This window comes from Phocoena phocoena, chromosome 1, assembly GCF_963924675.1.
Source record: "Phocoena phocoena chromosome 1, mPhoPho1.1, whole genome shotgun sequence".
NCBI lineage: Eukaryota > Metazoa > Chordata > Mammalia > Artiodactyla > Phocoenidae > Phocoena > Phocoena phocoena.
The window spans coordinates 116,980,505-117,123,723 of record NC_089219.1 but is presented as its reverse complement, the minus strand read 5'-3'; the positions used below and the strand labels follow the sequence as shown (position 1 = coordinate 117,123,723).

At 44.3% G+C, this 143,219-nt stretch overlaps 4 protein-coding genes, 1 non-coding gene and 1 pseudogene across 5 annotated transcripts in view; 3 read left to right on the top strand and 3 right to left on the bottom strand.

Moving 5' to 3' along the window:
* The window catches only part of F11R (F11 receptor), a 20,780-nt gene extending 4,311 nt beyond the window's left edge, over window positions 1-16,469 (top strand). Inside the window, exons 2-10 of the mRNA XM_065883335.1 lie at window positions 13,912-13,980; window positions 14,147-14,254; window positions 14,443-14,589; window positions 14,881-15,083; window positions 15,259-15,361; window positions 15,500-15,607; window positions 15,837-15,849; window positions 16,157-16,205; window positions 16,342-16,469. Coding sequence (XP_065739407.1) covers window positions 13,912-13,980; window positions 14,147-14,254; window positions 14,443-14,589; window positions 14,881-15,083; window positions 15,259-15,361; window positions 15,500-15,607; window positions 15,837-15,849; window positions 16,157-16,205; window positions 16,342-16,377 — 836 coding nt within the window. The 3' untranslated portion in view covers window positions 16,378-16,469. The remainder of the gene's footprint in view (window positions 1-13,911; window positions 13,981-14,146; window positions 14,255-14,442; window positions 14,590-14,880; window positions 15,084-15,258; window positions 15,362-15,499; window positions 15,608-15,836; window positions 15,850-16,156; window positions 16,206-16,341) is intronic.
* A 4,768-nt stretch (window positions 16,470-21,237) lies between these two features.
* On the bottom strand, window positions 21,238-21,368 carry LOC136140987 (small nucleolar RNA SNORA18). The gene has a single exon (XR_010657691.1). It is a non-coding gene; the product is annotated as a small nucleolar RNA SNORA18 (small nucleolar RNA).
* A 14,848-nt stretch (window positions 21,369-36,216) lies between these two features.
* LOC136141072 (intelectin-1-like) lies at window positions 36,217-56,441 on the bottom strand. The gene is made up of 4 exons (XM_065899260.1): window positions 56,416-56,441; window positions 37,293-37,566; window positions 36,803-36,961; window positions 36,217-36,399 (listed from the first exon to the last, which is right to left on the bottom strand). Exons 1-4 carry the CDS (start codon window positions 56,439-56,441, stop codon window positions 36,217-36,219), a joined length of 642 nt encoding a protein of 213 aa, XP_065755332.1.
* Window positions 56,442-57,684: 1,243 nt separating this feature from the next.
* CD244 (CD244 molecule) lies at window positions 57,685-93,536 on the top strand. The gene is made up of 9 exons (XM_065899152.1): window positions 57,685-57,745; window positions 83,337-83,675; window positions 83,765-84,040; window positions 85,489-85,596; window positions 86,040-86,107; window positions 88,264-88,317; window positions 90,863-90,928; window positions 92,334-92,390; window positions 93,456-93,536. The coding sequence occupies exons 1-9, from the start codon at window positions 57,685-57,687 to the stop codon at window positions 93,534-93,536; spliced, it is 1,110 nt and encodes a 369-aa protein (XP_065755224.1).
* Window positions 93,537-96,201: 2,665 nt separating this feature from the next.
* Window positions 96,202-115,593, bottom strand: LY9 (lymphocyte antigen 9). Its single transcript, XM_065877207.1, has 9 exons — window positions 115,458-115,593; window positions 111,370-111,696; window positions 107,078-107,353; window positions 106,217-106,555; window positions 103,588-103,695; window positions 102,543-102,596; window positions 99,235-99,515; window positions 98,791-98,862; window positions 96,202-96,676 (listed from the first exon to the last, which is right to left on the bottom strand). The coding sequence occupies exons 1-9, from the start codon at window positions 115,582-115,584 to the stop codon at window positions 96,608-96,610; spliced, it is 1,653 nt and encodes a 550-aa protein (XP_065733279.1). The 5' UTR covers window positions 115,585-115,593; the 3' UTR covers window positions 96,202-96,607.
* Window positions 115,594-120,764: 5,171 nt separating this feature from the next.
* LOC136140878 (SLAM family member 9-like) lies at window positions 120,765-130,098 on the top strand (annotated as a pseudogene).
* The last annotated feature ends 13,121 nt before the right edge of the window (window positions 130,099-143,219 follow it).

Here is a 143,219-nt window from a genome sequence, read left to right as displayed (position 1 = left end):
GTTTGATGCCAGGCCCCCTGGAGTGAGCCCCGGGCAGGCAGGCAGAGCCTTCCCTTGTAATGGGGAGATGGGTGGGGGAGGAGAGCTGAGCAGGTAGAACTGGAAATTCTGCTGAGAGAGGGCAGGAGGGAGCAATGGCGTGAAAGCTCTCCTGTCCTACACTGCCACCACCACTTTCCACCATCCTCAGAGGGCCTTGCCAGTTGAACGACGTTACTGAAAGTACAGCCAAGCCTGGCTGTTTAGACTTAGCCCAGCCTGTTTTTGGGCTCACAGAGCCTTCCTCTTGCCCACGCATTCCTTATCTGTCCCACCCCAACCCCCAGGAGTGACTTCAGTCTCTACAGGGTGAGCGGTGGGAAGGAAAGTGCAAACTGGGGGTGGTAGCCCTGGGTCCGAGTTCTAATTGTATTGCAATGTCAAATTCATTTGTTAATCCAATAAACATTGGTGTTTACTATGTTATGAGCACTGTGCTAGAGATTAGGGATAAAAAATGAACAACATCTGCTATCAAGAAGCTCTGAGGGGAGTCAGGTATTGTAACAATTAGCCCACGTTAGGTAAACTGTGAACACACTGTAGCTGGGGGCTTTCTAAGGCTTTGGCTTATCTTCCCTATTCCGAGGCTCTAGCTCCCTTACAGTGGGAGTGTCCTATGAGGCTCATCTGTGTAGAGGGGAAATTTGGATGAATTCTTAGAGAAAACCAGAGACTGGCTTCGCTGGCTGGCTGGCTACCCTCCTTTTCCTTCCTTTGTTTGTTTGTTTTTAAATGGATCAAAACAAACTCATTGCACGAAAACAACTTAAGGAAAATTCTAATAATTAACAGGATGCCTAGAGAAAACAAAGATTTCTTAGTAAAGCAGCAGAAGGAAGTAGCTTTTCTGTTGTGGGTTTGACGTGCATGTACAAGGGAGGGTTGTTGGTGGGTTCTGTCAGATGTCTGGATGCCTCCACCCTCTGTGACCACCTTCTCATCACAGCATTGCTTCAAAGCAGCAAAACACAGTGCTAGAACGGGGGAGGATACAAACATAATTTGGCTTCTCTGATCTCAAGGAACTACAGACATATATTGACTAAGTAGAATACAGAGCACCGTGCGTCAGGGGCTGTCGTCGAAGCACGAAATGTTTGGGGAGCATAGAAGGAAAGAGTTACTTTTTTAAATGATAAATTTTTTATTAAGAAATAATAGATGTTCAATGTGGAATAATGGGAAAACAGGGATATAGAGAAAGTAAAATCACATGTCATCCGATTATCTAGAGATAAACACTGATGGCTGGTTTTATTCTAGTCTTTCCACTATGAAAATATGTGTGGTAGAGATGGCCTGTGCAAAATATATCAGAAAAAATAAAATGGCCGTTTGGTGTCACTGACTTTTCCTTAAGTCTTGGCTCTGTGGGCAGAAATTGATTAGGGTCACACCAGCTCAACAGAAATCCATAGACATCAATGTTTAAACCAAACTGTGTACTAATGCTACTTTGAGCTGTGGCCGGTTTGTCAGATTATGTAGGAATTACAGTGGGAAAAAACAAAACTGTGTTATAGATCCCTTCTCATTTAGATTATTAGTTAATGACTGAATACTAGTTTTAAATGAGGTAGGTGACTACGTTCTATGACAGAGAGGATAGGAACATCTATGTGCCCTGGTATGGTGGTAGCATGTCCTGACTGTATTTTTTTTTTTTTTTTTAAGCAAAGTACACTTTAAACAAAATCCCTTCTATAGTATTCTACTGTATGGCTATCCTGTAATTAACTGTTCACCTTTTGTTGAGCGTTTAGGGTTTTTTTTTCTTTGCTCTACGAAATACATTAAATTGTCCTTGAACATACATCTTTAAGCTTACCTTTAATTATTTTATTTTCTTAGGCTATATTCCTAGAAGTTGGAGAGAGATTAATTTTGATTGGGGGAAGGCGTGATGCATCAAGGGACACTGGAACAGGGTCTTGAAGTGTGAATGGTGTTTCCTTGCTGCTCTGCTGAAGACGCTGTGTAGTGCAGTAGTTTTGGAGACTCAGAGTTAGGCAGACTTGGGTTAAGATTCCCACCTTGTTGTTTGCAGCTGTGTGATTTGGGGCAACTGTGCTAAGCCTCAATGTTCTCATCTATAAAATGGGATGATAACAATAGTACTTGTCTTCCCAGGGTTTTTGTTTTTTTCTTTTTTTCCCTCCTCACAGGGTTTTTAATGAGACAATGCATGTACTCTAATTTCTTCCTGCCCTTTTTCTCTCCCTGGAATTTATCAGACTCACAGACAGAATCTTGATAGTGTAATAGTCTATTTCTTACTCATCTGTTACTTCATTTCACCTTTAAAGTCTTATTTAATCACTCTGTGCTTCCTGGTGTGTCAGTATTTGGGTATTTCCTGTTATTCTTTATCATCCTTCCTTTCTTTTTGCCTTTGTTTTTGCCTCTCCTTTCCTGCTTTGTTTTATTTTCCTTTGCTTCTTGTGATCTTTATTTTTTTCCCCTTTTTATTCCCCTTCCCACTCTTTTTTCTTTAAATTAAAACACTTAATACATACTTGTTTATTACACAAATGTAGAACATAGAAGAGAAAAGCTGCCTGTATCCTCATCTCTCAGATAATCTGCACTGTCAAGTGTTTGGAGTCTATTCTTAGAGATTCCTTTATGTGTATATTCGGGTTATTTTTATTATTTGTAAAACTAGGGTCATGTTCTACATATTGTTTTTACATTTTGGACATATTTCTATGCCTGAACAAATTGATTTACCTTGACCTTTGCGATGGCAATATGGTTATTTTTATTTGTTTTTGTTTTACATAGTTGTGTAATGTATCATATCATGGAGCCAGATTACCTGGGTTAGAATCCTAGCTCTGCCTCCTACTAGCTTTGTGAACTTGAGCAAATTACTTCAGTTCTGTGCCCCGATTAACTCACATGTAAGATGGGAGCAATAATAATATTTATTTCATAGCATTATTACAAGGCTTAAATGAATTAAACCTATAAAGGGCTCAGAAGAGTATCTGGTACATAGTATTCAAGAAATGTTAGTTGATGGGGCTTCCTGGTGGCGCAGTGGTTGAGAGTCCGCCTGCCGATGCAGGGGACACGGGTTCGCGGGAGGATCCCACATGCCGCCGAGCGGCTGGGCCCGTGAGCCATGGCCGCTGAGCCTGCGCGTCCGGAGCCTGTGGTCCGCAACGGGAGAGGCCACAACAGTGAGAGGCCTGCGTACCGCAAAAAAAAAAAAAAGAAAAAAGAAATATTAGCTGCTATTATTTTATTCATGCTATTATTTTATTCATTTGGTCATGCTCAGTAACATGTGTCTAGAATTTGGATATAATTAATTAAAAGTATAGGACAAACCTTGCAGAAGTCTTCAAGAATTCTGTTGATTTTTTAAAAATTATTTTATTGAGGTATATTTTGCATACAACATTATTTTAGTTTCAGGTGTACAACATAATAATATAATATTTATAGTTATTGAAGAATGATCGCCACAATAAATATACATCTATCACCATACATGATTACAGAATTATTTTCCTTGTGATGAGAACTTTTAAGGTCTACTCTCTTAGCAACTTTTAAATATGCAATACAATATTATTCACTATACTCACCGTGCTGCCCATTACATCTCCATGACTTATCTATTTTTTTTTGTTTTGTTGTTTTTTTTTTTTTTTGAGGTACGCGGGCCTCTCACTGCTGTGGCCTCTCCCGTTGCGGAGCACAGGCTCCGGACGTGCAGGCTCAGCGGCCATGGCTCACGCGCCCAGCCGCTCCGCGGCATGTGGGATCTTCCCGGGCCGGGGCACGAACCCGTGTCCCCTGCATCGGCAGGCGGACTCTCAACCACTGCGCCACCAGGGAAGCCCGGGAAGCCCCGACTTATCTATTTTATAACTGGAAATTAGTACCTTTTGATCGTCTTCACCCATTTCGCCTCCCAACCCCCCACTCCTCACCTCTGGCAATCACCCAATCTGTTTTCTGTATCTGTAAGCTTGGGGTTTTTTTTGTTTCTTTGTTTTTGATCCCACATATAAGTGAGATCCTGTGGTATTGGACTTCCTCTGTTTGACTTAATTCACTTAGCATAATGCCCTTAAGGTCCAACCCTGTTGTCACAAATGGCAAGATTTCATTCTTCTTTATGGCTGAATGATATTCCATTGTATATATATGTGTGTGTGTGTGTGTGTGTATATATATATATATATATATATATATATACACACCACATCTTTATCCATTCATCTATTGATGGACACTCAAGATATTTCCCTATTTTGGCTGTTGTAAGTAAAACTGCAGTGAACAGGGGGCTGCATGTAGCATTTTGAGTTAGTGTTTTCATTTTCTTTGGATAAATACTACCCATAAGTGGAATTGCTGGATCATATGATAGTTCTATATTTAACTTTGTAAGGACCCTCCATACTGTCTTCTACAGTGGTTGTATCCATTTACATTCCCACCAACATGAGCTTTGCATGAGGGTTCCCTTTTCTCCACATCCTCACCAACAATTATTATTTCTTGTCTTTCTTTTTTTATTTTTTGGCCGTGCTGTGCATCATGGGATCTTAGTTCTCTGACCAGGGATCGAAGCCGTGCCCCCTGCGGTGGAAGCACGGAGCTCTAACCACTGGACCACCAGGGAATTCCCTATTTCTTGTCTTTTTGATAATAGCCATTCTAACAGGTGTGAGGTGATATCTCATTGTGGTTTTGATTTGCATTTCCCTGATAATTAATGATGTTGAGCATCTTTTCATGTACCTATTGGCCATCTGTATGTCATCTTTGGGAAAATGTCTATGCAGATCCTCTGACATTTTTAAAACAGATTGTTTAGGTTTTTTTGCTATTGAATTGTATGAGTTCTTTACACATTTTGGATATTAAACCTTTGTCAGATAAGTGAGTTGCAAATATTTTCTCCTATTCTCTAGGTTACCTTTTCATTTTGTTGGTGATTTCCTTTGCTGTGCAGAATATTGATTCTTTCACTGTGCATACTTGAGTCAAGGTTGTAGTGGCTGGAGATTCAACCAGAATGTCCACAGCTGATGCCCAATTTAAACCTTTGTGTTGGTCTGCTTGGGATGCCATGACAAAATACCAAAGACTGGGTGGCTTGAACAATACTAATTTATTTTCTCACAGTTCTGGAGCCCAGAAGTCCAAGATCATGGTGCTGGAGGGATGGTTTCCTCTGAAGCCTCTCCTTGGCTTACAATGGCAGCCCTCTTGCTGCCTCTTCACATGGTCATCCCCTCTATGCATGAGCACCCTTGGTGTCTCTGTAGAAGGACACCAATCAGATTGGATTAGGACATGTCCTAAGGTCCTCACTGTAACTTAATTACATCATTAAAGGGCTTGTCTCCAAATGCAGTCACTTTCAGAAGTATTGGGGGTTAGGGCTTTCATATATGAATTTTGAGGGAATACAATTCAATCTGTAAAAACCATGAACCATTTTGAAGATTCTGCAGAAAGAGCAGTGATCTAGCCAGGTGTCTCCTTGGGTTGCTCTTGTGATCATAAAAGAAATGGGGGTGTTGTAAATGGATTCTCATCTTTTCCCCATTTCCCCCCTCCGCCCATTTTAGACCTTGCATTAGAAGGTCTAAAATGTGTTCAGACCTTGCATTGGCTCTGCACACTTCTACTGGTTGTAAGAAACCAGACTCTACTGTTGTGCATGCAGACACCTACAGACACACTGCAGCCCAGGTGCAGAAATGAGGCCCTTTTGCAAAATGGCAGGTGGAAAGCACTCATGTGCAGAGAACTTTAATTCTGTTTCATAACTATGAAGCAAATTAAAAACACTTAATTCTTAAATTGTGAAGCTAAATTTAAAAAAAGATTAACAGAACGCTCTTTGTTTTTCTTCTGAGAACTAAACATTTTAAAAAAAAAAAAAACACTGATGCTAGTAATAAAATACTTTAAAGATTGGGTTTGAATCAAGTTTGTTTTTTCTTCTTCTTTTTAAAAATATTTATTTATTTTGGTTGTGCCGAGTCTTAGTTATGACATGGGGACTTCTTGCTTGTGGCATGCAGACTTCTTAGTTGCAGCATGCAGACTCTCAGCTGCGGCACGCATGCGAGATCTAGTTCCCCGACCAGGGATCGAACCCAGGCCCCCTGCACTGGGAGCGTGGAGTCTTACCCACTGGACCACCAGGGAAGTCCCAAGTTTATTTTTTCTTTATTTGGGTGTAGCGCATCTGCCAATTTGAAAAATGGGCTTATCTTTGTAGATAAACCTTAACAAGTAGATGTTACAATGAATGGTCTGCTCTGACCTAATTTGTTAAGGCTCTATGTTGTTCAATGTCAGTTTGTACCAGGCATTATGCTAAGTGCTGAGAACTCAGAATGAGAGATTGACACATTATCCCTGCTCCTTTGGTAGTTTACTGCCTGATAAGGGAGAGATATAGGCGCATAGATGATGTCATTATAATGTGGGAAGTGCTTTGACAGTGTTTTGCATGGGGTAGTGGAAGCCTAGGAAAGAGACCTTAACTTGTCTGTGGTGAGGATTGGGGGTGGGGTAAGTCATTTCCCGCAAAGTAATGTGTTTGAATACCTGCTGACCAGGTGGAGAAAGAGGGGACAGGGTGTTCCGTATAACAGGAATAGCATAAGCAAAGGCAGAGGTTGTGAAACTGCACGTCTTTGCTGGGAATTGTAAGTAGTTTTGTATTGCTGGAGGGTAAATTGCAAGAATAGGGAGCGTGGTGAAGACGATAAACTTATCACCGGGTCGGTTGGTGCTAGAACTCCTGCCTGGCTGAAGAATTTGGATTTTATCTTACAGGTAATGTGGAATCATTGGAAGCTTGAAGCAAGTGTTAGATTTGCACGTTTTAGAAGGCTGTATAGTGTAGCCCAGTCTCTGGAATTGGACTGCCTTGATTTGACGCTGTACCACCACTTAACTGCTCTGGGCCTCAGTTTCCCCATGTAGAAAACAGAGGTGATAATAACAGTATCACCCACCTCCTAAGGTTGTTGTAGGAATTAAATCCATGTGATGTGCTTATAGCAGTGCCTGGCATATAATATAGTAAGTGCTCAATAAATGTCAACTCTTTCTCTAGCAGTGAGGTGGAGGGAGGGATGTGAGTGGGTCAAAATTAAACAAGGCAGAGAAACCTATAGAGAGACCAAATGCAATTCTTCAGATGGCGGTGGTACTAAAAAGTGGCAGTGGGTCTGTGGAGAGGAGGGGCCAAGTTTGAGGGAGATTTGGGAGATGACATTTGTAATGCTTGGTGTTGGACTAGAGTGAAGGAAAGATGGTGATGACTTAAAAGGTTCTAGAGTGAGTGACCAAGTAAATGGTGATAGCACCAACTTGGAGAGAGGAGGGGAAGCGAGAGGTAGTGGGAAATGATGAGCAGTGTGAGATTGCAGGAGGGGGTGTGTGAAGTCCAAGTAGAACCGTCAGGAGGCACAGCCATAGGAGTCTGCAGCTCAGGCAAAAGGTAGTATCTGGAGCTGGCCATACACTGGTGTAGAGGAATGTTGTGTATTTGAGATTTCCTAGAGAGAATATGGAGAGGAGAAAGGGCACGGCATGCAATGCTGGGGATGACTAATATCAAGGGATGGACAGAGGAAGAAGCAAAGTTCAAGGAGGTGAATAAGATAACCCTGAGGTGGGGGGAGGACCAGAAGGGCTGAACGCAGAAACCCAGGGGGTGGAGTGGCTTGAGGAGGCAAGTGCTTAGTAGGGTCAAACATCTCACAAAGGCCACAGGAGGTAACTGAAAAAGCAAATACTGGATATTTTTAATTATAAAACTACTTTAATGTTTTGGAAATTGGGATGCGACTTACAGCCCATGTACATATTTAATATCATGTTCCCCCAAGAAGCTATTATTAAATTGATGTTATATCTTATAATCAGGGTATCTTAGAATTGAGGAATACGATTGGTGACCTTAGTAAAATCCATTTTAATTTCAAAGTGAGAGCCAAAGACGTATTGCAGTAGGTTGAGCAGTGAATGTGTATGTTGGGCTGGAAACAGTGTGTGTAGACTACTTCTTTAAGAAGTTTAGAGAGAAAGGGAGGAAAGGATTGTCACTAGAGAGGGGTGTAAGATTGAGTGAAGGTTTTCTGTAAATGAAAGGGCCAAAAAGTCTATTTTTTTTTTGTCTTTGTGTACAGTCTTTATTTGTTGAAATACCATTAGATTTTTCCTCAGGACAAGAGCAAAGATCATCCCCTGCAGAAACTTTGGAACTATGTACAGAACTTTACAGAACAGAGGACAACACTTTAGCTGAAGCCTGCCTGCTGACCAGAAAAGGGTGTTCTGAGTGAACTCAGCAAAGAAAAGGAAATCAAGCAGGGAAAGAAAGGTGCCCATCTGAATCAAACTTCAGCTGCCATCAGGGCAAGTCTTGTGATGGTCACAGATTGGAAGCTCTGTTTATGGAAGGTTCGAGTACAGCACAGGGGTTCCATGTATCTTTACGGCTACAACCCAGGCTGAGGTGCCATTCAGTCAATGTCACTCAAATTCCTGGCCAGCCAAACTCCGGCAGCAAAGAGTCCCAAATTAAGGATCAAGTTCCTCTGGAAGAGGCTTCCCTGGTGGCCCAGTGGTTAAGAATCCGCCTGCCAATGCACGGGACACAGGTTCAAACCCTGGTCTGGGAAGAGCCCACCTGCTGTGGAGCAACTAAGCCCGTGCGCCACAGCTACTGAGCCTGTGCTCTAGAGCCCACGAGCCACAACTACTGAGCCCACATGCCACAACTACTGAAGCCTGTGCACCTAGAGCCCGTGCTCCACAACAAGAGAAAAGTTCCTCCAGAAGTCAATTCTATCGGTGGCAAAGCGGTAGACTCCCCGAAGCTAGTCTCCCACGTTGTCTGGAATTTCAGGAGCTTCATTTGCCGAGCCCACAGTGGTCATGCCAGCCCCACTGGAAGTGATAGCAGCACCTTCGCGCTCCACAAGACCTCTCACCACGCACCTTCCAAAAAATCTGTTGATGCCTTTGACTTTGTAGTTTTTCTTGTTGTGAACGTGGAGTAAATTAAACATCACGATGGAAAAGGTGAAATTTCCTTCTGTTTTTGTTTACCATGTTAACTAGTAGGACATTGGTATGTACAGTATGCCAAGTATAGGTCCAAGGTTAAGTGCAAAAGGGAGGTCGTGATGAGGTAAGGGAACATATAAAATAGATGAGGAGAATGGGTGGGGAAATTGTGGGTGTTGTGAGAGAAAACCCTCAGCTCTGCTGCTCTATACATGATGGTTCTAGAAAAGAGTTTTTTTTTTATTATAAATTATTTATTTATGTATTTTGGCTGCATTGGGTCTTCGTTGCTGCACTTGGGCTTTCTTTAGTTGTGGCGAGAGGGGTCTACTCTACCTTGCGGTGCACAGGTGGCTTCTCTTGTTGCAGAGCACGGGCTGTAGAGCGCAGGCTCAGTAGTTGTGGCACATGGGCTTAGTTTCTCTGCGGCATGTGGGATCTTCCCGGCCCAGAGCTCAAACCCAGGTCCTCTGCATTGGCAGGTGGATTCTTTTTTTTTTCAGTACGCGGGCCTCTCACTGTTGTGGCCTTTCCCGTTGTGGAGCACAGGCTCTGGACGCGCAGGCCCAGCGGCCATGGCTCACGGGCCCAGCCGCTCCGCGGCACATGGGATCCTCCCGGACCGGGGCACGAACCCGCGTACCCTGCATCGGCAGGCGGACTCTCAACCACTGCGCCACCAGGGAAGCTCTAGAAAAGAGTCAGTCTTTCCAAGGCAATTACAGTGATAGAGGAGAGATGGTTTAGTGGGCTGGAATGTAAGCATTTTTCTGGCAGTATTTATATATATTTATATGTCTTACTGAAGAAAACTTTGAAGTCAGAAAAAGAAGTATGTACAGAAGGACCTATGGGCCGATGATGATAATAATAAGACAGACATAATACTTATTTGGTGCTTCCTGTTGGTCAGACACTCTTGTAAGCACTTTATTTGTATTAGCTTGTTTAACTCTCAACAGCAGCCCTTTGACATAGAAACTTTTATTATCCCCATTTTACAAGTGGGCAAACTGAGGTTCAAAGTGACTAAGTGGCTTGCCTGGGTCACACAGATTATAAGTAACAGAGCTGGGATTTGAATGCAGGCAGTCTGGATCCAGAGGCTTGTTCAGGAACAAGAAGGGGAACGTGGATCAGGATGTCTGAGGTGTCCTGGGGTCACTAGGAAGGAAGGACATGGTGGGGAGGCTGAACTTGACTCATGGTGTGAGATGCAGTCACAGGAGAGTTTTGAGTATTGCAGTCAGGCCACAGGCAGACATCAACAGTCCTGCATCAGAGGAAGGTGGGAAGGCCCTGAGGTGAAGGGCCCTGTATTTTAAGCAAGAGGAGAGAAGCCTGGACTAGGTAATAGCAGTCAGAATTAATGAGAAGGGGAAGATGCCAGTTGCCCAATATGTTTGCATATATATGTGGTGATGTCATTCCTGCACATGTTTTAGATCTGATAATCTGAGAGGACTCAAAAAAGAACTTCAGGGCTTCCGTGGTGGCGCAGTGGTTGAGAGTCTGCCTGCCAATGCAGGGGACACGGGTTCGAGCCCTGGTCTGGGAGGATCCCACATGCCGCGGAGCAACTAGGCCCGTGAGCCACAACTACTGAGGCTGTGCGTCTGGAGCCTGTGCACCGCAATGAAGAGTGTCCCCCGCTTGCCACAACTAGAGAAAGCCCTCGCACAGAAATGAAAACCCAACACAGCAAAAATAAATAAATTAATTAATAAACTACTACTTCTGACATCTTCTTTAAAAAAAAAAAAAAAACTTCAGCTGAAGTTAGAAGTGAGGCAGAAACAATCATCAAATTCATAGGCTGTGATTTATTTATTTATTTTCTTTTGGGCGGCCCTTTATTTCAAAGGCTAGTTTTTAGTTTAATTACAAGCTGTTCTTCGTTTGGGTGGTGTCATAGGTTGGGTTCTTGGGAAACTGACTCTGAGATGTCAATTATTGTACCAAGACATTTATTAGGGAGTGTTCATGGGATCCACACCTATGGAAGCAGGACTGGGCAGAGGAAAAAGTTGAGTTGCATTGTAGTCCCAACAAGGCCTCAGCTTACTGCACAGGGGCCTTTGAAGCAGAAATAGCCCTTCATGTTGTCCCAAGGTGGGGAGTTGGGGAGATAGAGATGGGACTTTATATGTGTCCTCCCTCCCTGTTTTTTTGTCCCACGTGGCACATTGGATCTTAGTTCCCCAACCAGGGATCGAACCCGAGCCCCCAGCAGTAGAAGCACGCATGGAGTCTTAACCACCGAACCACCAGGGAAGTTTCCAAAAGTCAGTTCTTGCTGGTTCCTTTTTTTTTTTTTTGGCCGCGGAACTTGCTCGATCTCAGTTCCCTGGCCAGGTATTGAACCTTGGCCACGGCAATGAAAGCCCAGAATCCTAACCACTAGGTCACCAGGGAACTACCCCCCCTCTCATTGATCAGGCATTGGATGCCTGTGCCCTGACCCTGTTGCTGCCTGGTAGGAGGCATGGCCCTGGGCAAGGCAGTGTTCTGGGTATCCTCAGAGAGGGCTGATGGCTGCAGGCCTTCTTCTGGCAGCAGTCCCAGCAGCTGAGACAAAAAGTCCTTCATTCCTGAAGAGAGATCTGGTTTGCACATCTCGGTGTACATCACAGGTAGCAAATTGTAAAATTTGAGAATCTTAAAAAAACAAAGTTCCCATCATCAAAGCAGAGAAAGTTGACTTGGGCAAAAAATCAAAGCATTTAATTGTCAGCGTTCTTGATGAGAGCTAGAGACTTCCATGTCCTCAGTTTTCAATTTAGTAAAGACTATTTGGGTTAATTTCTGTATCTGTTATTACATCTGATTATAGATTTGACTTTGAAATATAATGCCAAATATACAGATACAAAGTAATATGATTAGAAATAATTTCTAGATAAAATGGACCTGACTTTTAAAAGAATCATATTTTAGTACATAGTTTGCCTCCATTACACTAGGGGCTTTTCTGAAAAGCAGCATGGTGTATAAAAGTATGCTATAATAAGGGAAAAAAAGAGGTATAGGAGAGACCTGTATGCTAATCTCAGCTCTGCCATTTCCTAGCTATGAAAACTTGGATCAGCCACTTAATCTTTTATTTTATTTATTTATTTATGTAAGTAGGTATGTATGTATGTATGGCTGTGTTGGGTCTTCACTGCTGCCTGTGGGCTTTTCTCTAATTGCGGCGATCTGGGGCTCGTCTTTGTTGCGGTGTGGGGGCTTCTCTTCTTGCGGAGCACAGGCTGTAGGCGCGCAGGCTTCAGTAGTTGTGGCACGCAGGCTCAGTAGTTGTGGCTCGTGGGCTTAGTTGCTGCACGGCATGTGGGATCTTCCCACACCAGGGCTCGAACCCATGTCCCCTGCATTGGCAAGTGGATTCTTAACCACTGCGCCATCAGGGAAGCCCCCCACTTAATATTTCAGGTTTAAAAAAAAGAAAGAAAGAAAGAAAGAAACAAGAAAAAGAAAATGAACCTAAAGGATTTCAGAGAACATCTAGTTCAAACCCATCGTGTTTCAGATAAGAAAAGGGAGGTTCAGGGTCAAGAGACCATATTCAGTTACTTGGGTAATTTAATAATGAAAAAGTACACTTGCATTTATCTAAAGAAGACAGGACTTTGACTTAAAGCTATAAATAAAGCATCGTTCATGAGTTTGAGCTTTGAAAACATGAATGAGAGTAATTGTGTATGTACAGGTTGGTAACTATATCACACCATCCTAGAATCCTCTGGCACTGGTGCTTATTTTGGGATGTGTGGGCCCCTCCTGTGAGCCCTGCTGCCTCTCTCCCACCATGTTATTTAATTAGCCTTGCCTCTCCTCACCTCCTCTCTCCACCTCCACCACACACCACATTTTCCTTCTCTTCTCCATTGGGCAGAAGGAGATTCTAATGAGATGATCTGAGCCCACTTCTGGTCCAGAACCCTCTGTGTGATCTTAAGCACATTTCTTTACTTTAGTTCCTCATGTAACACTGGGATGATAATATTTGTCCTGCTGATCTGTCATGCTTGTTTCAAGGATCAAATGATATAATTGTATGTGAAAACACTTTAAAAAGCACAAAAGGCCCTACAAATGTATTATTATTATTATCCTATTATTGCTCCTCCCTTTCTTCCCTCCTTTGCCTCCAGCTTTGCTGGCTTCCTGCCAGGATTGTCTGACAAGTGACTGCAATTATTTGCTGAGAAGCTTTCTCTGAACCATGAAATGTCATTTAGAAAGCTGCTCTTGGACTAGGAGGAATCTGATTAGATTATTGGGAGTCACAGAGGGAAATTTTTTTTTTTTTTTTTTTTTTGCGGTACACGGGCCTCTCACTGTTGTGGCCTTTCCCGTTGTGGAGCACAGGCTCCGGACGCGCAGGCTCAGCGGCCATGGCTCACGGGCCCAGCCGCTCCGCGGCATGTGGGATCTTCCCAGACCGGGGCACGAACCCGCGTCCCCTGCATCGGCAGGCGGACTCTCGCCCACTGCGCCACCAGGGAAGCCCAGGGAAAAATTTTTTTAAATAAAGAAATTGCATTAGAAGGAAATCTTTTATTTCCATTGATTAAAACAAGTATTAGCCTGCAATTATAGCAAAAAGCATTTTTAAAAGATATTTAGAATATTGGTGAGAAAGTGTGAGATCCGAGAGGCACGTGAATCTCTTGAATCCCTTGACCTTGGAATCTCAGCATGGAGAGTCCCAGCCCTAGATGCCCATCAGCTGGGACTGCTCTTCCCTCTCCACAGCATTCCTCTGTCCACTCCTGATGGACCCACCTCTCTTCTTCTTTTCAGGCTCACTGGCATTGGGCAGGGGTGCAGTGCAAACTTCTGAACCAGTAGTCCAAGTTGCTGAGAATAAACGTGAGTTGGGAGGGGCTGTGGAGGGTGGCGGGAGTTGGAGGGAAGAGAGGTAAGCCGGTGCAGACCCCTGGGGAACATCCAGCCCAGACTGTGGTTTGGGGCCATTTCCCCAGCTTCTCCATTTACTGCTGTTTCTTCCTCCCACTCACTTTGATCCTGTCTGCAGCTGCCAAGTTGTCCTGCTCCTACTCCGGCTTCTCCTCTCCCCGCGTGGAGTGGAAGTTTGCCCATGGCGACATCACCAGCCTCGTTTGCTATAACAACAAGATCACAGGTGAGTCGCTCCACCTCCTTGTGGCTGCCTAGGTTGCAGGGGGCACACCCTGGGGCTGAAGTCCCCAGGGCCTTCCCGTCGCCTTTCCTGGGGGAAGAAGAGAGCCCCCCCTGTGCCTTGGGTGCCACCGTCACCAGCTTCTCTTAGCTTTCCAGCTCACTCTGCCCCTGCTTCCTCTGTCCTGGTAGCTTCCTATGAGGACCGAGTTACTTTTTCGGACAGTGGCATCACCTTCCATTCTGTGACCCGGAAAGACACGGGGATGTACACTTGTATGGTCTCTGAAGAAGGCGGCAACACCTATGGGGAAGTCACTGTCCAGCTCATTGTGCTTGGTACGTGCCACAGGTCTTCTGTGTGGGCTTGCAATCAATTGCTTCCCTAAACCCTTAGCAGGCTCTGCTAAGCTTTGGAGCTCGCTGATGGTGAAAATGCTCATGGCGGTGGGGCTGGGGAGGGGGGTGTTCAGAGTCCTGGTGCTGTCAGAGAAGAACGAGCCCCTGGTTAGGGGAAACTAAGGGCATAGTAAGGAAGGAAGGCTAGAGCTGATGGATGGGAGTGTCATGCTACTTGGCCTTCAGGCAGCCCTCCTGCTCTTGTGACAAGTACCTTCTCTCCCTCCCCAGTGCCTCCATCCAAGCCTACAATCAGTGTCCCCGCCTCTGCTACCATCGGGACCCGAGTGGTGCTGACCTGCTCAGAGACAGACGGTTCCCCACCTTCTGAATACTTTTGGTTCAAGGATGGGGTACTGATGCCTACGGAACCCAAGAACAACCGTGCTTTCAGCAACTCTTCCTATAGCCTGAACCATAAGACAGGGGAGCTGGTACGGACGGGGTCAGGGTAAAAGATGTGTATGAGGGGGTCGCAGGGTTATAGAACCCCCAAAAGTGGGGAAGAAGGGCAAGCAAGAAGGTAACCTTGGCATTGGGATCAGGAGACATAAAAGACAGGTACTTGGCTTCTTCAAGCAGGAAGCCAATTCGTCTTCTGCCCTCCAGATCTTTGACCCCGTGTCGGCCTCTGATGCTGGAGATTATACTTGTGAGGCGCAGAATGGGTATGGGTCACCCATGAAGTCAGACACTGTGCACATGGATGCTGGTGAGTGAGGGCGTGGCTGGGGCTTTAGCTCAGACCCCAGGGTGGGGTTTGGGGCCTGCTTTCCATCCTGGCTTTGGCAATGTTGGCAATACCATGAACGAGCTTTCAGGTGCCTGACCTCTCATTTGTGTCCCATAGTGGAGCTGAATGTAGGGGGCATCGTGGCAGCTGTCCTTGTAACACTCATTCTCCTTGGAGTCTTGATTTTTGGCATCTGGTTCGCCTATAACCGAGGCTACTTTGACAGTAGGTATTTGACCTCAGAGACTCTCCTTTGTATCATCCCCATTTCAGGGCCTGGTTCTTGGGTGCCACCTGAGTTCTGACCTGATACTGAGCCCCGTGTGTGTTGGGGTTACCTCCCAGGGAGCACCGGTCACCTGTATCTCAGGGCCACACGCTAGGTCCCCCATCTTCCTGCACCATGCTGTCTTCTACCCTGCTGACACTCATGGTCCCATTTCTTGTCTTTCAGGAGCAAAGAAAGGGTGAGTGAGCTGCTGTCCTAGAGCTCTCTAAGGTTGAGTACATGGATGTATATGGTTTGAAGCTGAGATATTCCCCGGGGGAAGGGGTTGGAGGGGAAGGCAACTAGCCTGGTAGGGAAAAAACATCTGGATTTCTAGCCCTATCCACTATGGTCCTGTGCTTGTCCTTTCTCCCTGCACCCAAACCTCCCTACCGAGAACTCTGTGCTCGCGTTAAGTTCTCAGTCCTGGCCTCTAAAGTTAACAAGCAGAGGTTAAGGAGAGGGACTAGGGGACTGAGTGTCTCCATCTTCTGACTTGTCCGTAGGACCTCGAATAAGAAGGTGATTTACAGCCAGCCCACTGCTCGAAGAGATGTGAGTATGCCTGCCCTGGGATCGGGAGGCCCTCCTGGCTGGAGTGAGGGGTTTCCAGACTGTGTTTATATGTATTCAGGGGATTATCAGCTAAAGAAGACTGTAGAGAGTTGACTCGAATGTTTTATTTCTCCAGGGGGAATTCAGACAGACCTCATCATTCTTGGTGTGACCCTGGTCCAGCTCATCTCCCGTCCTCTGTGCTTGCCTTACTCAGGTGCTACCAGACTCTGGCCCCTGATGTCTGTAGTTTCACGGGATGCCTTATTTGTCTTCTAGCCCCCACAGGGGCCCTCACTTTTATCTTACTTAGGATGTGTTTTTTAAATAATGTCTGCCATGTTCACCTTCTACCTTCCTGCCTCCCTTCCTTTCCCACCACTGCTGAGTGGCCTGGGACTTGTTTAACGCTCTTTTCCCCCATCCCCCATCCCTACGAGGGATCAGACAGAAGTCCTGACTGATGCCTGCTTAGTTCCCTTCCAAGTAGACTGCGAGGGTGGCGGGGCACTCACTGCCTCCTGCTTGCAGCGGTCCTCACATAGGGAGGGATCTGGAGCTTGGTTCCTTGGTGCTTTCTTGCCGTACTGAGGACCGGTACCAGCTGTTCTAGAGTGGGGACTGGAGACTGGAGAAGCTGAAATGGTTTGGTGACGACGTCAAGTCTCTTCTGCCTCTGCAGCCCACTTTCTTCTGTCTTCCCGCTGGAAGTGCCATGGGATCCTCCTGCACCGTCCCCTTTCTGAACACAAGCAGACTGACAGCAACTATGTCTGTAGAGAAAACAAGAGCTTTGGTTGTGGAGATCATAGCAAGCTTTCAGGGCACATGGAGCAGAAGAGTTTTTAAACCACTGATCTACAGAAAAGAAAGCTGGAGCTGGTAGCTCAAGCCATCACCCTTCCCTTGGCTGGAACAACTGGACCCACACTTTTAAGATGTGTCTGCAGGGTTGTGGGAATTTGTGTAGTAGTCAGCTCTGCTGAGCACGTGTGTGTGTGTGTGTGTGTGTGTGTGTGTGTGTGTGTGTGGTATCAATTCTATACTGAAATTGAGTGTGTGTTGGAGGGCTTCTTAGCTCTTTGGTGAGATTGTACTGTGGGAATGGGAGAAATGAAATACCTAGGCTCCTTCTTAGTAGTACAAACAAGAAAATCCCCGAAGCCCTGCTTCCTAGCAACCTGGGCTGGTCCCTAGCTCACTGTCCTACCCCTTCCTGGTTCCTGCCTTCAAGGCAGACGTTGGACCCTCATTTCCAGAGTCCTCTTGTGGCAGGAGAAGGGCACCCCGGGTGAAGTGATGGTGTACTCTGGGTTCTACTTGGTCTGATCCACCCAGTGAGAGGAGAAATGCCCACCCTGCCACCTCTGTCAGCCAGATGCACTAATATACTTCCCTGAGGCTACAGGAAAAGCAGCTCCAGAGCCTGAGGCAGGATTCCTCAAATCATTTTCAGAATCACTTCTTTAGTAGTAGTTCAAAGTAGTCCTACTTCTCTATTTAGGGGGTAGGTGTAAGGAGAGCAGGAGCGAGCAGGGTAGTCCTGCCCACCATCTTGACCCTTCTTTGCCCTTAAATCTGTTTCTCCCTCTACCCCAGCAGCCCCAGTCTATTTATTAACTAGCAAGAGGGCAGATAAGGGGTCTCCTAGGATTGATTTTGCTAATTTCTGTGGAGGATACTGAACACCACTTTGCCACGTTCTGTTCCCTCATCTGACAATCCATCACAGAACTGAGTTTTCTTTTCATCAAGGATCCAGAAGGAAAAACAAAAACCAAATCGTATCGTCACGCACCAATAAAAAATAAGCTTTCCAGATGGAAATAGAATCTAATTAGGCAATAAAAGTAGAGATTGTGAAACGGTTCAGTAAGAATGAGGTTTTTGAAGTATGTTTCAGTTTTGTGTCATTGCTGGGGGACAGGGTGGGAGGGATGTGGAGAAAAGGCCACAGGGAAGCAGAGGTGAATCATTGTGCCTGCAAGCCTGAAGCAAATGGCTCTTCACTCCCTAGGTCACGACTTGTGAGGAGTATAAGTCAGTTATTTACCAGCCTTGGACTTTACCGCTCCAGCTTACAACAGTCCCTTGAGTTGGAAAACACCTCGTCTGCTTTCATTTTAGAATGTTACAACTAATTTTTGTAATAAATGTTTATTTTTCACATTGAGTTTGTTTAAGTCCTGAAGTTTTAGCTTAAAAGAATTGGGACCCCCAAAGTGACGAACATTCAAAAATCTTACCTGTAGTCTTTTTTTTTTTTTCCTGTAGTCTTTTTAAGAAAGAGATTAGGGATATCCTTCTAAATAGTCTGGTAATTAGATTTCAGTTTAACTTACCATTGGCCTGTACTTGAATGGGAATGCTTCAAATGGACATTTCCTACATTAAAAGGAGACTTAGGGGTTGAGGAACAGGGTAATCCATAGAGATTAGTGTTTTAGACGTGAACCCACCCTGATTAGGGATAAAATGATTGGACATTAAGGATGTATTTGTTGTCCCTGTCTCAACAGGATCTGCAGATCAAGGCCAGGGGAGGGGAAAGTGGGAAGTGGGGTTGGTCCATTTCTGAATGACAGGACAGTATGTTCTATGGGGGCATGGGGACAGCTTAGTAAAGGAGATAAATGAAGAAAAAGGACAACTTGCACTTGAAGAAAAAAAAATCTCGAATTCTGTAGCTCTTCCAATTTATTATCCCTTCTTTGGTACTAGCTGTAAAAATCTAATACGAAATGGAACTTTTTTTGACAGAAGTAATTTTTTTCTTTTCCTTTTGGCTGCGCTGCTCAGCTTGTGGGATCTTAGTTTCCCAACCAGAGATTGAACCCTGCCTGGGCCCATGGCAGTGAAAACCCTGAGGCCTAACTACTGGACCACCAGGGAATTGCCCAGTAACTTGTTGAATAATTACTATCATCCACTAACTTCCTTACTGGGTATTACTACTATCCCCATTTCACAGATGGGGAAAAGAGGCACAGAAATGCTCAGGAACCTGCCCATGTTCACACAACCAGTACTAGGCAAGTAGTAGATCTGGGATTCAAGACAGCTGGGGAGAGACTGGATAGCATATGTCCCGCTCACAGTGACCCTGCCGGAGGAGGAGCTGGAGATAGAAGTTAACTTTCCCTGTAGAGGTAGGTATGTGGGAATTAGGAGAGAGGACATTGAAAGTAGTGATGTCCACCTGGGGTTTTTCTCTGAACTGTGACTACCCCAACAGTATCTACAGGACAGTGAGACAAGCAATTATGAAGCTCTTGGTAAAATGGAGGGCCTATGAGCGCCACCTTCTGGAATGAAGGATAACATCGCTGCATTTTTGCCAGTGACCTAAATGAAAAACAAGGCATGCATATCATATTTGTGGATGGCAAGGAGATAGAACAACTTCATCAGCTTGCAAAATGAGAAGTCAAAAAGATCTCAGTAGGCAGGAATGATAAACTCCATTTAAGAAGGTGAAGTTCAGTGGTAATAAGTGTTAAGATTCTGCCTTTGGGCTCCCACGACCAATTCTTCATGTATAAATTTGGAAGGATGTAGAATGTCTAGAACCAGAGGGATACTCTTTGCTAATGGTACTAAACCCCTGTATCAAGTTCTGTTTTAGATGTCAAACTTTAAGATGATTATAGACAAACTAGAATATGTCCATAGAAAGTGATCTGGGTGGTGAAGGGACTTAAAACTAGAAGCCATCTAGAAGCTTAATAAAAGAATCAATGTCAAGCCCAGAGAATTAAAGACTCAGACAAGACAAAATTAGATATTTGAAGATTACTGGGTGGATGGTCCCAAGGCAGAAAATTAGGACCAATGGATGATGTCTAAGAAGACTGGTTATAATTCAGAATGTGCCCTTCAGAGCTTCAAGGAGGAAGTGCTGTGTGGAAGAAAGAATATCAGTTTTGGAGTCAGGCAGACCTTGTTTGATTCCACCTTCTGCGATGTTGGCAAATTTTTCTCTCTGGGTCTCAGTTTTGTCATCTAAAAAATTGGTGATAATACCCACCCTATGAAATTTTTAGAATTAAATGAGACAAGATCTGTAAAGCACTTTACAGTACCTCACATTATAAAAGCTGTCCATAATTGCTTCCAAACTGGATATTCTAGGCCAGGAGTTGACAAACTTTTAATAAATGGCTAGATAATTTTTTTTTTTTGACTTACAAAGGTTTTTTTTTTTTTTTTTTTTGGCTGCCTTGGGTCTTCGTGGCTGCACGTGGGCTTTCTCTAGTTGTGGCGAGCGGGGGCTACTCTTCGTTGCGGTGCATGGGCTTCTCATTGCAGTGCCTTCTTGTTGCAGAACATGGGCTCTAGGCACGCGGGCTTCAGGAGTTGTGGTGCACAGGCTCAGTAGTTGTGGCTTGTGGGTTCTAGAGCACAGGCTCAGTAGTTGTGGCACACGGGCTTTGTTGCTCCATGGCATTTGGGATCTTCCCGGACCAGGGCTTGAACCCGTGTTCCCTGCATTGGCAGGCAGATTCTTAACCACTGCACCACCAGGGAAGTCCCCTACTAAGGTGTTTTTATTTTTTATTTATTTTTTAAAAGGTTTTTTAAAAACGTATGTGTAACATAGACAAAGTTATTTGTCAATAAATTTTTAAGGAATTTCACATGGTCTGATTCTTTCCACTGCCAATCACCTTAGTTCCTTCAAACTCATAATCTTCACCATAAAATAGCCCTTTCAAAAAGAAGTTGTCATGTGAGTCAGCCCACAGTTCTTTTCGTTAGGCTTCTTTGATCTCCCGTGGAATATGGACACACTTCAAAATTCCCGACCTGTAATCTTTGGGATCCAATTTCCTCAAGCGATTTACTTTAGGACCATGTTTAGAGTCAGGAGATGGATCTGCCTGGTTCTGAATTTGACATCCTCTAGAAATGTATTAGGTTCAAATCATATTCACTCCTAAGCCATCACACTCTAGAATAGTACAGACCATTGGGATATGCCAATACCTAAGATTAAAAACGTTTGTTAGGTTTTTCATAGTTTACTTGGCAGCTCTGTCTTGTAGTTCTTTCCCACAGATCTAACAGGTAGTTCTATGAGTAAAGGAAACCACACCATTACTCTATGAGGCATTTCCAATGGTGTAGGTTTACAGAAAAAGCCCCGTCAGGATAGACCTCAACGGGAAGGTGTTTTTAAAAAGAAAGTTTGATAAGAAAATATATACAACCCGATTTTTATATCAGGAAAACAGTTGCTCTGGATGGGGGATGTGTAGAAGCAATTGATTCCTCTGGTGAACACAGCCGTTGGTTATAAACGCTGGAAGTCTTCTAACATGATGATACTATTTGTATTACCACCATTCTGGTATTTTCCTGTTCACACCTCCACACATTCATCTACCACAGGGCTCATAAAGGGATCAGATCTCCACAGTATTCCTCAGACATGTCTGCCACAGTTTAATTTCAATGACAACTTCTTTTCTATAAATTTTTTTCTTTTTATTGGCCATGCAGTGCGGCTTGCAGGATCTTAGTTCTACCAGGGATCGAACCCCTGCCGCCTACAGTGGAAGCACAGAGCCCTAACCACTGGACCACCAGGGAATTCCCCATAAATTTTTTTTCAAATAGGGAGGGTGAGCTTGGCTCATGGTATCTGCCCAGCGGCTCAAAATTGCCTCTACAGGATAACTTTTTAGGTTTTGTGAGCCACACAGTCTCTACACAACTTTGCAGTTGTAGCAAGGAAGCATCCATAGACAATGAATGAGTGTGGCTGTGTTCAACTAAAACTTCATTTGTCGACACTGAAATGTGAATTTCACGATTTTCACATGTTGTGACACGAGTAACAGATCTTTTTCAATTGTTTGAAAATGTAAAAGCCATTCTTAGGTTCCCGGCTGCACAAAAACAGGTGATGGGCTGGCAATTGGGGTGTGTGTGTGTGTGTATATATGTTTATATATAAGAATATTTTAATTCGTGTCTTTAGAAACTGTAAAGACTATACACCATTTGGAAATGAGTCTGTACCAAACAATGGCCAGAGAAGAATCATCCACTCTATGCCTTCTCTTTTGTCTGGTTACTCAGAAATACGTTATCAGTTATAACCGTTGTTGCTTGTCACCTCACATTATTTTTATCCATGTATTCACCACAGTCTACTTTCCCTTCCACATAAATTTGAGATCACTTTTTCACGTACTGATAGGGCCGTTGGTATTTTATTCATAGTTGAAGTTAAAGCAACTAATCCCCTTAAAAAAAAATTATTTATTTATGGCCGTGTTGGGTCTTCGTTGCTGCGTGGGCTTTGTCTAGTTGCAGCGAGCTGGGGCTACTCTTTGTCGCAGTGTGCGGGCTTCTCACTGCGGTGGCTTCTCTTGTTGCAGAGCATGGTGCGCGGGCTTCAGTAGTTGTGGCACACGGGCTCTAGAGCGCAGGCTCAGTAGTTGTGGCGCACAGGCTTAGTTGCTCCGCGACATCTTCCCGGACCAGGGCTCGAACCCGTCTCCCCTGCATTGGCAGGCGGATTCTTAACCACTGCGCCACCAGGGAAGTCCCGCTCACTTGGTTTTGAATGCAGACTTTAAGATTTCTTTGGCCCGGGTCTGTAACGTCCCTGGGGAGAAAGAAACTCAGACAATAGAGTGAGTGGGAGCAGCTGGATAAGAATAAGAGCTAAATCATTGGAGCATGCAGGAGAGAAAGGAGTGAATGGAAAACCAATACGTCAGTGAGAAGTGATGTGGGAGGAGGGTGTTTTAACTAGCAGGGAGACTCATCCCCACTATTTTAGAACAACACTTAAATCCAGTTTCTGTTTCTAGTTGGTTCTTAAACTATGTGGAAATAATACTACAGTCATTTTCAGTAATAAATTATTATTTATAGCTCCTTGTTTGATGTCACCAACTTCCTTGAGGGCAGGGAGCTTGTCAGGGTACGTGCCCAGTGTCTGGCACATCATGCCAATCGATAAATGGTGAATGAATGAGTATCGTGTCCCCAGATCTAAATGAGTCAAGATAACTGAGGAGCTGCTATGTTGGCTGTCACCAGCATTATTATTATTATTATTTTTTTTTGTGCTACGCGGGCCTCTCACTGTTGTGGCCTCCCCTGTTGCGGAGCACAGGCTCCGGACGCGCAGGCTCAGCGGCCATGGCTCACGGGCCCAGCCGCTCCGTGGCATGTGGGATCTTCCCGGACCGGGGCACAAACCTGTGTCCCCTGAATCGGCAGGCGGACTCTCAACCACTGCGCCACCAGGGAAGCCCTGTCACCAGCATTATTACCTCTTTTTTTTGTGTGTGGAATCCAAATGAAAATAAGCTGAATGGAGCTGGGGGACAGAAGACCCTGGGCCCTGAATTTTTAAACATGCATTTTGTTCTTGGTGTATAGGCAGTGGAGACAGTGGAACAGGGTACTGGGCCAAGAAGCGAACGAAGTGGCCTCATTCCCTCCCTCTGGTGTGCTGAATCCTTCCAAGTGGGCTGGGCTCCTGGATTTTCAGAACTGCTCTTCCTACCCCTGAGACCAGCTCACGGTTTAAGGTGTTGAGGTGGCCAATAAGGAACACATCGAAACCTTCCTCGGGGAGACATCAACCCATATAGGAAAGGCTGAGTGCTGAGAATGAGGTCCCTTTATCCTGCTGTGGAAGGAGCCTGGCAAGAGCAGTGTGGCCAGAGGGATAAAGGAGGAGCAAGGACAACTAAAGCCTCGGCCCCCTCTCTCTCACCCTTTTCCACCAATGTTTTGGCAACATTCCTAAAAGGCTTGTGACTTCCAATTCTGTTTGCACTCAGAACACCTGAAGTCTATGCTGAAGGGGAAGAAAAACATATCTTTTTCCCACTACCCTCCTAGGTTCTCCAGTTGGGGCCCCGTCATTAGACTGACAAGACAGATTAACAAGAGACAAAGAAACAGACTTTATTAACGTGTGTCATGCATACACAGGGAGAACTCAGATGAGTGACTCAAAGGAGTCGTTAGAACTTGGGCATATACAGCATCATAACAAAAGAATAATACATTTTTTTTTTTTTTTTTTTTATGCGTTACGCGGGCCTCTCACTGTTGTGGCCTCTTCCGTTGCGGAGGACAGGCTCCGGACGCGCAGGCTCAGCGGCCATGGCTCACGGGCCCAGCCGCTCCGCGGCATGTGGGATCTTCCCAGACCGGGGCACGAACCCGTGTCCCCTGCATCGGCAGGCGGACTCTCAACCACTGCGCCACCAGGGAAGCCCTAGAAGAATAATACATTTTTAAAGAAGTGACGAGACAAAAGGAAAAGGACTTTCTAGGCTGGCAAATTGTAGGAAAGTAAGTATATGGGAAAAACTAATGCGAGATAAGTGTTAGGTTTGTTATGTGGATTTCTTCTGGTGCCATCTCTGGGCTAAAGGTCTAGAGTTGTCTCTGGTGATTAACTTCTGTCCTTCCTGGTAGAGAAGAAGGTAGGTGGGCACCTTTACAAATTTCTGTTCTGCTTTTAGGCAACTAGGGGAAGGGCAGAGGGCTTTTCTTGTATCCACTTCTCATTCCCTTCAGCTCGAAATGATCAATATACCAAAGTGGCATATTTTGGGGTGGCATTTTCTGCTACCCTTCAATGTCTATATTTGGAGAGGAGTACTCCACAAAGCACAGGTCGAAATCCTTAAAGATGTCCAGGCTGAAAAGAGATGTCATTGTTGGGTAAAACCATCACAGATTAAAAAAGATGTGAGAAACATGAACATTCTTTAGAGCTCTAGATAAGCAGATTTAGGTGAAAAACAGGCTTATATTTTCCCTCATGGGGCTACACATTTAGGAACCACAGAAGAGGTGAATTAGCTGAAGCTGTTCCCTAGGGCGCAGCAATCTGGTTGGAGGGCAGGAGCTGAAGCTGTGTAGTGCTTTACATAATAATAGTTGGCCTGGAATTCTCATTAGTGCCAGGCATTGTTCTATTCCTTTCAATGTACTAACTCATTTAATCCTCACACCTAAAAGAAAGGTACTGTTATCATCCCCATTTTCAGATGAGGAATTGAGGCAGGAAGAAGTTAGTGCCTTGCCCAAGGTCATATAGGGGTAAGTAGTAGAGCCAGAATGCCAACCCAGACAGACAGGCTCCAAGAGCCCAAATTCTAAAGACTCACTATTCTGCCTCTACCAAGGTTACAGAAACATAATTATCTATATGGAAAAGAGCTATTGGAAAGCTTCCCTAAACCACCCCAGCACTGTCACTCAGTACACAACTCCAGAGGCTTTTTGGAAAATTCACGGGTAAGAGATGTCATGTTAGGAGGCATTGCAGGCCAGAGGTGCCATTCTCATAGAATTCAATGTGAGTGATACCAGGAGGACACAACTTGGGGCTCTTGCCTGTGGCTCCCTGTGGTGCCTGCAGAATCCAGGGCTGGATCTGAAGTCTGTTTCAAGAAAGCATTTTTTACAGATGCAGGTCAAATTTCCTATTCACTGAAAACTTGTTTAGTCCTGAGATAGGGCCTTATAGTGTCACCTTTAGGCCTTGGGCATGTAGAAGAGAGAAGGAAAAAAAGAAAAGAAGAAATAAAAGGAAAATAGGTTGGGGGGAAAGAAGCTGGCTAGTGGGGGAAGCAGGTGCTGACAATCTCTAGTCTCCAACATTAGAAAAGAGCCTAAGGTCCAGGTGGTCTAAAGTTGCCCTCCGCTATGGTCTGAAGGTTTGTGTTCCACCCAAATTCATATGCTGAAAGCCAAACCCCCAAAGGTGATGGTATTAGGACGTGGGGCCTTTAGCAGATGCTTAAGTCATGAGGGTGGAGCCTTCAAGAATGGGATTCGTGCTCTTATAAAACAGGCTCCACAGCGCTCCCTGGCCCCTTCCACCATGCAGGATACAAGGAAAGTCTGCAATGAGGAAGAGTCCTCGTTCAACCACACTGGCACCCTGATCTTGTAACAGGCAAGAGCAAAATCTGACTCCATGTTGGATATGTTTCTTTGACTTTAACCTTTGCTTTTCGTTACTTTTGTTATTTATAATCATACATAATGGCCTGCCTCAGGGAACCCTACCTACCTGTGAATGGCTGCAGAAAAGAAACTAACACATCCCCTCCCATATGCTGGCCAAGCCAGGCAAAACTAATGGCCTTTTTACTTTACTTCCTCACCTCCTCTCCCTCTCTGCTCTATAAAAGAAACTGACATTCAGACCCCGATAAGATGGTTCTCTGGGGACACTAGTCTGCCATCTTCTCAGTCTGTGGCTTTCCTAATAAAGTCACTATTCCTTGCCTCAACACCTCGTCTTCTGATTTATTGGTCTGTCGTGAGGTGGGCAGAGTGAGCTTGGACTCAGTGACAATCTCAGACTTCCAGCCTTTAGAACTATGAGGAATAAATGACTGTTGTTCATAAGCTACCCAGTCTATGATATTTTGTTATAGTAGCCTAAATGGACCAAGGCACCCTCTAATATTTTAAAGAGTCTAATGGACAAAAGGACTAAACTACAGGTGTACTTGTGAAATGAGGTCGGTAAGAGGGTGAAGCCCAATGTCTGGCATGACAAAGGCCAATCCCTTACCTTTCCCCTGTCTGGAACTTGGTGATAAAGGTACTACTCTCTCTCTTAAATTGAAAGCTGACTCTCCCAAAATACCACAAAATAATCTGTTGGTAAGGCAAAACCGAGTTTCTTGCTTATTGGAGTAACAGAGAGAACGCCATTGATAAAGTCTTAGTAGAGTCTCAGAATGGGGGTGCAAAGGCAGGGTATTGATGGGAATTCTGGAGTCTGGTTTACAGGAGGTATTTCACTGTGGGGGGAGGCAGGGGTTGCTGAATTGAGATTAGGCATACTCCGGCAAAATAATTTGGGATTGGTGAGAAATATTTGCTAGGGAAGGGTTTCCTAGCTACTCTTGTTTGATAAGTAATTTTACACTAAGGACACTTTGTCGGGATGTCTAGTTCCTGGGCAAGAGTTTCCTGGGTTAGTAAGGTCTTGTTAATGCAGACCTTCACATAGTGAAGTCAGGTTAATGTAAACAGCAAACTGTGGGTGTGGATTATTTTAGTGGTCATTTAACTCACAAAGTTTGGCATATGGCACATGCTGTAGCCGATAGGAAAGGGGTTAGAATACAAGTTTTTTTCATTAGGGAAGAAGGGGCAGGAGATTTAAGAGGTAAGCAAATGTGCAAAGGCACAAATATCCCTGAAGTAAAGGTACAGTACTTTTCCTGCAACTAGATATGTAACCACCAGGTGGAGCTAGACCCTTATGGCAAGGCTATTCTTCCAAACGTGATGCTATGTTACAAGCATGATTTCCTGGACATAGAGTTAAGTATGAGGAATTAAAAATAGTTAACTTGGGTTTCCCTGGTGGCGCAGTGGTTGAGAGTCCGCTTGCGGGTGCAGGGGACGTGGGTTCGTGCCTCTGTCCGCGAAGGTCACACATGCCACGTCGTGCGGCTAGGCTCATGAGCCATGGCCGCTGACCCTGCGCGTCCGGAGCCTCTGCTTCACAACGGGAGAGGCCACAACAGTGAGCTAGACCCGCGTACCACAAAAAAAAAAAAAAAAAAAAAAAAAAAAAGAATGAAATAAAGATAGTTAACTTCACTTATCAGATTGGCAAAATTTATTATTATTTAATTAATTTATTTATTATTGGCTGCGTTGGGTCTTCGTTGCGGTGCGTGGGCTTCTCACTGTGGTGGCTTCTCTTGTTGTGGAGCACGGGCTCTAGGTGCACGGGCTTGAGTAATTGTGGCACGCGGGCCTTAAAGTACAGTCTCAGTAGTTGTGGCACACAGGCTTAGCTGCTCTGCACCATGTGGGATCTTCCCGGGCTAGGGCTTGAACTGGTGTCCCATGCACTGGCAGGCGGATTTTTAACCACTGCTTCAGCAGGGAAGCCCCGGAAAAATTTAAAAAGCTTGGGGGAGGAAAGAATACTTTACCTCTACCCTTCCAAGTTCTTGGTTGAGGAACCCCCCTCCCTCCAACATTAAAAAGATTAACGGGAGAAAAAACAGAAGTATAATAACATATATACCTCCAGTACACATGGGGAGTTCCAGGAAAACTCACCAAAATGGCTGAAGCTCTCACCTTAAATACTATCTCTAGCTAAAGATACAAATTGGGGGTGTTGGGGACGCAGAGCTAGTTATGGGAGGTTTTCAGGCAAAACACAGTAAAAAGAGTAAGGTTTGTTATGCAGATTTAAGTCTGTGCTATCTCCATGGATAAGAGGTTTCTAGAGACTTGGTCATGCTCCTCTTCCTGGTACAGAAAGGGAGACACTCTTACAGATGGAGATTTCCCTTCAACATGCAAATTTCTCTTACAAAGGGTAACTTCTACTTGGTTTTCAGAGTTTTCCTGTGTCTGCTGTTTTTAAAAAGTAAGCAACTCAAGATAATCCTTATGTCAATGTAGGGGAGCAGAATTTGCCACTTTAAAATATGTCTCATTGGCATATTTATTGTTTGGAGCTGGTTATTTTCTGAGGAACAGCAGACATGGGAAGGGCTCTGAAAACCAAGTAGGAGTTGCCCTTTTGTAAGAAACATTTACATTTGTGAGGGAAATCTCCATTTGTAAGGGTGTATCCTCTCTGTACTAGGAACAGGAAGAGGATCAAATCTCTGGAAACTCTTAGCAATGGAGAAGGCAATGACTTAAATCTGCATCACAATCACCCTTGTTTACTGTGCTGTTCCCGGTAACGTCCCATAACTGACAGCCCCCCGTCCTAAACGTTCTCTTTTGACTTTAGCTGAGGATGGTATTTAAGGTGAGGGCTTTGGCCATTTTGGTGAGTTACTCAGTTTTCCTGTGTCTCTGCCCTGTATACATGTTATTAATTAAATTTGTTTGATTTTCTCCTGTTAATCTGTCTCATGTCAATTTATTTCTTAGACCAGCCAGAAAAACCTAGTTGGGTAGAGGAAAACTTCTTCCTCCTCAATACCAAAAAGGCATATTTTGGGGTGGCATTTTCTTCTCCCCTTCACTTGATAATACACTTGATCATCAAGGCTGTGGGGGAAACAGACACTCGTATGTTGTTGGTGTGAATACAAAGGGGAGGCGGGACTTCCCTGGTGGTCCAGTGGTTAAGAATCCACCTTCCAATGCGGGGGACACAGTTTGATCCCTAATCGGGGAACTAAGATCCCACATGCCTCAGGGCACCCACGCACTGCAACTACTGAGCTGACGCGCCAAATAAATAAATAAATATTTAAAAACACACAGACACACAGACACACACACACACACACACAAACCAAAAGGTAGGGCAATTTGTCAATATTGTAACAAAAGTACATATACATTTAAAATTTGATCTGGCCATCATGTTACCAAACCAAACTCAGGTCCACTCACCTGCCATGCAGCAAAGCCAATCTACTGATATCAGGTTGTGGTGGAGAAAAGTACAGCATTTATTGCAGGGCACCAAGCAAGGAGAATGGGCAGCCCGTGGTCAAAAGACCCGAACTCCCTTTCAGGAAAGGGTTTTTAAAGGCAACATTTGGGGTGAGGATTGCAGCTCATAGAATTTCTTCTGACTGGTTGGTGGTGAGGTAACAGGGTGATGTTTCAGGAATCTTTTTTTTTTTTTCCCACTCTATGTGGCTTGCAGGATCCTAGTTCCCTGACCAGGGAATCGAACCTGTGTCCCCTGCAGTGGAAGCGCAGAGTCCTAACTCCTGGCTTGCCAGGGAATTCCTGATGTTTCAGGAATCTTAATCACCAACCTTCTGGTTCCAACCAGTCTGGGGTCTATGTGCTTGTAGTCAGCATGTAGTCACCATCCTATACCTGGGGGCGGGGGCGGGGGGGGGGGGGGCGTCCTAGTTTCTGCAGAACAACTCAAAGATATGCATCAGATTGTTATCTACTCCCTTGAGGAGGAAATAGAACACTGTTCTGTGGCTGAAATATTGTTAAGCAATCATTACTTTTCTTGCTTGACTGCTTTTCCTTTTTTCTGCATCCCCTCACAGAAGTCTAATTGCTCTTTGTGCATTATTTTTTCTTCTTTCTCCCTGGAATACAGATATGATGATTGGAGAGACAGTAACCATTCTGTGTTCATGAAGCTGAAAAAAATATATATACAAAGGATGGTGAAGCAAGAACATCAAAGAAGTCAAGTACCCTCTTGAGACCGTTGTGTCTCACATCAGTCCTCCATTGCCTACCCCTGGAAATTTTGTTTTGTGATAAATAACCCCCTGAACTATTTAAGCTGCTATAAGTTTTTCTATTATTTGTAGCCAAATATAATCCTTGACTAGGGGTTCAAGAAATGGACTCTTTTAGGACAGATTAGTGGTTGCCAGAGGGGAGGGGGCTTGGGGGAGCAAAGTAGGTGAAGAAGATTAAGTACAAATTTCCAGTTATAAAAAAAGAAAGGGCTTCCCTGGTGGCGCAGTGGTTGAGAGTCCACCTGCTGATGCAGCGGACATGGGTTTGTGCCCTGGTCCAGGAAGATCCCACATGCTGCGGAGCGGCTGGGCCCATGAGCCATGACCACTGAGCCTGCGCGTCCGGAACCTGTGCTTCGCAAAGGGAGAGGCCACAACATTGAGAGGCCTGTGCACCGCAAAAAAAAAAAAAAAAAAAAAAAAAGCAAGACATGGGGTTGTAATGTATCACATGGGTTATATAGTCAATAATATTGTATTAACTTTGTAAGGTAACAGATGGTAATTAGACTTATTGTGGTGACCGTTTTGCAATGTACATAAATGCTGAATCAATATGTTGTACCCCTAAAAGTAATATAATATTGTATGTCAATTACACCTCAATAAAAGAAAAAGAAAGAAATGGACCCCTTAAATCTCTACTGGTAGAAATAAAAATTGACACAAAGTTATCAGACAGACAATATAGATAACTTCAAAAATGTTTATAGATGTCTTTAGTCTAAATCTTGGCTCCCTAAATTCACCTGGTCCTTGGAAAGTTATCCATATATCTGAGGTCAGTTTCTTTAACTGAATACAGATCATACAGATAATAATAAAATACAGATAATAATGGTAAAGTCCTCACATATTGTTTTTTAAAAATTAAATGGAATAACATTACACCCCTTATAAGAGTGTCCAGCTTATGCTAACTGCTTGATACATACTAGCTATTATTATATTTTATTCTTGAGAGTTTTGAAAAGTCTACTTCAATTCAATTTCACTCACTCATTAAAAAGACATGTTTGGGCCTTTTTGCTGCTGAAGAATCATTGTGCCATGCATTGTGGCAAACTCTGAAACAGATGTAAAGAAAACAAAGACATGTTCATTGAGTTGTAGAGTGCAGTGGGAAAGAGGGCAAAGTCAGGGGAATGGCAGGGAGAGACATCCATGTAAGCAAATAATTCAAACACTATGAGTACACTTTTTTAAAACATAATTTAAAAGACTAATGCATTAAAAACATTATTAGTTTATGTTTTTGGACACACAATGTTAGATGTAATTTTGTGACAACAACTGAGGGGTGGAAAGCTATACAGGAACAGAGTTTTTATATGATAGTGAAGTTAAGCTGGTATAAATTCAAATATGATGTTATAACTTCAATATGTTACATGTAACCTCCATGTTAGGCACAAATAAAATAGCCATAGGATATACACAAAAGGAAATGAGAAAAGAATTTGAATGTTTCACTACAAAAAAATTTACAAACTAAACTCAAAAGAAGACAGTAGGGCTTCCCTGGTGGGGCACTGGTTGAGAATCTGCCTGTCAATGCAGGGGACACGGGTTCGAGGCCTGGTCCAGGAAGATCTCACATGCCTCGGAGCAACTAAGCCTGTGCGCCACAACTACTGAGGCTGCGCTCTAGAGTCTGCAAGACACAACTGCTGAGCCCACGTGCCTAGAGCCCGTGCTCCACGAGAGAGGCCACGGCAATGAGAAGCCCGCGCGCTGCAGTGAGGAGTGGCCCCCACTCGCCGCAACTAGGGAGAGTCCTTGTGCAGTAGCAAAGACCCAACGCAACCAAAAATAAAAATAAATAAAAAATTAAAAAAAAAATAAAGAAGACAGTAATGCAGGAGAAGAGAAATGAAAATCTATAAGGCATATAGAAAACAAAGCAAAATGACAGAAGTAAGTCCCTCCTTATCAGTAATTACTTGAAATGTTAAATGGATTAAATTCTCCAATGAAAAGATAGAGCTTGGCAGAATGGATTAAAAAATCATGATCCAAGTTTATACTGTCTCCATGAAACTCACTTTAGATCTGAAGATGCAAATGTGTTGAAAGTAAATAAAAGCGAAAGGAGGGAAAAAGATATTCCATGCAAATATTAACAAAAAGAGGGCAGGGTCGGTACACTAATATCAGACAAAATAGACTTTAAATTTAAAAAAGTTGCAAGAGACAAAGGACGTTATATACTAATAAAGTTTCAACACAGCAAGAAGACATAGCAATTATAAACATTTATGCAATTAATAATAGACCATTAAAATATATAAAGCAAAGATGGACATGATTGAAAGGAGAGATAGTTCTACAATAGGCTTGCAGCCCCAAAGGGAAAGGGGTGGGAGGCTTAATCATTAGACCGGAACAGCCCCTGAGTTCTCCTTCCAAGGGCTGGAGGAACTTTTCCTTACTGTCTCTCTCCCTCGATGAGCTTCTTGGAATGAGGACTTCCCTGCTAAGTTGGGATCCTGTGCTTGTTTTGTTAACTCCCTGGGGATTGCTGTTGAGTCCTTTAGGAGGAAAGCCCAGTGATGCCACTGCCCACATATTTTGCTCAGTGGAGACAAGGACTTCGGTTTTCTCAGGGCCAGCCTAGGCTCAGCACAGAATCATAGACTTAGAGTTTATCATGAAGTTCATTTACTTCCATGGGAAACAATATAAAGTTACATAATTAAAAAAAATTGCCAATTGAAGATTAAGGAGCAAAAATAGAACATCTGTTATCAGTATTAAGTTGATAATTGCATGTGGTTATATATGAGGATATCGCTATTAGACAAATGCACACTTATCTAGGGGAAAGGGTCTTCATGTATGTAACTTACCTCAACTTGTTCAGAAAAAAGTGTGTTTGTGAATGCATAAAGAGAGAGGGCATACATGATAAAGCAAATGGGGTAAAACACTAACAATAGGTGAATCTAGGTAAAAGCTATATATGAGTTTTTGTGGTATTTTTATTTTTGCAATGTTCTGTAAATTTTCAATTATTTCTAACCAAAAAGTAAATAAAAGATGACATGACAGTGTGAAACATGTCACAATCTGGGTTGGGACAAAGTCCAGTAGTAGGACAGGGGAAAAATCCATCAGCTTTGCCTGTGGGTGGGTGTGTCAGGGAAGGCTTCACAGAGAAGTTTCAGGAGAGACTTGAAGGATGCCGTCTTGACAGAGATGTGTGAGACACTGGAGCATCTGACTGAGGTGGGAGCAGGACAGGTTGCAGGGAAGAACTGTAAGGTCCCATCCATCCTGAAAGTCTGTTACAGAATGTAACACTATATGTGCTCTGACCCAGCAGGGTTCCCCCTCCTCAGACGGTGAGTGTCACCACTGTGACCAAGAGCACTGCTCCTTGCCCCTCCAGCCAGTCACACATTCCTTCTCATTGCCAGGGTTCAAGGCCCGGGGACCTTCAAGGGAAGGACTCCCGAGGGAGGGACCTGCAGCCTGAAGTGAGCAGGGCTCAGCAGGGCCCTCGTGGTTTGCTCTCCCCATAAAGGCTCAGCACTTCACCCACCTCAGGACTCTCTGCAGAGGCAGTAGCTCTGAGTCTCCACTTGGCTGGGAACTCTCAGGTCCTGGCATCTGTGAAGAAGGAAGGAGGGAGCTCTCCGTGCTGTGAGGAAGATGTTTCTGAGTCTGAGACAAGATCCGAGTGTGTGGGGAGCCATGATGCCAGCTCAGGTCTGGTCTTGGTCTCAGAGATGGGGAGTTTCAGAGAAAGGAGCCCATGGCCCCTTAAGGATTTGTAACATTGGATAGAGGTGGGGGCTATTCCAGGAGGTTCCAGAATGCTCATAAGCCCATCACTCTCCATTTGAGGTTTCCTTACTCAGAAAGTTCAAAGAGCAAGGATGGAAGGAAAAGATGGACAAGCCAATGACCTTGTGCCTCTCCTTTCCCCTTAGGGGCCGGGGGGCCAGATTCTGCCTCCTGCTGTTCCTCTCTTTGGCCAGCAGAGGGCCGAGCGCAGGTCAGTCACTCAGGAGCCGCAGTTTCTTCAGCTCACCTGAGGTGTGCAGTGGAGCAGAAGGAGTAGAGCTGGGCTGAGGTCCTGGGCCAGAGGGGAGTTATGTAGATGCAGAGAAGCCACACTTTGCAGCCGACTTGAGATGTGGCCTGGGTGCTGACTGCTGGCCTCTCTGGTCTGAAGCTAAGGCATGTCTTGGGGCCACACTCTGTGCCTCTATGTGGCTTAGGAGGCTCAGGGAGCCGTGATAAAGACTGTGCTCTCTTCTAGCTACTCCTACTGCTATGGCCTTGGCCCGGGGATTCCCAGAGGGAGCTGGGTGGTCAGAGCTGCGTCCAGGGAATATCCTTCTTTAGTCCCCATCCTCACAATTCCATCCTCACAGTAGGTGTAGTGATAGTTTTCACTTTTAATTAATTGAGCAGATGAATGCAAGTGTTAAGCCTGTACTAGATTGTGGGTCAGCTAGTCATAGCAGAGAGGATCCTGACCTCTGGGGCCTCATAGCGCAGTGCTGAACTGGTGAAGTGGGCAGGGGCTGGGATCTGATGGCTAGGAAGGCTGCTGTCAGCTGTACCAGACTATTAATGAGAATTATCTTCACATCCCCTAGCAGCGACCCATTCTCCTGAGACATTTTGGGAGAGCAAAACCTGTGCTCCTTTCCTGTCTTTCCTGCCTAGAAGCATCAAGGAAATCAAAGAAAGTTGTGGTGAAGCAAGTGGTGAGTTATAAACCAACCCAGCATCCTCTCATCTGAGTCACTTTTAAGCTAAATGGACCCCAGTCATGGACAGCAAGAGGAGTGTGCCCATCACTCCTGTCTGCTCTGACTCCAGCTACAGCCAAGGAGATTTCCAGTGAGAATTTTGAGGCTTTTCGGTCCCACCCAGGCACAGCAGACATGATCTTCTGAACACAGAGAGAATGCAGTGTTCCTGGTGACTCTTAAGGTGGCGGCCAGAGCAGTGATGAGTCTAAGATTTTCCCCTTCTTGTAAGCTGAAGAGCTAGCCTGCCACAGTTTCATAGATGCTGGCAGAAAATATGAAACTCCTGACAGTGAGACAAAGAAATGTATTATTCACATTCATAGCAGTAGCCAGAGTACCAGCATTTTCTTGTGCTGGTTCCCTGAGTCCCATCGCCACAGGGTGACGTGAAGAGGGCCAGGAAACATTTGCAGATTTAGTCTGTTTGCCAAGCAGCTCGTAAATTGGGCTCGTCAAGCAACTACAAACCTTTTCAGAGAGTATAGTTTATTCTCCTTGGGGCTGAGTACGAGGAGGAACTCTGTGCTTAGAGAATCTGAATCTTATATAAAGGGCTGAGACCATGCCTGCCCTTTACTCTTAGTTCCAGAGGCTACATCCTGATGTAGACTTGAGATGTGGTTGGGTGCTGATTTCTGGCCTCTCCAGGCCACAAGGAAGCACAATCCATTGAGAGTTAATATCTCTGGCTTCTGAGGATGTTAGTGCTACAAAGTCTTTGAATATGTAGCATGGAACAAAGGCTGTCAGTGTCCCTGTTCAGAGAGGACCCGCAGAGAATTTCTCGCCACTTTGCAAGTTGTTCTCACCTGTGGACATTAGCCTAGTTTTTACTATTTTAAGAGCCACACAGGGTATTGGTTAAGAAGCCTGGCTTTATATCCTATAAATTGGAGAGGATAGTAATTTTAACTTCATAGTGTTCTAATGATTAAATGACACAAAACCATGTCAAGTTCCTAGAAAAGAGTTTGGCACATTGTACGTGTTCAACAAATGCTAACAGTTGTTAATTGTTGTTATTTACACTTTCCCCGAGAGTGCAGGGAAGGATTGATGACTGGGCTTTGGAAGCAGATACTCACGCTGACCAACTGGTGAGTAGTAAGACGCAGTTTTCTCAGCATCGCCAAAGTCATAGACCAGAGGAATAGCTGGGCCATTGTCGGTCTGACAGCTCCCTGATCCGTACTTCACTGGGTATTTCTGCAGGGACCCAAGATACAGGTCGTGTGAGGACAGTAGAGAAGCTGCCACATTGGGAATTTGGGGATTTAGAGCCTTCAGGTGTCAATATGCAGAAATCAGTCTAAATAATAGTGACTCCTTCCCACTCCCCCCACCCCATAGCTAGGTTCCTAACGAGCTTCAAGCCCCTTGTCCTTCTCCCTCTCTACCCCCTCTCTCCTCCTCCATAGGCCTCATCCTGTGCTCAGCTCAGATTCCTGAAAGAGGTAGCACATGAGTTCACCTGACCCACAGGTGGAAGAAACAGCCAAGCACAGGCACCTGCTAGTGACACGGAACCCAGAGAAGACTTACTCTTCACCCCAGACACTTGGCTCTCTGTTCACCAAAAGAAGTGTGAACAGCCTGCAGCCCCATACACCTGGTAGAGTCCGAACAGATTGTGTCCCAGATTCGGGAAGAAGCTAGTGTTGGTGCGGTACCTCAGCAGGGAGCTGTTCCTCCAGTGCTGCAGGGGGCGCTTTTGGGGCACATGCCACATGCCCAGGTCCTGGGCCTGGATGTCATAGTAACCAGGGCTCTGCAGAGCAACACACACACTGATCCTGAACAGCCCAGGAGGTCCCACTAACCAAAGACCCACGCATGCAGTTCTCAGTTGAGCTGGGAGCTCTGGGCTCCAGGGGGCCAGGTGGCAGCAACGCTCAGACACCTGCCATCGCCAGCAGACGATAAGGCCCCACCGCCCAAAAAGACCCGGTGGGAGAAAGTCGTGATTCAAGACATGGACTTTTTTCCTTCTTCTTCTCCAGCCCTACCTCCTCATCCCCATCTCCCACCCTCCCTTCCACATGCTCTGCTCCAGCCACACTCAGCTCTCCACCCTTTTCCAGCTGGGTGGTCAGTGCCACCAACCTTGTATCACTGGTGGATGCCTCTACAGACCCAAACGTGTTGGCCCAGTTGCCGTCCCCCTCTGGGCAGTCTGCCGTGCTGCCCTGCTGACTCGACCAGCGATCACCTACCGTGCATTTCTCAGGAATGGGGTTCTCGTGCACACTGGCCACTAGGGTCCAGCTGCCATCCCCAGAGGTCATGTCACAGAAGGTCTGGTAGATGACGCCATTCTCGGTGTAGAGGAAATACAGGCCATCTGCGGACAGAACCAGCCTAGAGAGCCCGTGTCTGTGAGTACAGGGTCCATTTCAGGCTCCAAAACCAGAAACGCCCTGGGAAGTCAGAAATGTATCCTAGAGGCTCCCGCACATATCCATTTGTTGGTGTAGGGAATCCCTGTGCTGGTGAAAGGGAAGCTGTTTCCAGCTCTTCCTTTGAATACTTGACCCTTTTCTGCCTCTTCTTTTCCAGGGGAATTTGTTGCAGGATTTGTCCAGTTCAGGGTGTTTAATAATGAGAGAGCAGCCCAATGCCCTGTGTGCTGGGATAAGAGTCACTGGCTGCAACACTGAGCACGTGAGTTTATTTGTTTATTTATTGGCTGCGTTGGGTCTTCGTTGCTGCAGGCAGGGGCTTTCTCTAGTTGCGGCGAGCAGGGGCTACTCTTTGTGGCGGTGTGTGGGCTTCTCATTGCGGTGGCTTCTCTTTGTTTTGGAGCACAGGCTCTAGGTGTGCGGGCTTCAGTAGTTGTGGCATGTGGGCTCAGCAGCTGTGGCTCGTGGGCTCTAGAGCGCACGCTCAGTAGTTGTGGCGCACGGGCTTAGTTGCTTCGCGGCATGTGGGATCTTCCCGGGCCAGGGCTCAAACCTGTGTCCCCTGCATTGGCAGGCGGATTCTTAACCGCTGCGCCACCAGGGAAGTCCCAAGCATGTGATTTTTGAGACTACATACGGCCTGGTGTGTTTGTGTGTGTGTGTACGCACCCACCCTATGGAGTATGTTGATGTGTTTCTCCGTGGCTTGCATTTTTACTTTTTTGCTGGTATTTTGTGGACATAATTTTAAAATTGTTACTATTATTTTTTAATTGAGATGTAATCGACATAGAACATTATATAAGTTTCAGGTGTATAACATAATGATTCTATATTTTTATATATTGTGAAATGATCACCATAATAAGTCTCGTCAGCACCCACCACCACACATAGTTACAAATTCTTTTTTCTTGTGATGATAACTTTTTTTTTTTTTTTTTTTTTTTTTTACGGTACGCGGGTCGCTCACTCTTGTGGTCTCTTCCGTTGCGGAGCATAGGCTCTGGACGCGCAGGCTCTGTGGCCATGGCTCACGGGCCCAGCCGCTCCGCGGCATGTGGGATCCTCCCGGACCCGGGCACGAACCCGCGTCCCCTGCATCGGCAGGCGGACTCTCAAGCACTGCGCCACCAGGGAAGCCCGATGAGAACTTTTAATATCTACTCTCTTAGTAACTTTTCAATGTACAATACAGTATTGTTAACTATAGTCACCAGTCTGTACTTTATATCCACAGGACTAATTTTATAACTGAAAGTTTGTACCTTTTGACCACTGGACATAATTTCCTGTATTGAAGTGCAATTTATCTGTATCCTCATGTATGATTAGTACTCTTATGTTGTGTTTAAAAAGTATTTCCAGGGCTTCCCTGGTGGCGCAGTGGTTGAGAATCCGCCTGATGATGCAGGGGACACGGGTTCGTGCCCTGGTCTGGGAAGATCCCACATGCCGCGGAGCAGCTGGGCCCGTGTGCCATGGCCGCTGAGCCTGTGCATCCGGAGCCTGTGCTCCGCAACGGGAAAAAAAGATGGGCATAGGACTTGAGTAGACATTTTTCTAAAGAAGATATAGAACCAGCCAACAAGCACATGAAAAGATGTCCCACACCACTAATCTCTAGGGAAATGCTAATCAAAACTATGAGATACCACTTTACACCCTTAGGATGGCCTTTATAAAAAAAAATAATAAACAGAAAATAACAAGTGAGGAAGACCCAGGAATTTGCATTTCTATCAAGCTCCTAGGTGATTCTGATGCTGCTGGTCTGGGAATGACACTTTGAGAACCACTGTCCTAGAATTTCTTTTCCCTAGTTAGGGTCCTATGTCAGATTGTTAGAGCTGCTGTAGCAAAACACCACAAACTGGGTGGCTTAACCAACAGATATTTATTGTTTCATAGTTCCAGAGGCTGAAAGTCTGAGATCAAGGTGTCAGAAGGGCTGGTTCCTCCTGAAGGCTGTGAGGGAGAATCTGTCCCATGCCTCTCCCCTAGCTTTCGGTTGTTTGCCGCCAATCTTTGACGTTCCTTGACTTGTAGATGCATCACCAGAATTCTGCCTTCAACTGCACGTGATGTGTCTGTCTCTGTGTCCAAATTTTCCTTTTTCATAAGGACACCAGTCATCTTGGATTAGGGCTTACCCTAATGACATATCTTAATGTGATTTTCTCCAAAGACCCTATTTCAAATTAAGGTCCTATGCTGAGGTACTGGGGATTGGTACATCAACATCTTTTGGGGGGACACAATTCAACCCATAACAGGTCCCTTATATATTTTGGTCTCCATATGGCTGAACAATTCACTCAGCAGCACATTAAGCCTTATCATAGGCAATTCTATCCTTTCCCTTCCTGCAATCCTGTCCTGGCCTCAGCTGCTTTTTAATTGTAGGATGCCTTTGTCTTCCTTTATATGTTAGGCTTGCAACAGAGTTGGGCTTCTGGTTCCTCTCTCTTGGCATTTTAGGGGAGGAATACTCCCTTCTTTGTACATTATTTCTGCTCCTTTAGCACTAAGAACAAACTACAACCCATCACAGTGGGACCATGAGACAAAACTGTATGTACAGAAACCAATAACTCTCCCCTTTATTTAAATAACAAGTTAGAAGACATAATGGAAGAAAAGATCCCATTTATCAATACAATAACAATAAAAAATTTGGGGATAAATTTAACTAGTAATGTGTGAGATCTAGATGATGAAACTATAAACACCAAGATATTTTGAGGAGGAAAATGGCTCAGTCCTGGAATAAGTAGGGTGAAGGTGCCAACAAATCATACTGACAGATGTTACACGGAGCCAACCTGTCATGATCTCCACAGTTAAAATAACCAAGTCTTCTGAAACTGTTTCCTTTGATAACCCACTCAAGTGCATATAACAATGATAATGCCATGTGGGATTTTTAGGAATTCTTTATATGCTCTAGATAAAGCCTTTTATTAATTATGTGTGTTACAAATTCTTTTCCCATTCTGTGCCTTGCCTTTTCACTTTATGGATTTTTGATAAACAGGGGTTCTTAATTGTAATGAATTGCAATTTACTGTTCCTGTTCCTTTTGTGTCTTATTTAATAAATTTTTCCTTATTCCCAGGTCATGAAGATACCTGTGGGGTATCTTCACAGGTATCTTTACCTGTGTAATATTCTAAAAGCACTGTTGTTTTATGTTTCACATAAAAATCTACAGTTGAGCTGTAATTGACTTTTTTCTTTATTGAGAGGTAGGAGTTGCTTAATTTTCTTTTCCATTTTGATTTCAAATTGTCCCAGTACCCCTGTGATTGATTTACTGTTATTTTCCCCACTTCTTTGCACTTTCCCGATGGGTGGTTTGGTGCCCACTTGCTTTCTCCACTTATTTTCCCTCCACATCTTCATGTCCTTAGAGTGTCCTATCCACGGAAATCCAGGCTGGAAGTAAGGGAATTTCACAAAACTGGGTTCTCCTTTGGGCTGGCAGGAAGACCATTTAAAATGGGTAAGAAAAAGAGACTCCAGCAAAGGCCCAGAAATCATCTCCCCAGTTTTGGAGTCTGCAGTGTGCTGAAGGTTCTCTGAAGCTCAGAGACATCCACTCTGATGCAGGGTAGACCCTGCTGCCAAGAACATCTTAGCACAGCTCTGTTACCTCCACTCCATTGAACCACTAACTTGAAGGAATTATTGTTCCTAAGAAAGTAACTCATGGACACTGACCCCTCTCCTGGCAATGAAGAAAACAACAGAAAAGAGATTCTGGTCATTGCCATTGAAAAAATATAACCAAGGTGCAGAAAGTGTCCTAGTGATCACTTTTATTTCCCTTTCTCTTTTCTAGGCATGAAACCACAAAGGGAAAGGGATGGGAGACTTAATGATCAACCAAGAACAGCCCATGAATTTTCCTTCCAAGGGCTGGAGGAGCTTTCTCTTACTCTCTCCCTTCTTCCACCAGCTGCTTGGAATGCAGATTTTCCTGCTAAATTGGGATCCTGTGATTGTCTTGCAGACTCTCTGGGGATTGCTGCTGTGTCCTTTAGGTGGAAAACCCGTGTTGCTTCTGCCCACATACTTTGCCCAATGGAGATGAGGATTTTGGTTTTCTCAGGCTAAGCAGAGAATCACAGACTTAGAACTTGTCATAAAGTTCATTTACTTCAATGGGAAAAATATAATGTTACAAAATTTAGCTAATTAAAGATTAAAAAGCAAAAATTTAACATTATTATTATTTACTATAAATATATAATATTTTAAATATTTAGAGCACATATTTGTAGAGCACATTTTACTAAATATAAAAGTCAAAATCAGGGCTTCCCTGGTGGCGCAGCGGTTGAGGGTCCGCCTGCCGATGCATGGGACACGGGTTCGTGCCCCGGTCCGGGAGGATCCCACATGCTGCGGAGTGGCTGGGCCCGTGAGCCATGGCCGCTGAGCCTGCGCGTCCGGAGCCTGTGCTCCGCAACGGGAGAGGCCACAACAGTGAGAGGCCCGTGTACCGCAAAAACAAAAACAAAAGTCAAAAACATCAATAAAAAAGGAAAAATTTCAGGCTTTGACATTTCAGGAAGCTTTGAAGACAATAGTCTCCCAGATATTTAAAAACAAAACAAAACCAAACCTCAAGAGCAGCTTCTGTGAGAAAGATATAAAATAATCTTTGGTCCAGAAATGGGTGGACTTCAACACTTTACTTGAAGGATTTACTTGGAGCCCTACATGCATCTCCAACAGAACCCACACTAAGCCTGCAAAGCTCTTGTTTCTAAGGAACAGTAAGTGAAGCAAATACAGTATGAGTTCTATGACAATTCAGGCAGCGCATAAAAAAAACCAAACGTAATTTCCATTCGTGCAAGATATCAAGGTCTCCGCTTCATCTCAAACAGCTGATGCCAGGGGCAGAATCTGGTTTACCTTGATGCAAGAGGCCACTGATACAAGACAAAGTGTGTTTTCTACATGACTTCACAGTAAGAAAAAAAAAAATCCAGGATTTTCAAGGTGGGGAAAAGTTATAAGAGACTCCCTCCACATTGACTAAATATCTGAGGTAAGAGCGATCAGAACTAATCGCTATCCCTTCTCCCAACGTCAGGGAGCTGTAGAAAAGGCCGCTTTGCTGCTCAACAGAGAAGGAAAGAGAAAAAAAAAAAAATATATATATATATGAGAAGATTAGTCTCAACATAGATTTACACTCCATTCATTGGATCAAAACAAATTATAAAACCATCATATTATTTCCACAATATGCTCAAAAGTATGTACAGGCAACCAGAAACTACAAGTCTACATAGAAAGTTTGAAGAAAAATAAATGAATTGCTAGAAAAGTAAGATATAGTTTTTAAGATTCAATTAACATCTATTATTAATATCATTTTACATGAAAGATATTTTAATAACAACAAAATAGAAAGGACATAATCACAGAGTAAATATAGTTCTTTACCTTGAATACATCTAATTGCATGGAAAATCCACATTTTTGTTCTTATATATTTTATGATGTATGCCAACCCCTGGAAACTGTCATGACCTGCCACAATCTTTAGAGGGCAATTTGTGAATCTCTGACTTAGTAAAAACTCCTCTCATGATCAAAACTTTTGACATCATTCATACCCCAGATCAATGAGTTCTCTGAGAAAATATATTTACCTCCCTTTCTCAGTGACAGAATCAACCACTTCTTCCTATGTATTTTCATAATTCTGAGGCAAGCTTTTATTATGCAACTGATAACATTGCATTCAAATATTTATTTGCCTCTCTTAGCAATTATTAAGAGAGATGGTGATTTCCCATGTTTGCTAAGCTAATATTTTCTATTTTGAGAACATCAAGGAAATGAATTACTCAAAGGGTTCGGATGAATTAAAGCAAGAAATGAGTTCTCAGATGTCTAGCGTTACAAAGTTTTAAAAAAACAACAAAAAAAAATTGCAGGAATAGACTATAACCAGGCCTAAAACTGGTGTCTGCCACCAGGATGTTGTGACTACAAAACAAGCTTTCAGTACTCCTGTACACTGTGATATCCTGTAAGATTGAAATGTTAGTGTACTTACTGGGGTAAAACCAGGATGGGTTTTTAAGCAAGGAATGGATATAGTGACATTTTTTTAGAGGAATGTAGTTTTATTCAATTTGAAATTTTAATGCAAAGTGTTTCTCAAGATATATATTAAGATACACATTCAGATTTCATATTTTTGAAAAACACTAACATATTTTATTATACCCCAAATACTGGGATTTTGGAACTTAAGAGCTCTGTATTTCAGAATGTCAGCGTATGCCAAACCTGTACTGCAATCACAAACTCCCCACCAGGCCCAGGTTTTCAGGCTGCTTGAGGTCTTACCCAGCAGTTACACACTTTTCTGGTAGAGGTCACTGAATACACATTTGTCCTCATATTCTCAATAGTCCTTTGTTAGAAACAGTATTCAGCAGAGAATAAACCCATATGTTGATGATCAAAGAATGAACATCTGGAAGATTACTAAATCCGAATGTAATTAAAAATGTATTGTTTTACTCCCCCAAATTTTACTAAGCAAACTTTAGAAGTTTTATATATCATGTAGAAACAATATTGCTCAGCTCCCTCAGCTGCTAGGTTGGGTCTGTGTCACTAGTTACCATATTGCACATGAGATACCACATAGCAAATACATGCTCTTGACTGAGGTGGATGGCGACAAAGATTTTGGGAGTGATATTTTTGTGTACATATAGTGCCTGCATATGTGTCTGTGTGTCTGTGTGTGTCCTGATTGAAGACGATTTATCAAGGAAAATTTTCCATACTGTTTGCCTGTTGAAGACCCAGAATCAGTTATTCCTTTTGCTCCTGCTTGCAAAACAGACCACCTTTTCTCCCTGAGGTCCTGTCCTTTGTAATATAGAACCAAGGCAGCTGACATGCAGTGCTCACATTGTTTCCCAGAGGTCTTCCCTTAAAGCTCCAGTGCAGTTGGTACATCACATACCTCCTGAGATACCACAGGCAACACATGTAACATTTTCCCTACAACAGAACACAGAACTCCATCCTTTAACCTCCAAGATTAGTTTCTTCATCAGCTATAAGCATGCCACCAAGCCGGGGCTACATATTTGAGTTATTTCCTGAGGCTGGGAAAAGGGCAATGTTGACTTGTGCCCTGCCTGGTAAAGGCTTCAGCCTGAAAATAACCTTTTCTGCTTACATTCCTTGGCTACAACAAGTCCCATGGCCCTTTTTAACTTCACAGATAAGAGGTGCAGTCTTCCATGTGGCTCTAAAAAGAAGTGAATTGAATCAGAGTGAACAACACTAATGATTACCTGAAAGTTTTCCTGATGAAGTGACATTAGTGATCATTTCCTTATGGCTGTAAGAAACAGCAGAGATGCATGTGAGACAGGTGGGTCCTCTTTCTGTAACTCCTTCCCTCTCTCTCCTTCCTTTCCTCCACCCTCCCTCCCCCTTTCCTTTTTTTTCATAATGACTTAGACACTTATAAACCACTACCCAACCTCAAAACTGGAATGTTATTAATAACCTATACCTACCCATGTGCTCCTCTACATTGCCATTGTCTGAATTTGTGTTTATCATTCTGTTGTGTAGACTTACTTGGGCCAAGACTGTGGCTTGAGCTCTACTTCCTTTCATAGGCACAACAAAATTAAAACAGAGTAACTACTGATGAGAAAGATTGGAATCTAACAGAAAAGATCTTCTACAACTAAAGATATAGAGAAGGAATCTCAAGGAGTTAGGTAGGAGGGGTGGAGTCTTGATATATCAAGACCCATACCCTTGGGTGGATGACCCATAAATGGGAACATAATTACAATTGCAGAAGCTCTTCCTGAGAAGTGAGTGCTCTGAGCCCCACATCAGGCTCTCCAGACTGGGGGCCCTGCACTGGGACGATGAGCTCCCAGAACGTTTGACTTTGAAGGTCGGCAGGGCTTACTTTTGGGGGAGCCAGAGGGCCGTGGGAAACAGAGACTCCACTCTTAAAGGGGGCACACAGGATCTCACACACTCCAGGACCCAGGGCAGAAACAGTAATCTGAAAGGAACTTATAACTCATAGCCACCTGCCTATCTTGGGAAGCCTCATGGAGAGGTAGGAGGTAACTGGAGCTCACCCTGGTGACATAGACATTGGTAGCAGCCATTTTTGGGAACTTGTCCTACTACCTGGGCACTGGTGCTGGCAAGCACCATTTTGTAATCCTCTGTCTAGCTTATTAGCACTGGAACCTGCCCCACCCACCAATACTGTGATGCCTCAGGCCACGCAACTAATTGGTGGGGACACAGTCTCACCCACCAGTAGGCAGGCTGCCTTAAGACTCCCTGAACTGACACCTTCCTTATGACATGGCCTGTCCACCAGAGGGTCCAGGACCCTGCCCCCCACACCAGGGCATAGGCAGTAACCCTAGGACCCCCAGAGCCCTGCAGTCAGAAATTCCAGGATCTGGCTCTGCCTGCCAGTGGGCTGGTAGGCCAAATGACCAGTAAGAGAGAAATACAGCCCCACCCATTGAAAAAAAAAAAAAAAGGAACAACAAAAACATATGTTACAATGAAGGAGCAAGGTAAAAACCTACAAGACCAAATAAGTGAAGATGAAATAGGCAGTCTACCTGAAAAAGAATTCAGAGTAATGATAGTAAAGATGATCCAAAATCTCAGAAACAGAATGGAGAAAATACAAGAAACGTTTAACAAGGATCTAGAAGAACTAAAGAGCAAACAAACAGTGATGAACAACACAATAACTGAAATTAAAAATACTCTACAAGGAATCAATAGCAGAATAACTGAGGCAGAAGAAAGGATAAGTGACCTGGAAGATAAAATGATGGAAATAACTGCCGTTGAGCAGAATAAAGAAAAAAGAATGAAAGAATTGAGGACAGCCTCAGAGACCTCTGGGACAACATTAAATGCACCAACATTCATATTATAGGGGTCCAGGAGAAGAACAGAAAGAGAAAGGGTCTGAGAAAATATTGGAAGAGATTAGAGTTGAAAACTTCCCTAATATGGGAAAGGAAATAGTCAATCAAGTCCAGGAAACACAGAGAGTCCCATACAGTATAAACCCAAAGAGAAACACACTGAGGCACATATTAACCAAACTTTCAAATATTAAATACAAAGGAAAAAATATTAAAAGCAGCAAGGGAAAGCAACAAATAACATACAAGGGAATCCCCAGAAGGTTAACAACTGATCTTTCAGCAGAAACTCTGTGAGCTAGAAAGGAGAGGTGGGACATATTTAAAGTGATGAAAGGGAAAAACCTACAACCAAGATTACTCTACCCAGAAAATATCTCATGCAGATTTGATGGAGAAGACAAAAGATTTACAGACAAGTGAAAGCTACGAGAATTCAGCACCAACAAACCACCTTTACAACAAATGCTGAAGGAACTTCCCTAAGTGGGGAACACAAGAGAAGAAAAAGACCCACAAAAACAAACCCAAATCAATTGAGAAAATGGTAATAGGAACATACATATCGATTATCACCTTGAAGGTAAAATGATTAAATGCTCCAACCAAAAGACACAGACTGGCTGAATGGATACAAAAACAAGACTCTTATATATGCTGTCTACAAGAGACCCACTTCTGACTTAGGGACACATACAGACAGAAAGTGAGAGGATAGAAAAAGATATTCCATGCAAATGGAAATCACAAGAAAGTTGGAGTAGCAATACTCATATCAGATAAAATAGACTTTAAAATAAAGACTGTTACAAGAGATAAGGAAGGACACTACATAATGATCAAGAGATCAATCCAAGAAGAAAACATAACAATTATAAATATTTATGCACCCAACATAGGAACACTTCAATACATAAGGCAAGTGCTAACAACCATAAAAGGAGAAATCAACAGTAACACAATAATAGTGGGGGACTTTAACACCCCAATTACACCAATAGACAGATCATCCAGAGAGAAAATAAATAAGGAAACACAGGCTTTAAATGACACAATAGACCAGATAGACTTAATTGGTATTTTTAGGACATTCCACCCAAAAGCAGAAGAATACACTTTCTTCTCAAGTGCTCACGGAATGTTCTCCAGAATAGATCACATCTTGGGTCACAAATCAAGCCTTGGAAAATTTAAGAAAACTGAAATCATATCAAGCATCTTTTCTGACCAAAAAGATATGAAATTAGAAACCAATTAGAGGAAAAAAACAGTAAAAAACACAAATACATGGAGGCTAAACAGTGCACTGCTAAATGACTAAGAGATTACTGAAGAAATCAAAGAAGAAATAAAAAAATACCTAGAAACAAATGACAATGAAAACACGATGATCCAAAACCTATGGGACACAGCAAAAGCAGTTCTAAGAAGGAAGTTCATAGCAATTCAAGCTCACCTCAAGAAATAAGAAAAATCTCCAAAAAACAATCTAACTTTACACCTGAAGCAACTAGAAAATGAAGAACAAAGAAAACCCAAAGTTAGTAGAAGGAAAGAAATCATAAAGATCAGAGCAGAGATAAATGAAATAGAAACAAAGAAAACAATAGCAAAGATCAATAAAACTAAAAGTTCGTTCTTTGAGAAGATAAACAAAATCAATAAACCTTTAGCCAGACTCATCAAGAAAAAAAGGGAGAGGACTAAACTCAATAAAATTAGAAATGAAAAAGGAGAGATTACAATTGACCCTGCAGAAATACAAAAGATCATAAGAGACTACTGTAAGCAACTTTATGCCAATAAATTGGACAACCTGGAAGAAATGGACAAATTCTTGGAAAAGTACAACTTTCCAAGATTGAACCAGGAAGAATTAGAAAATATAAACAGACCAATCACAAGTAATGAAGTTGAAACTGTAATTAAAAACCTTCCAACAAACAAATGTCCAGTTCCAGATGGTTTCACAGGTGAATTCTATCAAACATTTAGAGAAGAGTTAACACCTATCCTTCTCAAACTCTTCCAAAGAACTGTGGAGGGAGGAACACTCCCAAACTCATTCTATGAGGCTACCATCACCCTGATAGCAAAACCAGACAAAGATATCACAAAAAAAGAAAATTATAGACCAATATCCCTGATGGACATAGACGCAAAAATCCTCAACAAAATACTAGCAAACAGAATCCAGCAACGCATTAAAAGGATCATATGCTATGATCAAGTGGGATTTATCCCAGGGATGCAAGGATTTTTCAGTATACGCAAATCAATCAATGTGATACACCATATTAACAAATTGAAGAATAAAAACCCTATGAGCATCTCAATAGATACAGAAAAAGCTTTGGACAAAACTCAACAACAATTTATGATAAAAACTCTCCAGAAAGTGGGCATAGAGGGAACCGACCTCAACATAATAACAGCCATATATGACAAACCCACAGCAAACATCATTCTCAATGGTGAAAAACTGAAAGCATTTCCTCTAAGATCACAAGACAAGGATGTCCACTCTCATCACTATTATTCAACATAGTATTGGAAGTCCTAGCCACGGCAATCAGAGAATAAAAAGAAAAAAAGGAATACAAATTGGAAAAGAAGTAAAACTGTCACCGTTTGCCGATGATATAATACTATACATAGAAAATCCTAAAGATGCTAGGATTCTAGAAACAAATGAAACCAGAAAACTACTAGAACTAGTCAATGACTTTGGTAAGGTTGCAGGATACAAAATTAATGCACAGAAATCTCTTGCATTCCTATACACTAACAACAAAAGATCAGAAAGAGAAATTAAGGAAACAATCCCATTTGCCATTCTCAACAAAAGGAATAAAATATCTAGGAATAGGACTTCCCCGGTGGCACAGTGGTTGAGAGTCCGCCTGCTGATGCACGGGACACGGGTTTGTGCCTGGGTCCGGGAAGATCTCACATGCCGCGGAGCGGCTGGACCCATGAGCCATGGTCGCTGAGCCTGTGCGTCCGGAGCCTGTGCTCCACAACGGGAGGGGCCACAATAGTGAGAGGCCCGAGTACCGCAAAAAAAACTAAACAAACACACAAACAAGCAAAAAAATAGGAATAAACCTACCTAAGGAGGCAAAAGCCCTGTACTCAGAAAACTATAAAACACTGATGAAGGAAATCAAAGATAACATAAACAGATGGAGATATATACCATGCTCCTGGATTGGAAGAATCAATATTGTGAAAATGACTATACTACCCAAAGCAATCTACAGATTCAATTCACTACATATCAAATTACCAATGGCATTTTTCACAGAACTAGAACAAGAAATTTTACAATTTGTATGGAAACACAAAAGACCCCGAATAGCCAAAGCAATCTTAAGAAAGAAAAATGGAGTTAAAGGAATAAGGCTCCCTGACTTCAGACTATACTACAAAGCTACAGTAATCAAGACAATGTGGTACCAGCACAAAAACAGAAATATAGATCAATGGAACAGGATAGAAAGCTCAGAGATAAACCCACGCACTTATAGTCAACTAATCTATCACAAAGGAGGCAAGGATATACAATGGAGAAAAGACAGTGTCTTCAATAAGTGGTGCTGGGAAAACTGGACAGCTACATGTAAAAGAATGAAATTAGAACACTCCCTAACACCATACACAAAAATAAACTCAAAATGGATTAAAGACCTAAAGGTAAGAATGGACACTATAAAACTCTTAGAGGAAAACATAGGAAGAACACTCTATGACATAAATCACAGCAAGATCTTTTATTTATTTATTTATTTATTTAATTTTTTGGCTGTGTTTGGTCTTCGTTTCTGTGCGAGGGCTTTCTCTAGCTGTGGCAAGCGGGGGCCACTCTTCTTTGTGGTGCGCGGGCCTCTCACTATCACGGCCTCTCCTGTTGCAGAGCACAGGCTCCAGATGCATAGGCTCAGTAGTTGTAGCTCATGGGCCTAGTTGCTCCGCAGCTCGAACCCGCGTCCCCTGCATTAGCAGGCAGATTCTCAACCACTGCGTCACCTGGGAAGCCCTCAGCAAGATCTTTTTTGACCTGCCTCCTAGAGTAATGGAAATAAAACCCAAAATAAACAAATGGGACCTAATGAAACTTAAAAGCTTTTGCACAGCAAAGGAAACCATAAGATGGAAAGGCAACCCTCAGAATGGGAGAAAATATTTGCAAATGAAGCAACTGTCAAAGGATTAATCTCCAAAATATACAAGCAGCTCATGCAGCTGGATATCACACACACACACACACAAAAACCCAGCTCAATCCAAAAATGGGCAGAGGACCTAAATAGACATTTCTCCAAAGAAGACAAACGGATGACCAACAAATACATGAAAAGATCCTCAACATCACTAATCATTAGAGAAATGCAAATCAAAACCACAATGAGGTATCACCTCACACCAGTCAGAATGACCATCATTAAAAAGTGTACAAACAAGAAATGCTGGAGAGGGTGTGGAGAAGAGGGAACCCTCCTGCACTGTTGGTGGGAATGTAAATTGATACAGCCACTATGGAGAACAGTATGGAGGTTCCTTTAAAAAACTAAAAATAGAACTACCATATGACCCAGCAATCCCGCTCCTGGGTATATACCCTGAGAAAACCATAATTCAAAAAGATACACGTACCATAAGGTTAATTGCAGCACTATTTACAATAGCCAGGACATGGAAGCAACCTAAATGTCCATCAACAGATGAATGGATAAAGAAGATGTGGTACATATATACAATGGAATATTACTCAGCCATAGAAAGAAATGAAATTGAGTTATTTGTAGTGAGGTGGATGGACCTAGAATCTGTCATACAGAGTGAAATAAGTCAGAAAGAGAAAAACAAATAGCATATGCTAATGCATATAAGTGGAATTTAAAAAGTGGTATTGATGAACCTAGTGGCAGGGCAGGAATAAAGACACAGACGTAGAGAACAGATTTGAGGGCACAGAGGGGGAAGGGGTGATTGGGATGAAGTGAGAGAGTAGCACTGACATATATACACTACCAAATATAAAATGGATGGCTAGTGGAAAGATTCTGCATAGCACAAGGAGATCAACTCGACGCTTTGTGACGACCTAGAGGGGTGGGATAGGGAGGGTGGGAGGAAGGCTCAAGAGGGAGGGCATATGGGGATATATATATATACATATAGCTGATCACTTTGTTGTACAGCAGAAGCTAACACAACATTGTAAAGCAATTATACTCCAATAAAGATGTTAAAAAACAACAACAACAACAACAAAAGTAGCAAAGAGCCTAGAAAAAAGAATTAAAAGGAATAGCCAATGGGCTGCAAACGTGCCTGAGAAATCTTTTGGGGGTGATGAAAACATTCTAAAACCAGTTTGTGGTAATGAAACCGCAAAATTCCATAAATTTACTAAAAGTCATTAAATTGTGCACATAAAATGGGGGAATATAAATTATACCTCAATAAAGCTGGGATGGTATTTTTTTTTTTAAACAAAACAAAAGAACAAAAAGAACAGGGCAGGAGGAACCAATGCATTTAGAAAAGATAAAGGGGCTGGTTGTGAAAGATAAAATGTTATTTTTCAGACTTGAGGAAGTGAACAGGAATAAAATTTCTGGGGTCCAAGACCCAAAAGTTATCCTTTGTTATAGGCTGGGAAGAATTACTAGAATTAAAACACAAGGCAACAAAAGTCTCTGCCAAGGACTTATAAACCTGAAATGATGCTTTAAAAACCTCTGTTGGAATGAGGCTGATGTACTTTTTGACATTTAATGGTGTGTCTAACACTTGTGCTTGTGCTGGATTGCCCTGGCTGGGATAGAGGACAGAAAAGCAGTATTAGATAAGAGAGTGGAGCAAGGGGAGGTCAAGGCATGTGATCCCCAAGTCTCTTTCCTCACAAGAAGAAAGCACACAGATGTGCTAAGGACCACCAGCAGAGGCAGTTAGAACAGAGTCTTCCAGAAAGACTGAGAGAACTTCACATGAAAGTTATATAGGGAAGTTGGATGGGGGGAGAAAAAGGGGAACTCTTGGGGGATGGGAAGTCCGATCTAGGCTCTTCATTTTTTGTGGTCTAATATGTGGGTATGTGGACATGTGTAACCTGTGCAGTAGATGTAACCGCACATGGAATCAAAAACCTGTCAGCACTGATATGGATTATACATGACAGACAAACAACAATGTGGAGAAAAGAAAATCCTCCAGAATAGAGTTTGCCATGTCAAGAAAATTTCATTTATGGTTTATTGCGAATGTTCATATCATTAAAAAAAACAAGATAATTTGGTTTTAAGTTCCTAACTGCAGTATGAAACTTTGATCACGTGCGCTTGTTTTCAGAGGTACCAGTGTACCACAACTTAAAAAATTAAAGGGAACATTGGCTTGCACAAATTATCATTCACACCTCAATTTTGATCTTCTAAATTTTTTTTTTTTGCGGTACGCAGGCCTCTCACTGTTGCGGCCTCTCCCGTTGCGGAGCACAGGATCCGATGCGCAGGCTCAGTGGCCATGGCTCACGGGCCCAGCCACTCCGCGGCATGTGGGATCTTCCCAGACCGGGGCACGAACCCGTGTCCCCTGCATCGGCAGGCGGACTCTCAACCACTGTGCCACCAGGGAAGACCTGATCTTCTAAATTTATAATTCACAAAGTAGGTGCAATTCACAAACTAGGTGGCAGGGCACCTAGAGTCATTTTGTTTTCTTTTCCATTTTTGCAAAACACTCTGATATATTAATATGTCAAATGTAACAATTTAAGTATAAAATTTGATGCTAAATCAGATTCTGATTTATACTATACAAGTTGACCCTTGAAAAATGAACAATGTGGAGGTTAGGGGTGCTGATCCCGCCCCTACCAAAGTCTAAAATTTGAGTATAGCTTTATAGTGGGCTCTCCATACAGGCGGTTCTGCATCCGTGGATTCAACCAGCCACAGGTCGTGTAGTATTGCAGAACCTATTGAGTGACCAAAAAAAAAAAAAGGTTTACTCTCCCTCAAGTAAGAGAAAATTCTCCCGCCTGATGACCTTCAAACTGAGACATTGGCTCTGCAGATTTTGGATTTGCCAGCCTCCATAATTTCATGAGCCAGTTCTCTATAACAAATCTCTTTATCTCCATCTCCATTTCCATCTCTATCTCTCTATCTATGTCTATATATCTCCTATTGGTTCTGTTTCTCTGGAAAGCCTCACTAATACATTGATCTTATGTTATGTAGTTGAAAACCTGGGAACTTGGAGAACTGGTATTTTAAATCACAGCACATGCAATATAGTTATTGTAAAAAGTTCTGGACAGGAGGTATATGTGGAATAAAAAGTAAAAGTCACTCACTCACCTCTGCTCAAAATTCTATTTCTTAATCTAAATGTTGCCATCATGAATATATATATATATACATATATATATTTTTTTTGACTGTGCTAGGTCTTTGTTGCTGTGTGCGGGCTTTCTTTAGTTGTAGTGAGCGGGGTTTACTCTTCGTTGCTGTGTGCGGGCTTCTCATTGCGGTGCCTTCTCTTGTTGTGGAGCACGGGCTCTCTAGGTGCGTGGGCTTCAGTAGTTGTGGCACCCGGGCTCAGTAGTTGTGGCTCATGGGCTTAGTTGCTCTGCGGCACGTGGGATCTTCCTGGACCAGGGCTCGAACCTGTGTCCCCTGCATTGGCAGGCGGATTCCCAACCACTGTGCCACCAGGGAAGTCCCCATCTTGAATATTTTTCCCCAGGCATGTTTCTTTGCATTTACAACCATTCAGAGAACATAAATACACACACATTAGTTTGTCCACCTAAGCAGAACTATATTATGCAGATGGTTTTGTGAATGTCTTAAGCTTCTTTTCATGTGAGTATGTAGACATTTATTTTACTTTTTAAAAGTCTTCTTAATATACTGTAGTATAGAATGAATACACCATATTTTTTAAACTGTTCCCCACTGATTAACTTTAGGTTATTTCCGATTTTTTTACTTAACAATGCTATAAGGAAGAATCTTGCTTATCTTTGGGCATTTGTGAAAGTATTAGTGAGAGTATTTCTGTGGGTAAATTCAAAGAGGGGTATTGCTAGGTGAAAGGGCATATGTATTTAACATGTTAATGATTACTATCAAATTGCCTTCTAGTAAATTATCAAAATTGAAGGTGGTCTTAGGGACCCCAAATTTAAAATTAGTCTCAGAAGTGGGTGGATTGTTTCAGACATTACATGAAATTTCTAAAAATAATATGTGTTCTGGTATAATGTTATAAGTCATAATTCTAGTTATTACTTTAAAATGTATATCTCAGAAATAACTAAATTTCCTTGTCAATTGCATTATTATGAACTTTCATCAAATCCTTAACCATGGTCATTTTAAAGTCTTTTGTCATTTACAGACAGTTCTGGGTGTACTCTGAGGCTTTTGCAAAAATGTTCCTATAAAAGGGTTTCATCTTCACGGAATCCGTGGAAAAGACTGACAAGTACAGGTTTCTGGTAACTGACGACACTCCTGAACTGAATGAATAAGCATTTTCAGAACTCTAATGGAAAACTGATGAATTCATAAAAGTGCTAACAAAACATCAAGATAAAAAAAATTAATTACATGGGACTGAGTGAACTGATGAGGATGATTATAATTTTTGTGACTTTCTGTTTGAATAAAAAAAGAAAATCCCACAAGGACTCAGAGGCAAAAAATATACAAATCAATTTTCACTGCAAAGTAAAGGAGCTGTTACAGTGGAGGATTCCTGGACTGAATGTCAATATTATGACATAGTATGAGTGTGTTTCGTGTTTGGTAATTGCCATCATTGTTGCTTTTGTTGTGGTCATCCAAAAAAAGAAAAAAAGAAGTGAGTGGATTTGGGGACTCATCACTGTTGTAGCTGGGATATACTAAAATGAACTTGACTCCTTGAAATATGGTGAAAGTGTGATTTGAGAAAAAGAAGGATGAGTGGGTGGGGGTTGATGAAACATTCATTCTTAGATGGTCACAGACCGTTAAATGTCCAAGACTTACAAAGACCTGGGGAATATGCATGGGAAATGGGAATACAGGAGTTTCTGAGTTTATGTGGACTTTGTAGCATCTTGGGTCTTCATACTAAAGTGGCTGGATTACACAGAATGGCTCTTTGTACGGGGATCCTGCAGGGCAAGGTATAAACTCCATGAAGGCAGGGACCATGGTGACTTAGTTTACCAGTGTATCTCAGAGGGAAGGGAAATGCTTTCTCTAGGGAACTCATTCATTCCTTCAGCACTCAACAATCTATAACCAACCATTAAGAGCCAGGCACTGGGCCAGGCTCTGGAAACACTAAACTAGGGAGAGAAAAGACTTCATGTAGAAGAGCTCAAGGTCAGGCAGGGCAGTGTGTAGAACAAGTAGCAGTTATCATGGGGTAGAGTATGGTAAGGGCCACAAGACACAAAGTGGTACATCTGCTTCCAGTTCAGTTTCCACGGGATGGTAGGTCATCCATGTGACTGGTGGGAAGAGGATGGAGTTGGTGTTGGGGTCAGGAGTGGTGAACCAGATTCCTAATTAATGTTGTCCATTAGTTGCTTTGAACAGATGGACCTTGTCCTCCATCTTTAATGAGAGGAAATTTACTCTTCCTTATTTTATCATGCCTTGAGCACCAGTTCTTAAGGTCAAGGGCATGGCCAGATCAACTCTGAGGAAATTTCCCAGGACTGAGGACTGCCCCTTGGGAGGAGAAAAATGAGAGAAGAGCTGATAACCATTAGATTAGCTGGAAAAATCTGTGTCGGTCTCCGTTTAAGAAGACAAACAAAACCTTACCGTTGTCCAGAGTGTTTTACACGCATCCTCTCAGGTACAGTTTTTAATTTGATTCTGAAACTACCTTGTAAGGGATGGGAGCCAAGTATTGTTGAGCCCACAGGCTCAGAAAATAATTTGGTCAGGATCACACAGGTTGTGTGTTGCTGAAATGGAACTCAAGTCTACATCTTTGACTCCAAATCCAGTGCTCCATCCGGAATATCACTGTTGCCTTTTTTGGCAGGCAAGGCTTTCAGTCTGCCTCCCCTCAGCCCAGCTTCAGACAGGGTGACTGGAAATGGATCAAAAGATTGAAAAGGAGAAGAAAGACTGACCTGAAGTGAACTGAAAGTATTTTCTGCTAAGGGGAAAGCAGAAGAAAGAGAAAGGCATAGAACTCTGGGGTGTGGTCTCAAAGCAATTGCATTCTGAGGAAGGTGGGATGCCTCCACTTCTCCCTGGCGGGGTGAAGAGGATCAGATGCTACCTGGCCTTTCTGGAGGGTGGAATCAAAGTGCGTGCTGGAGGGAAGCAAACATGGGTCTACATCCTGTCTGGGTGAGAGCAGCTGAGAGAAGGAATAAAGGACTATTACGGGAAAGTAGAAAAAGAAGAAGGGAGGGAATTTAGAAGTACAGATAGGAAACTAGGGCAAAAGCACATTCTTAAGAAAAAAATTTAATTTGCATATGCTTAAACTTTGGTATCAACTTGCAGAGATTCCCCGGGCCTGTTAGATTTTTCTAGTGCCCCTTACTTGTCTTCTTCAACATTTCACCCACTTATCTAGGGTTCCACTCCTCAGTCCACATCCTTCCCAAACCCTCTCCCCTCCACCTTCACAATGTCTGTTGGGATGGGACAGGCTCTGATGATGGCTGTTTGGCCCCCATGTAGGTTTCTCCATATTGCCAGTAGGATGCAGAGAATTGGAAGATTCCTTGGGCATCTGTCCTTTAAACAAAGCAGCTGGGCTGGGGCAGAGCTTGGGACAAGATATTGAAGCTGGTTTTGTGAGTCACTGTGAACTCTGAACACCCGCCCACTTGAGGCAGACTTTGCAAGTTTAGCTTGCGGGAACTATCAGACCAGGTCCAGGGACTGGGGCTTCCTCAACGGCCTTGTTAGTGTTCAGCTAATGAGAACAGCCTCAAGTTGAGGAAACTGTGGCTGGAGCGAGGCCGTTCTGCTCTCCGTCAGCCTCCTGCTGATGGGTGGCTGCTGAGCCTGTGCAGGGCAGAGCATCTGGTGGGAGAGGGCCCGGCCTGACCCCTCTGTCTTGTGGGGATGTTGGGGCAAGTGCTTACCCTCACACTCTTTCTGCTCATCAAGGGACATCAGGGCCAAGGTAAGGAGGCTCAGCCTGGCAGGGGTGGGGCCGGCATGGACTAGGGGCCGTGGCCTTCAGGGAGATCAGCATCTAGAGCCTCTGGGTTGTGCTGCTTACATTGGTGACCTGGAACTGTGACTCTGAACAGTTCCGCACAGCTCTGGACAGGCTGGGTCAGAGAGCAAAGGCTGGCAGTGGGTTGGGAGGTCCTTGAGAAGCGCCTCTGGCCAAGCAATCCAGGCCAACTCAGGCAAGGTAAGTCTTTTCCACTGGCTTCAGTTTTCCTTTCTGTCTAATGGGGAGAAAGTATCCTCCCTGCTGGCTGTAAGAAGGACAAAGGAAATATCCTCTAATTTGGTGCGATTACCAGCAGAGAGGAGAAGTGGCCATGAGCTTGGGTTTCTCCAAGCAAGTAGGGGTACTGGAGCTCAGAGACTGACAGATTATTCTCTGAGGCAGGAGAGCTGAGCCCTGGCAAGGGAGAGGGGAGAGGGGAAGGGTGAGGCCAAGGCCAGAACAGAGGCTTTACTAGCATGGCCTGGTCCCTCATCCCTCAGCTCTCCCAGCAGCCCAGAAGCCATGGGAGCCTGAGGATTATTAGGGAAAATGTTGTCTGGGGGCAGGGTGAGGGGAAGGGAAGAGAAGGAGACAGTATAAGGAAGCTCCATAGCAAACTGATAACTGTCAGCTGGGCCCTGAGCCAACTAATGTTTGTGTGTGCGGGAAGCAGGCTCCCCCTCTTTTTCCAACCCTAAGTCTAGGATGCTCTGAGACTTGGAGCCTGCATTTTAGATCAGTGACTCTTTGAGGGACATCACGAGCGGGGGGTGCAGTGAGAGGAGGGCACACTTTTGTGCAAAGGGAAGAAACAGAGGCACAAGGAAATATTTGTGCAGGGCCTGTTAGAAGCCATCCCTGGGTACTCAGTTCAATCACGGAGCCCCTGAGCACTCTGGTATCCTTCAAGAAGACACATTCCAGGCTCCGGCTTTTGTAACGAGTACAGGCGGAGTAGGGCAGGGTGTAATAAGGAACAGGGAGCAGAGAGAGAAGTCTGGAGACTGGGGCCCATGCGTGTGGGCTGGGGGGACCCAAAGACACAGGATCCTAGGTAAGAGAGCTAGGTTGGAACCTGGGCTAAGTAGCCTTGAAAGCTGAGGTAGGACCCCCATGCTTTGATGCCTGGCTTTGGGGGTGGGAGGGACAGAAGGTTGAGGCTGACTCAGATCCTGAGCCCAAGTGGCAGGAGGACGATGCTCCCTCCATCCCCATTCCCAGGGCTGTGGTGCTCTCTTTGGGTTTGGCTATGACAAGACCCATTGGTGGGAGGTATGGGGGAACCTGGCGAGTGATTCTTTGAGCACAGGGAGGGATGGACTTTGGTCTTAGGGAACTTCTCTCTCTTCTTTCTATGCCCTGTGTCTGTGGGTCCGGCCTGAAACTGCTCTGTTTATTTAGTTCAATTTGTAAACTTCTTAATTGAAAATGATTTTTAAGTTTCAGGGAATTTGCAAGAATAGCCCAAAGAATTTTTGTATTTCCTTCACCTAGATTCACCAGTTGTCAACATTTTATCACATTTGCCTTATTTCTCTTTCTCTCCAAATATAGGTATGTGTGTATAGCTGTATAATAATAATTACTTTTGTGGAATATTTAAGAGTAAGTTGCAGACATCATGCCCCTTTACTCTTAACTATTTTAGCACACATCTTCTAAGGACAAGGATGTTCCCATATCATATCATATATCAGCACAGTGATCAAATTTAGTAAATTTGACATAGATACAATCAAACATACAGTCCATATTTAAATATTACCAACTGTCCCCCAAATGTGCTATACGACATCTTTTTTCCCCAACCAGAATCCAATCAGGATCATGTATTGCATTCAGTTGTTATATCTTTTTCGTCATCTTCAATCTACAATTATTCCTTTCTTTGTCTTTTATGAATTTGACATTTGTGGAATACAAGTCAGCTGTTTTCTAGAGGGTTCCACAATCTGAGTTTGTCTAATGTTTTGTCATAAGACTTAGGTCACGCACTTTTGGCAGGAATACCACGAAAGTGATGGCATGTCTTTTTCAGTGCATCCCATCAGGTGGTATAATGACAGTGGAACATTTTTTCTAAGACTTGGTTTACTGAAGAATGTAATATGCATCACATATGTGTAAGAGGCTCATAGCACTCTTGAGCATTGCAAAAGTCTTCCAAAGGCTTCTCACTTCACGTAGAGTAAAAGCCATACATTTTACAATGGCCCACGTGATCTGGCCTCCCTGACCACTGCCCCTTCCTCTCTGGTCTTCTCACTGCATTTCAGCCACGCTGGCCTGCTGGTCCTCACGCACGTTCCACTTGGGGGCTCTGCACTGTTTCCTCCACTTAGAATGCTGCGTTCCCCTCATTTGCCATGAGGCTTGCTTCCCCATTCTGCTCAAATACCACTTCTGCAGTGATATCTTTCCCACTAAAAATGTCAACCCCTTCATCCTGTAACTTCTTATCTCCCTCTTCGTTTATTTTTCTCTGTAATGCTCGTCTCCATTTTACATACTATATGTTTACTTATTTGTCTTATTTTCTATCTCCTAGGCTCTTCTTTACCTCATTAGAATGTAAGATCCTTGAGGCCAGGGCTTTTGTTTGTTTTGTTCACTGCTGTATCTTCGGCATCTAGAACAGTATCTGGCACAAGTAGACCCTCACTATGTATTTATTGAATAAATGAGTACTTTAAATAATCCATGGAATAAAGTGAGTTTATCTGCCTACCAGAAAGTTTCGTTGGGAAAACTGTTTTAGATTTTAAAGCATGTAAATACTAACTACCTCTGTGGCCTTGAGGAAGTTAACTAACTTCTTGTTTCTCAATTTTTCATTCATAATATGAAGTTAACAGCGGTGCCTGCTTCCTGGGGGATGTGTGAGGACTAGGTGAGATATAGTATATAAAGTGTTTAGAGAAATGCTGAGTTATAACAAGTCCTCCCAAATGAATGCTCATGTTAGTCAACTCTTTGGAGGCAGGGTATATATTTCACTTAGTTTTGTAGTTAGAGTAAAGAGGAGAGACTATTCAGTAATCTTGTGTTGACTTTAATTAATTGAATAGAAAGTGAGTTAGAGAATCTTCAGATAAGATGATAAAGTTTTAATGTGTGACCCTTTTCTGAGGGTTTCTCATTATCATAACCAGGATCTTAGGGAGACTTCAACATTTTTAACTTAAAGAAACATGTATTCAAGGCAGTGAATCACATGATTACATCGTAATGTAAAGTAGTCTGTTTTCACAATAGCATCTCCCTCTCTATTCCCATTCCTTCCCTGGATATGTTTTGAGTAGCTCTGCACCAGGTGCTGGACAAGATATGCAGGATTCAGTAGTGATTAAGTACACGGCCCCTTTGTTTATGGAGCCTACACCATTTTTATCCTTCAGTACATAATTACAGCTGTGATTAGTGCCCAACGAAGTGCCCAACACAGTAAGTGCTCAAAACATGTTAGATGAGTGAATAAATGAATTGTTTTCAGGCATCTTAGAGGAAGATTGGGATAATTTTGGGGTCAGATGGTTTGGGGACCGGGGACCTTCAAATCACTGCCCATAAGAGTGGACTTGGGTCCTAAAGTTCATTTTGGACACTAAATTCAGATTTTGGCTATGCATTCTGAAGAAACTACAAAGGACACACCAGAGGCTATAAATGCCCAGGGACCACAAGGTCTGGGGTGAGATGTGCTGGACAAAAAAAAAAGGGGCAGGGGCAGCATCTCACAGATTAGCTCTGAAGGCTGCAGGCTGTTCCCATAGGTTGTGTTGAAACTTTGACTTCTCAGGAAGGAGTCACTGATCGCAACTGCTCTGGCTGGGATCCAGACACGTTCTAAAAAGGCTGGATTTATTTTTGTCCATCTTTTCCTTATTGTACTCCCCCTCAGACAAAGTGTGAATAGTGAAGTATCTGTCCCCAGGAGAGAGATCAGGACTCAGAGAACTCAGGGCTGCAGCACCACTGGAGGGAACCAGTTCTATAGAAATCCCTCCAGAGATAGCTGGGCCATTGTCTTCATGATATGTATGCAGAAAAGCGTGCAAAATTATAAACGTACATCTCAATGAGTTGTTAAGTGAAAACACCTGTGTGTTTACCACATGTTCCCTCCTTTCCTTACCTCCACCCTCTTCCACAAATACAACCACTCTTCTGACTTCTAACATCATTGGTTAGTTTTGCCTGTATATAAATGGAATCATAAAGTATATACTCTTGTATTTGGCTTCTTTTGCTCAACATCTGATGAGATTTATCTCTGCTATCACTTGCAGCTGGTCGTTTTCATGGCTGTATTTCATTGTATGATTATATAATGGTTTATTAATCTATTCTACCATTGATGAACCTTTGGGTTGTTTCAAGGTTTTTTTCCCTATTATAATCACGCTGCTAAGAGCCTTTAGGCCGAGCTGCTCAGCATGCGGGATCTTGGTTCCCTGACCAGGGATGGAGCTCGCGCCCCCTGCAGTGGAAGCTCAGAATTTAAACCACTGGACCACCAGGGGAGTCCTCTCTGAGCCTTTTAGTGCATGCATGTCTGTTGGGTGTATCTCTGGGGGTAGAATCACTGGGTATGTAGATATACCTCTAGTCGTTGCTGCCAAACTGTTTTCCAAAGTGGTTGAAGCAAGCAGTGCGTGAGAGTTCCAAGTTTCAGGGCCATCAGCTTTGTGTTCTGAGGACGTGCAAATGGGAAATGAAAGTGCAGGGGTGTAGAGCCTGAATGGTGAAAGTCAAAGCCAAGAGAACCATGTCTGTTCTGGCTTCCCTGGTATACTGCACGAAATTCCTACATGAGAGTCATTTCTGGGAGCTGAATTTAATTAATTAATCAACTGAACACTTCATTAAACCCTTACTATGTTCCAAGAACCATGCAAGATTTTGTGGAGGAAACAAAGATGAAACACACATTGGTTCCATCCTTAAGAATCTTTCAGATAGTTAGAGGAAAACAGACCTGTTACAATATCCACTCTAAGGGAAGACAGCAAATGCTAAAGCTAAGTGTCTCCGACAGGCAAGATACATTTAGAGCACAAAGGGTGCAAAGAAGATGGAGAGTCCTTCTAGGTAGGGACACTGGGGAAGTGGCCTTGAAGGATAAATAAGAGTTCAGGAGATAGGGGTAAGGTAGAAGGACAAGCTAAGCAGAGGGAACAGCCTAAACAGAAGTAGGGAAAACAGGTTTGAACGAGGAGACGTGAGAAGCAGATGGTCTTGTCATCTTGGAGAAAGACAGTATTACAAATGGGATGATTCAGTTAACTGATACAAAGAGTCGGACATAGCCTAGGTAAGTTGACAGAGGTAAGGGGTTGCATCGTCTGAGAGATGGAGTCAGTATAGTCAGGAAGAAGCCCCCCAGGGTGGGGCTAGGTGAAGAAGAAGAGAGGTGATGAATTGGGTTGTGGACCTGGAGGGGATTTTATCTACTTTATAATTTTGCCTTGACTAGGGCCGGCCCTGCCCCAGCACTTCTGGGATCTCACTGAGCTTTATCCACCCAGACCCCATCAGGAACCCCTTCTGTTGCCTTCACTCCAAGCCTGGTGACATAACCCTGAGCTGAGAAAACCTCAACATCCTTTGTTGGCTGGGGGAAGTTATACTTTTCTGAAAGTTTTCTTTTCTCTCCCCTGTCCCCTCTCCCAGGCTCTCAGGCCTCAACCTTCTTCCCATCTCACCCTTCCTCCGACCAGCAGGTCAAGGTCAGAGGAAGCCGAGCTGACGGTGGACACCGTGAGACTTTGGAGGCTGCAGCTCCTGCACCCAGCTCTGGGGCTGAGCGGGACTCACTGCTGGGTCAGATCGTCTGCTTGACCGTCCTCTGTGCTGGCTTCCCTCTTCTTCCTGAGGAGGTGGTGGAGTTAATCACTTGACCTCTGCCCTCCCTCTGCAGAGTTGTTTCACCCCATTCTTTCCTAACCACCGGAAGAGAGGCCCCAAAGCTGCTGAGTGGTAACAACAGAGGTAGCAGCAGCCCTGGGGCCTGCTCTGACCACCGGAATCTGCTGTGGCCTCTCTGCTCTGAACAATCCACCACTTGTTGGGGCCTCCTCCACCTCTCACTAAGCATGTGAGAATTTGTGTTGAAGTTATCTTTTTTTTTTTTTTTTTTTTTTTTGTGGTACGCGGGCCTCTCACTGTTGTGGCCTCTCCCGTTGCGGAGCACAGGCGCCGGACGTGCAGGCTCAGCGGCCATGGCTCACGGGTCCAGCCACTCTGCGGCATGTGGGATCTTCCCGGACTGGGGCATGAACCCGTGTCCCCTGCATCAGCAGGCGGACTCTCAACCACTGTGCCACCAGGGAAGCCCGAAGTTATCTTTTCATACTGCCATTTCTTGTCTCTCCATTTGGCATATGTGCCCCTCTGGGACAGGGACAGAGGTCTTTCTGCCTCAGTCACAATACCCAGTACACAGTACCTTGCCCACTCATCTTTCTGCTGTATCCTCCCACTCCAACCTTCACTGTCCTGGGAATCCTTGTTTCTGATCCACAGCTTTCCCCTTTCTCCAAAGGGGTGATTCCAAACCTTCATCATATCTTCAGGATCCTGTTCCATCATCATAGCTTTTATCAGCCTACACTCTCCTTCTCCAAGTAAATGGAGGCCCCAGTTAGGGATTCTGCCAACCTCACCAACAATCCCTCAACATCAACTGACCTCATCTGTGCCCATAAATGACCACATTCACCTCTGCTCTGTGTTAGGGAGCTCTCCTCCTTTCCTTGGTCTGTCCTTCCCCGTGTGCTCTGGACATCACGGCTTCATCTGGTAGGTCATCCAGGACCTGCCCAGTTCACGATATCTCTGTTCTTTCTTCAACTGCTCCTTTTCTGTTGGCTTTCCACTCTTAGTTCATTATCCTCCCATTTAAAAATCTATGTTGGAATACCATCCAGTTTTTCCCTACTGTGTCTTTCTTTCCCATGTGTCTCTTTTACTACTCATACAGAACACTTCGCTTCTGATACCTCTGGTCTCCAAATGTGTGTGTGGTTCTTTCCCCACACCAAGCAACTCTCTGTGGCCCCACCTGGGTGTCTTACAATTTGACTCAATTCTGACACCATCTGCCCGGAGACTGTTAGATTTCACAGGTTAAGGGCTCGTTCCCACAAGATTACCTCCCTCTGCCATTTCAGACACCAGTCTCAAGCCCAGGTTGTAGATCAGAGGTTCCAGTGATCCCCTCTTCTGATACAATTAATTTGTTGGAGTGGCTCACAGAACAGTGGGAAACACTTACTTACATTTACCAGTTTATTAAAGGATATGATAAGGGATACAGATGAACAGCCAGATGAAGAGATAAATAGGGCAAGGTCTGAAAGAGAGCTTCTGTTCCCTTGGAGTTGGGGTTCATCAAACTGGTAGCTTCCCTAAACTCGTGCTATTGGGATTTTATAGGGGCTTCCTCATGTAGAGGTGATCAGTTATTAACTATTAACTCCATTTCCAGCCTCTATCCCTCCTCCGAAGGGTGGGGAATGGGGTTGAAAATTCCAAGCTTTTAATCATGGCTTGGCCTTTTTTGTGATCAGCCCCTCCCACCCAGGAGTTCATCCAGAGTCATCTTAATAGAATAAAAGATGCTCCTGGTGCTCTCATTACTTAGGAATTTACAAAGGTTTTAGGAGCCCCATGTCAGGGATGGGGTCAAAGACTAAATGCTAAAGCAAGAGATGCTTTTATCACTGAGAAATTATAAGGATTTCAGGAACTCTGTGCCAGGAACTGGGGGGAGAGAATAACGTATATATTTCCATTATCTCACAAAAACCAAACCAGCAAACCAAAATAACAGCTGGTGTTCTTCCTGCGGTAGCTTCTTTCCTAGATCCTTTTTAGTTGGAGACAAACCCTTCTTAAGCGTATAAACTAATACAATTTATGTGAAAATATAATAGAATAGTATCATTAAAAAATGACGACAATGGCAGTATAGCATCAGGAGTGTAGATCACATATTTGATTCCTTAATAATTTAATAGTTTAGTTCATAACTTAATCATTCCCTGTACACTCTATATTCAGTTTTAAAAAAATTAATTAATTAATTAATTAATTAATTAATGGCTGTGTTGGGTCTTCATTGCTGCTCGCGGGCTTTCTCTAGTTGCGGTGAGTGGTGGCTACTCTTCATTGCGGTGCGTGGGCTTCTCATTGCAGTGGCTTCTCTTGTTGCGGAGCATGGGCTCTAGGTGCGTGGGCTTCAGTAGTTGTGGCACGCAGGCTCAGTAGTTGTGGTGCGCAGGCTCTAGAGCGCAGGCTCAGTAGTTGTGGCGCACGGACTTAGTTGCTCCACGGCATGTGGGATCTTCCGGGCCAGGGCTCGAATCCGTGTCCCCTGCATTGGCAGGCGGATTCTTAACCACTGTGCCACCAGGGAAGTCCTATATTCAGTTTTGTCACAATGAAGGAGAACCAGAATGAAGGCTCTATGTTTTGATCTGATAGTGGTTATTCAGGAGTTTACTTTATAATTATTCATTATACTATGCATTTATATTTTAGGCACCCTTTAATATTTGTGCTACCTCTCAATTTTACAAAAGGTAAAAATAAAATAAAACCATCACAAGCCCCTAAAAACTAAACTCATGTTCTATCACCCCACTCTCCAGACCTGCTGGAGAGAGCTTTATTACCATCCTTAGCAGACCCATAAGCCAGAAGTATGGGTGTCTGTAACAATGCTGCTGTTCTGTCTGTGATGCCCTCTTCCATACTCCTTTCTCAGTCCGCCTGGTAGGCCTGGGTGCCTCAGGCAGCGCCTAGCTCACCTCCTCTGGGAAGTCACTCCTAATGCCCCAGGGAAGAGTAGAGCATGCTTTCCTTATGCTTGTGTCACACCTTGGGCATACCCCCATAGCACATTTCACATCAAGTCTTAGTTGGCTGTTTTAGGTTTATCTTCCTCTAGACTGTAAGTACAGTAAAACAGAGATTGTAACTTTTCCTTTACGTCTTTGCCCAGTGCCCTTAATTGTCCCCTTCTCCAAAATAGGAGTGATATTACAAATATCTACTTACAGATATGATATGGGCAACAGCAATCATAAGAGATGCCAACTCTGAGCAACCTGGAAAGCTTTATTTGGTGTATTGGCTGAACTTCTTCCCTGCCTTTGGGCAAGATGCACTCGTTCATGCACCAGTAACCTTCGCTGTTCACTGCTCCCATATTACACTTATATGCTTCTGTTTTGGTCCTGTTCTCTTCTTATGATTTGGCTTTCATTTCTTATTTAAAATCCTGCCCAGCACTATAGATTTTGGTTTTGTGGCAAGCATTTCTGGCACCCAACCTGGAGCCCTTAAACTTGGCATTTCATGTTGGTCTTGGAGTTGGCTCCTCTGGGATACTCAAGATCCATCTGTAGTCTCGGCCCTTTTTCTGCCTTAGATGGGGTGGAGTTTTAGATACCCATTACTTAGCCCAGTGCCTGGCCAATGAAATATGTATCCATTGGTGTGGCTCCCTCTCTACTGAGCCTTACCCTTGACCCTTCATATGACTGACACTGCTATTGCCAGTTAACCAGTCTTGGGAGTTCCATATCTTCCTTTAGCACTTGCTTGTTATGTATGGGGGGCATTTCTATATTTCTGTGTACCATTCTATTTGCAACTGTCCCCAACTCTACTTGCCTAGGTTAATCTCTTGAATGTAATTTGGTTGTTTTATCATCTCCCATTTCTATAGTCTGTGAAGGTGATGTCCTGTTTCTAGGAAATTAAGACTTATCATATGTATGTATTTCTTTGCAAATGCTGCCAACCACTAAGACCATCTTGCTTAGTTCTTCTATCTCTAATATTCTGCCTAAGGGCTGCACCTTCTGCTTGATTCCCTGTCCCCAGAGGAGCTGTGAAGTTGCAGTTCCCCCTACACAGAATGTTTTTTTCTGTAGCTCTTCGCTTGGCTGGATCCTTCATTTCTACCATTTCTTAGCTCAGATGTCACCTCCTCAGAGAGGTCTTCTCTGGCCATGAATCTACCAGTCACTCTGTTATATCACCTTTTAAAACTACCTTCATGGCACTTATGCTTCTCTGAAAGGATCTTGTCTCATTTTTCACTTATTTATGGTGCGTACCCCAACTGGAGTGTAAGCTTCATGGGAGCAGGGACCTTGTATCTCTTGCTCACCCCTCTAGTCCAATGCCCTTGAGCAGTGGTTCTCATTTGGGGACAATTTTGCCCCCCAGGGGACATTTGGAAATGTCTAAAAACTTTTTTGTTTGTCATGAATGGGGCAGGGGTGCTGGCATCTAGCGGGTAGAGACCAGGGATGATGTTACACATCTTTACAATGCACAGGACAGCTCCCGCTTCCTCTGCAACAGGGAATTAACAGGCTCCAAATGTCAAGTGTTGAGTTTAAGATATCCTCCCTAGAGCAATACCTGACACACAGAGAGTATTCAATAAATAATTGTTGAATATAGGAGTGAATAGTCTTCTCATTGCCTCAAAGGGGCTCACTGATTCTTATAGATGTACCTGGAACCTAGGTTTAGAACATCTTTGTTAATCTGTAAATTTGCCCAACCTATTCTCTAGTCTATTTTACCTGTGAGAATTTCTGATACACTGATTTCTGGTTGTCATTTGAGTAAGTAACAGGAAGAATTTTCTAATATTTCACCAAAAGGTAGTGCAGAAATCTCCTGTTTTTCCACTCTTGCTGTGGTAATGTTTCCACAGTGGCAACATCTTACTTTGCTCTTATCAAAGTACATTTTACTAAGTTTAATGATCAGAACAGCTCTCTGAGAGGTAGTAATTACTCCTTTTTTACATTTTGTATTTTTATCAAGATATAACTTACAGTAATGTACAAAAAGTTTAAGTGAATAGCTTGATGAACTTTTACATATGTATGTACATGTAACCACCACCCATCTCAAGATGTAAAACATTTCTAGCACTCCAATAGTCTTCTTTGTGTCCCCTCCTACTTGATAATCTCTTCAGAGTCAACCAATATTCTAACCTCTTACCATGGATTTGTTTTTTTTAAATTTTGAATTTCGTATAAGTAGAATCATTCACTATATACTTTTTGGTGTCTGGCTCCTTTATTAATAACCAAGTCAAAAAGATCCATCCACATTTTTGCTTGTAGAAGTAGTCTATTCTTTTTTTTAAAAAAATTAATTAATTTATTTTTGGCTGCATTGGATCTTCATTGTTGCGTGCAGGCTTTCTCTAGTTGGGTGAGCGGGGGCTGCTCTTCATTGCGGTGCATGGGCTTCTCATTGTGGTGGCTTCTCTTGTTGCGGAGCACCGACTCTAGGAGCGCGGGCTTCAGTAGTTGTGGCATGTGGGCTCTAGAGCGCAGACTCCATAGTTGTGGCACAGGGGCTTAGTTACTCTGCGGCATGTGGGATCTTCCCAGACCACGGATCAAACCCATGTCCCCTGCATTGGCAGGCGGATTCTTAACCACTGCGCCATCAGGGAAGTCCCAGTTTATTCTTTTTCATTGCTATGTAACAGTCCATTATATGAATCTAACATGATTTATTTATTCATCTAATGATGACTGATATTTGGGTTGTTTCCCATTTTGAATTATTATGAATAAAGCCAATATGAACGTTCTTGTATATATTTTCTTGAGTATGTACAAATTCTCCTGGGTTATAGGTCATATGTAACTTTCTTGAGTATGTACAAATTCTCCTGGGTTATAGGGCATATGTAACTTTAGTTTTAAAAGATATTGTCAGTTTTCCAAAGTGGCTGTACCAATTTACACTCCCATTAGCAATGAATCAGAGTCTCAGTTGTGCCTCATCCCTGTCAACACTTGGAATTTTCAGTCTTTTAAATGTTAGCCATTTTGGTGGGGATATAGTAGGGTCTCATTGTTTTCTGATATCCAACAATGTTGGGAACCTTTTTGCTGCTTGTTGGTTAACTGGGTATCATTTATTTGCCAAGTGCCTGTCCTAGTCTTCTGCCTTTTTTTTTTTTTTTTTTTGGGGTTGTCAGTTTATTTCTTACTGATTTTTAGGAATTCTTTATAGACAGGTATACCTCATTTTATTGAGCCTCACTTTATTGCACTTTGCAGATACTGAGTTTTTTACAAATTGAAGGTTTGTGGCAACCCTGTGTCACACAAGTCTATTAGCTCCACTTTTCCAACAGCATTTGCTCACTTTGTGTCTCTTTGTCACATTTTGGTAATTCTCTCAATATTTCAAACTTTTTCATTATTATTATATTTGTTATGATGATCTGTGATCAGTGATCTTTGATGTCACTATTGCAATTGTTTTGGGGTGCCACAAACTGCACTCATATAAGATGGTGAATTTAATCAATTGTTAAGATGACAACAAAGGATTCAGAATATTACATAAACTTAGTTGATGAAGCAGCAGCAGGGCTTGAAAGGATTGACTCCAATTTTGAAAGAAGTTCTACTGTGGTCAAAATGCTGTCAAACATCATTGCCTGTTACAGAGAAATCATTTGTTAAAGGAAGAGTCAATCCATGTGGCAGAGGAGGCTCAAGTAAAGGGCGGAGCCTGACTTTCCTTCTCCAACCCACTACTCACCATCTGGGCAGAGACTACTTCAATGTGCATGGTGTGAGGGTGTGCTCTAACTTCATTGATTTACATGTAGTTGTCCAACTTTCCCAGCACCACTTGCTGAAGAGACTGTCTTTTTCCCATTTTATATTCTTGCTTCCTTTGTTGATGATTGACTGTAGGTGTGTGGGTTTATTTCTCGGCTCTCTATTCTGTTCAATTGATCCGTATGTCTGTTTTTGTGCCAATATCACACTATTTTGACTATTGTAGCTTTGTAGTATTATCTGAAGTGTGGGAGGGTTATGCTTCCTGCTTTGTTTTTTTTCCTTTGTATTGCTTTGGCAATTCTGGGTCTTTTATGATTCCATACAAAATTTAGGATTATTTGTTCTAGTCCTGTGAAAAATATCATAGGTATTTTGATACAGATTGCATTAAATCTGTAGGTTGTTTTGAGTAGTATTGCCATTTTAACAATATTAATTCCTCCAATCCAAGAGTATGGGGTATCTTTCCATTTCTTTGAATCATCTTTAATTTCCTTTATTAATGTATTATAGTTCTCAGCATATAAGTCTTTCACCTCCTTGGTCAGGTTTAATCCTAAGTATTTTATTTTTCTTTTGGTGTGATTTTAAAAGGTATGGTTTTGTTACATTCCTTTTTTGATATTTCATTATTAATGTAAAGAAATGTAACTGATTTCTGTATATTAATCCTGTATCCTGCTACCTTGCTGAATTCATCTATCAGTTCTAGTTGTTTTTGTATGGAGTCTTTAGGGCTTTCTCTATATAGTATTATGTCATCTGCATATAATGACAATTTTACCTTGTCCCTTCCAATTTGGATAACTTTTATTTCTTTTTCTTGCCTGATTGCTGTGTCTAGGATTTCCAATGCTATGTTGAATAGAAGTGGTGAGAGTGGGCATCCTTGCCCTGTTCCAGATTTTAACAGGAAGGATTTTAGCTTTCCACCATTGAGTATTATATTGGTTGTGGGTTTGTCATAAATGGCTTTAATTATGTTGAGATATGTTCCCTCTATACCCACTTTCGTAAGAGCTTTTTTAAAAATCATGAATGGATGCTGAATTTTGTCAAATGCTTTTCCTGTGTCTGTTGAGATAATCATGTGGTTTGTCTTTCTTTTATGAATGTGGTGTATCACATTGATTGATTTATGTATGTTGAACCATCCTTGTGACCCTGGAATGAAATCAGCTTGACCATGGGGTATGATCCCTTTTATGTAATGTTGGACTCAGTTTGTCAATATTTTGTTAAGGATTTTTGCATCTATGTTCATTAAAGATATTCGCCTGTAATTTTCTTTTTTTGTGGTGTCTTTGTCTGATTTCAGTGTCAGGATGATGATGGCTTCATAGAAGCCATGAATTTGGGAGTATTCCCTCCTTTTAAATTTTTTTTGAATAGTTTGAGAAGGATAGGTATAAGTTCTTCTTGGTATATTTGGTAGAATTCCTCAGTGAAGCTGTTCAGTACTGGATTTTTGTTTGCAGAGAGTTTTGTTTTGTTTCATTTTTAAATTACAGATTCTATTTCACTTCTAGTGATCAGTCTATTTAAATGATCTGTTTCTTCTTGACTCAGTTTTGGCAGGCTGTATGTTTCTACAAACTTGTTCATTTCTTCCAGGTTGTCCAGTTTGTTTGCATATAACTATTAGTATTCTCATAATCTTTTTGTATTTTTGTGGTATCTGTGGTTAAAATTTCCCTCTTTCTTTTCTTATTTTGTTTATTTGGGTCCTCTCTCTTTTCTTCTTGGTGACCTTGGCTAGAGGTTTGTTGATTTTGTTTACCTTTCCAAAAAATTAGCTCTTGGACTTATTGATCTTTTCTATTGTTTTTTTTTGATCTCTATTTTATTTATTTCCTCTCTGATTTTCATTATTTTCTTCCTTATATTGACTTTGGGTTTTGTTTGTTCTTCTATAATTCTTTTAGGTGGTAGTTTAGGTTGTTTGTTTAAGATTTTTCTTGTTTTTTGATGCAGGCCTGTATTGCTATGAACTTCTCTCTTAGAACTGCTTCTGTTGCATCTCATAGATTTTGTAAGGTTGTGCTTTCATTTTTGTTTGTCTACAGGTATTTTCTGATTTCTTCTTTGATTTCGCTTTTGATCCGGTGGTTTTTTTTTTTTTTTTTTTTCCGATACGCGGGCCTCTCACTGTTGTGGCCTCTCCCGTTGCGGAGCATAGGCTCCGGACGCGCAGGCTCAGCGGCCATGGCTCACGGGCCTAGCCGCTCTGTGGCATGTGGGATCTTCCCGGACCGGGGCACGAACCCATGTTCCCTGCATCGGCAGGCAGACTCTCAACCACTGCGCCACCAGGGAAGCCCGATCCAGTGGTTTTTTTAAGAGCATGTTGTTTAGTCTTCATATGTTTGTTCTTTTCCCGTTTTTCTTTCTGTGGTTGATTTCTAGTTTCATATTGTTGTGGTCAGAAAAGGTCTCAGTTGAGTTTATTTTTCAGTTATTTTATATTTTATTCCTACAATTTTCATTTGGTTCCCAAAAAATTCATTTTTTCAGGTAACTATTGCTGCATAATGAAGCACCTCCAAACTTAGTAGTTTAAAACAACAACCACTTATTTAGTCAATGATTCTGCTAGTTGGCAATTCGGGCGGGGCTTAGCTGGGTCATTATTTTCATTTCAGCTTGCACCATTTTTGCATATAGGGTCAGCTGCCAGATTGACTGGGGACGGCTGATCTAAGAAGGCCTCAGCTTGCTGCATGTGATTTCTCATCCTCCAGGAGGCTATCTGAGTCTTGTTTATATGTCAGCTAGACAACATGCCAAGAGAACATGTAGAGGCACATTCCAAGAGGCATGTGCAAGGCCTCTTCAGATCTAGGCTTAGAACTGGCACAACATCATTTTTACTGCATTCTGTTCAGAAAGCCAGCCCAGTTACAAGAGATGGGAAAGTGAACTCTATCTCTTGATGATGGAAGGAGCTGCAAAGTCACATTTCAGGGAGCATAGCCATTTTGCTTTCTATCACACTAGTTCTCTGCTGTAATTCTCAAACATATTTTATTTCCTTGAACATGTTAAACAAAATTACTTTAAAGTTTATGGCTGATAACACTATTATCTAGATGTCCCTTGGATTTATTTCTATTTTTTCTTTTGGTTTTTGGACATGTTTCCTCTTCTTATGCCTGTTTATTTTTTTATTTCATTTTGGACACTGTTGTATGAAAAATTTTAGAAATAGTTTAATGCGCTGGTTTTTGTTATTTTCCTCCAGAAATAATTTATATTTGCCTCTAGTCAGATTAGAAATACTAGAGATATTAGATAATGTTAATCCAATTCAGGGTTGAAATTATTCAAAACTGGGCTTCAATCTCTGTGAGAGCTGGCCTATTTCTTTTCTTTTCTTTTTTATTAACTTTTTGGCTGCGTTGGGTCTTTGTTGTAGTACATGGGCTTTCTCTAATTAAGGAGAGCTGGGGGCTACACTTCATTGGGGTGCATAGGCTTCTCATTGCGGTGGCTGCTCTCATTGTAGAGCATGGGCTCTAGGTGTGCAGGCTTCAGTAGTTGTGGCACACAGGCTCACTAGTTGTGGCTTGCGGGCTCTAGAGTGCAGGCTCAGTAGTTATGGCACATAGGCTTAGTTGCTCCATGACATGTGGGATCTTCATGGACCAGGGATCGAACCGGTGTCCCCTGCATTGGCAGGCAGATTCTTCTTTTATTTTTAAATTAATTAATTCATTAATTTTTGGCTGTGTTGGGTCTTTGTTGCTGTGCGCGGGCTTTCTCTAGTTGCGGTGAGCGGGGGCTACTCTTCGTTGCGGTGTGCGGGCTTCTCATTGCGATGGCTTCTCTTGTTGTGGAGCATGGACTCTAGGGTGAGCAGGCTTTAGTAGTTGTGGCACACAGACTCAGTAGTTGTGGTACGTGGGCTCTAGAGCGCAGGCTCAGTAGTTGTGGTGCACAGGCTTAGTTGCTCTGCAGCATGTGGGATCTTCCAGGACGAGGGCTTGAACCTGTGTCCCCTGCATTGGCAGGCAGATTCTTAATCACTGTGCCACCAGGGAAGTCCTTGGCCTATTTCTTCTTCACCCTTACTCTTAGTGTGTAGACCTTTATGGTACAAACCCCAAATCTGCTGGATTTTAGGTATACCCACTTCCTCTCAAGAGGTTCCTGAACTCCATGTTCTCTTAGTTCCTTGAGCTTATTGTAAGCTCTGCTTAGCTTCTCAGCATTTCAGATGCTTTTTATGGACTCAGAAGATGCCTCCAAGGGGCAGCAGTCAAAAATTCTGGTTTCACCTCTCTGAGTTTCCTTCTTCCAGATCTTGGCCCTATAACTTTATACTGCTTTATTAGCTCTCTGATGCCATTAACAACATACTTTTTTACTTTGCCCATTTTTTCTAGTTATTCTCAGTGGGAGCATTGGTTAGCATGTCTTAATCTGGTCTTCCATAATCCGAATTAGAATTCTTTAGATGATTATGTATCTCAACCTTAAATGTATGCTGTGGCATGAAAGCATGTTCTATTTCCAGATCACAAATTCTCTGGAGTCAGGAACCATATCTTACACATGAAGAGGCCCTGCCTTTTCAGGGCCCTCATTACAGTGGGGACTCAGTAAAGACTGCATAATTGGTGATGACAGTTCATGTCCTTTTTGTAGGTTTAGTAATTATTTTTCTGTTCACCTTTGTTCTCAACATCTTTAGGCAGTGCTAGGACCTCAAGAGACGAAGTCACAGAGATGTATATCACAGTCTCTGCTTTTGGCTTGGTAATAAGCAGAGCCAGTCCAAATCATGGGACTATGAGTAGGAACCTCATGTGTTTTACTCTTAGGAGTGTCAAATCAGAGGAACATATTATATTAACCAGATTGTAATTACGAGTCCTTTAATTATTTACTTAGTCTCTTGAGAAAATGCTGACCTGAAGGTATGGTTAGGAGTGAGTGCATTTATAATGCACGTGGGCATCTAAAGATCTCTCTCCATCGCTCTCTTCTCAATGTCCTCCATTTTAACAGATCTGTTTGTATAACTATCTCCTTCTTCTATTCTCTCCTCCAAATTCTCCCTGACCCTTTTCAACCTGCCCAGACAGACCTTTTTATTTCCAGCATCCACTGGGCCATGCCGCATACCTTCCTTGCCAAAAATGGCTACAAGGATTTCTACTTGTTTTCACTGATTGCACTGGAGTACTCTAGGGTAGGCAATGACAAGCAGCTCTACGTCACATTCTCACGGTCATTAGCCCCCATAATGGTCCTTAGAGAGGGATGTGCTAGGATATGCCTTGGTAATATAGTTTTATTTTTCTCTATTTGTTTTCTACGGAGCAATCCTGTGGATACTTTCTAGTAACTAAAAAATTGGCAAACACTAATGAATAAAGACCACAATCTTATGTGCAAAGTGCTACAAGAAAGGATTATGAATCTAGTTCTATAAGGACGGAGGATGGAGGAGGGAGCCATTAGTTCAACTTGGAGGGTTAGTCTTATTAGGTCTGGCCATTAAGAATTTCCAGCAGTCACTGATGGCCACTGTTGGTTGCCTCAGCACTGCAGGGAAGGAGTGACATCATATATGATATTTATAACATTGTGGTTAAGAATTCGTCCTCTAAAGCCAAGTTGACTGGATTTTAAGCTCATCTTTCTCACTGTGTAACTTGGGCCAATTACTTTTAAATTCTTTCTAACTCAGTTTCCTAACCTGTAAAATGGGGATAAGACTCTTTTAGGGTCATTGTGTTAGACCCAAACGGTCTACGAAGGATTCCAACTCGCCCAAGAACCGCCAAGAGTCGAGAGCCGCTGTAACACGCAAGAGGTTTATTAGGAGCCGATGCACCGGGGTTCCCTGAACCTCACGCAGGAGGCCGATGGGGAACCCCTAAAAGCGGAATCACATACTTTTTATAGGTTTATTTACTCATAGGGCGGGTATATTCTCACAATGATTGGGTAAATGTGGTGACTTTTAAATTCATTGGCTTAGGAACTTTTGTCCCACCTTCTGGCCGTTATAGTTGTCTGTTCATTGTGGCGGTTAGGGCGTATACCTGTTACGGGCAACTGGAAAATTACCCGCTGTCTGGCAAGTCCCCGTCAACTGAAAAACTCCAAGAATTGGTTTCGATAGGGAGAAGGAGTGGCGCACGATAGGGAGAAGAATTGGTTTCGATAGGGAGAAGGAGTGGCGCACGATAGGGAGAAGAATTGGTTTACGGGAACAAGTGAGGGGGTGGAAAGTCCCTAAAGGCCCCACATTCCCCCCCTTTTTTTTTTTGTAACTAATTTCAATCATGGAATTTCAGTTTCTTTTTGCGAGTTTTGGTATTGTTGCCTTAGCATTAAAACTTGTACCGTACTAATGCGTTCCCTAATAAAGGCTATCAGGCGATTCAGAATGCATGGTCCAAAAGTTAAAAGCAACAATAAAATAATGAGGGGCCCTAACAAGGTGGAAACTAAAGTAGTAAGCCAGGGAGATTTATCAAACCACGATTGAAACCATCCTTTTTGATTTTCCCTTTCCTGTTGTCTTTTGTCCAGGCGCTCCCTAAGTTTGTCCATAGTTTTGGTAATAGCCCCAGAATGATCAATATAAAAACAGCATTCTTCTTTTAGTGCAGCACATAGTCCGCCCTCCTTAAGGAACAGCAGATCTAATCCCCTCCTGTTTTGCATTACTACTTCTGAAAGCGAGGTGAGAGATTCTTTTAACTGAGTTATGGAACTTTATAAATGAGTCTGGGGACCAGCTGAACTAACACACAAAAATCGGTTGAAGCTTTAAGGACCTCTAAAGAAATGCAGGGGGTCAATCCTGTGTTACATGCCCACCATCCATCCGGAGGAGGGAGGAGATACCCTGAGCCCTGTGGGAGGCTTAAATTGGCACAAAGATGTCGGTGGGACGAGGGGGGCGTTCCTACACATGTACCGTTTCCTAATACTGAGGCCAGGGTCAATTTACTATTTTTTTCTTGTTTCCATCGACATTGATCTGGAGTGTTAACATTATTATAATTAGAATTATATCCTATAGCATCATAATAAGGGGGAGGAGCAGCATAGTAAAGCCAACAGGATTTGGTAGCCTCCGGGTTTGTGGCATTTAAAACCTCAAAAGCCGCCTGGACCAATGAGAGCATTCGGTCCCAGGGGGGTCTTGGGCTTGATTGTCATTCTTTTTGGCTCAGAAGTTTGGTTTTTTATCTCTGGTAACGCTGTGGGAGGGGCCAAAGGTAGCGAAGAGTGCCCTATCTCAGGGTTGGGGCTTATAGGAACTGGAGTAGGGGTTTCAATTTTTAGTTTGATGGTCATTAGTAATCCATCATTATATCTTTTTTTATAAAACCTGATTCCCCATGAATGGCCATTTATCCAGTTTTTTATCTTTTTTTCCTGGTTCACTAAAAGAGATCTTAAGGGGATGGCACCATTTAGTACATTCAGGCCTATAAGTTAAGGGGTTGGTTGGGTGTGTACAATTGGCTGTCACCTTAATAAAGTCCCAACCAGAGGTGGGCTTCCAATAGGTGTCTCCTGTGGTTTTATATCCCCAGCTTTTGTAATAAAAGTTTTCAGTTCCTCCACATTTATAATTAAGGGACCTGTGGCGATGGAACCCAGGGCATATGTAGAAAGCAGGAGCTCTGAGCCCAGTCCTCCGAATCCCGTTTTTGCAACCCTTTCCGGAGGAATCAGCTCTAGTTGATAAAAATTTTGGAACATTATGTTGATCATAATAGTCTTCTAAATCCCAACCGGGAGCCCCTATGGCCAGTTTACAAACATCAGGAAAAAGGTTTGGCCACCAGGTCCATGAGGGAGCGATATTGCTAACAGACCATATTACATCTCCAGTCTGGGAAATTACCTGCCAGGTTAAACGCTGGGGCAGGTGAGGACTAAAATTACTCACAGTCAGTAGGGGTAACAAAGTTAAAGTTATAAGTCTGATGATCGCAGAAGCTTGAGCTTGAGCGGGTTGCTGGTCTTTTGGGCTCGCCATTCCGATGTTGCAGATGCTGGTGCGGCCTTCACGTGTGAAGCGTGGATCCACGCAGCGATGCCGTCTACCTTTATAGCCGTGGGGGTGGTGAGCAGGACGATGTATGGTCCTTTCCACCGAGGCTCTAGAGTCTGGGTTCGGTGCCGACGGACGTACACGGAATCTCCGACTTGGAAGGGATGAGCCTCTGCTGGTGTTCCTGGTCGGTAAGCCTCTGCCAGCTGGGACCACACCTCCTTTTGGACCAACTGGAGTCCCAACAGCCTAGCATATAAGTCAGTGTTATTCTGGCAGTCAGGACTTAATATTTTCCTTAGCGTAAAAAGAGGAGGTGGAGCCCCGTATAGTATTTCAAATGGAGTAAGATAATAGCGGGAGGGGGTATTTCTAGCCCGGAACAGGGCTAAGGGAAGGAGCACCGTCCAATCTGTACCGCCAGTCTCTATGGACAATTTAGTTAGGGTCTCTTTTAGAGTTCTATTCATTCTCTCTACCTGTCCTGAACTCTGGGGTCTATAGGCACAATGTAATTTCCAATCAGTCCCCAGGTATTTGGCCACACCCTGACTTACCTGGGCGACGAAGGCGGGACCATTATCTGATCCCATTACCTTTGGTGCCCCGAACCGGGGGAAAATTTCTTTTAAGATCTTTTTGGCCACCACAGTAGCTGTCTCCTTCTTCGTCGGGAAAGCTTCTACCCATCCTGAGAAGGTATCTATAAAAACTAGAAGATACCTGTTACCGTACCTTCCAGGGCGTATTTCAGTGAAGTCGACCTCCCAATAGGCTCCTGGGCGGTCTCCTCTGAGCCTTTTTCCGACCTCAAGTTTTTCTTTATGGGAGTTTACCTGTTGGCATGGAATGCACTCTCGTGCAATCTGCTCAGCTAATTTAGTTAGTCCAGGGGTATCATAACCTGTCTTGTGTAGTAGGGACACCATCTTTTTGCTTCCCAAGTGTGTCCATCTGTGAATCTGTTGTAGCATGGATTTTGCTTGTTGAGGAGATAATGTTCCTTTAGTTATGGCTGGGGTACTTGTTCCCCTATCATTTGGTTTCCCAGGACTCTCATCTGATAGTTCTAGTATGATTTCCCATAGAGCCACTTCTCGTGCCACCCTATCTGCCATGTTGTTGCCTCTTGTCACCGGGGTATTGTCCTTCTGGTGTCCGGGGCAATGAATGATGCTGACTTTAGTGGGGAGCATGAGGGCAGCTAGCCGTGCCACTATTTCTTCTTTGTTTTTAATTTCTTTGCCCGCCGAGGTGAGCAACCCTCTTTGTTGGTAAATGGCCCCATGGACCTGGGCGGTAGCAAATGCGTATCTACTGTCCGTATAGATGTTTACCTTTTTGTTTTCTGCTAGTTCCAATGCTCTAGTCATGGCGATTAGTTCAGCCCGTTGGGCCGATGTCCCTTGCGGTAATGTGGCTGCCCAGATGACCTCTTTCCCATCTACCACGGCTGCTCCCGCCCGACGCTTACCTTTCTCTAGGAAACTGCTTCCGTCAGTAAACCAGGTAACGTCGGCGTTGGGGAGGGGCTGATCCATCAAGTCTGGTCTGCTACCGTGTGCTGCAGCCAGTACTTCCTGACAATCATGGATGACGGTAGTGCTTTCCAGGTCAGGGTCGGGTAGCAAGGTGGCCGGGTTGAGTCCTGTGGCTGAGGTAAACTTAATACGATCTGAGTTTAACAGCAGGGCTTGGTAATGAGTCATCCTGGCATTTGTTAGCCATCTGTCGGGTGGCTGGCGAATTACACTTTCTAATGCATGGGGGGCTGTTATCGTTAGGTTCTGCCCCAAAGTCAGTTTGTCAGCATCTTTGACCAAAGCGGCCACCGCGGCGATTATTTTTAAACAGGCTGGCCATCCTGCTGCCACAGGATCCAATTTCTTTGATAGGTACGCAACCGGGCGATTCCAGGGGCCCAGTTTCTGAGTTAGTACTCCCTTTGCAATACCTTTATTCTCGGCCACATACAGATGAAAAGGCTTAGTGATCCTTCCCCCGTTCCTTTTTTAGGGCATTCTCTTGCCCAATGACCTTTTTCTTTACAGTAGGCACATTGGTCCTTGTCTAATGGCCGCCTTCTATCCGTTGTTCCCCCTTCCTGTCTATTTCTGTCTCTACTGTTTCCTCCTCTGACTACAGTGGCCAGTATCTAACTCAAATGTCTTTCTTGCCTCTTATCTCATCTTACTTCACGAGCCTCTTGTTCCTTCTGCTTTCTTTCTTCTCTTTCTTCTTCTGTCTCCCTCTTATTATATACCTTATCTGCCTCTTTTACTAAGTCCTGAAGGGAGAAACCTTGTAGGCCATCCAGCCTTTGTAACTTCTTTTTAATATCAGGGGCCGCCTGGTCAATAAAGGCCATTGCTATGGTGGCCTTATGTTCCTCAGAGGTTGGATCATAAGGAGTGAATCGTCTAAAAGCCTCCATTAAGCGTTCTAGGAACATGGTTGGCGATTCCTGGGGCCCCTGAGTTACCTCTCTTACCTTAGCCAAATTCGTGGGGCGCCTGGCCGCTCCATGGAGACCCGCCACCAGAGCCTGGCGATACATTTTTAGGTGCTCCTTACCTTCCGGGGTATTAAAGTCCCAATTCGGCCTGACGAGTGGAAAACCGGCATCAATCTCATTAGGCAACTGGGTAGGTTGTCCATTGGCGCCTAACACATTTTTTAGCCTCCAGGAGAACCTGTTGCCTCTCCTCAGTTGTGAGGAGAGTCTGGAGGAGCTGTTGACAATCATCCCAGGTGGGTTGGTGGGAGAAGACAAGAGACTCTATTAGAGCAGTAAGAGCCTGTGGGTTTTCAGAGAAAGTAGGGTTATGCATCTTCCAATTATAAAGATCTGCAGAGGAAAAGGGCCAGTATTGAAGGGGCCTATTCCCGTGGTTATCGGGGGGGCCATATTCTCTAAGGGGTAAAGCAGTAGAATCCGGGGAAACAGCCCTCCGGCTTCTGGTGCCCGCCGAGGGACCCCCCCTTTCCGCCATAACAGGTGGCCCTACTGGTGCGGAGGGTTGTGAAGCTGGGGGTCCTAGGGGCGACATGGGATTTAGGGCCGGAGGATAAGGAGGTGGGGAATCTAGAAGAAGCAAATCAGACTGCAGGTCAGGATATATCGCCTTTGGCGGGTCCGGGGCAGCAGATGACTTTTCCGTGTCTGGGGTTTTCTTCAGGGCCAATATCTCCGATTGTGCTGGAGCGCATGCAGACGTGCCTGTTGAGGAAACAAAGGGCCGGACCCACGGAGGAGGGGAGAGAACTAGATCTTCCCAGACCAGGATATATGGTATCTGGTCTGGGTGTCCGTGGGGTCCTGTGTTAAAGACCCTAGACTTGACTAGCCCAACCTTATCTAACAAAAAAAGATCCTTCGGGTGGCCACCCTGTCTGAAATGTAGGCCACTCAGAGGTACACAGCGTTTGCCATTTTCCTTTCCTTACTTCTACCGAAAGGTTGTGGGCCCTAGCCCTAACTTCAGTCCAGTGGCTTAGGGTAAGAGAAAGAGGAGTCGTCATAGTTCGTCCCATTGTCGTCCGTCAAAAGAAAGATAATAGTGCAGAAAAACAATAAAATTTCAAAAGACACACATTGATATTGCCGCCGCGAACTTAAACCCGAAACCAACTCAAATTCAGATGGCAGCTTATATAACCTGCCAGAACCAGCCGCCGCGAACTTAAACCCGAAACCAACTCAAATTCAGATGGCAGCTTATATAACCTGCCAGAACCAGCCGCCGCGAACTTAAACCCGAAACCAACTCAAATTCAGATGGCAGCTTATATAACCTGCCAGAACCAGATGAAGGGGAGACAAAATTTGTTTCTCCTTCCAGATGGACCACCAGGGCGTCCCCCGGGGCCCGTGGACACCAGCTTTCGGCACGTCTGCCTAGCCAGGAGTCCAATACAGATTCCACAGCAAGCCGGTTCGCACGGCTTTTTCCTAATGGCGGCTAGCAACAAACAAACGACAAACAAACAGACAATTGGGCTCGAGCCTACCTGATACCTCCGACTCCCGATGTTCTTGTGACCCGGGGGCGAGTGGGGATCCCGGACGAGCCCCCAAATGTTAGACCCAAACGGTCTACGAAGGATTCCAACTCGCCCAAGAACCGCCAAGAGTCGAGAGCCGCTGTAACACGCAAGAGGTTTATTAGGAGCCGATGCACCGGGGTTCCCTGAACCTCACGCAGGAGGCCGATGGGGAACCCCTAAAAGCGGAATCACATACTTTTTATAGGTTTATTTACTCATAGGGCGGGTATATTCTCACAATGATTGGGTAAATGTGGTGACTTTTAAATTCATTGGCTTAGGAACTTTTGTCCCACCTTCTGGCCGTTATAGTTGTCTGTTCATTGTGGCGGTTAGGGCGTATACCTGTTACGGGCAACTGGAAAATTACCCGCTGTCTGGCAAGTCCCCGTCAACTGAAAAACTCCAAGAATTGGTTTCGATAGGGAGAAGGAGTGGCGCACGATAGGGAGAAGAATTGGTTTCGATAGGGAGAAGGAGTGGCGCACGATAGGGAGAAGAATTGGTTTACGGGAACAAGTGAGGGGGTGGAAAGTCCCTAAAGGCCCCACAATTGTAAAGTGAAATAGTAAAAATACGTAAAGTGTTTAAAATCTATCTGTCCCATAATAAGAACTCAGGAGATTTTAGCTAGTATTACTGGCTTGTGGGCCCTTCAGGCACAGAGCGTGGAGGGAGGGGAGGCAGATAAGGGAGATACACTTTCAGGTTCTCTTAGACTTTGGGCTCCTCATAGGCATTTCCATCCTCTTGGTTTAAGGGAGGTCACATCCAACAACCCACAATGCTCAGGCTTGAAACTTTTCTTTCCACCTGCAGCCTGGGTTCTCTTTCCTATAATCCCTAGGTTCTGCTGATCATGTGGTTGGAATCTCGGGAGAGTCTGTCTGGTTACGGCCCCCCAGCATACAGATAAGGACATACTCTGTTATATGGAAGATGAAGCCATACTCAAATTCAAGCTGCTATCTCATACACTCTTGGAAGAATGTTTCCAGCCAGAGCGATGTAGGGAAGAGTTTGAATTGGACTTCAAATCATTTCAACAATAGACTGAGCTTTATAAGAGAAAACTTAACTCTTCTCATCACCGCAGTTCAGCAGCAGGACAGTGGCCTCTACCTCCTGGAGGTCACTGAAGACACTGGGAAGGTTTGGAGACATAAGTTCCAGGTTTCTGTATTTGGTGAGTCCTCGGGACAGCTCATACTGCACCTCTGACTCCTGCAGGGCTTGTATTTCCAGCACCTTTCTGATCAACATCTCTGCTTCCAGATCGTGTTGAGAAGCCCCAGCTGGTGGAGAGGTGGAAGGTCCTGGACAGGGGGATGTGCCAAGTGACTCTGTCCTGCTCAGTCTCCAGAGGTGGTGATGTGAGCTATGCTTGGTATAAAGGGACTGAGCTGATTCAGACACCCAGGAACCTCACCAAACTGGAGGAGCAGATTGATGTCGGTGGTTTGCACACATATACCTGCAACGTCAGCAACCCTGTCAGCTGGGCGAACCACACCCTCCAACTCACACAGGGCTGTCTGAATGCCCACTCGAGTAAGTGGAGCTCTTTGCGCTGTAACAGGGGCTGAAGGTGTGGGACCCCACAGCCAGGCTCATGTGCAAAGGAGGCTTGGCTCTGAGATCCCTTGGCTGCCTCCCCCAGGGCTTTGCAGTCCTTCCCCAGGGAGGTCCTGGCCTCTCGGCACACAGTTTCCATAAAGCCAGGGCTGTCTTTGTCTGGGAAGAATTTTATCCCAATAAAGAATCTCCTTCTGGGAGATGTGCATTTCTCCTTCATGTAGGGAATGCTTACTTGTTTGGTGAGTCGCAGCCCTGCCATGATTCTGATCATCACTTCCTTTCTCTGAGAGACTGATGGAGATCTACTTTCTCCTCCTGAGTGATAACTCCCCCAAACCATAGAGCTCCCCAAGAGGTAACTATGCTGTACACAGTACTCTGAGTCATAGGGCCATCAGGATGATCTTGGGGGTAACTAGAAGAGTTCTTGTGTCTTTCTTGCTTATGCACATCCTGAAGTTACCCCGAGTTAAGTTTACACCACTATTGATTAGGTAAACAAAGAATTACTGTGCCATCAGCGTGGGCATGACGGGGAAAAAACAACCCCCAGTTCCCATACTTAAGGAACTTATAATCAAATGGGGCAACACACGAAGCATTCATGGGCAAAAAAGAAACAAGCAAGCTGAAGTAATGTGGAGTGACAAGGACACTGGAGTTTGGTTCATGCCAGCCATGGCTCCATCATTCACTAGCTCTGGGAACTGAGGCTGATGCATTACTTCTCTGAGACTCAATTTTTCTTTTGGGTAAAATTGGGGATGATAATAATAAGTACCTCACAGGATTGTTGTTAAGGTTAAATGAGATAGTGTTTGTCAAGAGCCTAGCCAGCTGGCATCTGGAACTTTAATTCATTTCCCTTCTCCTCATGTTGGCTGGGTTATATAAGAGGCTACACGTGTGACTCAAATGTTAAAGTTTGAATGAAGAGCAGTGAAAGCAAGAATAGCAGAAGGTGAAATGGAAGACTTGCCTGGCACATAGTAGGTGTGCAACAAATGTCTGTTGAGTTAAAAACAAAAGAGTGAATGGATTAACATTTGCTGTGCCAGATGTTTTACATATATTAGACTGCGTAATTAACCCCCATGTGTAGAAAACATTATCTCCTTTCTGTAAGTGACAAAACAGAGGCTCAGAGAGTTTAATTAAGGAAGTTGCCCAAGGGCACAGAGGTTATAGAATTAGAATCGAGCCTGGCCTCTGAGACACTAATACCCAGACTCTTAGCATCACTCAGGGGAGGTCACCCAATTGAGAAGAGAGATGACTTTGATGGTGAATTCACAGGGTGCGAGGAGACCAGCCATTTGAGAGAGGAGTGTGGGTTTTGAGACAGTCCCTGCAGCAGACAGGTGGGAAGGGAGAACAGAGAGGGCTTAGCACTCAGGCCTGGTGCCTTCCATATCCCTCAGATTTCATCTTTCTGTCCACTTTGGTGAGCACCATGGTTCTCCTAACGGCATTGTTCCTGGGCGCCTTCACCTGCTTCTATGTGCGGAGGTGGAAGAGGAAGCAGTCACGTAAGTGGGGGGTTCCTAGGAGGTGTGTTGCCTGATTTGTCATCCCCAGTGGCATGTACCTGGGAGCACAGTACCTGCTTTTTCTTGGGGGCATTGAGGTATGTGTGTGTGTGCTTGGGGGAGGGGAAGCAGTGGCTGCTGGGCCCTCTCTCCCAGGTCACGCCTTCTGGGGTGGCTGCTGGATGTTTACCGTCTGATCCCCAATATGCAGCTTTACCTGCACTCTGCCTGGCCTGACGGAGTAGGTATGTCGGGGCAGGTTGCTGCCACTGTGCCTTTCGGGTATCCTAGGAAGAGCACTGATCTGCCTCCTTTCTAGAACTTTTCTCAAGGTCTTGGTCATCTGGGATGGAGGGAGGATTTCCAGAAGCAGAAGCCTGGACAGGACGCCCTCTGGAGGTCTCTGCAGCTCTTTTCTTTGCTTCTTTGCTTTCCTCTCACAGAGACCAGACCAGAGGAATTTCTGACGATCTATGAAGATGTCAACAACGTGCAAACCAGGAGAAATCAAGTATGGCACCCTAGGGGCTGCGGTTTCTCTCAACTAGTCTGGGAGATGCTCTTGGGAGAATGACCATCCAGAGCAGGGGGTCAAAGAGGACCAGACAATTGTCCTCAGTCCTCCCCATCTGTCTTTTCTCTGACAGCCTCCTAGCTCTGGCCGTGGAGGAAAAGAGGAAAACAAGGGGGCCTGGGTGCAGAAAAAATGAAGGAGGCAGAAGGGGCATCTTGGTGCAGCATCGCACCTGTTGGGGAGGGATGGCCCCCTGGTGTCCTCATTTCTGTCCTGTCTTACCAGCCAGGCTCAGCCCCATGAAGAGTCCAACCTTCTTGTATTTTGTGTCTGACCACAAATTCCCGTGTCCCTGCAAGTCCGAGTTTACTTTTGCGGGTCCCTTGATCGTTGCCCAGGCCGAGAAGGAGGCCAGCCTGAGCAGCCAAAGCACAGCAGTTTCACAGATGCCTCAGTGGTCTGTGCTCACAATGCTTTGGAAGGAAGAGGCCCGAGTCTGGCTGAGGTGCTAGAGAGAGTAACTAGGTTAGCACAAAGGTTAGTTCCTCTGCGAACCTCTCTGGCCAGTCAGTCTCTGCAGGTAGTGGCCAACTCTGCCTGTCATCCAGGGGTGTCGAAGAGGAGGAAACTGCAGGGGGCTGCAGGGGCCCTCCTGTTGTTCTGCTCCTGAGCAGGGCAGGATGTGTGACAGGCCTCGGGGAAAGGCAGTGCCCAGCTGAGAAGCCAGGTGGGAAGGGTGATGGGCGTGGGGAGGAAGGGCCCTCTTCCCACCCCTATTCCTGGTGCGTCACCTGCGGGGGCGAGGCAGGAAGTCACAGCAGTGGGACTCTTGCTTGTCACAGGTGTGAGGCCCTGTGAGACCTCATAGAACAGAGAAGCAGCTTCCCAAAGGTCTGGGCTCAGTGGGAATTAGGAATCAGTGTGGCTCCCCTGGCCTGTTTCCTTGCCACACCCATGGAATATTTTGGGGCATGAAAAACAAAAGGAGACTTTGTTTCTCCCATCATTACTGGATGCTGGTACAAATTCCTGAGAGCAAGTGCATCTTCCTACAGCCACGGATGCCCAAATGCTCAGTAAAAATAACCTTGCTTCCCCAACAAGATGAAGGTGACTTCAGATTAAGTAAAACGGAGGAGAAGACAAAGGAAAATAACTACTCAGAGTAAAAGAGACCTCTTGGGGATTCAGGTCTGTTACTCTGCATCTGATTCAGGGCTTCCTCCCTCCGTGGCCACATCTCTCTATGGCCTGTCCCTACTGTCCCCAAGGTTCTGCTTGAAGGCCTAAATCTCAAGCTTCACGTGCTCTCACTTTGGGCCCCAGCTCTGACCTTTCTGGAGACACTTCACTCAGGTCTGGGCAGAAGAGAAAAGCACAAACTCCTGTTTCTTGCCAGATGCCAGTGACTCCAGCCTCCACGGACGGCTCATGTTTCTCTGCTCCTCTTAGCGTCTTCCTGCTTCTGGGGAGTTCAGCTTCTTCCTTGTCTAATGGACTCTAATGGTCTCCATGGGCTCTCCCCCAGAGCCCCGCCTGGCAGTCTGTGTTCGGGTCGAGCAGCATGAAATGCCTCCAGCCCCAGTCTCCCGTGGGACAGGACTGAAGAGGGAAGCAGGAAGGGCATGTGCTCCCTGCCTTTGGCCTCGCTCCAGGGCTCCACCCAGCACCACCAGCACTGCTCAGAGGCTGGCTTGAGGCCAAAGGCAAGCTGGCCACCAAAGCTGGATCTAGAGAGGGGGCTTTAGAACATTTAGAGTGCCTGAATTTGTGTCCTTATAGGTACGACTCAGATTAGAGCCCCACCCAAAGCTCTGCCCATTATCAGTAGTTATGTGGCAAATTTAGTCAGAAAGTCAGCAAAGGCAAGTTTCTAAGTTACTCAAGTAAAGCAAGTGACAGGAGACCCTTTGGGCAGGGTCACTCGATGCAATTCTTTCACACTTGGGGGGTTCCTCACTTCTGACACTAACTGCTGCACGGTGAGTCGCTCCTACTGTCTCTCCCTATCCTGAGATGCTCAAAGGACACCTCCCTCCCAGGTTCCTGGGAGCGCCTCTTCTTACGCTGTTTCTCCCCCACTCCATCCAAATTCAGACAGACACAGCTGTCTGCTCACGTTACCATATGTCCTTTTACTATCTCTTGTGCAGGAGCAGAATTCCCCTGGAGAAGGGAGAAGCATCTACTCCGTGATCCAGTCCCAGGTAACACTCTGGTTTCTCGAATCCATTCTGTACCTGTCCATGGGGTTTCCTAATGCCTCCTAGACACTCACACCCTTGAATGGCAGAGTAAGACCTTGGTGCTCCTGGAGTCCCGGAGACAGCTTGGCCTCAGCTGCATTAAGTTGTTTGTAAAGATGAGTGTGATTCTGGAATGTCTTGACAGCTGAATAGAGCTGGAAAGTCTGATGCAGACATTCTTTTCTCTTCCATGCCTGGTAGCAAGCGTGGTCCAGATAAAGTCAGTGGGAGGAGGAAACTTGTCAGGGGACTCAACTTCTGTTTTCCCTCCCTGTTGCTTCCAATACTTGGGGGCCTTGCACTTTTTATTCCTGCCCTTGATTATACCTGTTTTCAGGAGAGAATGCATCTGTGTTGTTCTCTTTTATCTAATTATGACTTAACAATAGCATTTATTAAGCACTTAACATGTCTATTTTCTTATTGAATGTCACAAAACAACCTCATGAAGTAGGTCTAATAAAAAAAACCCCATTTCGGGGACTTCCCTGGTGCCGTAGTGGTTACGAGTCCGCCTGCCAATGCAGGGGACACGGATTCGAACCCTGGTCCAGGAAGATCCCACATGCCGCGGAGCAACTAAGCCCGTGCGCCACAAATACTGAGCCTGCGCTCTAGAGCCCATGAGCCACAACTACTGAGCCTGCATGCCACAACTACTGAAGCCAGTGTGCCTAGAACCCATGCTCCACAACAAGAGAAGCCACTGCAATGAGAAGTCCGTGCACCACAACGAAGAGTAGCTCCCGCTCTCCACAGCCAGAGAAAGGCCGTGCGCAGCAACGAAGACCCAACAAAGCCAAAAATAAATAAATTAAAAAAAAACCCATTTCGTGGATGAGGAAACAAACTCAGAGGTTAACTAACGTGCTCAAGGCCACATAGCTGTGTTGCGGCAAAGTTGAGCCAAATTGTTTCCGAGTCTTCACTCCACCTCTACCTAGTTCATCTCTAATATTCTGGGATTGTGGAAATTCACCCGTAAACTGGAGAAGGAGCCTGTACTGTAATATTGACTGCTAAAATGACTGTATTGATAACCCAGACTGCTGAGGCATCTCTCGCAAAGGAAACACTGCCCCCTGGTGGCCAGTAATGATAATTTCTGATACAAATGACATTATTTTACCTATTTATTTTTTAAAGAATTAAGACTTGAAGCAGCAACCTCTTCAGCTTGGTGGCTAGGCTGCAGGGCAAAGAAAACTCTTGGGGAATGGTGATAAGCTTCAGAGGGAGATCAAGAAAAGAGGGAAGAGGTGACGGGAAGGCAATGGAGGGGAGAGGAAGAGAGGAGAGAAATGGAAAAGAGGAAGGAAAGGAAGAAGGAAGGTACCCGACCCCTCAGAGGCACTCTGGAATTCCCAAGCTGGGTGTTGCCTACTTCTACTCCCCTTAAGATAACGTGATTCACTGATAATGGGTCAAAGTCAAAGAGAGATGTAAGGACCATTGATATCTGGCAGTTTTCTGGCTTTAGTCACATTGAATTCCAACAAGAGGAATTTAAATAAATGCAAGGAAGAAATCCTCTTAGACTGAGATGATGGTGAGAATGAGATTTCTCCTCTGGAGCATCTTAAAAAGAGGATGCTTACCTGCCTTTGAGGACACCTGGCTCAGGTCCAGAGAGGGAAGGCATGATGTCAAAGGGAGGCACTGAGGTGTTGAGGAAAGAACCTTGGAGAGTCTGAGGTTTAGATCCTGCTTCTACTGTGAGCATACTCTCTGACTTGGGCTATTTACCCTTTTGGAGTCTCATCTGTAGAATGGGGCAAATTATGATTATTCCTATTTTGTAGGAGTGTTATAAGGGTTAAGGGAGAATGCATATACAGAATAAGCACTCAAAAAGTAGCAGCTGGGGCTTCCCTGGTGGCGCAGTGGTTGAGAGTCCGCCTGCCGATGCAGGGGACACGGGTTCGTGCCCCGGTCTGGGAAGATCCCACATGCCACGGAGCGGCTGGGCCTGTGAGTCATGGCCGCTGAGCCTGAGCGTCCGGAGGCTGTGCTCCACAACAGGAGAGGCCACAACAGTGAGAGGCCCGCGTACTGCAAAAAAAAAAAAAACCCAAAAAACAGCTGCTACTTTTTTTGTTTTGTTTTTGTTTTTTTTGCGGTACGCGGTGCTCTCACACTTGTGGCCTGTCCTATTGCGGAGCACAGGCTCCGGACGCGCAGGCTCAGCGGCCATGGCTCACGGGCCCAGCCACTCCGCGGCACGTGGAATCTTTCCGGACCGGGGCACGAACCCGTGTCCCCTGCATTGACAGGTAGACTCTCAACCACTGCGCCACCAGGGAAGCCCACAGCTATCTTTAATAACAGAGCAGGACTACCTTTCAGGTTGTCTGACCTCCCAACTAGTCCAGGATTCTTTTCACTAACACTTAAACCTGCTGTCTGGGCAAGGTTGAAGGGGAGGAATGGAAGAGATAGATGCCTGCCTCCCCAGGGCTGTGTTGGATCTCTGCTTCTGAAATGGTTTTATTTCTCTTTTCTGTAGTCTTCTGCTTCCACATCACAAGATAACGCAAATACATTGTATTCATTAGTACAGTCTTCCTGGAAGGTAAGTCTCCTCCGCAGGTTTTCTTTATGCAGATACGTATTTTGCCTGTGCATATGCAGGCATGTGTTTGCAGAGGGTGTGTGTGTGTGTACTTCTGAGTGAGTTGTCTTCCACTGTGTGTATCTGAGTAGCTTGTGTTAAATGACTGTGTTTAAATGTTAATGGGTCAACTAGAAATGCCTTTCTGGTTCTGTCTGGAGAAAAAGAACAGTTCTGAGATTAGGAGAAGAGTGGATTCTATAGGAGTTTCTGTGGGAGGCGGAGGACCGTCAAAGACAGAAAGGAGGTGCTTTGTGCAGAAGGACCACAGAGTCCTCATTAGACCAACTGAGGCTATGGTGGGAGATAATGGAGTCATTTCCAAGGCAGGGGCATATAACCTGGAACTGGAGGAGTAGACTGGACGTAGAGAGAAACAGTGTTGACTTTCAGAGAATCAGACAAAGGTTCTGGCCAGTCACCTGCTGGTGGTGGTCTCCAGAACGAGGCAACCCATCACGGTCTCCTTGAATCCTTCTCCAAGCTGAGCTCACAGCTGTTACATGTGCCTGGGACCACAAAGTGGGACATCCTAGTGCCCATGGTCATATTTCCACCTTGGGGGGTGGGGGGGTGGGAAGAATGTTAATTCCAAGGCTGGAGTCACAGTATGAAGCCAAAACCTTACCACGGTAGTATGGGAAGTTTGGAATCTGCCGAACTGTGGAAGTGTTGAGTTCATGTGTGTCAGGATCCTGTGTTTGTGTCAAATGGGGGAGAGGTTTGGGAAGATTTTTAGACTTTTCACTCACCCTCCTTCTAATAAGTCATCAAATCAACTTGGATTCTACCATGAGAGGTATTTATATTTAAAGTATACACTAGAGTTTATGGACGTATAGATGGTCACGGGCACCATGATCACATGCTTTTGTATTAGGTTGTGAAGGCTCTGTAGACTACTGAAGAGTTCCTACACTGTCTCCAGTGTTTCACCATGTTCAGGGTATGTGCTAGGATTGGTACTTATGTATGTGCCAGAATTGTTTACACTAAGGTGTGTATGTATGCTATGTGTTGAAAAGATACACGGTTTGAGGCAGTATTTGTAATAGGTTTGTCTGAAGGGGGTGTGTGTGTGTGCTGGGAATGTGTGTATGTGTGGATTTTAGGGGTCTGTGGGTGTGGAATACTAAACTCTTTTGGTTCAGAAATGTCATATCATAGGCAAGTATGTACTGTGCCTTCTTTGGAAACCGTAAACACCATTGTTTACTCCCGGGGTAGGAAATTCTATTCACTTCTGGCTGGGGACACTTTAGGGACTTTCTGGGCCCTGAGTCTCCTTTGGGAGACTCTCACATCAGTTAGGAGTGGAACATTTCTTAACTTGAAATTAAGCACTCTTTACCCTCTGAATTTCCAGTCTGGATCCAAGAAGACGAACCGCAACACTTCCTTCAATAAAACTATCTCTGAAGAGGTAAGGAGCTCCTCTGAATGGGTTTAGTGCTCATAGCATAGCCCTGAACTCATACACGTGTGAAAAGTCATACATAGAGTCTCAGGGTTGTTGGGATTTTAGGGATCTTCTAATCCAAATCTTCATTTTAGAGATGAAGAAACTGAGGCTCAAGGAGAGTGATGGTCTAACCCAAGATCATATCATATTTTGGAGTTTGACCCCTGTTGGGGAGATAGAGTTTTAAATTAGGGCTAACCCCAGGCTAGTTTCCCAGCTGTGTGCTACACACTGGACATCTCTCCTTTCTACGGGTATGTGTGTGTTGGGGAACGGGGAGCCGAGAAGGGAGGATAAATGAATTTAAATGATTTTCCCATTAGTAAGTAATTGAGAATCGTTCCAGAATATAGGTGATCTTCAGCTGCTGCTGGGATGGACACTGCACGAAAGAGACCAACGAGCCCGGTGGCCGAAATGATTCCCATCAGGCCATTTAGGGAATGGAAAGTAGGGGCTCAATGTTTATTGGAGGTTTATTGCATATATCTATATGCCTGCCAGTGTCTTCATGTGAACTATCTAATTTAATCCTCACAGAATACTATGAGATAGCATAATTATACTTCCCATTTACACCCAGAGAATTTAAAGCATGGAGAGCACCCCACCCATCAGCCTCATTTAACACCTGAGCTTCCACCTGTGGCCTGATAAAGATGTTACCCCTGGTCACAAGGGAGAGGGTAGATGGGTGCCTGCTGGAATTTCTGGCACTTGAGCTGCGGCCCTACAGTAAAGCCAGCTGGACAGGCCAGGGTTGTAAAGGACACCATGTGGGCCAAGGCATTCTAGGTGGGTCACGAAGAGGGGTGGTGTGGTTAAAGAGCACTAGAAATGGAGCCAGAAGAACTGGATTCAAGCCCTCCTTTACTTCTTACTAGTAGTTGACCCTGAATTATTTGCCTTACCCACCTGAGCTTCCTTTTCTTACGAATTATGAATCAGGATAATAATTCATAGCCCATAGGGTTGTTATAAGGATCTCTTAGTGGGAGGGTCTGAAGTTCTCCTTTTCTTCTGCAGGTGGGAAAGAAAGCATCCAAAGCTGAGAACCCGGCTCGACTGAGCCGCAGGGAGCTGGAGAACTTCTGTGTATATTCCTAGTTGCCGCAGCTGTTCTCACCTTCCTTACAGTCCAGCTTCTGTTACAATGGATGACACCACATGACTCTCTGCAGAGCAGTTCCTAGTCTGGAGAGGATATGAGAGTTTGTGCATGGTCTATATTTTCTTTTGAAAAAATGATTGCTAACAGCCATTATAGGAGCAAGGCTCAACTCACAGACCGGACAAGAATGAGTAGAGATATTGGGTAGTTTCCAAAAACGGACTCAGCAATCCAAGTACTGGTAATCTTTCAAGTGCGATGTAAATGTACGGTGGTGTTATTATTAGCATTAAGATTCCTTTCCTCTGGTTTTCTAATCTATGACTTGTCTTCCTTCCTCCCTAGTCAGGGATGACCACGTTTTTAGACCCTTCCCTTGCCCAGGTCCATCTTCCAAAGAGGAAGGAAAGATAATGGGGATACAGAGGAAAAGAAACAGCCCCCTCTGTGAGGGTGGAATAACTAGCTGTAAGCCAGCTGGTAGGTTCTCCAAGGGGGCCATGCCTGGGCTTTGGTCACAAAAGGGTGTAGGCAGGCGCGAGGGTAGATGGTGCAAAGCAAGCCCATCTTTGAGTGGAAAAGTCACCCAGAGCCCATGCCGTCCTGATAACCTGGCAGTGGGACCAGCTTTGTCTACAGAACGAGATTTGACTTACAAAAACACATTATTAGACATCTATTCTGGTCTCTTCACAGTTACAAGCAATACTGTATTTAAGTTCTGAGTCCTGATGTTTCCCATGGCACATGCTGGAGGGAGGGCTCAGACAGCTGAGCAATCGGGAACCAGACACCTTGCTGGGCCCCCCTGAGTCTTCAGGCCAAACCCTTCCACAAGGCTGTGGAGAGCAGGCTGAGACTCTGGCCGAGCCCAGGAAAGAGTAAACTGGAAGAGGGCCTACTCAGGGACCCCCAACAGGTGACATTGCATGGAGCCTGTTCTTCAATTGCCCCACTCTGTATATAAGGTATGAATTTAATATAGAACTGTGTTGTTACTTAGAGGCAGTCTAAATTTCTTTCCTGAATTAAATGTCTGGGTCTCCTCCCTATTCTGTACTTTTCTTCTCTATCGCAGCCAAAGGGCACACGTGGGCCATCAATAAACACGTCTGTTCAACTCCTGCTGGAGAGGAGTCAGGCCTCCTGGTAAGCTGTCAGTGTCTCCCCACCTGTGTTCACACTGGAATCACAGATTCTAGGGTCCCCAGATCCCAGGACCACTTAGTCTTGGGGGATAAGCCACTTGTTCATGCCCCACTTGATCCCTCTCCCCTGCAGGTGTGTGGTTGGCCAGGCTAGCTTCTTCCTGGAGGCAAGTGTGGACAGACCACATCCTAGAGAAAGTGTCAAGGGTAAAACTTGGAAAATATATGCAAAAGGAAGGGCGGGGGGAGGAGCCGAGGCACCTATTAGGAGCTGAGCTGCTCAGTCAAGGAGTTTGGTGAGAAGAGGGAGTGGGAAATGATAGGGGTCACAGCAGGTCCGATGAATACCAGAGATGTGGACCGTTGCCTGCTGCTGGCCTTTCACATGTCCTGAGTTGCATAGCTCTTGAACTGGCCAGATTTGTTTAAGGAGCAGAAGAGATCCTATGGGCCCAAGACCTTTTGGGATGCTCTATTCTGGAGTGTAATCATTATCATCTTACATGTCTTTGTTAAGCTTCTGTGATAAAGCCTTACAAAGATGATTATCCATGCAATGACCAGCCAATGAGCAAAGCAGTAATTAAGCTCCTGCTGTGTAGGAAGCACTGCCTGGCTCCCTGGGAGTACTCACTTCAGGCCACAGAAGTCATACTGACCCCATGGACCATGTGCAGGGGCGCATGACAGCAGAAACACAGTATTCAGAAACATAAACGGGCTGCAAAGCACATGTAACGCGTGGACACGAGAGTATCATGAATGTAAGTCAGGGGCAGTGTAACTTACAGGCAGGGGGACAGGGCTGAGGCCACAGTTTGGGGGAGAAGAGAGATATTATGGCTGTTATGCATCTAGGCCTGACAATAAGGAGGGAAATTCTTTTGGGTAAATACAGGAGGCTTATTCAGAAGAGGCATTTTAAGCACTTAAAAAATATATCAAATGAGTAGTACACACGAATGGTTTAAAAAATATCTGGCAGTACAAAAAGTATGCCTTAAAAAAATCTCCGGGCTTCCCTAGTGGCGCAGTGGTTGGGAGTCCGCCTGCCGATGCAGGAGACGCGGGTTCGTGCCCCGGTCTGGGAGGATCTCACATGCCGCAGAGCGGCTGAGCCCGTGAGCCATGGCCGCTGAGCCTGCGCTTCCGGAGCCTGTGCTCGGCAACGGGAGAGACCACAGCGGTGAGAGGCCCGCGTACTGCCAAAAAAAAAAAAAAAAAAAAAATCCCCAAGCCCCTCCACAGAGGCAGCCACTGATAAGATTTTTGTATTTCCTTTCAGAACTTTTCTTTACCTATATAAACATAGTTATTTTTTTATCCAACTGGTAGCATATGATACACACTGTCCAAGACTTTGTTCTTTCCATTAACAATGTATCTTAGAGCTCATTCTATATTAGCACATATTAGTCTTTACTTTCCTTTCTTTACAGAAGTGGCAGGTTTTGCCATTGCATGGGTATACTTTCATGTGCTTAACCAGATTCCTACTAAATGGACACTTAGGTTATTTGTAGCTTTTTATTTAAAAAAAATACTACTGTGGTCATGATTTCACCTAGATCTTTGTGTCTGTAAGTGAGAATATCTGTTGGTTTTATCTTAGCAGCTCTTTAGAGGAACACGTGAAGGTCCAGGTCCCCTTCAACAACATGACAAGCCTTGGCAGAGTTCTGAGGTGTGCATCTGAGCTGAGAGGCAGAAACACTATGAGCATGCAAGGAGACAAATGGAGCCCAGAAGTTGTCTATCTGTTAATGGGTTTGGGAAGTCGTGGGTGTGAGAGGAAGGGGGAGCCACAAATCCAGGTATCGCTGGGACACTGAAGGAAATTCTGAAGTGCTTCTGCCTGCGGGAGCCCCAGGTCCTATTAGGTCCAGCACTCCAACCTCATGGAGGGAGGCAGCTGCTTTTCAGGGGACATTTTCATAGGTAGATATTTCAGGAGACTCAAGATCATTCTGTTGCGGTGCTGGCACCACCTGTGAGCCAAAAGACACACAATAATATGGTTAATAAAGCAATTATCCAAGCTGATGGCAAGCATTTATGGAGAAACTCCTAATGGCGAAGGCCATGCGCTAGGCTCTTTGGAAGGGAGATATAAGACAGTTTAGTGCAGCAATTTGAGGGTGTTCAAAAATGACAATAAAAGACCTCGCTCTCATGAAGCTACAGTCTAATGATCCCAGTCTACCCTAGCGAGAGAAACAATGCAGACATTTATATAAAGATAATTCAGGTGATAGAAGCTAAGTTCCAAAGTAATAGTCCAAACCATTAGACCTTCATATTCCAAGGGTTCTGAGGATCCCTTGTCTGACAGTGTTCAGGTAAAGCTCTAAAGAGAAGATGAGACTTGAGCTGATGCAGAAAGGAGGTTAAGTATCATCAATAGCTTGGAAATAGCACAAACCTTCTTTGAGATATCATGCAGAGACAAGTGTCAGAAAATAACTAAAGTAGGTTTGAGAATTTCCTGATCAAGTGGGAAATAATGACCTTAGGAGACCCAGAACCAGAATTCCTGGTCCTGAAAATTCTGAGGGCAAGGAATAAATTCTTTCTAGAGTTTGGCTGAGGAAATGCACTGATTTCCACTTATATTGTGGGTGAAGGTGGTTTTAGGGGTCTTGAATTCCTGGAGTGGCGTGGGAGTCATGCAGGACTGACAAGACAAGGTGTGTGTGTGTGGGTCACATGACCATTCTGAAACTCAGAGCAGGGACTGCTGTCCATGACTTTAAGATTGACCAGTATTGACCCAAACGCAAAGGGCCAGGCCCAAGCAGTTTTAGTGAACGTAGTGAACAGTACAGATTTGGCCTTGAGGCCAAAGATAAAGTTCCTTGCTGGCTAGGCATTAGGCCATGCTCTAGAAATCAGGACATGAGGCAGAGATGGTTGAACCAAACTGTGTATTTGCACAAGTATTTACTGAGCAAATTCTATCCATCTTTTAAGACCTCATCCAAATTATTTTTTTCATGAAGCCTTTCCTGGCTACCTCCATGCAGTGCTGTCTACCATTTCCAATGTCCGAAAAACCCTTGGGAACTGCACACATAATAAATAGTCATGGAGAGTATTTTCTCCCATCTTTCAGGTGACTAAATCAATCCAACTCTCCTACATCAAAGATAGATAACAAGTCTTCAAAGTCAAAAGTGGTGCCTTAAACATATTTGAATCCCCATAGCACTCAGCCCAGTTCTGGGCAAGCAAAAGGTATTCAATACATATCTACTGATTGATTCATCAATCACAGAGAAGTAGCATAATTGAAAAACTTTGAGAGTTAAAAAAAAAATCTTGTTCGAACATATTGCAGGGAGGAAATTCTGGGGGAGACTTGAAAGCAAAAGTATGAATGGACCCAATATTTCCAGGAAAGTGAAAGTGGAGTGGACAGCCAGATTCAGATCAAGGTTAATTGTTTAAGACTTTTCAGGGTTATTTAAAAACTCCTTGTGGTTTTTAATATTGAAATTCCAACCACTATCTGTGTGAACTTAGGCAAATTTAATTTCCTGAATCTCAGCTTCTCTGGCTATAAAGTTTGGATGACAGCACACTTGTAGAGTTGTTTTAAGGATCAGATGAGAATATGTTTGCTAATGTTTTGTAAACTGTAAAACTTTATATAAGCTTATTATTAATGGGAAATTCTATGCTTAAGGGATGTTTTAACACTCTAATGAAACCAATGTGCTGTAGTTAATAGCACATATTCCAAAAAATCTTGGCATTAGACTGTTGGCTAATTTCCAATTGTTTTGGGAAGTTGTCATTTTGATGGATTAGAGATAGATTTAGAAACATACATGGACCATACGGTGTTTGGGTTTACAGACTGTTATTCTGGTAGTGTTAAGATTAATCAATATAAGATATCATTAAATTAATTAGAAATGTTCAGCTTTTGGCCACACAGATGTAAATCAGGAATATTTGTTTCAGTATCTCTATGCACCATGGAGTGTGTCAGGGGGGCACACAGTGAGTGGAACTTGAGCTCCTCTGCTTTCAGTTAAAATGGTCTGGGCAATATTTCCTCACTTTAAGGGCCTTAGGACGCAGAGAAAATTGTTCTCACCTTCTGAGGTTTCTGTATAGAGCAGTAGATTGTGGCTGACCTCTCTTTCTTCTGAGGAACTGGGGTCTGTCCCTGTAACAGACCAGCACCAGGATATCCATAATCACCAGACGAGAGAGAGCTTTCCAGAGATTCGCCCTCAACCCTTGAGGAAAAGGGGCACCCCACCAGGTTCTGATTACACATAGAGGGTGGGAACTGCCTTAGTGCAGTGGAAACAGCGCCTCTGGTTTCCCAACACCTCCCTTATTTACGGCCCAAGAATGGGAGCGAAGTTCCTTTATATCAAGGGACCCCAAGGTTGGTAAACATGGATAGAATCACAATTCTCCGTCCTTGCACCGCTGGTCCTGTCCCCCAGTTTGGAGAGATTAGTCTTTCAGGTTACTGGATGGTCCTAGAATGGGGAGGGGGAGGGAAGGTGTACTGATCAAAAGAGCTCACCTGAAAGTCAAGGAACACCTGTGTATACACAGTTTCCCCTTCAATCGCAAGCGCTGGTGTCGTGTCATCTGGAGTGACGAGATAATACTCTGCTTGCCCCTCAGAGTCCGAGTCATGTCCAGCGTCCTCCTGAGTGACCAAATCACACACCTGGTCTCTTCCATTGGCGGGCTGGTGCATCTCTGTCCTCTCCTCATCCTCCTCAGTTGTCCCATTGCTGTCAGAGCTGCTGTCGGAGACGTGCCTGGCGGTCTTAGGGAAAGTGTCCACCTTCTCATACCCTTGGGAGAGCATGGAGCATACTGTGTGGTCAGCAGCGGGCTCTGGAACACATTGTGCAGGGTTGGTAAAGTATGTGCCAGCCCCCTCTCTCTTGCTTTGTGCAAGGATCCAAGCTGCTCTGACTCCTACCCCAGACGAGGCCTAGAGAACTGGAGGAGAAGGTGTTTTCCTGTCTTCCCTCACAGGACTCCATTCCATTACCCCCTTCCTTCTTCCTTTCAAGCATCCACTTATTCATTCATTTGATAAGCATTCATCGAGTGTGATGTGTGATGGACTTAGGAGCTCTCAGTGAGCAGGACTGGCCCCGCTGAATAAACCATCCTAACTGCCATGACAGGTACTCTGGGGAAACACAAAGGTGAGTTAGACCTGGTCTTGAAGGAGTACACTGTCTACCTGGGGGTCAGATCTATACATAAATCAACTAATGTAAGGCCAACTGTGTCATAGGAAAAGTAGGAGGAAAGTGCAGAAGTGAGAGGAGATGGTCTCTGGTTAGGAAGCAGAGAAGAACTTGTGAAGTGACAGAATTAAGGTAGGCCTTGACATTGGGGCAGGACTTTGTTGAATGACAGTGTATTCTTGGTGGAAAGAACAGCGTGATTAAAGGCAGGCATGAAAACTGAGGCACCCTCTCTTTTGGGAAAGGATGGTACTTAAAATATTTAACAACCACAATGGTTTGGGCCTAGGACAATCAGAATGGGTGCCTGCTATGAACACCTGGGTGGATGTCTACTGCCTTTGGGACATACCAAGCAACCCATTTGATCTAAGTGTAGAATAATAATGGCTCACATTTATTAAGTGTCTACTATGTGTCAGTCACTGTTCTAAATGTTTTTCATGAATAAATTCATTTAACCTGCATAAAACCCCATGAAGCCTAGACAATAACTATTCTTATTTATGTTTCACAGATGAGGAAACTGGAGCACATAAATGTTGAATATTTGCCCAAGTAAGTGGGAGGGCCAGGATCTGAATGCAGGTAATCTGGTCCCTGGTGTTCTTAACTGCTACTCAATACTGCCCCCTATGCACTTTGTGTAGGAAAAAAGTAGACAAAATGTGGCCTGGCCCAATACTGAGCAATAATCATAGTCATCACCTATTGGGTGCATACTGTGGGTGCTGCCCCACGCAGTCCTCACAGCAACTGAGAGGTTGGTGCCTTCATTTTGCAAAGTAAGGAAACTAAGGCTTAGAGATTGAATTGCCCAAGATCACTAAAAAGGAGGAGAGCTAGGATAGAAACACAGGATTATCTGACCTCAGGACTCATACACATGACCACTAGATTATCTTGCCTTTTGAGTAACAGACAAAGCCATGAGGAGCCATTGATGGTTTTAGAGCAGTCAGAATTAAGCTTTTCAAAGGGGGAGCAGAAGGGATAGAAAGGAAAAGTTCTGGAGCGGGAATGACCAGTTAGGAAACTATTCACAATATTTCAGGGAAGAAGTTACAAGGAATGGGAATGTCTGTTAATAAGGACTTGTTAAATAAACTAAGGTACGTCTGTAGAATGGAATAAATGGGAGTCAGTCTTAATCTACGTATGCTAATATTGCTAGGATCTACTGTTAAGTTAAAAAAGCAGGTTCAGAAAAATGTTATAGATGGCTCCCATATGTGTAATCAAAGAAAGAATATATGGCTTGTAAATGCGTTAAAATGCTCTGAAAGGATTTAGACATACATATATCTTAACAATGGAGGTCTCTTCAGGGAGAGCTGGAGATTGGGATTCAGAAGGAGATTATTTTTAATTTATACCATGTGAATATGTGACTTTTCAATTAAAAAAACAACCTGTTTAATAAAACAAAAAATTGATGACAGCATGAACTCAGGCAGTGGCAGAGTCTCCAAAGAGGAAACTCTGGAGAGATAGTGGAGAAATAAAAGAAGCAGACCTTGGGCACTGAGAAGAGGTGCTGGGGGAGGGAGGAGGGACAGGGATGACAGTGGTAATCCCCAAAACATTTTTATTCCTCCTCCTGTGCCCAGGGTGCCAAGGAAGGAGGGTTCAGGCTAGGGGAGACCAGGGTCTGTTCTGCCAGCTCTAAGGAGGAAGCTGGTGGGAATCTCCAAAGTCTAACCTCATTTCCATTTCATGCCCCCTTTTTCTTGGTTACACTTTCCCATCAGAAAAGGCTGCAATGTTGGATTTCTGAGCCTGTGGCTCCCCCACACATTCCCTCCTCCTATTCCATCTCCTTGGGGCATCCCCTCCATGAGAGGTGACGTAGGGTTTTTTAAAGCAGGGTTTGACTGAGTGGCCAGAGTTTGGGGATTCCTTAGAACTCCAGAGCTTCAGAGTTCAAGGTGGTAATTTAGGACACTGAGATTTGGGACTGGGAGAATAAGGAACAGGCATCTCAGCTCTCCACCCCAACACTCATCAGAACAGCTCCACTTTTACGTGCATTGTGATTTGGGGGTGTTGCATAATATTTTGTTTGAAGAAAGCATTCCTTAGCTTTTTCGAAAATTGGAAAACCACTGCCTCAGTAATACTTATGGGTAATAGGTATCTAAACAGTCTTATGAGTTTTCGTTTCAACTAACTTTTAATTTTGCTTCAGTCACAGATTTACTGTTTCATCTGGTCTTTGTTTCTCCATTCTTGGAGTGGAGACAGTAAATTCCTCCTCCTCATGGGGCACATTCCAGTGATGGCAGTCAATACCTGAGGAAGCCTAGAGACCCCGGAGGAAGGACTAGTTCTCCTAGCTCTGGTTACCATCTTTTAGGAGTTCAGTCTGGTGGTGGCTTTTGTTCTCCAAACCACCTTCCTTTAGCATGTTGTTTCTCAGACTTTAACAGGCATACGATTCACCTACAGATCTTGTTAAAATGCAGATTTGTGTTCAGTATTCTGGGGTGGTGCCCAAGAGTTGCGTTTCTTACAAGCCCTTGGGTGTACCCACGTTGCTGGTCACACACTGAGTAGCCACATTCTGGAGCTTCCATCTGGCCTGGGAACCCCGTAGCCTGTGTCACTGGTGATATATTACCTGGTGTGTCAGCTGGAGCCTCAACTTGACTGGAACTGAAGGCTGGGGCTGAACCTGAGAAATCAAGTTAGAGAAGGATTATCATTAGGGCTGTGAGGGGAGAGAGTCTGATTCTGTGAGAGTCAAAGGAGAGAGAGAGAGATTTCTGAGGACATAGGGAAAAGGCTTTAGGGAGGAGAGTGAACCCTGATGTGAGCACAAGCCCATGGGAAATGTTGGCCAGAGTCTAGGGTCATCTTCAGCTGAGGAGAATTCTCTGGAGTTTCCTGCCATCTCTCTGGAAGGGAGCGCTCTAACCCCTCTGTGGTAGCCACTCATCAGGTTGGTTTGCTGGCTCACAGTAATTCTTCCAGGGACCCTATATATTCTAACCAATCTGTTCTTTCTGGGAACTACTCCATTCCCACTTCAATACTGACATTCTAGAAGGAGCTACCAATCACAAACACTCATTCCATTGCCCACAGTGATTAGTCTAAGCAATAGTCACATGACCTAAAGCTGAGCCAATGAGAGAGATTTCTGAGGTTCTTCAAATTGGAGTTGGAGGGGAAACATCTTTTTCCCCTTCCTGGTGTCAGAACTACTAGTATGTGTGAATCTGGAGCTACCAGTTGCTGTGTTTTGGTACATTCCACCCCCACCCCTTCCCTTCAGCTGGCTGTATTAAGAGAGTTAAGCTGGCTTATAGGGAAAAATAAGGATGAGAGATGGAGAGCTCTGGTGGCTTTTGAGTCTCTGGTGACATTTGTCTCTAGGCCAGCTCTTCTCTTCCTTGCCCATAGACTGATTATGTGAGTCTCCAAATAATAAACCAGTCCCCTTGCACCTCTCCCCACCCTTTCTTGTCTAAGCTAGTTTGAGTTGGGTTTCAATTATTTGCAACTAAAGAGTCCCAGCTGACACTCCTCCCCTATCATTCTGAGAGGAAATGAGGTCTTGGGAGAGAAGGGGTAGGAGGGAATTATGAGAGGACAAAGAAGTCTCCAGAGGTCCTAGGGAAATGGCCTCGTACTGGCAGATATCATTGATCTCAGAAACTCACATCGTCCTTTTTTCTTCCAAAAGCACCAGCCAGAGATCCCAAAGCACAGAAGGGTGAAAGGAACCATCAGGGAGAGCCCAGACCAAAGTGCTGTCCTTCTCTCAGGTCCTGTGAAGAGGAACTGAGTGATATCAATATAAATAACAACAAGGGAGTTGGGGCAAGCAAAGGACAAAACATAAAGGCCATCCTACCTGCCTCTTAAAATCCCATACTATTGCAGGAAATATTCCTTTTCATTCATTCTACAGCTATTTATTGGGCAGTCATATTCCAGGCAAGAAATTATAGCAGTAAGGCAGACACTGTCCCTGGGTAGAGAGGTTTATTGCTTGCCCAGTGTCACAGAGTTTTAAGTACCTGAGCTGGGATTTGAATGCAGGCTGTCAGATCCTAAAACATCCTTATCCATCACACTACACTGCCCCTCTCTATAAATGGTATAAGGACAGTTCTAGAAAGTGAATCCAGATTACTATTGATCGGGGCTCTAAAACCACTTGCCAGACACAGCCTGACCCAGCATTTTCACATCCTGGGTAGACCTTCCTTTTTTTCTACTTCTCTCTAGGGAAGAGCAGAGCACAGAACTCAGAGCCTCAATCCTGCTTCTGCTGGGTGACCTTGGTTAGTATGACTGAGGAATTAAATTGTCTATTTAATTTTAATTAATTAAAATTTAAATTAAAAATCAGCTACTCTATTCCTTATTGAAAAACAGATAAGTATATTTGGAACAACTCAGATATAAATATATTTTTTCAACTGCAAATTTTATGAAGTCTGAATACAGATCAACTACTGCCCATGAGAATTTAGCATCTGAATTAAGATGTGCTGTAAGTGTAAAGTACATACTGGATTTCAATGACTTAGTACAAACTGAAATGCAAATTATGTCGTGAATAATTCTTTGTATTGACTACATGTTGAATTGATGATAGTTTGGATATATTGAGTTAAATAAAATATACGATTAAAATTAATTTTACCTGTTTCTTTTTGCTTCTTCTAATATGACTATTAAAAATTTAAATTGCCTATTATAATTTCATTATATTTCTATTGGAATGTGCTGCTCTAAAGACTGTCACTCACACTCCCTCACTGCACTTCATAAAGAACCACTCAGAATGAAAACTCTTGGGTCCACGAACTTAAGGCTCTGAGGTCTGGCTGAACAGGAGAGCAACCTGGACAGAGGTCCCTAGAAAGAAACTGCTGGGAGCTGTTGCTGACAGGATTGCTGGCTCTGCATGTGAAGCTGGGGTGTTTTTCTCCACTTCTCCAGGAGACACTGAGGTGAGCTCCCCCTTGGGACACAACAGCTCCTTTCTGTAGGGGGCTCCATCTGTATGTCACATTGTGTCCACTGTCCTCCACTGAGCATGTCAGGCTGATCCTGCAGACGCCGTCCTCTGTGAGCCCGAGGCTCCTGGTGACTTTTGGCTTCTTCAGCCTCCCTATGTGAGGAGAAAGGCAGACCAGATGTGGAGTCAGGCCTGCACCCTGGGCAGTTACCATTCAAAATATATTCATGAAGTTGTGGGTTGACACAGCCTTAGGGCTGGGAAGGTGCCTTCAGGAGTGCACCTGGACTTTTCTTTGATAGATCTAAAATCTCAGACTCATCACTTTACTCATCTTTGGTCCTTGGAAATAGAGGGGTTAATGAAAAGTGAAAAAGATACCCCATCATTCTATACAGTATACTGTGAAGAACAAGCAAACCAATCAACACAAATAAGCACAAGACTTCCAAGTGCCCTGAGGCCCTTCAAGGCTTACATTTTGGGGTCCCATCATCTAATTTGTTTCCTTACATGGGATAAGGAGTGTGGAGAGGTGAGCACAGCACCGTCACAGAGTAAGCACTTAATAAATGTTAACAATTTTAAGAGCAGCGTAAGACTGGCACGCTTTGTTCCCAATTTCTTATTCTTTTTGCTTGATCACCTTCCTGGTTCTTTGCTATCTGAGTCACAGTAGGCAATAGAAGTGAACTAGCTGACTTGCATATTTTCACAGGACCATGGACAGTGACTCTTTTCTCATGTACTGAGACACCAACATGCCCAGGCAGGGGATAGGTTGACCATGTCTGAATGGTAGAGGTGAAGGAGCTGGCAAATTTAAATTATACAAACCGTCCAGCTAAGCTCCTGTGAAGCACGGGGCTGAGGAGGAAGACTGAGTTCTTTCCCTCACACTCAAGGAAGCCAAGTAGCCTTCCAAGCTCTTGGAGGTCACAGGACAATAAAGGCTTTCTCCTCAGTCTTCTATGATTTTACCCAGCCAGCTCTGCCTTTATGCAAAATGATAATGTCCTATAAAAATACAGGTTGGAGAGTTCCTTGTCCCACCCAGTAATCAATGTAGGAGGACAGGGCAAGTACCAGAAGTTGGTTGATTGAGGCTTAACTGGAAGCCTAGAAGAAGGGGGCCTGGGCTAGGGGAATTTGCTCAGCTGCTGATTGTATTGTCCTCCCGTGAACGTACTGGTGTGAACTGAGTAGCTGTCCTGTGGGTCTGAGGCATTTTGTAGGAGGAGGGAGGTGGGCTAGGCAGCAAAGAGGAGAAAGCTTTCAGGGCATGAATCGAATGATGGACGTTCTACTCAGAAACTCACGGTAGACGTTCAGGTTGATATGTTTTGTGCTGGCAACTCTGGCGTTTGAGCACACATAGGCGTGGTAGGGGCCGGCGTCCTCCATCTTCAACTGGCCAATCTTTAGGGAGTAGTCCTGGCTGGAGACCCACACCGTGCTCTGATTTGGGTCCTTGAACTTAATGAGTTGATTGGCTGTTGCTTCTTCTCCCCGCTCTTTGCTGATAATAGAGGTGTTAAACATCCAGACAACGTTGTCTATGTGCTGACTGTCCGGGAGCGCCAGGGACAGGGTGATGGACTCCCCCAGGATCCCCGCCACTGTCTCCCCCATTGGTCTTCCTCTGGAAGCTCCTAGATCTGTAGCCAGAGGTGAGACATTGCAGTTTCAGCCACTGGTCTCGAACCCTTGACCCTGAGCCTGTCTGAAGGGGACCATAGCCTGATACACCCTCCTGCCCAGGCCTCCTTCCCCCTTTCTCTGATGAGGCATGCCTGCTGCTTTCCCATGACCACTTGTCATGCACAGGTATGCACCTGGCTCTGCCTATTGCATACCCAGTCCTCTCCTGCCCTCTCTGCCCTTCTAAGGACACCATAGGAAACACCCCTACTCAAGCAAAGAGCAATCTGGATTTCTGCATCCATACTCTCTTTCCCTCTCTTGTGTTATAGACTCTTGGAGTTTCAGAGTGCCCTGGGAGTTCCCAAGTCCCCTACCAGTCTCTCTCAGGCTCCTGAGGGTAGAGAAAAAGGGATTTTCAGGCCTGTTCTCTTACCTCCCTACCTCATCTGTGTCTTGCCAGAATCCTGGGGTTTAGACTCTGTAGCTGCTTAGACTGTTTCTGGAATCCCCTGGAGGGCCTCAGTGGAGCCAGTTACCTGTACAGAACTGCCAGGCATGGACAGGGCGGGAGCTGCTCTGGCTGACGGGGTTCTTGGCTCTGCAGATGTATGGCAGGTTTGGGTCACAGGGCAACCAAGAGATGGTGAGACTAGGCCCCCCCCAGGATTCAGAAGCATGGGGATCCCTCGAAGTCCAGTAGTACTGAACATCTTCCCCTGACCCCTTCACGGAGCATACAAGGGTGATGTTACAGGAGGCGTTCTCAGACATGTTCACAGACTTCATGGTGACTTGGGGCTCCTGCAGCTGTTCTGCAGGAACAAGGGCAATAGGAAGACTATTCAGACTGCTTCCCCAGCAGGAAAGGGCTAAGTGAAAAATATGGTGTTGGTAGAAGAGCTGGGGGCCAAAGGAAGAGGCCAGCATTATCTGTTCCAGTGGGAAGTCTTTTTTTTTCCTCTTTGTATCTCATGCAAGCTAGGTTGATTGCCTTTCCTCAGTGTTTCCCTAGTATCCTCTACAGCTGTTATCACCAAGACTCAACATGACAATAGTCTGATTATTCTCTCTCTCCCCCACCAGTTAGTGAATTCCTTGAGGACAGAGCGTCTGTATCTGAACATCTAACAGCTGCCTGGTCCATGAAAAACACTCATGAATGTTTGGTAAATAAATGGATGAATGAGCCAGCCTCAAACACGGGGGATTTGGAAGCTCTGCCTCTATAATTTGAGTTGCCCTTGTCTTTTGGTCTAGATTTGGGACCCACTGTGCTTCCAGACTTTCTTCCTGGTCCTCTCCTTTCCTTTTGTTCCATCTCCTCTGTTCACAGCCTGTGTGTGTGCATGTGTGTGTGTGTGTGTGTGTGTGTGCAAGTTCATTTTCTTTTTTGAATAGGCAATACATACATAAAATTGAAATTGCAAAGATACAAAAAGGTACATATGCACACACAAAGAAACAAGCTTTCTTGCCCCAGCCACCTAGTTCCTCTCTCCAGGAATTATTGTTCTTGGAGGCAATTACTGTTATGAGATTCTTGTCGATCTTTCCAGAGGTATTCTAGTTGTAGACACATATATATAATAGCATGCTGTACATATTGTCCTTAAGCTTTTAAGAATTTTAATGATATATCTGGGAAATTGTTGTATGTTAGTACATATTAAGTTGATTCATTCTATTTCTGTTAACTGCATAGAATTCCATTTCTTTAATATATCCAGAGCACCCTAAAAAATCAATCAGAAAGGTCAAACAATCCAATAGAAACACGGTGTTATAGGCTAAATTCTGTCCCCACAAAGTTCGTATGTTGAAATTCTAACCCCAAGTACCTCAGAGTGTGATTGTATTTGGATATAAGACTGTATTTGGAAATGGAGGTAATTATTTTAAAATAGGGTCATTAGGATGGTCCCTAATCCAACATGTCTGGTGTCCTTATAAGACGAGGAGATTAGGACAGAGACAACACAGACAGAGAGACAACCATATGAGGACATAGGGAAAGAAGGTGGCCGTATGTAAGCCAGGGAAAGAGGCCTCAGAAGAAGGCCTCATGACCAGCCCCAGATGTGTGAGAAAATAAATCTCTGTGGTTTAAGTTACTCAGTCTGTGCTACTTTGTTATCACAACCCTAGCAAACCAACACAGATTTTGGCACCAGAACTGGGGTGCCGCTATAATGAATACCCAAAAATATTGAAGTGGCTTTGGAACTGGTTAACTGATAGAGGCTGGAAGAGTTTTAAGGTGCCTGTTAGAAAAAGCCTAGATTGTCTTCAAGAGACAGTTCATAGAAATATGGATGTTAAATGTGATTCTGGTAAGAGCTCAGAAAGAAAAGAAGAGATCTGTAAAGAAAATTTCTATTATCTCAGAGATAGACGTATTATTGTCAATATAATATTGATAGAAATATAAACATTAAACGTGTGGCTGGTAAGGTAATAGTTGAAAATGAAGAGCCTGTTATTGGAGGAAAGGTGATACTTATAAAGTGACAAAGAACTTAGACAAATTATGTTCTAGTGTATTGTAGAAAGCAGAACATTTAAGTGATGAACTGGGTATTTAGTTAAGGAGATCTCCAGGCAAAGCATTGAGGGCACTGCCTGTTTTCTTCTTTTGCTTGTAGTAAAATGTGAGAGAAGAAAGATAAATTGAGGAAGGAATTGTTAAGCAAGAAGAAACCAGAATTTAAAGATTTGGAAAATTCTCAGCCTATCTATAGAGCAAAAAATGAGAATTTGTGTCTGGGGAAAACACTGAGAGTATGGATAGACAATGCTGTAATTCAAGGATCCAGTCAACCATTTCAGTAGAAATTCTGTCACCTTGGACTGAAGGGACACAGATGGGACAAAATGAAGGAAGGCTCTCAGATTTGGGGGATTTTACAGGATAAGCCAATAGAGATGTCCAGCTGAGACCATGCTTTATCCTTCAAGAAAAGGGAAGAATGACCCCAAGGGCAGTTCAGAGGTCGACAGGTCTGCTACTGGCACCACAGGCCTAAAGGTCATAGGCCCAGGGGCCGTTGGTGGTGTGGTTTCCTCCTTGGTTCCAGGGGGCAGGGCTGCTGGCCAGGGCCCAGGGCCAAGGAGGTGTGGTTGCCACCCCAGTGGACCAGGAGGATAAATCATAGAGCCAAAGGGGATTATTCTCAGATCTAAGAAGATGTGGAGACTTCCCTAGTGGCGCAATTGTTAAGAATCCGTCTGCCAATGCAGGGGATACGGGTTTGAGCCCTGGTCCGGGAAGATCCCACATGCTGTGGAGCAACTAAGCCCATGAGCCACAACTACTCAGCCCGCGCGCCTAGAGCCCGTGCTCCGCAACAAGAGAAGTCACCGCAATGAGAAGCCCGCACACCGCAATGAAGAGTGGCCCCTGCTCACTGCAACTAGAGAAAGCTGACATGCAGCAACAAAAAACCCAATGCAGCCAAAGATAAATATATAAATAAATAAAATTTATTAAAAAAAAAAAAAGAAAATACATCATCAAAAAAAAAAAGATGTGGTACATATATATACAATGGAATATTACTCAGTCATAAAAAAGAATGAAATAATGCCATTTACAGCAACATGGATGGACCTAGAGATTGTCATACTGAGTGAAGTAAGTCAGACAGAGAAAGACAAATATCATATGACATCACTCATATGTGGAATCTAAAAAATGGGTACAAATGAACTTATCTACAAAATAGAAATAGAGTCACAGATGTATTATGTAACCATAAACTTATGGTTAACAGGTGGTAAGGGGGGGATAAATTGGATTGACATATACACACTACTATATATAAAATAGATAACTACCCCAATAAAAATTTTTTAAAAATCTAATAGAATTTGCCCTAATAGGTTTTAGACTTGTTTGGGACCTGTGACCCATTTTTCTTCTTTCAGATTTCTCCCTTTTGGAATGCAAATGTCTATGTTGTGCCTGTCCCATCATGAAAGCAGGTAACTTGTCTGGTTTCAAAGGTTCACAACTGGAGAGGAATTTTGCCTAGGATGATTTATACCTCAAGTCTCACTTATACATGATTTAGATGATATCTAGATAAGATTTTGGACTTGATGTTGGAATGGGTTAAGACTTTGGGAGCTGTCGAGACGGGGTGAATGTATTTTGTGAGAAAGACATGAGTTCTGGGGGACCAGAGGGCAGAGTGTTATGGGCTGAATCAAAATTCATACGTTGAATTCATAATCCCTATTACCTCAGAATGTGACTGTATCTGGAGATAGAAAATTTAAAGAGATGATTAAGTTAAAATGGGGTTATAATGTGGGCCTTAATCCAGTATGACTGGTGTCCTTGTAAAAAGAGGAGACTAAGACACAGACAACACAGATAGAGGGACGACCACGTGAGGACACATCAAGAAGGTGGCCATCTGCAAGCCAAGGCATGAGTCTCAGAAGAAATCAAACTTGCTGGCACCCTGACCTTGGACTTCTACCCTTTAGAATTGTGAGAAAATAAATTTTTGTTGTTTAAACCACCCAATCTGATATTTTGTTATGGCAGCTCTAGCAAGCTAATACAGATGGATGGATAAAGGATATTAACACAGAGAGAGAATCCACATGGCAGAAAACAGAATCCAAATAGCTCTTAAACACATTTTGGCTGTTCTTCGCTCTTGACATCTGTATTTATGGAATTGGGGGAAAAGGGGGAAATTGGGGGAAAAGGACCAAGGTGATAGTTCTCTTTGTCCTAGAGAGATTAATTCCTGGAGAGGGTAAAACCCTGCTTTTAAAAATAAAAGGTCAAAACCCACAGACGCTCTCTGGAACTCACCATAGATAGACAGGGTGAATTTCTCACTTGTGGTGACTTCAGAATTCTTTTGGTTTATCTGGGCTTTGTAGGATCCTGCATCTTTCAGAGTCAGCTTGTTGATAGACAAGGAGTTGTTCTGGGTGACGTTTATTCGCCCCTGGTAGCTTTTGTCTATTAAGATAATCTTTCCTTTTGCATCTGCTAAAGCCAAAGCTTCTTGGGGACCACTCCAGGTGATGTGCTCAATTTCCATGTCTACTGAAATGTTCAGGGACAGAATCACTGAACCCCCTAGAATCCCTTTCACCACTGGTGGGGTTGAGTCCTTTTCAGAGGCTCCTAGCCCTGCAGAGACAAAAGAGGGACTTGGTGGAGGAGCTGGAGTCCTCAAGCCAGCGTTCATTTGTTTGTTCGTTTATTCGTGCATGTGTACATTCATTCATTCAATAAACACATATTGGTAATAAATGCCAGATGTTGAGAAATGAAATGATATTTTGGCTGTCCTCCCTCTAGACCCATTGCTTAGCAAATGGACCTCGTTCATCCATTCATTCACTTCCCAAACATTCTCTCCCAGGAATGTAGCTACAATAATCAGTAAAACAGACTTTATAGGTTTCTATTCCTACAGGGAAATTAGCATTGTGGCTTTCGACGAATTTCTGAATTTCTCTGAGAATCAGTGTACTCATCTGTGAGACAGAAATGTTCACACCTGTACCATCTTCCTCCAGGAAAGTGGTAGAGATGAAATAAAATCAGGTTGCTGTAAATCATGAAGAACTAATGAAGTAAAAGATGGAGCATCTTTAAAAAAACAAGATGGATTGATGGATGGCTAAAAGGGTGGATAGATGAATAGGTGTGTGATACAGGAAGTAAAGTAAAACACCAGTGATAGAACTGAGCTGGGAGGTATCTGAGTGTTCACTGCAAAATTCTTTCACGTTTTCTGTACGTTTGAGAATTTTCATAATAAACTATTGGGAGTGAAAGGAGCATCTCTCGTCTCTATTATCACCTTACCTTTCCCTCTTTGCCCACGGATCTCAGTCTGACTTTGGCTTGGCCAGGGAAATCTGGTCTGTGATTGGGAACAAGGTTTGGGGTTGGGAATAGGTAGGTAGCATTGATTCAACACCTGATTTCCTCATCTCAGGAAAGACCCGGATCTCTGATAACCATTGTTACTAAGGGCTCCAGAGGCCTGACATTTGGCCGCGGCAGCTTATTTCCTTGTAGAGGTCCTGTGAGTATCCTCTGGGTGACCCCAACCTGGATTCCCAGATTCCAGGGCTTCTGAGGCTCTAGAGAGTGCTCTGTAAACCCTAGACCAACTCAGATGGGTTCAGGACCCAGACTCCACCAGGAATTCTGGGTGGAAAAATATGTAGAAAATGTTAGAGAGAGAGGAGTGTCCAAAGTACAGCCTGGACGGATGGGAAAAGGTTGAAGTGTGTTCTGAAAGCCTAAAGGTTACAGGTTCCGTAGACACAGAGAAGAGATTGGTGCAGGCCAAGGGGGTCTCTGCCCAGACCCCCATCAGCAGAGCACTTGGACCTTGTGGCGTGGTAGCTAGAGGACACAGGACTAGGAACCCTGGACAAGAAAGGGTCAGTTCAGGTAGACTCTGGGGGCAGATTCAGAAGACAGAAGCTTAGCTGAAGTGATGTTGGTTTGAGGTTGCCTAAAAGAGAGCTCTTCTCATCCAGAAGACACTGCTTATGATTGCTATGTGTGTATTAGGCACTTTGTAGAAATCACTTCACTTAATCCTCAAAATTATCTGACAAGTAGCCTTGTTTTTCTGATAAGGAACTGAAATTTAGAGAGTTTAAGCCACTTGCCTGAGATCAGGGGTTTGGTCAGTTGCAGAGCCCAGATTCTATGTACGTGATGCCCCAGAGTATAGAGGCCAGGAGCACTGACCACCCCATCCTGGAAGCCCAGAGGTGCTGGGTCTTGGCTGGGCTCATATGGACATTTTTTTTTTTTTTTTTTTTTTTATGGACATGTTTTGACATCATCGCTCCTCACATCAACGACAAACAAAGCCTCTCATACTGTCAGTGGGAGGAGCAGGATGTGGTCCTGATCATATTGTAGCAGAGTGCTACACAGCTCCCTGCAGAGTGACAGGAGCCCCAGGTATCAGCCATCTTATTTTCTTTATTTTTTATTTTTGCGGTACGCGGGCCTCTCACTGTTGTGGCCTCTCCCGTTGCGGAGCACAGGCTCCAGACGCGCAGGCTCAGCGGCCATGGCTCACGGGCCCAGCCGCTCCACCGCACGTGGGGTCCTCCCGGACCGGGGCTCGAACCCGTGTCCCCTGCATCGGCAGGCGGACTCTCAACCACTGCGCCACCAGGGAAGCCCAGCCATCTTATTTTTAAACTACGTCATTTGACAAATAATTAAAGGGGGGGTTCAAAGATTGTGATAACTGAATTTGACTTGCCCATCCTTGAATAGTGTCTGAGAATAATGTACTTAACAGTGATTATCATAATAACAAACATAGCTTCCCCCAACTACGTTCCAAGCAGTGTACACATACCATCTCTATCGATAAAACAGTCTTGCATAACACATCTTATTATTTGTATTATACACTGAAGAAATAGAGGCTCACACACCTAAGAAATGATGGAGCAAGGACTTAATTTCAAATATTCCTGGTACTAAAGCTGGGGGCGAGGGGTCAAAACTTTTCACCCTACTGACTCCTAGGTTCCTGAAACAACTCCTTGGAAACACAAAAGCCTCAAGGAAACTCCCTTCTAGACCCAAACAGTGAGGTTTGAGGTAACCCTAATTGGTGGAACCAGACAGAGGGAGATGTCTCTTTGCCCTGAACTGTTTGAAATTCCCTGCATTGACCACCTGAGGCTTGGAGGTCGTTGGATGTGGCTAATTCCAGGTTTATCCAACATAACCAAGAAGCACCTCAAGAGCTGGGTGTGGATATAAACAGCCCTGCTGCCACCTGTGTTTTTATGGTGAGCAAAGATGAAATAGAAAGTGAAGAGACGGGGCTTCCCTGGTGGTGCAGTGGTTAAGAATCCACCCGCCAATGCAGGGGGCACGGGTTCGATCCCTGGTCTGGGAAGATCCCACATGCCACACAGCCACTAAGCCCTTGCGCCACAACTACTGAAACCCATGCGCCCTAGAGCCCATGCTCTGCAGCAAGAGAAGCAACAGCAATGAGAAACCCGCACACAGCAACGAAGACCCAACACGGCCAAAAAAAGTGAAGGGAGGTCAAACTAAAATTCAGCCTTGAGGTCTAGGCTCCCTCTACCCCCATACATGCATCTAAGAGTTTTCTAGAGTTTTCCTCACTGCCCATCCCCACCTCCATCCTCACTGCTGTCAGGTCCTTAGTGCTACCTGCATTATCCTCCCTGAATCCCTGGTGAGGAAGAAGGATTCCAGACGGATAGTAACTGCCACAGTCCCAGGTGGTTGAGATACTCCCTGAGGTACTGGGTTAGCTCTGCCCACTGGAGAGGGGTGAGCAAAGATGAAATAGAAAGTGCTCTTGAGAAGTGTTTCTCAGAAACTAGCAGGACTTGGGCCTTGAGGGGGTGGTAGGATGGTGGGCAGAAAGGATATTCACATAGAAGCCACCTAGCCGAGGGCAACCAGACCATCTCCAGATCCCTAATGAAGCCTCCATACATGTGATAAACAAGGCAGGATGTAGAAAGAAGCTCCAGCGGTTCTATCCCTCCCTAGGAAATTGACAGGTGGCTTACCCTCAGGACAAGTTCCTTGTATCTCTCTGTGTGTTTTACCCACAGTGTATAGGGAACAAACTCATCACCCAGTATTTCTTAGCAGGAAAATGTGAGGGTGAGAGGAATAGAGTCTGAGCCCAGAGTTATTTGTGACCGGGGCTAGAATGTCACCTATTCATGGTGTGTAACTATGCATACTCACACACACACATACAGAGCTCAGAGTAAGCTGGAACTTGCAGAATAATTACCAAAAGGAGAAGAGTTTCCTGCTTTTATCAATTAGAATCCCCAGCAGAAATGTGACCAGCCTCAGAGGAACACCAGTAGCAAGCGGCGGTGGCCACGGTGTGGACTTACCCATGAGCAGGAAGAGGAGAGGGATCCATAGACAGGGAGAGAATATGTGTGGCTGACTCTTTGGTGGCTTATTGGAGAAAGTTTGTAGAGCCCAGCCATCTGTTTGTCTCCCTGGGCTCGCCATCATGATCTGTTTTCAGATAACATGCTGAAGGAGGAAACACTTACCACAGCTTCCGCAATTGCATGTGAGTGTGTGTGTGTGTGTGTGTGTGTGTGTGTGTGTGTGTGTGTGTCCCAGGGAGGGTTGTTTATACCCAGCACCACGGACTCCTCCCACATGCTCAGGCTGGGGTAGAGGTCCCAAGTCTATTAATAACCTTCCTGGGATTTGCAAACCAATAGTGGGTATCACTCGCTTCAGCCTCAGGAGACTTAGGTTCTAAACTTGGCTCTGAAGATGCCGCTTAAAGATCTCTACCTCCTGGTATTCATGCCCTAGTGTAATCACCTCTTCTTGAGTGTGGGATAGATTTTGTGACTTGCTTCTAGTGGGCAGAATGTAGCAGAAGGGATGGGATGTGGCTTCCATCTTGGGCTCTCTTTCTCCACCCCCATCCCTCCTTGAGCTCATGCGAGGAGCCAGGTATTATGCTGTGAACTGCAGGGCCCCAAGATAAGGAAGGCCTCCAGCCAGCGTCCAGCATGGAACTATCGTCTCTGGCCAATGGTTGATGAGAACCTGAGGCCTGCCAAGAGCTACAGGAAAGAAACTGGAAGTGGATCCTCCCCTAGGAGGGCCTTGAGATGACTGCAGCCCTGGCTGACACCTTGACTGTAGCTTAGTGAGGGACCCTGAGCCAGAGGCACCCAGCTAAGCCGTGCCTGGATTCTTGATCCACAGAAGCTGTGAGATAATAAATGTTTATTGTTTTAAGCTGCTAAGTTTTGCAGTTTGTTACACAGCAATGGATAACTAATACAATGGTCTAATAAATTCCCTATTTTGCTTAAGCCAGTTTGTGTTGGCTTCCTGTCAATGCAACTGAAAGACTTTGAATTAATCCTGAGAAAACACCAGGGAAACTGTGCTGAGGATGGATGTTGCAGGTAACAGTTTTAGAACTGGCTGAGTTGAGAATTAAGTTGCGGCGGGGTGGGGGGGGGGGTGCGGTGGTAGCATAATTCCCTTTATTTGCCTTGGGAAGCTGACTTTTTTTAATTGATAGCTGGTTAAGCTGTAGCTTGTTGTATCTTGAGATTTATATGTTTACTTAGGCTATAACATTAGAGGACTTAGAAAACTTCAGGATGGTGGAGTGTGTGGTTCGAGCTAACATTCAGTGAGTGCTTCTCAGGTGCTAGGCCCTCTTCTAAAACTTGACACAAATTACAGCATTAGTCCTCACAACAGCTTTATGAGATAGGTTTTTTTTTTTATCATCCCCACTCTATAGATGAGAAAACTGAGGTATAAGGAGAGTAAGTAGCTTGCTCTGAGTTTTGTAGTTACTGAGAATTTGAACCCAAGAAGTCTGGGAGGAAGGAGGGAGAGAGGGGGACAATGAAGATAACAGGTCTCTGCCCATGGAGAGCTTCTTCAGAGGCTGGTCATGAGCTGGTGCTGTACAATCCTGAGAGGGAAGGCCTCCTTAAATTTGTGCTTTAGACACCTCTCTCACCTCACTCTAGTACTGGTCCTGTGGTTAGAATATGGTTGCCTAGAGAGGACTGCAGGACATGGGGCCAGGAACGGTTGCCGCAGCTCAGATAGAGGGTCTTACAACCTAGGAGCTACGGACTAAATGTTTTGTGTCTCCCCAACATTCACATGTTGAGGTCTGATCCCAAATGCAATGGTTTTAGGAAGTGGAACATTTGGGAGATGATGAGGTCTTGAGGGTGGAGCCCTCAAGAATGGGATTAGTGTCCTTATACAAGAGACCCCAGAGAGCTCCCTCACCCCTTGTGCCATGTGAAGACACCTTGAGAAGATGGCTGTCTGTGAACCAGGAAGCAGGCTCTCAGCAGACGCCAAACCTGCTGGTGCCTTGATCCTCGACTTCCCAGCCTCCAGAACTGAATTTCTTGTTTATAAGGCACACAGCCTATGGTATTTTTGTTATAGTGGCCCAAATGGACTAAGACATAAGACTACAGGCAGTGACGGTCCAGCAAGTGTTTTTAAGCAGAGGCATGGCCTGACTCAAGGACTCGAAGAAAGATTACTCCAGCAGCAGAGTGGAAGGTGGATGGAAGGAATGAGACTGAGATGTGAGAAGACAGGTCACTAGGGATCCCAGGTAAGAGCATGAGAGCAGGGACAGCCTGGATGGGAAGAGAGAACAAAGGTGGGAGAGGGTTCAAAGATATTGTTAATAATAAAAATGATCACTAACATCTGTTGAGTAATTGCTGTGGGTAAGGCTTTGTGCTTGGAGTTTTACATACGTTTTCTCTTTTAATCCTCAAATCAACCCTATTTGGTTGGTACTCCTATTATCCCCATTTTAGAGATGAGGAAACTGAGGCTTAGTGAGGGAAATGTCATTGGAAGGACCATCTTTGAAGTTGTGAACATAGGTAGGCGCAATCTTGTGATAGAATCCAAATGAAGTATCATTTAAGTATAGTAATTAAGTACAATAAAAATCTAAAATGATGCGAGTTTTGATATAATGCAGTTGGCAAATGGGGTCTTGCACTCACCCCAGCCCCTGTCTTCACACAGTGAGGGCTAATATTCTCATTGGGCCATGGATGCAAAGGCACCTAGCGTTGGGAAGCAGAGTGGAGGCAGGTTGGTCCCAGCATCTCCAGTTTCTCAGTGTCCTTGTACCAGGCCAACAAAGGGTGCAAATGACTGGAAAGTCTGGAACCCCTGCTACTGTCCTGGAAATCCAGTCAGTCATAGGCTCCTATTTAATGGGCATTGCCTTCAGGTAGTATCAAACTCCAGCCTGGGCTGCAATTTGGATCCTGTAGCCATAGTCCCAAATTTAGATGCATAGATTCACCATGAGCCCCAAACCAGCCCTTCAATAACTTTGCAATTAAGATGAACCTGCATGTTACATAACTGCATTTTTTTGACTTTACTTTTAATGTTATGTGGGGTTCTAATATGAAAAGAGTATAGAATTTTGGCAAGTTCAAAGCTCTTTACACCTAAATGGAAAGAGAGTTAAATATCTTAAGAGCAAAAAGAAATGCAAAGGAAAAATCAAGTTCTGTAGCTGCAGGAAGGGGAAAAATTAGGTAATATCACAGTGTGCAAATTGAATCTAGGAGACAAGGGCATGAGACCAGCCTTTTAGAGGGCATCAACAAAGTAAATAAAGGGACCATCAGCTAAAGTCTCAGTGATATCTGATCATTAACCAACTGTCCTTGGTTGAGAAAGTGGCCCAGGGAATAGCTGGGATTGAGATGATTGTTTCCTTTGTAGCTATGAATCTTTCAATCCTGGAAAGATAAGGAATTCAGAATAGACATGTTCAAGATATCAGTTAATACGTTTTGTTTAAGCATATGTGTTGTTTAAGAAATTCAGCTTATTAAAGTTATAGTTAACTTTGTGGTTCTGATTTGAACTGTGTTAATTGAGTAATTGATTTACACTTTGATTTTAGTTGGAAATCTTAAGTATATATGAAGTATTGAATATTTTAAAACCACTTAAGAATCACCATATTTAAAACTCTAATTATTAGATTTATAAGCTCTCTTTAAGTATTTGGGGAGACTTATTTGTTGATTAAAATACTTTAGAAGGAAATTAAATATATGACATCCAATAGTGAGGTTTGAAGTCCTTAAGGGAATCAATCTATACATTTGTAAAATGAGTCAAATATTATCAATAGCCACTAAAAAGGGTTACTAAAAGTTTCCTGACTTGTAAATGGAACAATAAATTTGTAAGCTGAACTGGCCTTAAGGCTGACAGGTTTTTAATTTGTCTGTTTGGGTTTTTTTTTAGTAAATTGAATATGAATTCTTTTTTTTTTTTAAAGTATTTGTTTATTTGACAGGGCCAGGTCTTAGTTGTGGCACACAGCATCTTCGTTGCCACGTGTGGAATCTTTAGTTGCAGCCTGGGGGATTTAGTTCCCTGATCAGGAATCGAACCCAGGCCCCCTGCATTGGGAGAGCGAACTCTTAACCGCTGGACCACCAGGGAAGTCCCTGAATATGAATTCTTAAAAGCAGTATAACCTATGAATGATTTTTTTAAGCACTAAAACCAGCTTCAGGGAAATAAATGATAGTGGGGGAGTCTTATTTACTGGAAGGTAGTTTGCTAAGGTCACAGGGCTAGAAAGCAGCAGAGGCAGGATTCAGATCAAAAAGCTTCACACACACCCCACTGCACCCAATCCCTCCTGAGGCTAAGTCATTCACATAACTTTATTTTTCCATTGATGTGACTTTCCCACTGGCCTGTGAGCAACATGCCTGCAGAAACTTCTTTTCATCTTTGAATCCCCAGTCTCAACACGGTCCCTTTGCAGCTCCCAGCAGGAGCTCATCATATGTGTGTTGAATAATTGAGCGAGGAGAACCCAGTGAGAATAGCATCCCGCAGCACCCTCAAGAGAGGGTTTCAAGTAAGGAGTGTGCCAATGTCAAATTCCACCAAGCGGTCATATAAGATAAGGACCAAAGGATCTACAGGATGTGACGGATGGGAGACCGTTGGTGATGTTCTTAAAAGCAACATAGATTCTCTTCAAGTCTTGTCGGGGCACCTAGCCGCCACACACGGAAGGCCAGGGAGATACTTATCAAAGTCCAAGGAATAAGGGAGCCTTACTTCTGACTAGATTGTGACTAGTGACAGGTGACACTAGTCACAATCACATTCTCATGGAGTTGTCAGAGGAGCCTGCATAGCCTAGCAAAGCCATCAGGACTCCTTGGTGTGGAGGGGAACACCAGGACTTTTCACACAACTCCCTCAACCGTACCACTAACAGGGCAAGAGAGTAAAATGATGATCTGGTCGTCCTTCGTGGTTGGAGGTAGAGGCAGTCCCAAAAGTCTTGTCCCCTGGATTCTTCCAGCCTTGTTTCTGTGCCTAAGAAGCTACAGCCAAGCCTGTGCCTTTCCCATTTTTGTTTCTGGGCCATTCTGGGCTCGTTCTTCTCTGCCTGTTGACTCCGTGTCTGCTCATGGACTTACCAAGCGTGTAGGAACTAAGCCCTTACTATACGTCGTCAGCTTTGGCTTTTAAATAGCTCACTCTGCTGCCTCTCACACTTCTTTCTTTCATATCCCCTTATTTTCATAGCATGTGACTCAAAAACTACATGTGATTAAAGCAGTGAAGTCTAAAAATGGGAAATGTTTGTGGGCTGATATTTCCATGCGCACAGTCTGTCAGCTGTCGTGAGGCAGGCTAGTCTGCTGCATATTATGGGCCTTTCTCTACTGTGGTCCTCGCTCCTCCTAGGCCTTTTCATTGGTAAGTCTGTCCTTGCCACTGCCTCCCAGGCACCTCTATCTGCCTGCATGTTGGGTTTCTCCAGCAATGGGTCATTTTCACTGAAGATGCTGCCTCACTGGGAGCCAGACTCTGTGTGTGTGTGTGTGTGTGTGTGTGTGTGCGTGTGTGTATGAGGGGTGTGTGTGCTGTCATCTCAGACCATGCAAACCCAGATTGTGTCCTGTCACTTTCACACTTCTTCTGCTGGTGAGTCACAAGGACCCTGGAAGTCCCCAGACAGACCGATGGTGGAGGCATGAGATAGGAGATCTGCCACAGCCAGTTTCAGGACCTCACCTGCATCTTGCCATTTCAAGCATGATCCTCTTATGCTCTCTCCCCCGAGCCTCTGAGAGCCACCTCTATTGTGAATTGGGCTTTCCTGTTGCATAAATGACTCCAGTAGGGGATCTCAAACCTGGCACCTTGTGGCTGTTCCTGTCCCTCTGGGTTCTTACTGCTCACTCCCATGATCCCAAGGACCTGGGTGGTGGCAGGAAACAGGCTTGAGAACTGGAGGCCAGAGGAACAGAGCTCTTAAGAAACCCATGGTGAGGGGCCAGGTTCTGCTTTTAGTTTCCAGGGTTTCAGTCTTTTGCTTTCATCCTCATTTAGGAGAAAACCAGCTTGCACTGGTTATCAGGGTCACATGCTTTCAGGGTGGCCACCACCCCAGCCTTTAGGGTGTCCCCTAAAGCCTGCTGTAGAATCCTTTAAATGTGTTTAAAACTTGGCAGTTTATAAAGAACTTTTACTCAAATTTAAAATAATCTGATCCCCGGCTTCCCTGGTGGTGCAGTGGTTAAGAATCCACCTGCCAATGCAGGGGACACAGGTTTGAGCCCTGGTCCAGGAAGATCCCACATGCCACGGAGCAACTAGGCCCATGCGCCACGACTACTGAAGCCCACGCACCTAGAGCCCGTGCTCCACAACAAAAGGAGTCACCACAGTGAGAAGCCCGCGCACCGCAATGAAGAGCAGCCCCCGCTCACCGCAACTAGAGAAAGCCCACGCGCAGCAACGAAGACCCAACTCAGCCAAATATAAAAAATTAAATAAACAAATTCATTAAAGAAAGAAAGAAATTAAATAATCTGATCCCTATCTGATCTGATCTATATCACAACAATCTTGTGATATAGATAAGGTGGGTAGTATTAAGCATATTTTACAGACGATGGACTGAGAGATTAGGTGACATCTTCTGGCACACAGCTGGTGATCTGTGAGAATGGAAGTCAGCACGGCCCAGCTGTGGGAATGCAGCAGCAGCAAGGAAACTCAGAGAGCCACAGTGTCCCCAACCAAAGTCACAGAATTGAAACTCAGATGCCGGATTCCTGGGAGCTTCCCCTTGCCTCCACTTTCATATCCCTCCATGAAGCAACAAGCACATCTGTGAGCTTCCCTTCCTCTGTGGCATCCAGGCCAGGCCCTTGGAGGTCACTGTTCACAGGGACATCCCTAGGGCACGTGGCAAAAGAATGGGTGAGACAGGTCCTGCCTTAAAAAGTGTTCATATTTCTTCGGTTCAATTCCAGAAACATTTATTGAGGCCTCTTGTGTGCTGGTCCTGTGCTGTGTGTGTGTGGTGGGGAAAGGGGTCAGTGGCACACGGGGAGGAATTAGGTGTGGTGCAGTTCTGCTGATGACAGCACGGTGTAGTCAGCAGAGCATAAGCTTCGGGGTCAGGCGAACTTGGGTTTCATGTGACCTCTATTGCTTCCTAGCTGGTGACTCTGGGCAAGTAATTTTCTTAAGCTCTTTGAGTCTCATGGTCTTCATCTGTGAAGTGGGAATAAAAAGACGGACCTTACTAGTTTGCTGGGAAAGTTAAATAAAATAATGTGTTTAACGTCCTCAGCAGTGTCTGGCACTGGCGTTTCATGTACTGATCTGATCCCTTTGTGTCTCTTTCCCTCATTGAATCCAGAGACAGGATTCAGAAAGGGAAGCTCTACACACATCCCACTGCACCTAACCACGTGGCTAAACCATCAGCCTTACTTTACTTTATTGCTCAGATACTAATTCCCTTCTACCTTCTCCTGTCCTTGGGGAGCTCATGAACTATGGGGAAACACAAAGAACCCAGCTAGTTGTATGAGGCAGAATGAAGTAAAAGCTTTAAAGAAAACAAGCCAACAAAAGCACAGGCTGAAGGAAACTAGAAGGAAAGCATGGCCAGACCGGAAATACAGAGCTCAGCTAAGGCTCCAGAAAGGAAGTAGCACTTGAACTAGGCTTAATGAGTTACTGCACTCAAGGGTGCAAGGGTGACCATAGCTGCTTGGTCAAGGTGACATTCCTCCAGGCCAGACTTTAGGTCCTGGGCCAACTTGGGATGAGAAAGATCCATCTGGTGCCAGCACTGCCTTGGCATGCTTCCAGCCGATTTGCACAGTCCTCCAAGTGGAGCCAGAAGAGCTCCATGGAAGAAATGAACACCAGGCCGTCAAGTGGATTCTCTGGTGGGCACACAGGATGTTGTACGTCCCCACAGTGTGGAATCCCCACTCCCACAAGACAGCAACCACTCTCCTACCCCTTGTCTCCACAACTACTATCACAGGACTTCTCAGTTCAACTTTCAACAGAAAAACCTCACCACCAGGCCTAGGAATCAGTGGTGCGGCCAGTGCTTCTAGATTCCAGTTTGAATCAGGACCTGCATCCCTCCCTGGGCCAGGCAGCCTTTTCTCTTTGAACAGCTATGCAGCAGACCTGAGTCAGTTTCAGACTTTCTGCCTCCTGGGACTGTGTCGGTGTTGCAAAAATAGAGGTGGGTCGCACTACTTAGGAGTGGTTTTCCTTACATTTCTCTGCAAGAGCACTGACTAGTTTTGGTAAGGATGCAAACAAGATGCAGTCACCAACTTATTTCAGTGACGTTAAGTATCTTAATAATACCGTAGTGAGGCATTTACTTGCATTATCTCATTTAACACTCACAAAATCCTGGAAGATGGCACTCCCTGTTTCACAGGTGAGAAAACCAGGACTCAGAGAGGTTAAGTAACCTGCCAAAGATCACACAGCTAGCACCTGGTAGAGCAATGGCTTGAACTTGGGCAGTCTGACTAGTGCCCTGGTGTTACACTCTTCTCTCAAGGGCAGTATAGGCTGGTATCCAAATGACTGTCCCACGGACCACGCTTAACCTGGCTTGGCTAGCATAGCACCATCCCTCCTGCTCTGGAAAGATATGTTCCCAGATTCCTAGCTGGGTCTCAGAGGAGCTGGCTTTTGTTTCAGAAGTGGCCAAATAAGCAATTATGGGGGATTCTGGAAAGCAGTTCCTGCTGTGGATGGAGCTGGGCTAAGTGAGTTCTGGTCCTAGTCCCTGAATGGGCAACCCTTAGGACAGCCTTCATTGATTATTTCCTTATATGTTAATTAATGTAAATGCTGAAGGAGACCACTTTGGTGTGGAGGAGTGACCAAGTTGTGTTCTAGTTCTATCCCTAACTAGCTATGTAGTCTTGAGCAAGGCACCTAAATTCTGTGGGTCTCTGTTTTCTCACCTATAAAATAGGAATAATAATCATGGCCCTGACTCTCCCTCTCAGGCCTGTTGTGGCCTCCAATGTAATAGGCTGCCTCTGAAGCCTCTGTTCTGTGTTTGCAGGACCAGGGGCTTCCAGAGAGGACTCAGCCCCCATGGTGGTAACTGGGACCCTAGGGGGGTTCTGTCATTTTGTCCCTGCAGCTGCAGGATAGACAGCAGGTGGAGAGCATCTACTGGATGTGTCGTTTGGTCCCCGGGGTAATAGCCACGGTAACCTTGGTAGAAGCTGGAGGGCCAGACACCTTTTACCAGGCAGAAACGCAGTACTGGGGTCATTTGAGTGTGGTGGGCCCAGGCTGCTCCCTGCAGATCAGCCACCTGAGCTGGGAGGGTGCAGGGTCTTACCGAGCCCACGTTAATCTGTGGAGTTCCCGCATCACCCACGCCTGGGGGTACAGCCTGCACGTCTATGGTGAGTGTCTGGGGAACGACAACAGGTGTGTGTGTGTGGTGACTGTCTTTCAGTCATTTTTATAGCCTTTCCCACTTTGGTTACATTTATCATTTTCTAATTAAAAGGCTAACACGTGCTCACTGAGGAAAAACATGGAAAATAGAGTTACCTGGGAGAATATCCTGAAAAATCTCGGGGCCCAGGACGTGTCCCAGACCAGTTGCAGCAGAACCGCTGGGTCTGGGCAGAGAATGGTATTTCAGGCCCTGAGAACTGGCTTCTGCCACAACCTACTTGTGTGGCCTTGAGCTCCCTCCTTGCTACAATAGGAACACTACCTTCTGTGAGAATGAAATTCATGGGAAAGAACTTTGTAAAGCTCTGTACAGATGTACGAGAACACTATTACCATATTCATTTAAGGAAATTTAAACGATTGTTTTGGCAGGGGAAACTACAAAGGGGACAAGGAGTCAGGGGGGTGGGGGTGGGGGTGGGGTGGCGTGTCAGGCATATGCAGCAGCAAGATCGGCCAGTGAAGACACAGTCAGGTACTTTTAGATTCAAACAGCTTATTACTTATATAGGTAGTGAGAGGGAGAGGGGCCAAAGGTCCTCATCCCACACCCCAGAAATGATGACACTGAGAACAAAGGAACCGGATGAGCATAACAGACGTTGCTGCGAAATAAATTCTAGACTTCAGAGAAGAGGTTTTGTAGTCAGCAGCTCTGTTCTGCGAGGGTGGAGCAGGAAGCCCTGAACCCCATGACAAACTGCTCATGACAGCCTCCCAGGAGGGACCAGTGGGAGGCCTGTGGGAGATGGCTTCAAGGTAATTCCTCACAGGCCACCCTCCTGTCGTGTTCTGGGAGGATCACAAGGCCTTTTGCAAGACTCGGATTAGCCGTGATTCTAGTCTTTGCTTGAGGAGCAAGGAGGCCATGGATGGCAAGTTCACCAGGCAAGGTCACCATGATGCCATGGCAGAGCTGTTCCTCTACAGTGGGTAGCAGGAAAGGTACCAATGAGGAATGAGGATGAACACGGGAAGCTAAGTGATGGAGAGAAAGTGGATATCCTTCTCAGACATCTTCCTGGGTTATGTGACAGGAAATATTCCTATTAGGTGAAGGCATTTTTTTCTTTTTTTTAAGTCGGGGATGATGGAATTGCCAAGGTCAGGTTCACATGGTTGGGGAGAAAGCATTTCTGCCATAAATTGGCCTGGAATGGCTGTGGCCTGTTCCTCAGACACGGCGAGGGAACACTGGGTGAGGGGCTGCTGGGACCTGGGGTAGGACTGTCCACCCCAGGGGTGGTGGGAGGGCCCTCTCACTATGCTGATGGTCATTCTGGGAAGACGAGCTCAGTGCGCGTTCTGGGCAGGATATAAAGCTGTGCTAACCAATCAGAGGTGGGGTCTTCCAGAGAGGGCTCCTGGGGCAAGAGTGATGATAAGGCGCCAGGCTTTCATCCTTCACAGGGTATTTCCCAAGTCAGTGGCGGTTCGTGACAGCCTTGCTGACAGGCAGGAAAGGGGTTTTGATTTATAGGCTAAGGAGACTGAGTCTCAGAGAGAAAAAAATGACATATCCGTGACAGAGGGCTAGAAAGATGCAGAGAGCTGGGAATAGAACTCAGGTACCCCAATGCCACACCCTGGATTTCTCATATGTCCCTGTATTTATCTTCCTGAGCTTGAGAGGACACTGAGGAGACAAGGGCCTGCAGGAGGGGTCGCAGGGGAAGGGTTTGGATCCCAGGGCCTGGTCTATGGAAGACACACTGGAGTGAGGCAGCAGGAAGTTACCCAGCAGCGGACATGTCCAGCTTGCCTTCTCCTGGGGGACATTCCGGGCTGTGTTGTCCTATTTTGCACAGTTGAGTTGCCCCTGGGGCTACTGTCAGGTGGACCCCAGGGCAGAGGCCCAATGGCAGAGCAGTCTTCTCCCAAGCCTTGTGGCTTTGTTGCCTGTCCTGATCGTCTGTTGTCTGCAACTGTTCTTGCTGCTGCCCTCAAACCGTCCTGATTCTGGCCTGGGGAGGCTGGTGGGCAAATAACGAGACTCTGGATACATTAAGGAGAGCATCTGGGTGCCTGGTCCTGGGGTGAGAAGGGATGGAGTGGAGGTGGAAGGGAATGCAAGGACGTAGGAGAAACCTCAAAGGCATAGGGCCACCTCCTCTGGGAGCCTGGTTCAGCATCTGGAAGCTCAGTGTATACTGCAGAGCCCCCTACTGGAGGAAGATGTAATTACAACACGGTTCCTTGTTTGCCCGCACAGACAGCCTTCATCTACTCAGTGCAGGGTGGGAATTCAGTTTGAGGTCAGATCCATTGGATTTAGGATCGATGAGACTCTGGGCAAGTAACTTAATAGAGTAGATATAACACCTTCCCTACCTACTTCATAAGATTGTTCTGGGAATCTGAGGAGATATTAAGTGACATGCCTTATAAAGCCCAAAGCTTGAGAATAGACGTGGCCAGCTTCTGCCTCTGTTGTTCCTTATGTATATTCAGGGTGGTGCAGGGTCTTGGCAGCCACGCCTCCTGCTTCTGCCCTGTGAAGGGAAGGTCCAGAGCAGTTTTCCAGTCTTCCGTTCGTTCTTTGTTGCACACAAAGGGCAGCTGGCCCGGCCCCGTGTCACAGTGAGCTCTAGGATGAGTGGGAATGGACACTGCCTCGTCATCCTAACATGCATGGCAGAAAGCAGAGGAGGCACTGTGACCTACAGCTGGATACCCCTGGGGCCCCGGACTGTTGTGTCCCACGGACGGTCTGTCCTCAGTGTCTCCCTGAGACCTGGGAACAGTGCTCTGAACTTTACCTGTGTGGTCAAGAACCCAGAGAGTGAGTGTCCTCCGCCACGACTACTCTCTTCAGATCAGCTCCCTGAGGCTGCAGGACTCTGGCTCCTGTAAAGCCTGGATAACTCTGCAGAGTCCCCCGATCAACAACACCAAGGATTTCACCCTGCGCGGCTATGGTGGGGGTGGGGGGTAGAGGGCCTACGTTTGAACTCTGACCTTTCTTCTCCTCTGCTTGGCCAAGCCAGAGCCTTCTCATAGCTTGAACTATCCCTTCTTGGAACAGAGAGTCTGCAAGAGCCCAATATCACGGCCAGCTCTCAGATCATGAAGGATGGGACTTGCTTCATCACCCTGGCTTGCTGGATGGACAAGGCTGGAGAGGATGTTAAGTATAGCTGGGACCCCCAAGGCCAGGGGGCAGTTGTGTCTCACGGGGGGACCACTCTCAGCGTGTACTGGAGATCTGGGGTCAGTGACAGGTATCGCTGTACTGCCAAGAACCCCATCAGCCAGAGCTCCACTCCATCCCTGTCAGGCCCCTCTGCTCAGGTAACTGCTTCCTTCTGAGAACCTTTCACTGCAGACTCGGTCCAGATTCACAGCATCCCTGCCTGCCTTCCTCAGTGTTCTAGGAGTGGTTAAAGAAAAATAGGGCAGGATTAGTTTGCAGGAGGGAGCATCTCTGGGGTGGCAGGAGATGAGGGTTCTGGCACTACCATCCCACTCTGCCCACCTTCTGTCGGCCCCAGACCCCCATGCCTGGACTTGCAGCAGACTCAGCTGGGTATTGGCTCATTCCCGGCACTCCCTGAGGGAAGGTGCTTCCCCCATCCTCACTCAGTCCTGCAGAGCCCACTGAGGAGGGGTCCCAGACCTCCTTGCCTGTGTCCTCAGAGAAGCCTCAGCCCCTACTCCTGCCTAGAGCTGCTCCGAGAGGGTAACAGGGCTGTGCTCCTCTGGTGGGCAAGGGTGGCCTCTCCTGGGTTCCACAGGCCATGACAGGAAACTGCCTCGGTCCAAACACACCTGTTCCTCTCCTCTTCTCCACTGACTTCTGAAACAGTTGTCTCTGCTCCCTGTCTCTGGTTCCTCACCAGCTATTCACTCCTCAACCCCTTGTGGTGGTTTGCCCTTGTAGCATCCTGATAGGTAATCTCAGGGGCTACTCCTCAATTTTGTTACCCTCGACCTGCTCTCCTCAGCCATGTGGGCTTTTCTCTCCTGGACCTCTTCTCTCGGGTCACAGTCCTTCCCAGGCCTGATGTTGCCCCATGCCCATGCCTCTCCCCATGCCCCTTGTTTTCTTCCTGTTGCCAAAGGCAGAAAGCTGGTTATTAGGAGCCCTCGTCTTCCTCACGCTACCAGCCCTTGCTCACACCATCCTCACTTCACGTATTCCTCACCTGGTCTCCTAACTCCCCTCCCCTCCCAATCGTCCTCCTGACTGTGCTGCTAGGGGATTAATTCTAAATGAAAGCCATGCTTGTGTTTCTTTTCGCTTAAAACCCTATGATGGGGCTTCCCTGGTGGCGCAGGGGTTGAGAATCCGCCTGCCGATGCAGGGGACACGGGTTCGTGCCCCGGTCTGGGAAGATCCCACATGCCGCGGAGCGGCTGGACCCGTGAGCCATGACCGCCGAGCCTGTGCTCCGCAACGGGAGAGACCACAACAGTGAGAGGCCCGCGTACCGCAAAAAAAAAAAAACAAAAAAAAAAAAAACAAAAAAAAACCCTATGATGTCTGCCCACTATCTAAGGTATAAATATTATTGCACCTCTTTCTTCATTAAGCAACATGCATTTACAGAGCATTTTTAAGGCACCCTGTGTTGTTCTAGTCATTGAAGATACAGTGAAGAAGAGGTCTGGATATATTCCCACCCCTTGGGGAACTCACGGTTACAATCATCACGATCTGCGGCTAACCCTAGTAAATGACTTTAGGAGAGCACTGAGCGTGCTGTATAATGGCCTTTGTGCATGTGTCTGTCTTCTCCACTGAACCATGACAAAGCCCATGCTTACCCTTCTCTGCATCTCCAATACACAGCATGTAATAATAGGTGTCTGAAGTGTGAATCTGACAAGATTTTAAGGGGCAGCCTAGGCTGGGTGTAATGGGACACAAGGAAACAGGATAATTGGCTTCAGACATTAACATTCTCCCTCCTTCTCTATGGGGCCTGGAGAACATTTCAGCTCCATCCCCAGATCCAGCTTCCTCAAGGGGTCTCCAGCCCACTCACACCTCTGACTTTTCTTCCTGGAATACTCCTTCCCCTGTTTCCCTGTCTTCCCAATTCTTTTCTTCTCTTCCTTTTACCCAATTCCTAACCTGTGATCATTGTTTATTCAGGTTCCTTCCTACTCTGCTCCTTGAGGAAAGAGTTTCTTCTCTTTTTGATCCTGGGAGCTTTGCAGATTAAATAGATTTCACCTTGACATGTGGAGAAGCCAAGAGGAAGAATGTGAGAAGAGGGTCACCCTGTGAGACACAGAGATAAGGAAGTCTACACAGAGAGAGAGGAGTGTGACCTGATACCAGCATCTCCTGGTGTGAGTGAGAGAGAGACATCGATTCTGATTAAGTGGAAAACTGATTTCTTTTGCAAACTGAGTTCAAAACAAGCAAGAAACTGCTGCATATCTTCAGTTTAAAAGAATCTGTTTATGTCTTAACTGTTTTAAAGTGTTCAGAAAGAAAAGAGGGCTTGGGCTTCCCTGGTGGCGCAGTGGTTGAGAGTCCGCTTGCCGACGCAGGGGACACGGGTTCGTGCCCCAGTCTGGGAAGATCCCACATGCCGCGGAGCGGCTGGGCCCGTGGGCCATGGCCGCTGAGCCTGCACGTCCGGAGCCTGTGCCCTGCGGCGGGAGAGGCCACAACAGTGAGAGGCCCGCGTAAGGCAAAAAAAAAAAAAAAAAAAAAAAAAAGAGGGCTTATTCACATAAGAAAAATTGAATGGTTTGAAGCATAGTTAATATATAATGATAATACGTAATTAACAAAACTATTAAATTTTGTGCATATATATTATTTTTTGTTAAAAATTAAGTAAATGGTCTCAGAGGACCCAGATTCAACTTAAATTTCATCTCCTTGGAGCAGCCTTTGACCACCTTATTGAAGCGGGTCTTACTTATTCACAGTCATTGTACCCAGTTCAGTTTTGTCAAATTATCACAATTTGTAAATGTATATTTATTTGTTAGTTGTCGTGGTCTGAATGAGGGTTGGAAAATAATTTCTAGACACAAGGCAGAATGTAAAGAAGATAGAATTTATTGGAGGGCAGGGTCGCTGCCAGAACAGCGTGTTGACTTCCTAGTAGTCTGGGACACTCAAGCCCGAACATGTGCTATTGCTCAGTTTTTATAGCCAGAAAACAAAGGAATGGTCCAAGGTGAAAATTTCGTTTACTGATTGGTCAAGGCACATATACCTTCCTTCTATAGAGTGGGAGTGGGACAGGACATATGCCTTTCCTTAGTTGGGACAGGTCCTGTTTCCCAGGTGAGCATTGCCCAGGTGGGCTCAGGAATTTTGTAAACATTACAACATGGTGGGGAGGGCAATTAAGAGTCCAGTAGGGGGTGTAACGCTGACACTTTTTCAGGCAATGTCATCCTTTATCCTTGAAGCATCATTGTCCTTGGAGCACCACATTAGTTTACTTGTTTATTGTCTCTCTCCCCCACAAGACATTCAGCCCATGAGGACAAGAACTGTATCTATTTTGTTTATAACTGTAAACCCAAAGGGTAATAGAGTTCTTGGCTTGTGGTAGATATTTCAATATTTTTTTAATGCATGAATAACTAGTTGGATTAGAGTTGAGAACATTCTTTTTAAGATTTGAAGACTATCAGGAAGTTTCATAAAAATCTGGGACCTATACCATTGTGTGTGTGTGTTTTTCTTTCTGTTTTCGATAAAGGAAGAAGAAAATGGGATCTTTAGCTTAAAATTTCCTTGAGTCCTCAACAGCTAGCAAAAGAAAGAAATTAAAATAAGAAGAAAGTCTCTTCTACGAGGTTCTGACAGGAAGTTGCTCTGAAGTGCTAAATAGGTTGATCTAGAGTTTGAACCATATATAAACAATGGAGCCAAAATCATAATTTAGGTGTGAGAGAGAACTTGAACATCTCCTTCTCCTTTTTCACTCTCAGATGATTACCTTGGTTCCTATTTCACTTACAATGAGGACTGACAAACTCCACCCATTACACACAAATCTTCTAGCCAAGTAGTTAGTGATTTATTCTGAAATGTAAATGGGGTGCTGGAATCACAAGATATTTGAGGAAAACCTCAGTTGAGAAAGACAGCCTCCAAACAAACAGAATCAATTAAAAAAAACAAAACAAAAAAGGAACCTGGAAGAGAGATAATGCAGGGAACAAGAGAAAATGAAATAAAAGCCCCTAAACCTGTATTTAATATTCTTAGAAACACATGAGAAAACATTACATTTTTAAAAAGGAGTGGGGAGCTTCTCAAGATGGCAAAGGAGTAAGATGTGGCGATCACCTTCTCCCCACAGATATATCAAAAATACATCTATATGTGGAACGACTCCCACAGAACCTCCATTGAAAGCTGGCAGAAGGCCTCAGACTTCCAAAAAGGCAAGAAAATCTCCATGTAACCAGGTAGGGCAAAGGAAAAAAGAAAAAAAAGAAAGAGACAAAGGAATCGGGATATGACCTGCACCTTTGGGAGGGAGCTGTGAAGGAGGAAAAGTCTCCTCTCACTAGGAAGTGCCCTCACTGGCGGGGATTGGTGGGGAGCTTCAGAGCCTCAGAAGAGAGCACAGCAACAGGTATGTGGAGGGCAAAGCAGAGAGACTCCTGCACAGAGGGTCAGTGCTGACCAGCACTCCCCAGCCTGAGACGCTTGTCTGCTCGTCCGCTGGGGTGGGTGGTGGCTGAATGCTGAGGCTCGGGCTTCGGAGGTCTGAGGTTGGCTGTGTGAAGACAGCCTGAGGGTGCTTAACGCACCATAGCTGAGGGAGTCTGGGAAGAAACCTGGGCCTGCCAGAGAGGCAAGAGACCACTGTTGGGGGGTGCGCAAGGAGAGGAGCAGGCCTGCCATAGGAGCTTCTATCTCTGTGCACTCACAGGTGGCAGGGCACAACCTACACAAGCTCCAGAGGCAGGAGTGAGCTGCGGCTGCTATCTTGGACCCCAGAGGCAGGTCTGCTGCTGCCTCTACCACCAAACGTCCTGTGAGCAAGAGCAGGTCACTGCCCACACCTTTCCAGGAGCCTGTGCAGCCCACCACTGCCGAGGGCCCTGCAATCTGGGGCCAAATTCCCCAGGAGAGCTCACAGCACGCCTCAGGCTGTTGCAACTTCCTGCTGGTCTCTGCCGCCACAGGCAGTCCTCACACATCCCAGTTGTGACTGCCGTATCCCTCCCTCTCCCTGGCCTGAGTGAGCAAGTGAGCCCTAATCAGCAGCTGCTTTCGACCCTTCTTGCCTGGGCGGGGAACAGATGCCTGAGGGTGGCCCACAAGCAGAGGTGGCGCCAAAACCAAAGCTAAGCCCCAGGGGCAGTGCAACCAAAGAGGAAGGGAAATCTCTCTGTGCAGCCTCAGGGGCAGCCGATTAAATCCCTGCAATCTGCTTGGTAAACCTTGCATCTATAGAATATCTGAATAGACAAGTGTTCCCACAATTAAGGCTGTGGACTTTGTAGGTAACTGTGGACTTTGGAGGCAAGGACACACAGGAGTTGGGACAGTTCAGAGTCTGAGCTGGCCCCAAAGTGCCTACAGCTGGTCCAGAGAACTACCTAGAGATTTTGGAGGACTTCAGGTAGAGGCAGGGATTCACTGTGGCTCACTGAGGGGGCAAGGACACTGACAGCTGAAGCCTCAGGAAAATGTTATCATTTTTACAATTATTTTTGTTGTTGTTGTTGGGTTTTTTCTGTCATTGTCCTTTTTCTTATTCTTTTATTTTTTATGCTTTTATTTTTAATATATTCTATTTTTTTTTCTATTTTTACTTTACTTTTTTGTTATATTGTGTTTTTTCCTTGTTTTTTTCTTTGTTTGGCTTTGATTTTATCTTTTTTAAACTATATTTTCTATTTTTACTTTACTTTTGTGTTTTTTCCTTTTATTTTCTTATTTCTTTTATTTTGTTTTTATTTTTTTGATCATTTTGTGTGTCTGTTTTATGCTTTTTTGCCTTTTTTTTACTTTACTTTCTGCTTTTGATTTGGTTTTTGTCTTTGTTAGTTTCATTTTTATTGTTTGTTTTCGTTTTCAGGTTCATTTACTGTTTGGTTGCTCTCTGCTTTTCAGTTATCTCTCTTTCCCTTTATTTTCTGTTTTTGTGTGTCTGTGTGTCTCTTTGTGTGTTTTTGTCTGTTTGTTTTTACCATTTGACTTGGGGTTTTGTTTGTCTGTTCGTTTTCTTTCTTTCTTCCTTTTTTTCCTTCCAAGCCACGTGGCTTGTGGGATCTTAGTTCTCTGTCCTGGCTTTGAGCCTGAACCTCTGAGGTAGGAGAGCTAAGTCCAGGACGCTGGACCACTAGAGAACCCCTGGTCCCAGGGAATATTAATTAGTGAGAGCTCTCCCAGAGGTCTCCATCTCAACACTAAAACCCGGCTCCACCCAAGGGGCAGCAAGCTCCAGTGCTGGATGCCCCACACCAAACAACTAGCAAGACAGGAACACAATCCCACCCATTAGAAGTCAGGATGCCGAAAGCCATACTAAGCTCACAGACACCCCAAAACACACAACCTGATGTGGCCCTGTCCATCAGAGGGACAAGATCCAGTTCCACCCACCAGAACAGAGACACCAGTCCTCCCACCAGGAAGCCTACACAAGCCACCGGACCAGCCTCACCCACTGGAGGCAGACACCAGAAGAAAGAGGAACTACGACCCAGCAGCCTGCAGAAAGGAAACCCAAAACACAACAAGTTAAACAAAATGAGAAGACAGAGAAATATGTTGCAGACAAAGGAACATGGTAAAACCCCACAAGATCAAATAAATGAAGAGCAAATAGATAATCTACCTGAAAAAGTATTCAGAGTAATGGTAGTAAAGATGATCCAAAATATTGGAAATAGAATGGAGAAAATACAAAAAATGTTTAACAAGGACCTAGAAGAACTAAAGAACAAACAAACAGTGATGAACAACACAATAACTGAAATTAAAAATACTCTAGAAAAAAAATACTCTAGAAGGAATCAATAGCAGAATAACTGAGGCAGAAGAATGGATAAATGAGCTGGAAGATAGAATGGTAGAAATAATTGCCATGGAGCAGAGTAAAGATAAAAGAATGAAAAGAATTGGGGACAGTCTCAGAGACCTCTGGGACAGCATTAAACGCACCGATATTCGAATTATAGGGGTCCCAGAAGAAGAAGAGAGAGAGAGAGAGGGTCTGAGAAAATATTTGAGGAGATTATAGTTGAAAACTTTCCTAGCATGAAAAGGAAATAATCAAGTCCAGGAAGCGCAGAGAGTCACATACAGGATAAACTCAAGGAGAAATAGGCTGAGACACATATTAATCACACTAACAAAAATTAAATAAAAAGAAAAAATATTAAAACAGCAACAAATAACATACAAGGGAATCCCCATAAAGTCATCAGCAGATTTTTCAGCAGAAACTCTGCAGGCCAGCGGGGAGTGGCAGGATATATTTAAATTGATGAAAGGGAAAAACCTACAACCAAGATTACTCTACCCAGCAAGGCTGTCATTCAGATTTGACAGAGAAAACAAAAGCTTTACAGACAAGCAAAAACTAAGAGAATTCAGCACCACAAAACCAGCTCTACAACAAATGCTAAAGGAACTTCCCTAAGTTGGAAACAAAAGAGAAGAAAAAGACATACAAAAACAAACCCAAAACAATTTAGAAAATGGTAATAGGAACATACATATTGATAATTACCTTAAATATAAATGGATTAAATGCTCCAACCAAAAGACACAGACTGGCTGAATGGACAAAAAAACAAGACCCATATATATGCTGTCTACAAGAGGTCCACTTCAGACCTAGGGACACATACAGACTGAATGTGAGGGGATGGAAAATGATATTCCATGCAAAAAAAAAAAAAGCTGAAGAAGCAATACTTATATCAGACAAAATAGACTTTAAAATAAAGACTGTTATAAGAGACAAGGAAGGACACTACATAATGATCAAGGGATCAATCCAAGAAGAAGATAAAACAGTTATAAATATAGATGCACCCAACATAGGAGCACCTCAAAACATAAGGCAAATGCTAACACCCATAAAAGGGGAAATCAACAGTAACACAATAATAGTGGGGGACTTTAATGCCCCCACTTACACCAATGGACAGATCATCCAGACAGAAAATAAATAAGGAAACACAAGCTTTAATTGACACAATAGACCAGATAGATTTAATTGATATTTAGAGGATATTCCATCCAAAAGCAACAGAATACATTTTCTTCTCAAGTGCTCATGAAACATTCTCCAGGATAGATCATATCTTGGGTCATAAATCAAGCCTTGGTTAATTTATGAAAATTGAAATTGTATCAAGTATCTTTTCTGACTGAAACAGTGTGAGACTAGATATCAATTACTGGAAAAAATGTGAAAAATTCAAACACATGGAGGCTAAACAATATGCTACTAAATAACCAAGAGATCATGGAAGAAATCAGAGGAAATCAAAAAATACCTAGAAACAAATGACAATGAAAACACAACGACCCAAAACGTATGAGATGCAGCAAAATCAGTTCTAAGAGGGAAGTTTATAGCAATACAATCCTACCTCAAGAAACAAGAAAAATCTCAAATAAACAACCTAACCTTACACCTAAAGCAATTAGAGAAAGAAGAGCAAACAAACCCCAAAGTTAGCAGAATGAAATAAATCATAAAGATCAGAGCAGAAATAAATGAAAAAGAAATGAAGGAAATGCTAGCAAAGATAGTAAAACTAAAAGCTGGTTCTTTGAGAAGATAAACAAAATTGATAAACTTTTAGCCAGATTCATCAAGAAAAAAAGGGAGAGGACTCAAATCAATAAAATTAGAAATGAAAAAGGAGAAGTTACCACTGACAGTGCAGAAATACAAAGAATCATAAGAGACTACTACATATAGTTATATGTCAATAAAATGGACAACCTGGAAGAAATGGACAAATTCTTAGAAAGGTACAACCTTCCAAGACTGAACCAGGAGGAAATAGAAAATATGAACAGACCAATCATGAGTAATGAAACTGAAACTGTGATTAAAAATCTTCCAACAAATAAAAGTCCAGGACAAGATGGCTTCACAGGTGAATTCTATCAAACATTTAGAGAAGAGATAACACCCTTTCTTCTCAAACTCTTCCAAAAATTTGCAGAGAGGGGAGCACTCCCAAACTCATTCTACGAGTCCATCATCACCCTGATACCAAAACCAGACAAAGGTGTCACAAAAAAAGAAAATTACAGGCCAATATCACTGATGAACATAGATGCAAATATCCTCAACAAAATACTAGCCTCTGAATCCAACAACACATTAAAAGGATCACACACAATGATCAAGTGGGATTTATTCCAGGAGTGCAAGGATTCTTCAGTATACGCAAATCAATCAATGTGATACACCATATTAACAAATTGAACAGGGCTTCCCTGGTGGCGCAGTGGTTGAGAGTCCGCCTGCTGATGCGGGGGACGCGGGTTCGTGCCCCGGTCTGGGAGGATCCCACATGCCGCGGAGCGGCTGGGCCCGTGAGCCATGGCCGCTGAGCCTGCGCGTCCGGAGCCGGTGCTCCGCAACGGGGGAGGTCACAACAGTGAGAGGCCCGTGTACCGCAAAAAAAAAAAAAAAAAAAAAACAAATTGAACAATAAAAACCATATGACCATCTCAATAGATGCAGAAAAACCTTTCGACAAAATTCAGCAACAATTTATGATAAAACCCCTCCAGAAACTGGGCATAGAGGGAACCTATCTCAACATAATAAATAATAATATAGGCCATATATGACAAACCCACAGCAAACATCATTCTCAATGGTGAAAAACTGAAAGCATTTCTTCTAAGATCAGGAACAAGACAAGGATGTCCACTCTGGCCACTAGTATTCAACATAGTTTTGGCAGTCCTAGCCACAGCAATCAGAAAATGAATCAAAATTGGAAAAGAAGTAAAACTGTCACACTTTGCAGATGACATGATACTATACATAGAATATCCTAAAGACGCCACCAGAAAATTACTAATCAATGAATTTGATAAAGTTGCAGGATACAAAATTTATGAACAGAAATCTCTTGCATTCCTATACACTAACAATGAAAGATCAGAAAGAGAAATTAAGGAAACAATCCCATTCATCATTGCAACAAAAACAGCAAAATACCTAGAAATAAACTTACCTAAGGAGGTAAAAGACCTGTACTCAGAAAACTATAAGATACTGATGAAAGAAATCAGAAGACACAAACAGATGCAGAGATATACCATGTTCTTGGATTGGAAGAATCAATATTGTGAAAATGACTATACTACCCAAAGCAATCTACAGATTCAATGCAATCCCTATCAAATTACCAATGGTATTTTTCACAGAACTAGAACAAAAAAATCTTAAATTTTTTATGGAAACACAAAAGAACCCGAATAGGAAAAACAATCTTCAGAAAGAAAAATGGAGCTGGAGGAATCAGGCTCCTTGACTTGAGACTGTACTACAAAGCTACAGTAACCAAGACAGTATGGCACTGGCACAAAAACAGAAATATAGATCAATGGAACAGGATAGAAAGCCCAGAAGTAAACCCACACACCTATGGTCAACTAATCTATGACAAAGGAGGCAATAACATACAATGGAGAAAAGACAGTCTCTTCAATAAGTGGTGCTGGGAAAACTGGACAGCTACAGGTAAAAGAATGAAATTAGAACAATCCCTAAACCCATACACAAAAATAACTCAAAATGCATTAAATACCTAAATGTAAAACTGGACACTATCAAACTCTTGGAGGAAAACATAGGCAGAACACACTTTGACATAAATCACAGCAAGACCTTTTTTGACCCACCTCCTAGAATAATAAGGATAAAAACAAAAATAAATAAATGGAACTTAATTAAACTTAAAAGCTTTTGCACAGCAAAGGAAACTATAAACAAGAAGAAAAGACAACCCTCAGAATGGGAGAAAATATCTGGAAACAAATCAACTGACAAGGGATTAATCTCCAAACTATACAAACAGCTCATACAGCTCAATACCAAAAAAACAAACAACCCAATCAAGAAATGGGCTGAAGACCTAAAAGGACATTTCTCCAAAGAAAACATACAGTTGGCCACAGGCACTGGAAAAGATCACTAATTTTTAGAGAAATGCAAATCAAAACTACAATGAGGTATCATCACCTCATACCAGTCAGAATGGCTATCATCAAAAAATCTACAAACAACAAATGCTGGAGAGGGTGTGGAGAAAAGGGTACCCTCTTGCACTGTTGGTAGGAATGTAAATTCATACAGCCACTATGGAGAACAGTATGGAGGTTCCTTAATAAACTAAAAATAGAATTACCATATGACTCAGCAATCCCAGTACTGGGCATATATCCTGAGAAAACCATAATTCAAAAAGACACATGAACCCCAATGTTCACTGAAGCATTATTTACAATAGCCAGGTCATGGAAGCAACCTAAATGCTCATCAACTGACTAATGGATAAAGAAGATATGGTATATATATGCAATGGAATATTACTCAGCCATAAAAAGGAACAAAACTGGGTCATTTGTAGGGACGTGGATGGACCTAGAGACTGTCATACAGAGCAAAGTAAGTCAGAAAGCGAAAAACAAATTTCGTATATTAACGCATATATATGGATTCTAGAAAAATCATACAGATGAACTTGCTTGCAAGACAGAAATAGAGACACAGATGTTGAGAACAAACATATGGACACCAAGGGGGGAAAGGGGGTTGGGATGAATTGGGAGATTGGGACTGACATATTTACACTACTATGTATAAAATAGATAACTAATGAGAACCTGCTGTATGGCACAGGGATCTCTACTCAGTGCTCTGTGGTGATCTAAATGGGAAGAAAATCCAAAAAAAGGTGATATATGTATACGTATAGCTGATTCACCTTGCTGTACAGCAGAAACTAACACAACATTGTAAAACAACTATAGCACCCCACACATAAAAGGAATAGAATGGAAAATGGAGGAGTAGGAAGACCCTGAGCTCATCTCCTCCCACAGGCACAGCAAAATTATAACTGTTTACAGAGAGACTATTGATGAGGTTGTTTCCATGTCTTGGCTACTGTAAATAGTGCTGCTATGAACATTGGGGTGCATGTATCTTTTCAAATTAGAATTTTATCTTTTCTGGATATATGCCCAGGAGTGGGATTACTGGAACATATGGCAACTCTAATTTTAGTGTTTTGAGGAACTTCCATATTGTTTTCCATAGTGGCTGCACCAATTTACATTCCCACCAATGGTGTAGGAGGGTTCCTTTTAGAGACTCCACTCTTAAAGTGGACACACAGGATCTTACATACTCTGGGACCCAGGGTGGATCAGACCTACCTGCTGACCTTGGAGAGCCTCCAGAGAAGCAGGAGGCCACTGGAACTCACCCTGGGGACATAGACACAGGTGGCAGCCATTTTGGGGAACTTGTTCTACTACCTGGGCACTGGTGCTGGCAAGTGCCATTTTGGAATCCTCCCTCTAGCTTATTAGTGCAGTGACCTGGCCCAGCCCACCAGCCTGTTGGCAACAGTACTGGGATGCCCCAGGTCAAGAAGCTAGCTGGGCAGGGACACAGCCCCACCTACCAGCAGGCCTGGTCCTAAAGACCCCCTGAGCCCATAGCCACTTCCACCAGAGGGCCTAAGACCCAGCCAGCCCCTCACACCAGTGGGCTGGCACTCTTCCTGGGACCAGCCTCACCCACCAGTGGGCAGGCATCAGCTCTAGGACCCCTTGGACCCCAGCCCTGCCCACCAGTGGCCTGAAACACCAACTCTGGGAATCCCTAGGGCCCTGCTGGCAGAGACCTGGGACCCAGCTCTGCCCACAGTGAGCCTGCACTAGGCCCAGGACCGGGTTTCACCCACCAGTAGGCTGATACCAGCTCCAAGAGACCTTGGACCACTTAACCAGCTGCCCCAGGATCCAGCTCCACTCACCAGCAGGCCAACATCAGATCTTGGACCCCTGGTTCTGTAACTACACACTCCAGAACCCAGTTCTACCTAAGTGGGCCAAGACTAGCCCCTGGGCCTCCTGGGGTCCTGCAGTGAGCAGCCTCATGATAAAACCTGCCCACCAGTGGCTGGCAGCCTCTGCATAAGACAGGACCTGGCAATCAACTGGGGGCCAGTCACGCCTACCAGATCGTCCACCGTAGTCAGCCCACAGCAATAGAAGGACCCACACACCCCAGATAGGGAACATCCCTAAAGAATATAGCTCCAGTGATCAGAAGGGAGTGTATTGCTGGGACACATATGATGTCTCCTACAGAAGGTCAATTCTCCAAGGTCAAGAAATATAGCCAATCTATTGGATACATAGAAATAAAAACAACAAATTAGGCAAAATGAGGGGACAGAGAAATGTGTTCAAAATGAAGGAACAAGATAAAAACCCAGAAAAACTAAGTGAAGTGGAGATAGGCAATCTACCCAATAAAGAGTTCAAGGTAATGATCAGAAATATTATCATAGGGACTTCCCTGGTGGTGCAGTGGTTAAGAATCCACCTCCCAATGCAGGGGACATGAGTTCTATTCCTGGTTGGGGAACTAAGTTCCCACAGGCTACAGGGCAACTAAGCCTGTGCACCACAACTACTGAGTCTGCACTCTCTGGAGCCCACGCACCACAACTAGAGGGTCCACACACTGCAACTACTGAGCCCGTGTGCTCTGGAGCCTGTGCACCGCAACTAGAGAGGAGCCTCCATGTTGCAATGGAGAGCTGATGCACCACAGTGAAAGATCCCATGTGCCACAACTAAGATCCCATGTACCACAACTAAGACCCGATGCAGCCAAATAAACATTAAAAAAAAAAAAAGAAATATCATCATAGAACTCAGGAGAAGAATAGATAAACAGAGTGAGCAGTTAGAAGTTTTAACAAAGAGTTAGAAAATATGAAGAAGAACCAAACAGAGATGAAGAATACAATAACTGAAATGAAAAGTACACTAGATGGAATCAACAATAGGTTAGATGATACAGAGGAACAGATCAGAGATCTGGAAGACAGAGTAAGGGAAATCAGTATAGAGGAACAGAAAAAAAAGAATAAAGAATAAAAAGAAATGAGGGCAGTTTAAGAGATCTCTGGGACAATATCAAGCATACTAACATTCACATTATAGGGGTCTCAGAAGGAGAAGCGAGAAAGCAAGGGGCAGAGAACATTTTTGAAGTCATAATAGCTGAAAACCTCCCTAACATGAGAAAGGAAACAGACACACAGGTCCAGGAAGTCCCAAACAGAATCAACCCAAAGAGGAATACACCAAGATGCACTGTAATGAAAATGTCAAAAATTAAAGATAAAGAGAGAATATTAAAAGCAGCAAGGTCCCATTTGTTTATTTTTATTTCCATTTCTCTGGGAGGTGGGTCAAAAAGGATCTTGCTGTGATTTATGTCATAGAGTGTTCTGCCTACGTTTTCCTCTAAGAGTTTGATAGTTTCTGGCCTTACATTTAGGTCTTTAATCCATTTTGAGCTTATTTTTGTGTATGGTGTTAGGGAGTGATCCAATCTCATACTTTTACATGTACCTGTCCAGTTTTCCCAGCACCACTTATTGAAGAGGCTGTCCTTTCTCCACTGTACATTCCTGCCACCATTATCAAAGATAAGGTGACCATATGTGCGTGGGTTTATCTCTGGGTTTTCTATCTTGTTCCATTGATCTATCTTTCTGTTTTTGTGCCAGTACCATACTGTCTTGATTACTGTAGCTTTGTAGTATAGTCTGAAGTCAGGGAGCCTGATTCCTCCAGCTCTGTTTTTTGTTCTCAAGATTGCTTTTGCTATTCGTGGTCTTTTGTGTTTCCATATAAATTGTGAAATTTTTTGTTCTAGTTCTGTGAAAAATGTGGTAGTTTGATAGGGATTGTATTGAATCTGTAGATTGCTTTTGGTAGCAGAGTCATTTTCACAATGTTGATTCTTCCAATCTGAGAACATAGTATATCACTCCATCTACTTGTAGCATCTTTTGCACAGCAAAGGAAACCATAAACAAGACCAAAATACAACCCTCAGAATGGGAGAAAATATTTGCAAATTAAGCAACTGACAAAGGATTAATCTCCAAAATTTACAAGCAGCACATGCAGCTCAATAACAAAAAAACTAACAACGCAATCCAAAAATGGGCAGAAGACCTAAATAGATATTTCTCCAAAGAAGATATACAGACTGCCAACAAACACATGAAAGAATGCTCAACATCATTAATCATTAGAGAAATGCAAA

Excerpts from the sequence above, each read along its gene's own strand:
- LOC136141072 (XM_065899260.1), bottom strand. The coding sequence starts at position 56,441 with ATGCGTGTAAAACACTCTGGACAACG. Across the intron at positions 37,567-56,415 it reads GTAAAACACTCTGGACAACG|ACACGGGCTCTCTAGGCTGG; the intron begins GTAAGGTTTTGT and ends CTGTACTCACAG. Across the intron at positions 36,400-36,802 it reads ATCTGTTCGGACTCTACCAG|AAATACCCAGTGAAGTACGG; the intron begins GTGTATGGGGCT and ends GGGTCCCTGCAG.
- LY9 (XM_065877207.1), bottom strand. The coding sequence starts at position 115,584 with ATGATGGCGAGCCCAGGGAGACAAACAGATGGCTGGGCTCTACAAACT. Across the intron at positions 102,597-103,587 it reads TTGGAAGAAAAAAGGACGAT|GTTCAGCCCCAGCCTTCAGT; the intron begins GTGAGTTTCTGA and ends TTGATTTCTCAG. Across the intron at positions 99,516-102,542 it reads GGCTCCAGCTGACACACCAG|GGTATGAGAAGGTGGACACT; the intron begins GTAATATATCAC and ends TGCTCTCCCAAG.
- CD244 (XM_065899152.1), top strand. The coding sequence starts at position 57,685 with ATGTTGGGGCAAGTGCTTACCCTCACACTCTTTCTGCTCATCAAGGGA. Across the intron at positions 57,746-83,336 it reads CAAGGGACATCAGGGCCAAG|GTTCTGCTGATCATGTGGTT; the intron begins GTAAGGAGGCTC and ends TATAATCCCTAG. Across the intron at positions 90,929-92,333 it reads TAGTACAGTCTTCCTGGAAG|TCTGGATCCAAGAAGACGAA; the intron begins GTAAGTCTCCTC and ends CTGAATTTCCAG.